Source organism: Castor canadensis, chromosome 8, assembly GCF_047511655.1.
Source record: "Castor canadensis chromosome 8, mCasCan1.hap1v2, whole genome shotgun sequence".
NCBI classification, from domain to species: Eukaryota; Metazoa; Chordata; class Mammalia; order Rodentia; family Castoridae; genus Castor; species Castor canadensis.
The window spans coordinates 10,834,189-10,954,117 of NC_133393.1; the positions used below are offsets into that span (position 1 = coordinate 10,834,189).

At 40.2% G+C, this 119,929-nt stretch overlaps 1 protein-coding gene across 9 annotated transcripts; it reads left to right on the forward strand.

Moving 5' to 3' along the window:
• The first annotated feature begins 17,449 nt into the window (after window positions 1-17,449).
• Adgrf5 (adhesion G protein-coupled receptor F5) lies at window positions 17,450-111,180 on the forward strand. 9 transcript variants are annotated; one of them, XM_074081994.1, is made up of 24 exons: window positions 17,450-17,675; window positions 18,205-18,334; window positions 58,022-58,147; window positions 64,265-64,319; window positions 74,780-74,950; window positions 77,642-77,818; window positions 77,940-78,049; window positions 79,618-79,676; window positions 80,441-80,583; window positions 83,766-83,987; window positions 85,284-85,487; window positions 90,910-91,080; window positions 92,993-93,112; window positions 93,265-93,474; window positions 95,139-95,351; window positions 97,053-97,208; window positions 98,902-99,110; window positions 101,517-101,696; window positions 104,182-105,576; window positions 106,780-106,821; window positions 106,927-106,986; window positions 107,829-107,913; window positions 108,546-108,663; window positions 109,823-111,180. In XM_074081994.1, the coding sequence occupies exons 2-23, from the start codon at window positions 18,332-18,334 to the stop codon at window positions 108,623-108,625; spliced, it is 4,191 nt and encodes a 1,396-aa protein (XP_073938095.1). In that variant the 5' UTR covers window positions 17,450-17,675; window positions 18,205-18,331; the 3' UTR covers window positions 108,626-108,663; window positions 109,823-111,180. The 9 variants fall into 9 exon arrangements, with proteins under 9 accessions (XP_073938095.1, XP_073938096.1, XP_073938094.1 ...); XM_074081995.1 differs by lacking the exon at window positions 108,546-108,663 and adding an exon at window positions 109,093-109,159; XM_074081993.1 differs by lacking the exon at window positions 108,546-108,663 and having other exon boundaries at window positions 17,451-17,675.
• Window positions 111,181-119,929: the final 8,749 nt, after the last annotated feature.

Sequence of the window (119,929 nt, forward strand, 5' to 3'; positions counted from 1 at the left end):
ATCAAGCCATAAATGTGCACCTGTCCCAACTAGAGCTGTGTGTCCTGCTTCTGTGTCATGGTTCCTCATGGCCTCGGTGAGAACAGTGTAGTGAAGGATTGCAAAAAGCAGGGAGGTTGGATAAGGAGATTTTGGAGCATTCTTCAATTAATACTTCCTTAAACTTCATGTACTGTTTAAACACCATTAGTCCAATTTTGATAACTTAAAGAAAATTTCAGTTGTGTTTTAGTCAAAATAATGCATTTTCTTCTAAATACCCTTACTATACCTTTAAAAATAATATAATTATCTCAATTACTAATGAGTTTGTTTTTCTGGATTTGTAGGTTTTCTGAGACATAACAATGTGTTTACTCACTACAATATTATTGACTATTTTTAATACTCTTAAAAGGTAAGGCCAATAAATGTCAATATTATGGAATGTATCATTCTTCTTAGTGGGTATGGAGGGTTAGGGGATGCTTGGAGGGGGCTGGAACCTTTGTTTCTATCAGGATTTGATACAGAGTTTCTAATGATAACTGCAGGATCAAAAGATATAAAATATGGAGAATCCCTTACCTTGAATTTTTACCACCTGTAATTAGAGATGTTTCATTTTGTTTCATATGTCAGAAAAAAGGAAACTTGTAGTGACAGTAAAAATAGTGAGGAGATACACCATTGTCAAAGAAAAGCGAAGCCATTTTTTTTTAAATTCAAAATAACTAGAATTATCAACCCAAATTGTTTATCTCCCTCCTCTTTGCAAACTGGGTCTCTCAAACATCAGACTTCAATGTTTATTACTAAGCTTATAATTATTTGTCTGTGCTTATTTTTCTTTGTATATGAATAGTTAAATAGGTGATATGAATTGCTTTAGGAACTCACTCATTTATATGTTTAGTTCTTCTTTCTTTCATTTTTTTTTTAATATTTACTATGAGAACCAAAAAGGCAGTCTACACATTCTTAAAATACATCTAAGTGACCACAAGAAAGTATTATCTCTGAGTTTTAGTTTTTTTCAAAGGTGAAAATCTCCACACCTACCTTTCAGAGTTGTTATCAGAATTGAGTGAAACCATGTAATTCAATATAGCATAGTAACTGGTATATGATATATACTCATAAATATTAGCAGTTATTATTAAGGTTATTCTAGAAATTATGCTTTGTGGAAAATATCTCTGCATTCCCACACAAATGACTGATTTGGATTAGAATTTTTGTGTGACTTCTAAACTGCCTTATCCTAATTTCTATCAGATATGGAAATATGGAGAGGATGACTCAGATAGTAATAGTAAATAGTAATTCGTTCTAAATGACATTAAAGTTGCATGCAAAATCTCAATGAGATCAACATGCTAGGTTACAGAATTTCTAAATTTAAGTACTTACAAAACTATTTAGTTGCTTAGACTGTGAGTTGCTTGGGCCCTATATCCTATTCATTTCTAATGCTGGTATAAAACCCAGCACAGAGAATGGAAAAGGACTGTCAAATCTTTGACAGATTTTCCAAGATTGCTGGTGGTGATTAGGTAAAGCCATCTTAAAAGAAGAGTCTTCATAATTCTCAAAGAGGAATAAAGAACACTTTTTAAAAATAAATTCCTGCTGATGTGAACAATTAATAGATGGGAAAAATACTGTTTCTATAAGAAAAAATGACAGCTAGTTGAAGCAGAGAGAGAAGTCACCCCTGGGAATAAACTGAAACATCAGCTTTAGGACCTTGTCAACAATGATAAACTACAGGAAGTGGTTTCAATCCAAGAGCAGCCCACACCCTGGTGTGAGAGTTCAGCCTGTAGGTCCATGAAGGCAGCTTATTTGGCCTCTACTTCTCATTCCAGAAAAAAACGAGTTGATGGAAAATACCTCATATCATTTCTTAAGATGCTTAGTTCAGAAAATATTTTGTAACCCAGACTCAAGTCAAGAAGCAGTGCCTTGTGGAAATAGTGTGGAATCTTAAGACCTTGCCAAATGTCACTCCCGTGTACTTTTCTACCTCTCAGCTTTTGGTCCTCTGTAACTATGAAAAAGAGGCCCTCTTGGGTTTTCCAACCATTGAAGGAAATCAGTTTCTATCAATTTCTCTTTATCCATCCCAAATGTCCACTGTCACCATTTCTCATCCTCTGCCTTATTAATAAATTTATTCAACAAGTATGTGGGACAAAGAGAGGTACAAATCTGGTTAAGATACAGTGGAAATGCTTAAAATATAGTATGAATGACTAAGGCATACATCTATCAGGAAGTTAAGATGTATGCAAGCTCCAGAAGGGAAGTAAGATGTTGATATTATTTAATGTATATATAGAACATGTTTGTAATAGTGGAGCTGCACTATGGAACTGGGAAAGGAGGGAAAGGAAAAGGGAATGATAGAGCATCAATAATATCATAATATATAACATCTATGAAGGTAGAGGATATAAGGATATGTATTGAAAGCTGTTAAATAACTCATTACTTAATGAAGAATGGATCATCGATGAAATAAAAGAGGAAATTAAAAAGTTCCTGGAAGTCAATGAAAATGAAAACACAACCTACCAGAACCTATGGGACACAGCTAAGGCAGTCCTGAGAGGAAAGTTTATAGCATGAGTGCATAGATTAAAAAGACCGAAAGATCCCAAATCAATGACCTAATGATACATCTCAAACTCCTAGAAAAACAAGAGCAAGCAAATCCCAAAACAAATAGGAGAGAAATAATAAAAATAAGAGCTGAAATCCATGAAATAGAAACCAAAAATACCATACAAAGAATTAATGAAACAAAAAGTGGGTTCTTTGAAAAAATAAACAAGATCGATAGACCCCTGGCAAACCTGACTAAAATGAGGAGAGAAAAAACCCAAATTAGTAAAATCAGGAATGCAAAAGGGGAGATAACAACAAACACCATGGAAGTCCAGGAAATCATCAGAGACTACTTTGACAACCAATATTCAAATAAATTTGAAAATCTTAAAGAAATGGACAGATTTCTAGATACATATGACCATCCAAAACTGAACCAAGAGGAAATTAATCACCTGAATAGATCTATAACACAAAATGAAATTGAAGCAGCAATCAAGAGTCTCCCCAAAAAGAAAAGTCCAGGACCTGATGGATTCTCTGCTGAATTCTATCAGACCTTTAAAGAAGAACTGATACCAACCCTCCTTAAAATGTTCCACGAAATAGAAAGGGAAGGAAAACTGCCGAACACATTTTATGAAGCCAATATCACACTTATCCCAAAACCAGGCAAAGACACCTCCAAAAAGGAGAACTATAGGCCAATCTCCTTAATGAACATTGACGCATAAATCCTCAACAAAATAATGGCAAATCGAATTCAGCAACACATCAAAAAGATTATTCACCATGACCAAGTAGGCTTCATCCCAGGGATGCAGGGGTGGTTCAACATACAAAAATAAATAAACGTACTAAACCACATTAACAGAAGCAAAGACAAAAACCATTTGATCATCTCAATAGATGCAGAAAAAGCCTTTGATAAGATCCAACACCATTTCATGATAAAAGCTCTAAGAAAACTAGGAATAGAAGGAAAGTTCCTCAACATTCTAAAAGCTATATATGACAAACCTACAGCCAGCATTATACTTAATGGAGAAAAACTGAAACCATTCCCTCTAAAATCAGGAACCAGACAAGGATGCCCACTATCTCCACTCCTATTCAACATAGTACTGGAATTCCTAGCCAGAGCAATTAGGCAAGAAGAAGGAATAAAAGGAATACAAATAGGTAAAGAAACTGTCAAAATATCCCTATTTGCAGATGACATGATCCTATACCTTAAAGACCCAAAAAACTCTACTCAGAAGCTTCTAGACATCATCAATAGCTATAGCAAGGTAGCAGGATATAAAATCAACATAGAAAAATCATTAGCATTTCTATACATTAATAATGAGCAAACTGAAAAAGAATACATGAAAATAATTCCATTTACAATAGCCTCAAAAAAATCAAATACCTAGGTGTAAACCTAACAAAAGATGTGAACGACCTCTACAAGGAAAACTATACACATCTGAAGAAAGAGATTGAGGAAGACTATAGAAAGTGGAGAGATCTCCCATGCTCATGGATTGGTGGAATCAACATAGTAAAAATGTCTATACTCCCAAAAGTAATCTACATGTTTAATGCAATTCCCATCAAAATTCCAATGACATTCATTAAAGAGATTGAAAAATATACTGTGAAATTTATATGGAAACACAGGAAGCCACGAATAGCCAAGGCAATACTTAGTCAAAAGAACAATGCTGGAGGTATCACAATACCTGACTTCAAACTATATTACAAAGCAATAACAATAAAAACAGCATGGTACTGGCACAAAAACAGACATGAAGACCAGTGGAACAGAATAGAGGACCCAGATATGAAGCCCCACAACTATAACCAACTTGTCTTTGACAAAGGTGCTAAAAATATACGATGGAGAAATAGCAGCCTCTTCAACAAAAACTGCTGGGAAAACTGGTTAGCAGTCTGCAAAAAACTGAAACTAGATCCATGTATATCACCCTATACCAAGATTAACTCAAAATGGATCAAGGATCTTAATATCAGACCACAAACTCTAAAGCTGATACAGGAAAGGGTAGGAAATACTCTGGAGTTAGTAGGTATAGGTAAGAACTTTCTCAATGGAACCCCAGCAGCTCAGCAACTAAGAGATAGCATAGATAATTGGGACCTCATAAAACCAAAAGGCTTCTGTTCATCAAAAGAAATGGTCTCTAAACTGAAGAGAACACCCACAGAGTGGGAGAAAATATTTGCCAGCTATACATCAGACAAAGGACTGATAACCAGCATATACAGGGAACTTAAAAAACTAAATTCTCCCCAAACTAATGAACCAATAAAGAAATGGGCAAGTGAACTAAACAGAACTTTCTCAAAAGAAGAAATTCAAATGGCCAAAACACACATGAAAAATGCTCACCATCTCTAGCAATAAAGGATATGCAAATTAAAACCACGCTAAGATTCCACCCACCCCTGTTAGAATAGCCATCATCAGCAACACCACCAACAACAGGTGTTGGCGAGGATGCGGGGGAAAAAGGAACCCTCTTACACTGTTGGTGGGAATGTAGACTAGTACAACCACTCTGGAAAAAAATTTGAGGCTACTTAAAAAGCTAGACATTGATCTACCATTTGATCCAGCAATACCACTCTTGGGGATATACCCAAAAGACTGTGACACAGGTTACTCCAGAGGCACCTGCACACCCATGTTTATTGCGGCACTATTCACAATAGCCAAGTTATGGGAACAGCCAAGATGCCCCACCACTGACGAATGGATCAAGAAAATGTGGTATCTATACACAATGGAATTTTATGCAGCCATGAAGAAGAACGAAATGTTATCATTCGCTGGTAAATGGATGGAATTGGAGAACATCATTCTGAGTGAGGTTAGCCTGGCCCAAAAGACCAAAAATCTTATGTTCTCCTTCATATGTGGACATTAGCTCAAGGGCAAACACAACAATGGGATTGGACTTTGAGCACATGATAAAAGCGAGAGCACACAAGGGAGGGGTGAGGATAGGTAAGACACCTAAAAAACTAGCTAGCATTTGTTGCCCTTAATGCAGAGAAACTAAAGCAGATACCTTAAAAGCAACTGAGGCCAATAGGAAAAGGGTTCCAGGAACTAGAGAAAAGGTTAGATCAAAAAGAATTAACCTAGAAGGTAACACACACGCACAGGAAATCAATGTGAGTCAACTCCCTGTATAGCTATCCTTATCTCAAATAGCAAAAACCCTTGGTCCTTCCTATTATTGCTTATACTCTCTCTACAACAAAATTAGAGATAAGGGCAAAATAGTTTCTGCTGGGTATTGAGGGGGTAGGGGGGAGACAGAGGGGGCGGAATGGGTGGTAAGGGAGGGGGTGGGGGCAGGGGGGAGAAATGACCCAAGCCTTGTATGCACATATGAATAATAAAAGAAAAAAAAAGATAGCTGTTGAAAAATGGGAGGTGGTAGGAAAGGAGGAAGGGAGAGTAATGGAAAGGGTTGAACTGACCAAAGTACACTCACAGTGGGGATACATTGAGAAACTCCTTTGAACATTGACTTAGAAATTAACAATGAAAGACAGGACTGTAAAATATGTACAGTGTGGAGAGGGTATTTATGGGAGAGGAAAGGATGAAAGAAAGAGATTAAGGTGAGGGAATATGATTGATGGACTTCATATACTCATACAAAATAGAACAATGAAATCTCTTGCAATTGCTTCAAGTGGGGTGGGAGGAGGGCCAAAAAGAGAGATGGTGGGGGCAATCTAACAATGTATAATGTAAGCCTATTTGGAAATGTCACAATGAATCCCCCCTGTACAATGAATATACCCTAATAAAAATACAAAATAAAAAATGTTAATATTTAAATTGATAAAATTATCGCAGTCCTCTAGGGGAGTAGCATAAAGATACTTATTTTAGAAGACACCCCGGTTGGGTCATCTGGAGGTGAAAGCTGAAACTCCCTGGGCATTTGCATGGGTGGAAGTAAAACAAGAAGAGGCTGAGCTACTCTGTATCACAAAGTGAGAAAACTTAGCAATTTACACAGTAATGGGGGGAAAGGACCCAGAAAAGAGGAAGAAGGGGGAAGTTGTTAGGAGGCTCTGAAAAAGAAGAAGAGCCCAAGCAACATCCCATAGACGGAGGCTTGAAGAGAGCACTGGCCATAAAAATTCCCTATGGAATGGGGAGAAAGACAGGAAAATCCAGTGAGTCACTTAAGTGGTTTTCTGGGCTATAATGTAACTCCCCTTTTTTCTTTCCTCTGACCTTCAATAAAAGTTTGTTGTACGTAAGAGCCTTATGCTAATGGGACTTTGGGAAAATGGAGGATGTGAGGTTCAGTTGCAGTAACCAAGAGCAACAGCTGGACAATGAATTATTCAGAGCTGGTCCCAGTGTGGCCTCCAGTGAGGACAGCTCAGAAGAGTGGAACTCTCTTGAGGCACCCTTTTCAAGACTCCCAGAAGAATGGATGATGGGAGGGCTGGTTCTCATAATACAGGGGATTAGAATACCAATCATCCTTTTTTTTTTGCGTTAAAAGAAGGACTGGGAACATCTGAGACAGTTGATTTTTTTTTTAAATTAAAGAAGTTAATTTATGTTAGGCTTGATGTATACTAAGTACTCAATGAATTTTCAGCATTACTATTTTTATTATTTGCATATTATGTTATAGAGTCCTAGATAGAGAATATATAAAGTAAGGAAGGGCTACCAAGAGATCCAGAAAATATGTGTTCTAGGATTTTAGTGATGGCATAGACTTCCAGCATCTTTTACTAGGAAAGGATTTGTGGAGGAGCTGGGATGTGTGGACCTAGTTGGTTTCTTTTTTTTCTTTGTTGAACTGAGGGCTTCACACTTGCAAAACATGCTTCCAGACCAGGTCTGGACCTATTTGGAACTGTGATAGATGACTTTAGCTGGGGACAGAGCTCTTGAAGGCATGCTGGAAAGAGAAAAGGAAATTCAGAGCCAAGGCAAAGTATAGAAGAACAGAAGCTGCATTGAAAATGTAGACGAGGTACAGACTGCTTTGGCTTTGAATGGCAAGTGAAGAAATGAAGCCTCTTGATAGGCAGTAGGGATGTGTGTGTGTGTGTGTGTGTGTGTGTGTGTGTGTGTGTGTGTGCAGCACAGGTGTCATGGAAGGATTTTCAAAATCATAGCAGTGCATTAAAGAAACTAAGCTGATGGCAGAGTGTTAGATGGCTAGGAGGATGAAGTTCAAGCACAGGAAAGACTGAAGACAATTTATTAATAGTTCAGGCAGGAAGAGAGAAATGAAGATATGGAGTGATGGTGTGGATATGTAAAAACTGCAGCCTATGGAGCTGATCAGTCAAGTGAGGGCCAGGTTCTAAAAACCTGGGGAAAGGCTGTGGTGCTAGGAAAATGAAGAAGGTAGTAAGGCTAAGTAAATCTAATCACTACTCATCAAGTAGATACCTGGTAACTTCAGGAATTGTGGTACCCAAAAATAAGACAAAGGTATTGGGTACTTTGAGGAATAATTTTATTTAAAGAGGAATGAAGAAAGACAGACCAGAGGGAGAGAATGGATAGAGGGTAGAGACTCTGGGTGTTAGAGGAGAAAATAAGAAAAAAAGAAAGAATTGCTTTCTTTCTTGAATTTACATATTAGAAACTTAAAGATAAGAAAAATAAGACCTGAGAAAAGTGCCTATTAGCTCAAAGCTACTGGTGACTTTAAAAAGAGTGGCTTAGGGAAAGAGATGGGTTATCAGAACTTCAAAGAACAGAAGAAGAATGATTATGAGTTGAGCTTTTGAGAAATTTAAAAGCCAATGGAAAGGAAAAGATAAAATGGTTATCCAAGCACAGGAAGAGTTAAGTAAGATTTTCTGTTGAAAATTTTGGAGTAAGAGATATGAACGTGTTTTCAAGCAAACGAATTAAAGATTAATGAATGGGTCATTTCTCAAGAACTGGGCTACTAAATCCTGGAAATTCTTTCTAAGCTACTGTAAAAATCTAGCTGTGGATCGGTCTTCAGTAGCCTTTTGTAACCTCTTCAATATCCTTTTGTGATTTTCCCCTCTGGTCACACAGAGAGCAGGGAAGTTGACTTGGAGTGTTCCCCAGGACTAGAGTTTGGTGAGCACATACTAGAATGACAAGAGAGAAAGATGTGATGTCAAGTTGGCAAGGAGTATTTAAGTGTCTACCCAAAGCATCTCGATTTTGTGGGAAGGTAAGAGTAGCTTGGGAGTTGGAAGATTGAGAAGGATGCGTAGAAGAACTTGATTGTCGGTAAAGGCAGAGTTCTATGGAAGTGAAGGGGAGGCAAGAGAGCATGTAACACTCCACCCACAAAATTCCAACATAATCATCTGTTTTGAGATAATGGTCTCAGGTGGTGAATCTGTGCCACAGCGTGTAGCAAATTGCTAAAGTGGATTGAATGTCATTGTCCTTTAAGAGATCAAGGAAGCAAGAAGCCATAGTCTTGAAAATGAACGTGTGTAGAAATGACAGAGACTGATTGCAGAGACTGTCAGGTGCCAGTCTGCAAAGAAAAGTATAAGAGCCATGGGTGAGGGAAAACTATGACAGGAATGGAGAAGGGGCAGGGAGAGGGAAGAATATGTACCTGGGGACAGGTGGGCAAGCATGGTGACCAGAATGGAACACCAAGGGAGATGGCAAGATCTGCTGGCCAAGGCGTCTGAGAAGGGAGGCAGGCTTTAGCCCCTCCCCGCACTGCACATGCTGCAGTGCACAGAATGGCCTCCAGGGAGAAGCAATGTAGGGTGCAGATCTAGGGAGACATGCATCCCCAGGGACTTTGGCATTGTCACAGTGGTACCTCCTAGATGGTGAGAATTCCCTGGGATACACATTTAAAGGTGCATAGTGTCTGCTTATTTATTCACTTTGATATATTGCAGGGGAAAATTTGCTGTGAGGCTAAGACAAGGACCATCCCTCACTTATTTTGAAAGTCAGAGGTTAGAGAGATTTAGGATATTTTTCACAAAGTTACAGCTTTCTTCTCTACCACATAACTTTAAAAAAATCAGTGTATTTCCAACTCATGCTGGTTTGTTGCTAAAAGCCCACAAGCCAAACCAACCAAACAAAAATAAAGAGGATTGGTACTCTGATGAAGAATATCTAAATTTTGTTGTTAAAAATGAGTTCTTCTTTACCTCATCCAAATGTGATTATTTCTTTTCCAAACTTTCAAAGACACATACTTGGTTTTTTTGTTTTTTTTTTCAGTAAAGATACATACGTTTTTAAAGCAAGTTGTCTTTGGGAATTTTTAGATAGATTTGCTGAGGCATTCATTCTCATTCTCTTGTGAAATGTATTAAAAGGGTGTGGCAGCATACACAGTGACCAGCCTAATGTGCTGGACACGATGGGCAATATTGTCCCTCAAGGGAACTTTGAGGATACAAGGTTTCATTCCCCATGGAAGACGTGAGCAAATCAATGAAATCAAGAAAAGTGTTGAATCAATGACTCAAAATTAGTTTTTTTTCAAAAAACATTTTAGTGACTTTGCTTTTTTCTTCTCCTAAAGAACAAACAAAGAAGAAAATCAAGCCTGTGTGTTACACAACAGACAGAGTTAAGTGCTGGGGTTGTGCTATTTTTGTTACCATTTTGGTATGAAATCCATAAAGGAGAAAACCTTTTTATTCCTTAGTTTTACCCCTGACTTTGTCTTCGTGGACTGCATTGTGTATTTTTTTATTATATATCATTGCACATCTATTTTTCTATAACTGACTTTTTAAATGTTTTCCCCTCTGATTTTTTACACTTGTTATTATTTATCCATGTTGATACATATAGACCTAGTTCATTATTCCTGTGACAATATCAACAATTTTTCCCTCCATGTCGCTACACAGGCATATTTATATACAAACATGCATGCGTATATAAATATATATATATATATATATGAACATATAATGTATTCCCTTGGATTCCAATTATTATTGAGTGTTGCAATTCAATGCCTCAGTATTTTCTCCTTGTATACACAGCCAAGACTTTCTCTAGAGTATACACAATGACCAAAATTTTGAACTATCCTAGATATTACCAAACTGCTCTCCAAAGTGATTTACCAAATTGCACTCACTCAGTAGGTGTGTACAAACTAATAATTTCCCCCAGATGTTCAGCAGTGCTTGAGAATTACTAGATCTCTAAACTGTTTTGTTTTACAGGTGTATTTACATACAGATGTATGCACTTCTTAATTTTCTTCAATACCTTTATTTTTAAGGGGAACATATAACAGTGGTCTTTTGATTTACTTAGATGATCATTTTTTTTAAATTTCAAAAATTAACCTAGAAGGTACCACACAAGCACAGGAAATCAATGTGAGTCAATGCCCTGTATAGCTATCCTTATCTCAACCAGCAAAACCCCTTGTTCCTTCCTATTATTGCTTATACTCTCTCTACAACAAAATTAGAGATAAGGGCAAAATAGTTTCTGCTGGGTATTGAGGGGGGGGAGCGGGAGGGGGCGGAGCGGGTGGTAAGGGAGGGGGTGGGGGCAGGGGGGAGAAATGAACCAAGCCTTGTATGCACATATGAATAATAAAAGAAAAATGAAAAAAAAAAAAAAAAAAGAATAGTCCTACTGTTTGAAATGTATGTTCCCTCATTGATGTTATGGTTTACACATTTCCTTCTTCTTTTTTTGGCAGTATTAAGGTTTGAACTCAAGGTCTCATACTTGCTAGGCAGGCACTCTACCACTTGAGTCATGTCACCCAGTCCTTATACATTTCCTTTTATTTCTCAGTGAAATAATGACAGCTCTCCAGCACTCATCTTCAGTGGCAAATGTGATGTTAAGAGTTGTCAAGGAAAAAAACTGCAAATGGAACAAGGGTTCCTCACCTCTAATACAGGTAGATCCACAGATGGCATGACTGGTTCTCCTTTTATGTCTTTGATATTAATATACATTAGCAGTCACACCAGTTAAAACACATAAAAATGATGGAAAAAACAAACTACACAAATATATTGATATTTTCTGGTCTCTTCCTGACACAAAGTCAATGGCCCATTTGTTGAAGTGTTTGTCATAGCTTATTTCTTAATAGTTGCCTATGTGACTAAAATTCCTGAAAACAATGTCTTAAAGAACCACTGAACACCTGAAATGTGTGCCCTTTCCTTATCAAGGTCATAGGTCAAAACCATTTCCCCATTCTGGTAGACTTGTTTGTAGTTATTTTTTCATATAATACTGCTTTGGGTTTTGCCTATAGTTATATTCTGACTGTATCATCTAATAGCTCAGCTGATGTCATTTTACATCCCCCCAACAGTGTAAAGGTTTCCTTCTTCTCTACATCCTTGCATTTGTTGTATTTTGGGTTTTTTTTTTTTTTTTCTTTTACTTTTCATTTGTTTGGTGATGGCCATTCTAACTGAGGTGAGATGGAATCTCACTGGAGTTTTGACCTGCAATGATACTGAATATTTTTTCATTCCTTTTTGTCACTGGTGTTTCTTCTTTTGAGAAATGTCTATTCAGATGATTCACTGAATTTTTAGATTGGATTACTTGCTTTCTTGTTGTTAGGTTTTTTTGAGTTCTTTGTGTATTCTGGATATTAACCCTCTCTTAGATGAATAGTTGGCAAATGTTTTCTCCAATTCTGTAAGTTGTCACTTCACTCATTGTCTCCTTTACTGTGTAGAAGCTTTCTAGTTTTATAAAATCCCATTTGTCAATTGCTTTTCTTTCCCGTGCTTTTGGGATCCTATCCAGAAAATCAGTGCCTATACAATGTCTTGAAGTACTTCTGCTATTTTTCTACAGTAGTGTGAGTTTCAGGTATTACATTTAGGTCTTTGAGCCATGTTGAGCTGATTTTAGAGGATCAGAGGTAATTATCTTTTTAATTACTAGTCTTCCCAGTACCATTTGTTAGAGGCTATCCTTTTTCCAATGGATGTTTTTGTCACCTTCTTGAGAATCAGTTGACTGTAGAAGTGTGGGCTCATTTTTTTGGAATTCTGTTGTTTCATTGTACCATGCTGTTTTGGATTCTATGGCTCTGAGGTATATTTTGAAATCATATGTTACAATGCCTCCAGCTTTGTTCTTTTTGCTCAAGATTGCTTTGCCTAGTCAGAGTCTTTTGTGCTTCCATATGAATTTTAGGAATTTTTCCCCTAGTTCTATGAAGAATGTCATTGGTATTTGACAGAGATTTCATTGAATGTGTAAATCACTTTGAGCATAATATGGACATTTTAACAATATTCATTCTTCCACTTCATGAAAATAGGTGATTTTTTCATCTTTTTGTGACTTGTTCATCTCCTTTTATCAGCGTTTTCTACTTTTTATTATAAAGATCTTTCATTTCTTTGGTTAAGTTTATTCTCAAGTATTTTTTTTTTGGTAACTATTGTGAATGGGATTGCTTTCATAATTTCTTTCTCAACAAATTCATTGTTGATGTAGAGACTGCTACTGATTTTTTTATGTTGATTTTGTATCCTGCTACTTTACTAAATGCAATAATTTGGTAGAATCTTTTGTGGAGGTTTTTTACATATGCAATCATAGCATCTGCAAGTAGATAACTTGACTTCCTCCCTTCCTGTTTGTATGCCTTTATTTTTTTCCTCTTGCCTAATTGCTTAGGCTAAAACTTCCAGTACTGTATTGAGTAATAGCAGTGAGAGTGGACAGCTGTGTTTTGTTCCTTATCTTAGAGGAAATGATTTTAACTTTTCTGCATTCAGTAAGATGTTTATCAGATATAGTCTTTATTATGCTGAGGTACAATCCTTCTATACTTAGTTTGTTCAGTGTTATTTTTATCATTAAGAAAGTTTCAATTTTATGAACCACTTTTTCTGCATCTATTAAGATGATAGTGTAATTTTTATCCTTCATTCTGTTAATGGAATGTATTACATATATTGATTTGTGTTTGTTGAACCATCCTTGCATCCTTGGGATGTAACCAACTTGATCATGGGGAATGGTCTTTCTGATGTTCTGTTGAAGTTTATTTGCAAATATTTTGTTGAGAGGCTTTCCATCTATGTTCATCAGGTATATCGGTCTATAGTTTTCTTTTTTTCCCCCTGTCTTTCATTCATTCTTTCTTTTTTCATGTCCTTGTCTGGTGTTGGAAACAGGTAATGCTATTCTCTGAGTGAATTTGAAAGGATTCACTTTGTTTCAATTCTATGGAATGGTTTGAGCAGAATTCACATTAATTCTTCTTTAAGAGTTTGGTAAAATTCAGTAATGAACCCCCTCTCCCCCACCAATCTCCCTTCTCAAAATGGCTCCTGGTGTAGCACTGTGGGGTTCACTGGGATATGATGTGAAACCCTCTTCCAAAGTGGAACTGCTGTGCAGATTTCAGGTTACTTATCAAGCAAAATGGATGGACTGTGAGGACTGTGAAACTTCCCAGTAGCTAGGATTGCTGGAATCTGCACTGATACCTTGCTGGAACTCTATCACTCTTACCCCTGCAAAGGGAATACTCCCTCTCCCTGCTCTGAAGCACTGGGGTATTTTATTTTACTTTCTATGGTATTGTCCTAGGTCTCTGAATCCTACGGTGTTCAGTCTCCTTCTCTTTCTTGTTGATTTCCAGTGTTTCCCTACAGTTGCTCACCTCAAAATGCAGCCATACACCTGTTGCTTTGGTTCTTTGTGGAGGAGCAGGTGAGCACTCTGCACCTCTTTTCAGCCACCTGTCCTCCTGTCATTTACATTGATAACCAACATGTTTAGTTTACTCTCTGCTTTTATTTTATATACTCAGAGAACATATAAAACTAGTTAAGTATTTAAGAAAACAGTTCTCTGCCATGCAAATTCCTGAAAAAAACTTGCTACCAGCATTGTTTATCACTTGCTTTCTGTCAAAAGGTCATTTTCAAAAAAGTGAAATTATAATTCTCATATAAACACAAAATAAACATGTGACAGAGATAGTATTTAACTCATGAATTAAAGTGGTGTCAGGTAAGATGTTAAAATTCTTCCAGAGGGACATCTCAGGTACACATATATTCATACACAGATAATCAGGAATGCCAAACTGAATTTGCTAATAGATGGAGAACTGGATAATTTCTTATGATATTCTACAATGTTTTGTTTGGAATAAGCATTTCTACAGGGCAAAAATTGCTTATATCTTCTCTGAACAGAATTAATTTACATTTCTAGGAACAAGAATCATTTCTATTACTATTAATTTCTATGTCTTTCAGAATTATAAAATAGCCAGCCAAAGATAATCAAAGGTATAGACCCCTTTCCTTTCACTTCCCATCAACAAATCTGCTAGACAACACTCAATATTCTGTTGACAGGACAATAAGTCATTTGTTTCCTCTTTTAAGTCTTTTACTCATTCCTGACACTTCCATTTTTTCAATGGAGGTAATATCCACTAATTAGAAACCAAACTGAGACTTGAAGAAAAGTCTTTGCTTTATTGTAGATATATAGATATATTGAATTCAAATTCAGTGCACAAAGCTAGATTTTCAAAATACACATGCTTTGATTATCTTCACAGATGTTAGCATATGGGTCTCTGAGTCAGGCAGCCTCAACTGGGGCTTCTCAGCCAAGTACAGCCTTTGTGCAGAGACAAAGTGACCACTTGATTCAGGGGAACTATAAGAAAAAACCTGAATACATGCTTAGAAATTCCAGTTGCAACCTTCTCAGAGACATGCTTAAAACTGTGAAATGACAAATGGTTATGTGACTTTAGTAATATTTCAATGTCCAAGCAAAATGCAGAAACTAATTTCTCCATTGTTACAGCAGCACTGTGGCATGTTCCTGGATTCCCTTCTGACTTTTGATTCATCAGGGTGCTAGGAGAGGTGTAGGGACTCAGGCAGGAAATGCAGAGCCTGTCTTTGGTGCTGTGTATGGCGGAAATGCTGACCTTTGATGGTGGTTTTCCTCCTGATCCTGTTATCTTCCTGCTTCTAACCTTTTCCCTTCCTGTACTTCTTCCCACCTCTTTTGCCTTCGTCCTTCCTCTCGCCTTCCTCCCTCCTCTTTTCCTCTTTCCTTTCCACAACCCCATTTGACATTCCTCTTTCTTTCCTCACCTCCAAAAAACTCACGTTTTCCTTCACCCTTACTAACTCTGGTACACTTGTGGGCATATCTGTGGTTCCATTTCTAAACAAAAAGCATCACCTACTCATAATTTAGTCTGCATGAGACCAGGGATGTGCAGCACAGGACAACCTGTGGCATCTTAATAAATATTAAACTGCAGCATTATCTTCTGTGTCTGCTCTCTTCTGCCTAAGTATAAATTATAAAAACTCTAACAACAATCGTGGTATAATTCTCGTCCCCTACAGGTAATACGTAACTGTAATTAATAAATATTCCTCTTACTAACCCTGAATTTACACAAATCAAACTCTGCTGGGTCCCAGGTCCTGGAGACATAATGCTGAAACAGACCCACTACACACCTCACAGAGAGCCCAGCAAGACACATAGGGATAAGCAGACAAGTTTTGAGCCTTGTGAAAAAGAAAAGAATGATTTGCTAAGGAAGAACAACACAGGGGCCCAGGCATCAGAGAATGCTTTCTGGAGACTCTGAGATTCAAAGAATTGGATGTAGGGGGCAAATTATTCTTCATAGACAATTGCCATAAATGGGGAGAGGCAGGAAAGTTGGAAATAAGAAAGAGTATGAGGAGTGTGAAGGTGGACAGGGCTTTGAGGAAAGTAGAAGTTAGCTATGTTATGTCGAAGTGTTTGACTGTTATCCTTAAAGCTAGTGGATGAATTTAAACATGGGAGCCTTACCATGAAGACTGTGTTTGGAAGAGTGCCCTGGCTGCTAGCAGGAGAATGGAGTCGAGGTGAGCAGAAGACTGAGGAGGAAACAACTGGTGTGATTTTAGTTCAGTGATACATTTGAGGTCTGGGCCTGCTCACACGCACATCTCAGCATGCTCCTCCTTGCACCAGCTTCTGAAGGAACTGCTATTCAAGGGTCGACAATCACCCCATAGAGCCTCTTGACAACTCATCCTATTAAAGTCAATGTACCCCAGAGTTCCTACCTTTTTGTATGGCCTGGGCTGGCCTCATGGGAATATACCCTGTGCAGTTGTACAGAGCTAGGTGCTCAGAGGGTCCCCCTCCCACTTGATTCAATGTTTTAGTATCACCATCTTGAAAATTTTAATTTCAAATGAATGGCCTTGCACTTTCATCTTATGTTGAGCCCCACAAATTATGTACAAGATGATCTCTTCAGAAATCTATGAATTGTAGCCTTCAGGTAATTGTTTAAGACCTAGGACTTTAGGAGTTTTCCAAGATTAAAATCAGAATGTCATCAGCCTTGCCAAAGACAGAGCAGAGAGAGTCTTTCCTGAGGCCAGGGAACAGATTCTTCCTGAGCCCCTTCTGACCTGCTTCTCACCAGCTGCTCTATTATAGATGGACGTCTGGATCACAGCCAGAATAAGCTTCAGTTCAGTGAAGGAGGATGAGGGCATTCTTGACTTTTGCAGAGTTAAACTCTTGGAGGAACTTCAGGAAGAAAGTACTTGGTGAAAGGTAAAGCTGGCTGGCCCCATCCACTCCCTGTCTGTTGCCCTGCTTGTTCTCATTTTCATGGCTCTGAGCATGTTTGTTCTCTTTTCAATAACCAAAGGACAAGTTTAAATTTCTTATTTCCTCTAGGGAGCCTGGAGGGATGCATGAGGCACCAAATACAGGAAATCATGTGGGGAGGATGTCTTATTTATTACAGTCCCCATATTACTTCCCTTCCCCCAGCCTCCGCCCCCACCTCCAGCCACACTGAGTCTCTAGGCTTTTCCTAGAGCAGAGAACAGACGGTAGCTCACCTCTGTTCCCTGAGGTCCGGAAGCCTGAGTGGCCATCTGAAGTCTGGTCTTGTGAAACTCCACCCTCCTCGGGTTGCCTGATTGAATGGACCCATCTTAAGTTTCACCTCACCTAAGAGTTTTGGGGGAAAGTACAGGGTTAAATTTCAGGAGACTTCAAGCCACAGAAGAGAAAGGTAGGTACCTGTGTTCTTTTGCTTGTCTTGTTGTGTGTGAATTGAGGTGCTGTAAAGCAGAGGTGTGTGTTCATACCGCACTTTCCTTTGGCTCTCTGTTCTCAACCTGTGTGTTTTGTGGAGATTTGCTGATATAGAGAACTATGAGGAAAAATGAGAGGGAGATGACAATTTGGCTTTTTTAAACCTGTACCTCTTTGAATAAAGAATAACAACCAGCATAGTACACAGAACATGGGGCCAGTTCTGATTTTCTTTGGAGGACAAACCGCATTAGAAGTTGTATTTTTGGCTTCCACATAAGGGGGAAAAGTTTGTCAGTTGCCTTTTCTTATCAACACTGTCTGAGTTTTTTAGTTAAAGGTATATCAAGGCTGACAGAGGATTTACTAAGAGAAATAAAATGAGGTGCTTCTAATTTAGGGCACCTGTGCATTGTAAGTAAAGGAACAAGCACTTTGTTCTGGAATCTGGTGGAATTTCATGTGTTTTTTTTTTTTTTTCACAATTTTCTATGAAAATCCTGGAGTTCCCTTAAATTCAGTGGAAGTAGTAACAAATACATCAAGTGATGGCTGATTTTATCTACTCTGCTGGAGATGGTGTTCAACCTTTGACTGGTTGAGAAAGGTCTAAGAGCTGGTGGAGTGGCTCAAATGGTAAGAAAGGCCAAGGCATAGACAAATAGCAATTCTTAGTTCTCTGAATTTCTTTTTTTTTTTTGGTGGGGTAGGGAGATGGGCTTCTTATGTTTTTGTTGTTTTATTTCATCCTCATAACCAGCTTTTCCTCTGGGAGAAATATCTTTTACTGACTCCATGGACTATCTTACTAAACACATACCATTCTTCACTAACTTATTTAGTTTAGATGTTCATAATTTTTTGCCACTATGCATTTTACTTCAGTATAGTGTCCCTCCATTCTGCCCTCCATGTCCCGCTACAGGGTTGTTGGGAAAAGGCCATTCTGATCGTGTCACTCTCCTCAGTGAAATACATTTATTGCACCCCACAGCTTACATCCATGCCACCTAAGTGTTGCTGGGGTACCAGCTGCATCAGGCATCACTTGGGAGCTTGTCAGAGAAACACCTTCTCCACTCCTTCCCCAGAGTTACTGAATTTGCATTTTATCTGGATTCTGGGGGATCTATGTGTGCTACAAAATTTGTGAAGCACAGATTTGGGGAGGATAGAGGAGACATTCAAGGTCTGCCCTATATCATCCTGCTGGCCTCACCTCTCACCACCTGACTGTCTAACTGTACTGAATACTTCCATTTCCTTATAATGTGAGCTCTCTACTGCCCAGTGATGTCTGTCTGGCTGTGTTGTTCTCCCTGCCTGGATACGTCCATTCGCCATCACCACCTAATTACCCATTAACACCTGATTTTACCCTTCAGGTACCATTATCCAGTCCACTTTCACAGGTCTATGCTTTTATGGCACTTGGTGAAATATTTCTGTCACAGCTCTTAGCACATTACATTTTGGTTGCTATGCTTATTCTTATCCCGAGGAGATACTGGCTTTTTATTTCCAAATCCATAGCACTTGACACAATGCTTAGTATATAGCTTGTATTCAGTGTTTGTTGAATGAATGAATGAACAAAGAAATGAATGAATACATTGTCTGAAGAATGTAAATTAATTACCAGAACGATATCTATGGTTTAAAATTTTCCCAAAGAGATTGTCAGTCCCCATCATGTTTTAGCCCATTCTTTTTTCCCTCAGAGATTTTTCTGGATTTATTTATGCACCCCCTCCATTTTTATTTAAGACAAGGCCTTACTATGTAAGGCCCAGCTTGGCCTGGAACTCCTGGTCCTCTTGCCTCAGCCTCCCAAGGGTCGAGATTACAGTACATGCCACCATGCCTGGCTCACCAAGTGTTTTGAGTATCTACTATGTGTGATATCTTCTAGAATCTATCTCCTCATGTGGACAGCCTCTCTCTTGAGGTATTTCCCAATCCGTACTCCCCACTCTTCACCACTCCAAGTCAGAGACTTACTTTTTTGGCAATACCAAGCGCCTTCTACATTCCAGGCAGTTTGCTGTGTGCTGGGAATACAATGGCAAATGAAGCAGATATGAACCCTGTCTCATGCAACAACCAGTCTAGAGGACTTTTTATCATCTTCTACCCTGCTCCTCCCTATAAAAATATTAAGGAGAATTTAAAGAAGCCCGATTTCTAATAAATGTTGGCACACCCATGTTAAGGCATCAGGAGCTTGAAGACAGTGTAGTTAAGCAGAAAGAAAGTTGCACTATGCTCTGAGGTCTGAGTTTACTCCAGCACCTGCCAGGTGACTTAGATGGGTCCACAACCTTTCTGTAAATCTCCATTTTTCCCAATCAGCAAACAAGAAAGAACTCCAGGGAAGAGAAGCCCCTGACTTCATGGGAGTGCACAGAGAAGACCACATCCAGGGCACCTCTGCACTCAACATCCCCCCATGCTACATCATAATTTGAGGACAGTGCTCTGCTGTTCTCTGAGTCAGAGCAGCAAAGAGATCTGAAGGGAGTTATTTCACTGCTATGCCCATGTGCTCAGCCATAGACATGAGCACTGTTCTTAGAGACACTGGATCCTTCCTTGCAGCCTAGAAAATCTATGAGGCCTTAGTTACTGGGTATGGAGCCAACTTGAGTCAGGACAACTGAGGAGAGAAGCAACTCTATCTTTAAGCAATTTCTGCTTCCAGAAAGCAGCCAGAAGAAAGAAAGAAAGAAAGAAAAAAGAAAGCTCTACCAAGTGCTGAAGAAATCCTTAGATGCCCATAGACATATATAGCCAGTCCCTTACATCAAACCTCACTGTAGCAATCCAGAAAGGACTCCCCTACTGACTCCATGTAGAACTTCCTTATTCCTTCCTAAGATTTATGTTAGTCAAATTTCACCTAGAACTGAATGTTGAAGGGCTTGGTGTATTTGTCCCAGGCATTGCACTCTTCTGGGGTGTATAGACTTTTGGGAGAAAAGAAATACTTTCTATTTGTTCCCCAGACCCAACCACCAGGCTCAGGCTGACACAAGCTGCTTAGGCATTCTCAAGTGACTGCTCTCAAGCCCTCTTCTCTTGCACCTGCATCATCTGAAGCTTCCAGATGAAATACTTCCTGGACATCCAGAATTCTTTCTTGCTTCCTGTTCCTCATATTTCTCTTTGCCTCATACTTCCTGCAGGCACACCTTTCTCCAGCTGCCTTTCAGCGGTGTTCTTTGGCTGATCACTTCCTAACTGCCTAAATTCCCATTAATCTCTCTCGCTAAGTCCAAGTCATGGCAGAAAAAGGGATGTTAACCTGCAATGGAGGTGTCTAGTGTACTGCCACCCATCTCAGTCTGAGACCAAACTTGGCTACATTTTGACATTTCTTCTTCTTTTTTTTTTTTCGGTATGGGGCTTGAACTCAGGGCCTACACCTTGAGCCACTCCACAAGCCATTTTTGGTGAAGGGTTTTTCTGAGATAGGGTCTTGCAGAACTATTTGCCCAGACTAGCTTTGAACCACGCTCCTCCTGATCTCTGCCTCCTGAGTAGATAGGATTACAGGCATGAGCCACCAGCGCCCAACTGACATTTCTTCTTTAATCAGAGGCAGGTGGTGGGCCAGAATGAAGCAGACCTGGTTTTAAATCCTCCACTTGTTACCCCCTTAGATAAGCAATTGTACCTTGCTAAATTTTGGTTTTGTTTCTGGAATTATGTGCTGATATTTAGCATACAAAGTGTAAAGAAGATTCGTGAGCTGAAGTGACTAATACATTGCTTCAAGAAATATACCAGATATTGGGGCTGGGTGTGGTGGCTCATTCCTGTAATCCTAGCTACTCAGGAGCTTGGGAGGATGGCAGTTGCAGGTCAGCATGGGGAAAAAGTTAGTGAGACTCCTTCTCAACAAGCAAGCCAGGCATGATGGTTCACCTCTATAATTCCAGCTAGGCAGGAGGCATCAATAGGAGGATCACAGTCCAAGGCCAGGCCAGGGAAAATGCTAGACCCTGTTAGAAAAATAACATACAGCAAATAGGGCTGGAGGCATAGCTTGAATTCTACTTTAGGTCCTGAGTTCAAACCCCATACGGCCAAATTTAAAGAAATATACCAAATCTTAAAGGAGGACACTGGCCAGGATGGTGAAAATGAGAAAATTGTCACTAGCAGAATAGTTGCAGGAACATACAAAGGGCCACTTGAAGGCAGAAGTGTGTCATGCAGCACATGAAGCTGCCTCAAATATTTAAAGATTATTCTGTGTGGGAAAAGAGAAGGCCACCAGATCAACAAGTGGAAATTATAGGGTAACAGATTTCAGCTCAATGTGAGGAAGGATTTACCCACCAACAGAATTGTCCAAAGGGGGTGAGTTGCCTTGTGGTGTGGGGAACGCCCAGTTCTGGGAAATGGTCCAGCACCCTGGAAGACCGTGGCTGGGGTGTTCCCAAAGGGATGCCTACACTGGGTGGGGTCTGGGTGATGACCTCGAAGGTTCCTTCCCGCTCCCCAAAGTCCCATGATGTCAGTGTCCTAATCCAAGCCACCAAATAAAGGGCTGCAAGAAAAAAAAAATCACCAAGCTCGCTAAAGTGATGTGAGCTGACTTTTCACTGGCTAGCCCTATTTTTTTTTTTTTATGGCAATAATTTTAAAATAGGATCTTTGCAACAATAGAGCAGATTGGACTTCCAGGAAAAGGGAAAAATAAATGGGAACAATGAGGAGGGAAAAGTTCATTCCAAACCATTCTTCTTGGGTGACTCTAACTAGATGGTGGGTCAGCCTTGGTGCTGCGCACACATTCCTATTTGCTGGGAAACAGCCACATTTTGGTACATTTTCAGCCAAAGTAGAGTCAGGCAAATATCAGCAAGACTCAGAGCCTTGTCTCTGATTTCTTCTCTGTGATGCATAGACAGGGCCCACTACATGGGAATCTTAGTCCCTCAGGAATCTAATTTCGAAAAGTGAAATTAAATGGTTCCACCATCCTACAAACTGCAAGTTCTATGAATGGGATATCTGACTTTTGGGAAGAGAATCTGAGTCACGTTCATCAGCCACTGCCTTCCACCCACCTTTTCTTCCTTGTGAAATAAGCCACATTAATTGCAGCCTCTTTGCCAGCTGAGGACGTGGAGAAGTGAGAATTCAGCGTAAGTGGGCCCAGACTGCCTGAGACTTCTTGGCTAAAACTTTTATTCTTCTGGGACTGAGAAGAACTTGCTGGTCTTGCAGTTCAGAACTCACACCTTTCCAAAGGTGCTGGACAGCATCCCATCATGCCTTTGCTTTCTTCAGTCTTACTTTGAGATCCTGGGGCAAAAAAAGAAGCAATCCTGTCAACATAATTGGTATAGAGAATGCTGCAGTTTGTCACATAGAAACAAAGCCATGATACAGTTTATTTTTGACGTTTGCCTAAGTGCACTTTCTTAAAAACCAAATCCCTTTGAAATATAATCAACTGTTCAGGGCAAAATCATAGACACCCTTGCAGATCAGTGTGTTTATTTTTAGATGCACATCGGCCTACCCTGCATAGCAAAGCAACTGTCTAATGTCCAAAGTATGGCCCTGGGAATTTCCTCTAACAAGGCTGTGCTTCCGCCCATTGTTGCAGTACAAAGGGCAGAAGGAGGCCTGAGTGGAGACTCATGTTTACCCTGCCTAGAGTGAAACCTGGAACCTATCATCCCCTCAGTGGACCTGGTCCTGAGTGCTGGGGGTCAAGATGGAGGTCGCTCGCCACTCTGGGCAGATGCAAATGAGTAGACGTGTATGACTATTTCATCTAAAAATATCTCAGTAACCAGTGATGGCAATTCAAAAATAAAAGCTCTGCTTTCTATTCATAGTCAAGGATCTAACCACGACCCGAGCTGTGAAGTGGGACAGTCCTGAAACAGGGCTGTCGTTGCAGAATTCAGGGTTAGATTCAATTAACAAAGGGGTTTTAAGCATATTTTAGTAAAAAGAAAAAAAATCATGTGTACACAGTCCCATCACATACATACATACTTGTGAGAGCAAGTATTGGTTCCTTAACCACCCAGAATTTTGCTATTACTGTAGACCTGTTACTGACCTTGGGTTTAATCTTGTAAAGAAAAAATGAAAACAGATCTCACATCTTATTATTTTGAGAATAAATAAGGGACAGTATTACAAATAACCTGAACCAAACTAAACTTTTTAAGGTTTTGTAATTTGGTTCTAATTTGCTTTAAGTTCCTTATAAGAAATTACTGTTAAAAGTATTTTTCATTAAGCTCCCAGTTACTTTTTGTCTGTTTTTTTGTTTGTTTGTTTGTTTGTTTTGCCACTGCAGGAAAAGAATCCCAATTGCTCCTTCTGCACTAGCAGAACTTTTGGGGTATTTTTGCGCTTATCAAGCGCTCCCCACTCTTAGGGAAAGTCATTGCATTATTGACCAAAGTTGTGGTGCTCAGGAGGCTTGTGTCTGAGGGTCTCATGGGAGATGCAGAGGTGGTTTTCAGGTCTGCACACAGCAGCCCACACCTTCCCTGCCCCATGTTAGGTCTGAGATCAACATTCCAGCAGCTCTGTTCCCATGCCCTGCACAATCAAAGGCCCAAGGAGCAAGGAGGATCTGCACGTAGGACACCACCAGCTCTGTGCAGTGCTAGCAAACTTGGGCCCTGCCAGCAGGTGGATGTCCAGGCCTCTTAGGTCCCCAGATGCAGGAAAATGCTTCCTAATCCTTTGGTAAGAATGCAAGAATGTGAGTAAAAATGCTTTCATGGAATTGTTTTGTTTGCTGGTGTTTATTATCAGACACCCCTCAGGGGTTCATGGGGCAGGTTGTGAATGTCTGAAGTGAGGCCTGGGAATTTCCTTCCACCAGGGCTGTGCTTCCTCTCTTTGTTATTCCTCAAGGCAGAAGGTGAAGTATTACTAGAGACCCTTATTTAACCCTTTCTTCTGCCAGGGATCCTATGGGTCCACCTTGCAGAAAAAAATCACACTGTCAAAATAAAAACAGTGTGGGAGAGGGAAAGGGGTTATGAAAGTATAGTAGAGGGGATGAACTTGTTCAAAGTATACTGTACACACCAATGGAATTATCACAATCAAGCATCTTTGAACTTTTAATGTACTCCAATAAAAATAGTAAAAAATATAAATCACACTTCCAGCCATGTAAGAAGCTAAAAGATTTTCAATTTCAGCTGTGTATTTGTGTGCACCTGCTATTGTGTATGTACTTATGCAGGCATACCCATATACTTGTGCATGTGTGTGTATTGATGGGAAGGAAATTGGTAGTAATTTAAAACGTATCATTTTAAGAGCTTTCATTCAGTATTACAACATGCACTTAATCATTGGTCAGACCACGTAACATTTCTGCTTTCTTTATCATAATACGCATTTCTACTAAAAATGCTGATTTGTTTTCAGTTCCCTATTTCCAGGGCAGGCCCCTTCAAGTATTACATTTGCCTTTCCTCTTTAGCATTTGCTTATTGGCCAAAGCAGGGGTATGATAGACTGAAAGATCTTTTAATCAACTAAGAATTATTTATTCTGCATATGAGACATGACCAAATACTATTAAGCACGAAGGGAATACAGAAGTTCTGCCTGCAGGAAAATTCTAGGACATGATATACATACACACAGACACACTTTCATGCACTGTGAGTACAAAGAAACCAGAAAATTGTGTGGGTAAAGGATAGGAAGAATTGTAAGAGGGAAATGAGTCCTCATCCAGCATGAGATCTTCAGTTACCATGGTATCTTCACTGTTGCCAAACTTCCGAGCACCAGCACAAGGGAGTACACACACACACACACACACACATCCCCAGCTCCCAGGGGCAGGCTTGCTGTCTTGGAGGAAGTAACTTCCTTGTGCTTCTCACCTTCTCTCCATCAACTCAAAACTAGTTTCAGCCTCAACACTTAGCTCTTGGTCCCAAATGAGACACCCAGAGCTTGACTTTCTCACCCACCTGCCCTCTCAAGGGCCTCACCATTAAACCATTATCACTAACTTATGCTTGGGTACTTCCCATCTTAAAACAATTGTAGCAGCAGCTCTTCTCATCCCATATTCCTCCACCTGCTCCTCTATTTTTTACCCCTCACCAAAATTCTTGAAAGAATCATATCACCACACTATTCTGTGACCCTTTCCCCCAGTGCACTTTAGTAAATGACCTTGCCAAGAATCTCTTTGACCTCAGTATTCTCAAATTTATTTCACTACCTTGTCAACAGCATTTGGTTCTGTTGCCTCCCCTAATCTTGTCCCTATCTTCTGGGACATTACAGACTCTGACTTTCTTCTCTGGATGTGATTTCATCATTTACTGCGTGGGCTCCTTTCTCTCTGCTGATCCCTGATGACTACGACTTTGGCCACTTCTTCTCCATCTACACTGTGGCCCTACTGAGGTGCATCTCTCTGTCTAGAGTTCTCTTTCTTCCCTTCTCTGTCAAGTTAACTATTTATTCTCTTAAACTTATTTTAAATGCCACCAGATCACTTCCTTTTTTTTCTTTTTTAACAAGTCCCTCATACCTGTGCAGAAATAAGCTCTCTTCTAGGTGCCTCACAGCACTTTACCCAAGCTTTTCTTATAGGCTTTTCTGTTGTAGATTCTCAGTTGTTGCTTGCAGGTGCTTCCTTCATAGGATAGAAGCATGTCATACTATTCATAGATTCTGGCACATTAGGTTTTCAATAGATGTTTAAGAAAGAGTTAGAAATGCAGAGTAATAAAGGGGAGTGAGTTTGATCAAACTACATTATATACATGTATGGAAATGTCACCATGCAACCCCTTTGTACAATTACTATAAGCTAATATAAATATCTCTCTATACAGATATGGATTAGGAATGTAAAAGTATCGTTTCACAAGTGGCTACCTCTGAGCTGAAATAACATCTTGTACTGTTTATGGATGGATATGTTCATAAAATTTTCATATATTTTTAGATTTTAAACTACTCACACCTAGACTGCAAACGTTTTTTTCACAATCAAAATTGCAACTCTGAATACTTGCCATTTGAGCTTTTAATCCTGGTTTAAAAGTAGACTTGACTGGCAAGTTAGACTTCATGCTGAATTTAAATTTCCTCCCTGGGAGAATTTCTGGGTGTTTCATGAATGACACTGTATGTGCGTGCACCTGAAGTAGGGTTGCCATGGTGTAGCACACTAATATTATGCCAAGGCTGTCACTTCAGTCTTGGTGGGGTTGCATAGATTTTCCACAGCTGCACCTGCAGACTCGTCTATTCTCTCAAAACATACAGAGACTGATTTGCCAAGATGCCTGAGAGAGAACCATGGTGGCCATGGAGAATGACCCTGAACAATGAGTCATAGAGAATATACTCTCCCAAATTCCTCTCTCTCAGCAGTGTGAAAGGCAGGGATGGGTCTGAAAGGACAGACCGAGAGGTTCCCCCAACCCTGAGTGGTGGACCAGTACTACCTCCTCTATTGGCCAGCAGGAAAACACATGTGCACTGCTATTTATTTTGAAAAACCTAAGCTCTCTAAAATCTCTGTTTTGGATTTTTGCAGTTATAAGTCCAAGAGAAATATAAATGACAAGATATCAGAGATGTAAAGCATGGTGTTTCCAAGTGTAGGTTAGAGTTCAGAAGTAAGCGAGTTATTTGAAGTGCTGCCCAAAAGTGGATGCCCTGCAGGAGAGGGAATGGGGTGGGAAATGGAGCAGTGCTGCAGAATTCACATCTTCCAACCAGCACCTCAGATCCTACTTCCAAAGTCTCATGCACATTTAGTCTTGCTTAAGAAACAGAACTTAGAAAATGACCACCAGCTTATGTTTAGGAATGCATCTATAGTGGTGGTGGAAGGGTCCCTTGCCTGTGTTCCTCAGAGTGGGTAAATGACTTTGTAGTCTGGGCTTATCTTTGATGTTCTTCCTGCTGAATTTGTAAACCTTTGTCTGGATCACACATTTTGGAAGAAAATGCTACGCTGCTTTGTATCATCCCTTGCACAGCTATATGTTTAACCCTTTTTTCATTTATGTCTCAGTAGCTTTGTGTCTTGGAGTGGTATTCTGCCAAGAATCAGGTTTGGGGTTCAGATTCTTCCCCAACTTCTTCAAATCTGTTTAGCTTTTAACCTACACAGTTTTTAAACAAGCCTTGGCAAGTCGTTTAACTTTTCCAAACTTCCTTCTCTAAAGTGGGAACAGTTAACTACTTTGTAAAATATTGTGAAAAATTAAATGACATCATGCATAAGAAAGGCTTTTAAAAAGCACTCAGCATAGCCCTATGATGAAACTGATTCTCAAGAAGAAATAGCAATTAGTAATAACAATGGCACTGGCAGCTCCACCAACAATAAACTTTGTAAGTTTGGGAAACACATGGATGACTTGTTTCTTACACCATTAAACCAGAATTCTGGTGTTGGGGTTTAGCATGGACAAGGCTCTGGGTTTGATCCACAGCACTGAGAAAAAAGAAAAGGTTTCTACACAAAGTTAGAACTCAAAAGCATTTATCTGGTGAGCGAATATGTCATCATGAATATTAATTGGTAAAAAGGATAGGATTTCAAAAATATAAACATCTAGCTAAACTGCTAGCATAGATTGACATGTGAACAGAGATCAAACCTGGGCTGCCCCTGACAAAATTTAGTAATCTCCAAAAATCATCTGTTTTCCCATGAGTCTGTCTGTAAGTTCTGCCCATTGCCTGTATATTTAATTTTCATACCTGATGAAATTAGTAAATCCAAGGACGTTATTTTTTACCTGAAACCCATCTTAAGTGAATAATTTCATAAATGATAACTTTTAGTTGTAATGGGTTATCCTTCAAAATTAAGACCTCCAATTAAGAAATTGGGTAATACTATTAGTTTACTGGTATATCTTAGTTCCATTTTTAACCTCCCAAATGAAACCATCAAGCCACAACATGTGCGTACAAACAGAGACACACGCACACACACAAGCACACACGCACACACATAACATCTTGTGGTTATGAACGTGAGATTTCAATGTGAGAGTGCAGAGTACAGAATCAGAGAAAGAAAAGAATGAAAAAGCAGTATCAGTAGCCTAGAGAATAAATAACCAGAGATTTGGAAAGATAAAAGGAGGGAGAGAGAGAGAGAAAGAGAGAGGAGAGAGAGAGAAAACAACATGGCATAACAAAGCTTCTAAGCACAGACACATCTAAGCTCTTAGGACCTTCATTATTTTGTTGGTAACACTGAGACATTAATACTCACTGGCTCTGCTCTGAGCACTTGATGTGGGTTGTGTCATTTAATATGAGGTGATCACACCACTACTTCTATTTTACAGGTGAGAAAACTGAGGGACAGAGGGATGAAGTAACTTGCCAAACTTCTATAGCTAATAAGAGGTAGAACTAGGACTTCAACCCTAGCAGTCTGGTGCTATGGCCCATGCTTTTGGCTCTTCTAGCTTCTCTAGTAATGTGCCACCACAAGGATTATTCATAAACACTAAAGCACATTGCCTATTGTGTATGGCACTATGCTAGGTGGTACACTCAACAGTAGAAAAAGTTCTGTAGGGGTAGTGGTATCACAGGACACAGCAGAACCCATAAATAGATCTTTATAAGGTAGTTCAGTTTGTGTTTTGACAAAGGGATTGGTGAGGGTATACACACAGCTAAAGAAAGTCAAAGGAGACTTGCTGCAGGGAATGACCCTGAATGGACTATGAAGGTCATTGGGGTATGAGTGCAATAAAGGAAACAAGCAGTTCCAGGCAGAGACCTGGAGGATGCAATAATGCAGGCATTTGGTTAAGAGGAAAAGAAAGAAGTAACTAGCTTAGTGTAGAGACCGGCATTAGCATTTTTTCAGAATGAGAAATGCTGTGGAAAAAGCTAATCCTACCGTATCTCAGGTTTTTTTTAAACTTACAGGTACCTCTGAACTAACAGTGGAGCTTGTTAAAATACTGGTTACTGGGACCTACTCCCAGAATTTTGGATTCTGAAGGTCTGGGATGGGGTCTAGAATTTGCATTTTGACCACGTTCTAGGTAGTGCTAATGCCATGTGTTGGGATTCACACTAGAACCACTGGTCTGTCTACTGAGCAGAATTTCTGCGTGGAAAGACATGAACTTAGCTGAGATTACTTGGGTGAGTCTTAGGTCACAATAAAATTTGAAATGTCCCCGGAGGAAAAATTCCTAAACTTATCTTCCTCACTATAAATGCTTCTCTTACTTTTAAACATTTTATAATTTAAGAAAATCCAACACAAATAGTTCTGATTTTCTGGTTCATTTTTGTCTGTAAGAGGTCAAAATATGGTAATTTGTAGTGCCCTTTGGAATTTTAAAAACTGGCCATTTGAAACTTCTCTTTGCAAAGCAGGAAGTCACTTGTGGCCCTAAGCAAACACTCAAGTCAAGACTTTGCCCCTTTTGAGGGCATTAGAGCTGCAGCTTTTGAGCAAGTTTCTCTACATTCTAGAACAGTTTCAAGCTGAGTCTTTGTGGAATGGGGTTTGAATGTGAAAATTAGAGCTAAGTGCCTCTGAGTGTGGTCAGCTGGCAAAGACTAAAATATCCTGAGGGCCGTTATTTCCTCCTTGATAGATAAGGTAGGAAAGAGGATAGGAAATCCAAAATTATTTCCAACATGAGAGAACTGGAAGAATGTTTGGGGAAGAAGAGACCTGTATGTTCCTTTTCCTCTTTGTTCACTAAAAGATAAAATAAAACCCCGAGTCCTTCTTTCATATCATGGTTACAAACCAAATTTCGCACACCCAAGACTTAAAAGAAACAGACTAATTATGAAAAATATTAAGTGCCCGAATTAGCAATCTTTAGCACAAGTGAGTAATGAATCAAAGTAAGGAGCTGAAACACAGAAGCTGAAACAATCCCAAACAAGTTCCTGGGAGGGCTTCTAATCAATCCAGGAGCCTAAATAGAGTATTAAAATACAAAGACATTTCAGAATACATGAAAGCACCTAGAAATCCTCATTCATCCAAGTGATTTCAATCCTTTTTACCATCTCTATTTCATATAGAAGAATGGGGCTAAATATATGTTTCAAGAGTTACCAATACTACTCAGTTTTTTACCTTATTTCACCAGAAAAATTAATGAGATGGAGCTCCTCATTCCATATCCTCAAAAACAAAATTCCACTCTTACTGAAAGTCACTTTTGAGTTTGAAACAATGAGTTCAAAGGGAATTACTAAAAATAATTGGAGTTTAATGGTGACTGTATTAAAAGGAAATAAACAGAAAACTATTTTCATTGAGTCTGTGAAACAATAAATGTTTATGAATTTGCTCTTTCCCCTCATTTGTTTAATTTTTGTACAGGGCTTTTAGTTGGTTCTCCATTTATTTATTGAGTTTCTCCGTAAGTTCCCACATCCCTCTATATCATTGAGCCCACCTGGATTCTGACCCTGGCATCAACCCTGCCTGCACTCACTGTGATACTCTGAGACTGGCCAATCAATGGACCCTGTTAAAGGAAGAGTCCTCTAGCAGGTTAGAAGGGAGCCACTCATTAAAGGAGGGGACACTGAGTCCCTGGGACTTTTGCTTTGATGTAGTCAGAAAAAATGAAATGATGGAAAAATATGGCAAGTTTTAGGGAGAGGTGAGGCCTCTTGTGAAGAATTTTATAGGAGAACATATCTCTCAAACAATACGCTATGGTTTTTAGTGTTTAGTTTGCACAAGAGTCACCAGGAGAGCTTGCTAATGATTAAGATTCTGGGACTCCACCTTGAGAGTCTGGGAGACACAGGCCAGGGTCCAGAAGTCCTGGTCAGGGGATACCCTGAAGGCTTATTCAGCAGTCTATCCATAGGAATCACTGCTACCTAATCCTCACTCACAAAGGTACTCCTTCCTGTGGTGAGAAGGGGAGATGGGCTTTAAGAATTCATTACCTGCTTAGAGGACTTCTCACTGTCAGTAGTCTCCTTTTAGACAGCAACCCCTAAGTTTCTTATTCTCATTGTCTTCCTAGTTGATAAAGCAAAATAAAATTAACTAACTAGACCAGCACAACTTGCCAGCCAGTAGTGTTTATCAAGGGTGACAGGAGGGTGGGAGGCAGTCACCATACTCTGCTGTGTTTGCTGCTTATGAGATGGAAGGTGGTAGGTGTGATACTGGCAGAAAGTAAGGAAAAGAGTGGTTGATGCTTTTGAAGACACCCAGAATACTGTTATTGAGCTAACAGAGAATTTGCAGGGTAAGCATTAGAACTTGTTCTGCTTACCAGGGTTAAAGAATGTGTGTGTTTCCCAAACACACAAAATTAAGCTGCAAATCATGTTTATTCATAAGCAACTCATGATTTAAAACCTTTCTGGTTATTTATTCTCTTAATATTGCCTTGGAACTAGAGCAGCAACTACTGGAAGACACTTTGCCTGGAGACATTGAGAAATACTTTAGAAGGTAGGAGCTGTTGATAGCCTGGACTCTGCTTAACACAGATAAGAAAAATCCAGTCTCATGATACCTAAGCCAGGTAGGCTGGATAGGGGTAGGGTAAGGGTTAGAAGGGGGATTTTCATTAAGATGGAAGAAAGAGGGGCTCTGTGCCACCCCTAACAACACACACACACACACACACACACACACACACACACACACACACACACACACATACTTATTACCTTTACCCTGTATTTTGCTCAACTGATATTTGCTCATTGATTATTTACTGTCTATATTACTCTAGCAAGGTCCTGGCAGAAAAGAAAGGACACTCTTAAAGGTTTACTGAAGGGGTGAGACAGTTAAGCCTGCAGAGGACTGGCAGCATTAAGAAGTTATCAGTACAGATTGCCTCTTCTTAGGCAAAAAGGGGCAAGAAGGTTGGGAGTGGGAATAGCATTAGAGGAACCTGGCAAAACCTGTGACTGTGAGTGAGGGGATTCACAGCCACTGGCCAAACTGCAGCCTGATGGCAAGAGCCCCTTTCCCTTCTGTCCTACAGTTTCCTGCTGGGCTCTCCTACTCTCACATACTTCCCACTGCCCTCTTAGTGCTGCAGGGGGCAGGGTTGGCCTCCTATGTCACAGACAAGGGCAGAGGAGGGTGGAGATGGACTTAAAGGGTAAGGTCAGGCTAGCCAGAACCCTCCTGAGGACAGTTACTGCTTGTCGCCAGGTTCTGAAACAGTGTCTCTTGTGTAGGTCTTGAGAGGGGCAGGTACCACAGGCAGATCTAGAAGAAAAGAATGACAAGAAACTTGGCATTTAGATGACACATATGTTATAATGAGTTGCTCAGATGCCTGCTTTACATGTTTCTAAATCATGCTGCCGGGACTGATTTTACCTAACAATAGATGGACTCTGAACAAGGACCCCAGCACTGCACAACCAACAGTACAACCGTGAAGGTCTTTGGGGTAACACTGAGCCTAGCACTCACAGAAGTATTTAACCCATAGGCAACCTCCACCTAAAGAAGGATGGCTCTGGACGGGGCAGTTCTGGGTTGCATCCTGACTAAGTCCACCTCTGAGACAGATTGTCTCCTCATCTGTAAGATAAGAACATCATGGTTCCTTCCTCGCAAAACTGTGAGGTCTATCTTCATACATCTCTTCTGACACACTTTGTTTGCCATGGTGTAAACAGTAGTAGTAGTAGTAGGCATAAGGATTGTTTCTCATATAAGGTGAGTTCTCTAAATCTGAGAGAGGTGTGGACATTGCTGCCTGAGGCTCTGCTTTCCACACTGGAGCCATTCATTCCATATTCTTGATTAGGGAGAGGGTCAGGAGGTAACAGAACAGCCTGTCCCAGAGGGCTGCTTCACCCCTGTCCCCCAGCAAGGCTTCCTGTTTCCTTCCTTCAGGGTCAAGTGGAGCCAATGCTTGTTTCCTTTCTGATCCCAGTCAGCACCACACATCACACTTACTTTTTTCAGGTGGCCCAGGGGGTTTGAAACTGTACCAAAGGAGAACTATGCCTGCCTTCCTTCCTTTCAGTCAGGGAGATGTTTCCAGATGGAGCTAATGAGGAACAAGCAGGTACGGGACTCGAGGAAAGGGAAAGAGAAAAGATTAGCTTCTGGAGATGATGGGAAGTGCCTAGTGAGTCTTGGGATTCTCAGGGCCTTCCTTTCTCATGGGCTCTCTCTCACTTCTATTTGGTGGAGGCAAGCCCTTCTATCAACCTTGCATGTATGTTTCGAAAAAGACTGCTCCAAGCTAAAATGGATGAGGCTAACAAAGAGAGATCGCGTGACACCTGAACTGTTCTCCTATGCTCACACGCAGGATTCATGACTCTCTGGAATTGGTGATGCCAGAGCAAGGTGAGGCCCCTCCGCCATGGAGGCATTAAGGTGGTACACTGTGTGTAGAGAATTTGAAATTAATAATAAAACCAACTAGAAATCCTTTTTAAACAAGTTATCAACAAATGTTGGTGACCCTAAACTGGGTCGGTGATAAAATATTCTCTTTTGTTAATTTTAAGTTCTAAACAATTGCTGGCATCTCTGGTGACTTTAAATAATATTAGCTCCTAATTAATTTCTTTTTATTGTATATTTTTTAATAAAGCATGTATTTTACATAGAAGTTAATTCAGACTCTCAATTTCATAGCAGCCCTTGATGCAAAAGGGCTCAGCTGTACACATTCTTTCAGGAGGAAGTTCTTATGGTTTGGAACTGTTTGAACTTGACTAAAGTGTTGCTAGCCTCTGCAGAATGGTATGTCATCGCACTTGAATACCAGGTTGAAAATTAGCAACATTAGCACAATGTTTGCACAAAGAGCCTCAAAGGGAGTCCTTTAATCCTGCAATTCTATGTGCCCTCATAGCTTTTGTACTTCCAACTCGGTAAGTACAATTTTAGTTCTCACTTAAGTGCCTTGCTAAATTTTAATATTTTCTAGTGAATTTTTCAGTTAATGGTTTTAAATCTAAAGTATTCGTGGGGGGAGCAGGTGGCCCAAACAATGTACACACATGTAAGCAAATGTAAAAATGGTAAAATAAAAGGGGAAAAATAAATAAATAAAAGTGTTAAATGAAAAAAAATAAAGTATTACTAAAGAAAATCAGGATTATTACTGAAAATAATGTTTTCAAATAAAAGTTGGGAGGGGCTAGGGTGGCTTAGAACACATATGAGGCCTACCACTGAAAAGAAAAAAGAAAGGAAGTTAGATAGACAAATGATAGAAAGATAGAGAAATAGAGAAATAAAGAGAATGAAAAAACACTAGATTAAATAAAAGGGGAAAGTTAATAAAACATCTGGTTCAGGTGTCAAATATGCAAATATGCTGGATACTTTCATGGCCCAGAGTTGTAGATGCTGATGCCTCTTTCTTAATTTGCAATGTAGAGGTGTGTGTGTGTGTGTGTGTGTGTGTGTGTGTGTGTGTGTGTGTGTAGAAAGAGAGGAAGAGACTAAAAACAAGTGGTTGTCACCCTTAATGTTCCAGGTCAGTGGGTCTGGAATGACCATGTGATTTTTGATATGTAGCTGTATTTTGTGTACTATGTGTCATGTCCAAAAATGGTTAGTGGTCCTGAGAGACAGACTCTGATAAATAGAAGGCAATGTAATTAGGAAAGGTCTTGCACTTAGAAACCTGGATCCCTCATTGTGTTGGGATGAGCCACTGGGGCTGTGCATGGTTGAGCATTTTCCATTAAGCATGGTGACAATTTGTACAGTGCTAGATCATTTCAGAGAATAGTAGCAGCAACCATGAACACCTTTCCCTTTAATTTCTTACCCCATCTGAATACCTCACAAAGCACAAACTAGAACCCAAAATGACTTGCTTTCATGTTTACCAACCTGATGACTGGGCCAACTGGAAGGTCTGTTTATCCCAGAGCTTTGCAGTAATGGCATGAAGTGAACAGACATTGAAGCAATGGCATGCCCAGGCCTTGGATCTGGGGAGGCAGAGGATTCAGTGGGTTTATCAGCAAGACACTCAAAATGAACAGTTAATGCTTTTCCCCAATATGAAAACAAGTGGGTTGTTTTGAACAGGAGTTAGTTACTGATATGTGCAGAGTCTGGAAATCATGTGCCTTACATTTTCTTAAAAATGATTCACTACAAGTAACACAAAACGTGGTGTTCTTGGTCTAACAAGACCTTGCTAACTATTTTGTTTCTCCAAAGCTCATTACAAGCTCTGTCATTTTTTTAGCATTCTGCATCTTTATGTTTTTAAAAAGGCACATTATTCCTTCTCCCCAAAGGGTGGAAGCTCAGAAACTTTGATTAATTCCCTTTTGTGCTTCATTTTCCATTCCCACTACTGCTGCCCCCAACTTTGTATCCCACTTATTTTTGTCTTCTTGTCAGGGTTGAATTTCAGGGCTATTGTTCTTCATAGACATGGGTGTTGGCTAGTCTTTTCCAGATTTCTTTTTCAAGCAAACATTGTCATTGTGCCTGACATATGATGTATTCTTAAAAGGGCTCATGAAAAAGAGTATGTCATCCCTCAGAGGAATTGAGAAAATTTTTAGTATGGGGTCATAACTATAAAGCATAAACCAGAGACCAAAGAACAAGACTCAGGTAGGGAGGCAGGATGAGAAGTTGGGGGACGGCAATTATTACCACAGGGATGGCCCTTCTCTGGTAGACCAGAAGGCGAGATTGACCTACTAATGTTACTCTCACATTGTCAGTCTTGGAAAACTTATTGAGAATCTGTTATGTGCTGAGGATTACTAGCTCTTTCCCAGATCACTTACCAAGATGATAGAGTAATTCCTTATATATGTGTCTCCTGTATCACCATTAACGAAGAATGGGGCTTCAGAGAGCAATAATGTGCACAAAAAAAATCCTTGTGTGGATATGTGCAACCAAAACTAATGTGACTTTGATTTTGAATCAAATCGAGAAGTAAAAATCTGCCTTTGATTTACTTTTATATTTAAAAAGTAATAATTGAACACCTTTTTATAGATAACTAGCAACTTATTTTACCTTTTCTTTTAAACTCCCACCTGTAAATTAGTCATTTAAAAAACTAATAGTTGAAAAAATATCTTTATTTATTTATTTATTTTTGGTGGTGGTATCAGGGTTTGAACTCAGGCAGGCACTCTACCACTTGAGCCACTCTGGCACTGAAAAATGGTTTTTAAATTATCAACTCTTGAGTGTTAATTTTTTTTCTTTCTTAAATATATCCTTAATTTAGGTTCATGAGCCCCATGTGAATAAAATTCAGGACAGTCCATGGAAAAAAATCTACCTTTATTTTCACCAACCTGTAATTGAAACTTAGTATTTCCTCTAATTGGGAACATTGATAACAAAACACAGCAGTATTAACAAAACCTGTAACTGTCACCAGCAGAAAGCCAATATTTCTATATTGTAGTACTGTATTTCAGATTCTCAAAATCTTGTTTATATCCATTACCTTGTGGTCAGTTTTAATCCTGATTCATTAAATCTTTTAACTGAATAGATCAATAAAGAAGTAAATAGCTTACTGTATCATATTTTAATTTAATAATTGCATTTCTATAGGATTATTTTCCTTTGAAATCCTATGAGTTTTGTTTTGTGCATTTAAAAAGAAGATTCTATGAAGAAATTCATTGGCTTCATCAGATTGCTAAAGAGGTCATGGTATAAAATTGTTTTTAAACCCTATTCAGTCATTCTTTCAGAGGGAGTCAGTGATATGGAGGCTCTTTCAGTCTTCACATGTCTGAAACTACTTTAATTTGCCTTCATTCATCAATAATTTTTCCAGCATGGAACCATGTGAGGTCACCTTGGAAAAAGGACAGTGAGAAACTGCACCACACCTAGAATCACCAACTTGAAGAGATCATGTAGAGGAAAAAGGCCACCAATGCGTGCCGAGAGTGAGTGCCACAAGAGTAATGGGTTTCAAGAAGAAAGATTATCCAACTGTGTCAAATGTTGCTTCAGGGGCCAAGGAGGATGGAAACAGCAATGGCACCATTGACTTTGTGATATGGAGACATGGTGACCACATTGAGAGCAGCTGTGGTCCAGTCCTAAGGGAGGGAGTTTGATTTGACTGACATTGGGGCCAGAAAAGAGGGGTGAGGAGGTAGAGGCAAAATCTTATTCAAATCTTTCATTACAGTTTGCTGTAATGGTAACCAAAACATGTTAGTCAGTTCGGTGGGGGTATGTGGGTAGTTGGGGGACGAAGACATATATCAAAGAAGAATTTTAAGAGTGATGCTAGAGCATGTTTGTGCACTGGTAGAACTGACTCTGTGCTGGGAGAATGAGAGGGAATGAGACCTGCCACCATGGAGGAAGAGGCAGGTTGTCAGGAGAAGCAGAAGCTATAAGAAGGTTGATACTCTGGGTATAGGAACATTAGTGTTCCCATTTAATTGACTCTTTGTTTTTTTCAGTGAAATGTGAGGTAGGGGTACTGTTAAGAATGAGGAGAGAAGAAAAGATGTGTAATGGTCATTTTGAGGAGTGAGAAAACTAACATAAAGAGTTACTAGGTGATGTGACTGTAGCAATTCCACCAAGAAGTACCAAGATGATTTCAATGTGTAAACTGTGTGTCATCCTTCAGCCTCCCCTATTGCTCTCCAATGCTCTCTAACCTAATTTTCTTCCTATTACTCCACTCCTTTTATACTAAAGCTTCTTTAACCAATGACGTACACTAATTCTCACAATATGCAACTTGTAGGGAATGGAAATGGACAAAATGTTGCCTTCTCAAAGCTAGATTCTTCCATGGAAGAATCTAGGCCCTAGAAAAAAATGCTAATTTATTTCAAGTGTCCTTTTTCGCTCTTGTTTTAATGATGAACCAAGAATCATAAAGACAATGCTTAAGATTAACACAAGTTTAATATTGTCCCTTTCTCTACACAGCAATAACTGCTCCATTGTAGACATTAGGTATATAGATAACTTCCCTGCCCGCGCCTATAAAATTGTCCTAATTTAAAAGAAAGAGAAAAGGCATCTTACAAATGTTCTTGGAAGGGAACTCTCCTTTAACAACTTCCTGGGAGGCAAGTGAGCCCCTGAGCCCCTGAGCCCCTGAGCCCCTGAGATAAGAATAGATATTTTCATGTTTGAGGTGAGGAGTGGAATATTTTTCACCCTGTAGAGAGAGGCTCTCATGAGAGAAGGTTAAGCTATGGGGAAAAAGAGTTGAGAGAGATTGACCAGATGAGAGAGAAGGTGGGGAACTAAGGAATCTCACAGTTAATGGGTGGCTGCAGTACCCTGACAGAGGAGTGATTTTCACTGTTCCAGTCATGGCTTGAAAACATCTGGTCACTCCCTCACCCCTAACTCTTCTTGTTCACATTTTCTGTGTGTGGATTTCATGGAATTAATTAAAGATTTTTGTTTTCATTTGCACCAACTGAAGGCAACATAGACAATATATGTGGGATGTGGGAGCCTATGGGTTGAGTAAGTCAGGTGAATATAAATGCCCTTAGGAATTCATAGGAGTCTGGAGGAGGGCTTTGAACTTCCACCAGCTCCTCTAGAGCAATTTAGTTAGATTCTTGAGAGACAAGGATCCATAACCAACATTTGGCTTTTTCTTGGTTCTGGAGCTCAAACTGACTTGGGCCCCTTATGTGTTCCTGCAATAATCACCCCATTTTTCAGTATCTTCCTAGTTAGAATCAGGCAAGAATCTAATGGGAACATTTTAGTCAGATGATAGCCTAAGATTGTGTCTATGGAGGTAAAAAACGGCTATACAGCACATCATGAGCTTAATCCAAGCCGGGGTAGGTGTGGTGTGAAGAAACTTCTGGAATAAGCCTGCTTGTGGACTGCTGACAAGGAAGATTTGTTTAAGGGCATTCCCTGAGAAGGAAGTTGCTGACCTTTATCACCCATGATGATGATGTTGTTTAGTGTTCTATTGCGACTGGGACCTGGACAGTATATGAGAGTTGGGGTTGTTGATGGAGGAGAGACTGTGAGGTTGGGGTAACCTGTTGTAATAATGATGAAAACAAGGAAATTGTGTTAGTGGCTTGAAGAAAGGGCCATCTATATTTAATAAATAGAGAGGGGATAAATGTTGATAGATATTTGGTTGCTGTTGTCAGTACAAAAGTGAACTATTTGTGGGTTATTATTCTACTTAGAACCATTTTTTTTTGGCATGGAAATTGGGGGCTGGAAAAATGTGATTGAGGGGAGAAGGAGCACTAGGATCTAATGTTAAGAAAACCACATGGAAAGACAGAAGAGCTAAATTCTATTTCTGGCTTTGACACTATGGGTGCTATGATCTTAGTTGAGCCTCTCAACTTCCCCATAGCACAGGGCAGTTGGAACAAATGATCATGTACCTCTCTCTGCTCTAATCTTCTTTGATTTTGTTTTTTCTTCTGGCTTGAATGACTATTCAGCACATATTTATCTGGTACTTTTGGCAATGATGCAATTCACTAATCCCCTTGGTAAATCCTAAGGAAATTATCTCTATGATAAGGGGCTGTATTTTGGAGTTGTAGGAGGTGCTGAGGCCCTGAAAATAGCACAAGGCAAAGGAACTTGGATAGCAGATGCTTTCTTGAACACAAGGCTTTACAGTCCCAGACTCAGAGTTGGTTGACATTTGTGATCATAATCACTGTCACTGGCAGTATACTATATTTGATGGTGCATGGCACTCTCTACCAGGATGCACAATAAAGGAGCCAAAGTTAGAACAGGAGCAATCACTCAGTATGCATAGACAAAAGAACACAAACACCTTAAGAGGGAAAGTGCAGATTCCTTCTCTACAGATTCCCTCCCAGGCCAAGACAAGAACGAACACCTAAGTCCTCAAACACCCTGCTCTCCTCCATGATACTGGGGGGACATTGAAAGAGGAGGAGTCAGTGACAAATTTGATAGCACGGACACCATGTACATGATGGTGGGTAACACATGCCATGCCATGGGCACTTTTCCTCCGGGGATGGTATGTCACCTCAGAGAACTGAAGCTGAACCATAAAGGCAAAGGTCAGCTTGAAAAGGTCAGTATGGGTCAAGAGAGGGCTTCTGCTGACAACCTCTGTAGAATCATCACTCAAGACTCCCTCTCCCAGGAAAAGACAGGGAAGGCAGTAACGTCCAAAACAGGCCCTACTCGGAGTGTGTCTGGGATTCTGGCAGAAGCTGGGGCCATTGCTGGAGGCATAAGAAGTAGTAGAAAGGAGTTGTCAACTGTATCCAGCTGGCTCAAAAGATGGATCTTCCACACCAAAATGCCATCAGTATGTGGAGGACACATGGCAACACTGCTCATCAGTACAATCGGTACAGTGGCAAGAGTATATGACTAAGGCCTGAAGAGGCTGTGGCTGAGCACAGATATGACCAATTCTATTAGTGGAGACTGCCAATGCACACAGGAGATAAAAATAAGACTATTTGTATAATATAAAGCTGCCCAACTATTTGTTGGTTCCTTCCTTGTATAAGGACAGGTCAGTGCCATAGAAGAGTTTTCCTGGCCTCAGTATAGAAATACCAAAAGATTGCTGCCCTGAGTCACATCGGGTCAAAAAGGGTTACCAACATCTGTGGTGGATTATAAAAAACAGGGCTCACTCTGGCAAGATGTGGAAGTGGGAGTGTTTTTGAGCTGAATCACTGTGTACTGTTTTGCATCTTCTGCTCCTGGACTATGTCACTACTGCAATAATTCTGTTGGAGCATTACACTTTTAAATATGCTCTTCTAGTGACTCAGTCACATGGGGATCTCTTACTTTAGGAAACTTAGATTCTAGAGGAGACATGGTAGCTGGAGACAGTCTAAATGAAAAAGATACACAGTTGTGTATTAGAGGTGATATGTGGCTTTGAAAAATAATTAAGTGATCAGCGCATAGTGGCTACTTGGGAGGCATAGGTAGAAGACTGCAGTCCAAGAGTAGCCCAGGCTAACAGTTCAAGACACTATCTGAAAAACAACCTAAGAAGGCAAATGTCCTGGGGGTTTGGCTCAAGTGGTAGAGTCCTTGCCTAGCAAGCACAAGACCTTGAGTTCAATCTCCAGTACTGCAAAATAAATGATGATGATGATGGTGTAACTAAAGGTATCAGGAGAGCCAAAATGTGAACTGTTTAGCAAAGGTTTTGCTAAAAAGTGGTATTTGAACAGAAGTGTGAATGAAGTAAGGAAATAGGTTATGAGAAATCTGTACATAGTGCATCCCTGACAAAGGGAAGAACAAGTCTAAAGACCATGGGATAGAAGAAGCCAGGTGTAGATGGTGTGGGCCTCACAGGCCATTGAAAGGACTTTGACTTTGACTTCATGAAATGGGAACACAAGAGGGTCAAGCATAGATGGTCACTGTACATCTTATATTATGTAAGGACCATTTCCTAAGAGAACACTCTGTAAGGTGATAAGAAGAGAAACACGGAGACCAGTTAGAGGCAATGATAATAATCCTGCCAAGAGGAAATGATGGCTTGGATGAAAATGAGAACAGTGGAAGGGCTAAGAAGTGCCTCAGGATGAATATATTTCAAAAGTAAGGCTAACTGGATTTGATGCAAATCAAATGTAAAGTATACATTTGATATCTTGGAGGACTCCAAGATGACTTGTAGGGTTTTAGTCCGAGTAATATGGATAAAAAGGGGAAAGACTGTTGGGACAGCTAATTTGGGAGGGAAGATCAAGAATTTCATTTTGAACATGTTCAACCGTTGGTGTTATTGAACATCAAGGTGAAGATGGCAAGTAGGCAGTTGGGGAATGGGTGAAGAGTTTGGGTGAAGGGCTGGGGCATACCACAAGTGGGAGAACACTTGTCAAGTATCCTGAGTTTAAACACCAGTACTGCAAAAAAAAAAAGTTCAGATGTGAGTTCTGTGAGAGACATTAAGAAGACATTACACAAAGATTTAACCAAAACTAGTGTAGGTCACCCGAAAAATAATACAGAGAAGAATTCTGAAGTGCTCACAGAATTAAACTGATAATTTGGATGGAGAGTGGTGACAGCAAAAAGACACAGATCTTGCAGCATGGAACCATGGAAAGGAAATTCTTGGTCTGGGCTGGGAGAATTAGGAGAGTCCTTGGCAAAAAACAACACTTGTAACTTCAAGAGAGACTAAAGTTACCTGCGTGAACAAGAGAGAAGGGCAGAGTGGTAAAACAACGTGGAACACACAAGGAAATGCATTTTTATTTGGGGCTGAAATTTCTGCCTGAGGAAGTAGGAGCTCTATCTCTAGATACCCTGAAGTCATACAAGATACTTCATTCCCACAAGCATAGATAATATGACTAGTGAATTATCTGTTTAGTAAATGTGAGGCCCTGAGTTTAAACACCAGTACTATGTAAGAAGTTTGCTTAAAGACAGGTGGGTTCAACTTACCACCAACTCCAAGATTTTAGAATCCAACAAAAGGTCCACTATGACTGTCAATTCCAGCTGTGTCTATAACAGGATAATATCTCTCCATCAACAAGTAATTCTGGGCTGCAGCCAAGACCATATGGTGGTTCCATTTTTTATTTGCCTTTGTTTTCATTGTAAGTGTGTGCAGTAAGCACAGAGTGTTCCTAGCAACAGCAGGGGACTGTGGGTGAGAGGAATGGGTCCTCAGGGACAAAAAGGAACAGCCACTTTGACAATGCTCCATTCCACTTCAGAGATCCAACTGTACCCACCACCAATGCCAGCAGAACGCTGTGAAAGACTCATTTGCCCGGGAGCTCTTTCTGACAGCAGGCTGTTTCTTCAGGCAAAACGTATCCAATTTGACCTGTAGGATGCAATTCAAAATTGGTACCTAGAGTGGAATAATACGTTTGAAGTTTCATGCTCTTTTTGCTCATAGTTAACCCTCCATATCTTCAATGAATTCAACCAACCTTGGACTGAAAATATTTGGGAAGAATTGCATCTGTACTGAACACGCACAGTTTTTTTCCTTGTCATTATTTCTTAAACAATATGGTACAGTAATTGCTTATATTATATTAGGTACTATAAGTAATCTAGATGATTTAGAGTGTAAGGAGGATGTGCGTAGGTTCTATGTAATACTCCACCATTTTATGTAAAGACTTGAGCATCCACAGACTTTGGTATCTTTTGGGGCTTCTGGAATCAAATTCTGAGGGACAACTGCACTTGACCTTTGTCTCCTATCTGAGTACTGTCAGCACTGTGCCATACATTCATAGAATGGCAAGAAGGGAAGGCAGGTAAGCAGAAGGGGAGGCAGTGTGGAGCAGGGAGAGAGATAAGCTTAGAGGTAGTACAGCACAAGTCTCCAGACAATGGTTAACAGGTCTTGGGCTCTTCCTCTTCAACTTCAGCAGTCTATAAACTCAGCAAGTTTCACATAGGTGAAAGTGAGTCAAGGTGAGGTCAAGCGATGGCCACATGGCCACATCAATAGACGTGATAAGGCTTGAATCCTTATGCCTGACTTGAGACCTTGCTTTGGCACTGTCAGGGTTTCTTGAAATATAGTCTTGGGGCTACCTGTGTTGGGACCCTTATTTCCCATGCTGATTTCTGGGCTCCAGGCCAGACAGCATTCATCAACATGCAGGCAGAGCTCCAAAAAGTGAACAGCATTCTTCATGCAAAAGTTTAAGAATGACTAGATGTTAATCTAACACTTCTTATCTGTATTCTGAGCCTTGAGCAGGTCACTATTTCTCCTTGAGTCTCAGTTTTTTCACTTGAAAAATAAATATGGGCAGGATCACTTTCAGGTCAAAAACTTAGTATAGAATTACTCTTTAAACCCAACAACCTGACTATAGCTTGCTAACTTTTCCATACGCCACCTTATCTTAAAATATCAGTTATTGAGATGATATTTAAGCATCATTAAAGGTATAGTTTGATGCACACATGTTCACCGTTTGCTTGGAAACTGAGGAGAGCAAAATGTCTGCCAAATGTGGCATATTTGAAGTGCAGCCCTCCTTCAAGTCCTGGATTGGGTCTGTCACCCTCGGGGGACGTTTGCATTCTCTTCTCTTGTCACTGCTGGGCAAGGGGTTCATGGAAGATTTGGATTTTCCGTAGGCAATATCAGTTCATGGTCATCTTTTGAAGGTTTAAACCAGGCATTCTACAGCACTCATTAGTTTTAACCCATTTTGGGTTTGTGCTGGTTTCGTTTTCCCGGTTTTTTTCTTTAGAGAAAAGAAAGCAAGAACAAGGGGTATTGGCCAAACAAGTCTGTCCACTTGGTGGAGAGGTTTCCAGATAAGAGGATCTGAAGGACTTCCCCTGGGCGTGAGGGAAATTGCACACGCCATCCGGGGAAGAGGACCAGGAAATCACTTCTTGTTTTTCACCAGCAGTGAGGCTCTCAGGGATGGCTCTGTGAGGCTCAGAGGATCACAGCTGTGGAGGCCCCTGTGAGACTAAGCTTGGGCAAAGGAACTGCCAGTTCTGCTAAAAGTTCACAATGAGTCCTGCTTGGCTTTCTGTCTACCGGGTGTGAGGTCCCCAAGGAGGCTGCAGGGCAAATGGACCTGTAGTAGAAATCGGGAAGGTCCTAAGCATCTGATCAGAACAGGAACCAGTCTGAGGACAACAGTGCTGGACAGGTAACAGTTATTTCTCTTACTGTGGCCTGTCTCCTTTTATAGCAAGACCTCTTGGGAACTTAACTCATTTTGATACTCCTTTTAAGACATCTTCATGTGTGATTGGTTCTCTGTGCCTAATTTTCTTTTGTCTGGCTGTGATAAGTATGTTGAGAAGTTAAAGTTTGTCCATCAAGAACCCTGTGTACACTGTTGGCCCAGTTGGGAAGACTATGTTTATAGAGCTGAGTATCAGACAACTAACTGCGATCCTTCAGGATTTTCTCTCTAGTACAGATTTGCTTGCTTTTCTTTTAAATGAATTGTACAATCCCCCAGCCAGAAAACACTATGAGACCCAGAGCACTGGTGGGATAGGACAGTATTCTGCTGCACTTCTTGTAACAGTCCCTGGCCCAACAGTCAAGGTTGTTGCCCTGAGAATAGCAGGAGGAGCCCGGTCTTCTCTCAGCTCTCAAGACAGTCCTCCGGCAGGGCACAGAGGCCTCCCAACCATGGCTGAAGGGAAAGGAGTTTGTATGCTAGTCAGAAAAGGTGCTGGGGCTTAAGAGTCAGGCAGATGTGTTTTGAATGTCCTAGAAAGGAGGAAAAGCTCTATGCTGTGTGGCTTGCTTAAGCCGTTTTCTCATACAAGCCACTTCACCATACCTCTGTTTCCCTTTCTAAAGAGCTAATGGAGTTGCTTTTTTCATTTTTGAATTATGTAATGGTACATGGATATAATCTTACTGAAAGAGTATCTCTAAACAGCTTTTTAAGCACTCCATCCCCTCCCAATATCCATACTTTTCTCTTCCCTAAAGCTTATCCCATTAATATTTTGCTGTGTTACCAATTAAAGGTTTATTTTCTGTTCTTCCCAGCTCTTTGGACAAACCCAGCAGAGGAGTACAATGCACAGTCATTGTCAGATTCCTGTGATGACATTGATAATACTTTCCTTTCAGTACAAGGATAAAATGAAATATGGAGAATATGAATGGCTCTTTTAACACTTCACAGAATGTCAAATTATTTTTATTATTTTTTACCATTGCTATTTTTATGTTGGTTTTGGCAATTAAGTAATATTAATATAAACTTCCTAAAGATGAAACTCTAGATTTGATAATTAGTGATTTCAAGGTCATCAAAGGTAGCCTTGTTCTGAAAATGAAAGGTGAAAAAACAAAAGGGAACTAATTATGTCAATCAACTGATTGATGGCTAGATAGACAAAATTCAGGGAAGATGAAATAAAGGTGGGAGGGATTCCCTTTTTATTCAGTGTATAGTAAATGCACATAACAGAGAGATTCATTTTTCATCTCTTTTTTTTCTTCTGGAAAAATGTGGTTTTCTATCCATCCCTCCTCCCTGTACATTGTTAAGGGACAAGTAGATAAGAAAACAATGAATATGAAGGAGTACATAGGGATCATGGAGGCAGGCTTTGCCAAGACGGAATAAATAAGCACAATGAAACCCAAGAGTGACTACAAAGCACCTTTAGTTGCTATTTTGTGTTTTCTTGCCCTTTCCAAGCTTTTACCACCCCCACCACACAAAGAGGGCTAGTTGGCCCTGCAGATTTTGAAATTCTGTAGTACACCACTCTGTTAATCTGCCTGCCTTTGTCTTTTCTCCAGAGCCATGGCTCATCTGATTAATCATTTCACCCCACTGCATAGTGTTAGCTCTATAACAGGCTTGTAGCCTAAGCCTTGTAGCCTAAGCTGCACTTACTGAGTAATGACAACAATATAGCAAGGTCACATGTCACACCTCATGGTACGTGGAGGCATTTCAGAGCAGTCAAAAATAGGATCATGGGCTACCACTTACTCTGGCTGGTGAGGCTGATTGGTCTCCTGTAACACAAATGTAACCTCTTCTGTTTATACACAACATTTTCATTCTCAAAAGACTTGCATGCTTCTTTCACCATGTCACAGGTAAAGCAGGTATCTTTCTCCTGTTTTATGACATATAAAAATGAGAGGTACACAGGTTAATTTATTTGCTCAGCTTCACAAAATGAGTATTTCTGGGCACTGAGATAAGAATAAACTCAGATCACTAGCTTTTCAGCTTCATTCTTGGTTAGGAGTGTGAGGATAAAAGCTATCAGAAATGGTGAATGTGGCTGGCTGGATTCTGCCAGCTGTAAAGCAGCATGATGGATGTTTTGCTGCGGAAATTAAAGGTACACCAAACTATTGCCTGATTGAAATGCTTACAGACCTGAACCTCTGCTGTCTGTTAGTATCACCTCAGGAACTTTACAAAAAGAAACCAATATCCAGGTATTTTGTCAGAGCAATTAAATCAGAATTTCTGGGGAAGGGGGTTTGGTGTGTTATTTGTTTTCATCTTTGAAGTGATTCCATTATGCAGCTGTGGTTGAGAATTGCTGAGTCCTGGCTATAGGAGATGAAGTGGTAAAACTGAGAAGTAGAAGTATTACCTGTTCATGATTCCGAATAGTTGGGGCCAGAGGTGGCAGCACTGTTAGAATTCTGGCTGCTGCTGCTTATCAGAGGACCAGACACATCTGCAAATGAGAAGGAAGAAATGCCTGGTTTCCCAAAAAATGTCTTGCACTGCCTTTCCAGTTAAACTGGAACAACCCTACCACTTCACTGTAGATAAATTGGCTCCCTGAAACTTGCAGATTTTACAGAATCTGATTAAATGTCGTAGAGAAACAGGATGTGTCAGTGAGTGTGGCTCATATATTTTACTCAAGGTCATTTTGTGTTGTCCCAATCCTAAGAAAAAAGCGAGGGGGAGAAATACTAATTATTCTTTGCATGATTTGCCACTTTCTCAGTTGAACTAAATAGGAATAGACAACAAATCAGGGCTGTTTTTTTCATCATAAAATATGTTCCTGATGCCTTTTCTGCTCTATAATAGTTGAGGTTAGTATCGCTTATTGGTGTAATGTGTGTTTTCTTTAGAGAGAACATCAGGAAGGGTATTACTGTATTGATCTCAGTTCTCCCAGTTCCTGCAAGTTTCTGCACAGAGTAGATCTTCCAAGAAGGCTTGTTCAGTCGAATATATGCATTGGCTATGGGCACACCAGAAGTGATGAGTTATTTAATCAGCTCAGCTTTTAGTTTACATTGTTTGACTCTGGTCATGATGGTTAACAGAATTGGAATCTTGCCTATTTCTTAAAAGATAAGCACAAAAGTAAAACCTTTAAATTCACTGCCCAGTGAAATTACTTACACTGGAAAGGCTTGCTAAGTGCTGAGGAATTACAAAGGGAGAGAATCCTTGCCTGTAATTAGCTTAGACTTTTAATGAGAGGTAAGGTGCAAGCATTAAAAATTTTAATAACATATTTACTGAGTGCATTCTAAGGCCAGGCACCGTGCTCAGTGCTTTATAAGGATTGCTAACTCATTGAAGTTCTTCGAGTAATCCTTTGCCTCAGGTGTTTTAGATAAGTGAACACATGAAAGTTAAACAGATTGCCTAAGGTAAAAAGCTAGCAAGTAGTGGAGTCAGAATTTTATCTCAGGCAGTCTGACTGAGATGTCCATATGCCTAGTTACTGCGCTGTGCTACAAAAACCATGACAGTGCTGCCAAAAGATCAACATGGTAGGGCCAGACTCTGAGGAGCCAAAGGGAGAAATACCGTGTATTCAAGAGAAAAATGTATCTCAAGGTTAAGCATTCAGAATTTGGCAGGACACTCAACTAACTCAGCTACTTGTGTGACCTATGGTCAAGCTTCAGTTTTCCCACTTATAAAATGAGGATAATGATAGCTCTCAAAATATAGGAGCATAAAGATTAAATGAGCCTGTTATGTGCTGAGTGCTTAGTCGAATGCCTGGCCCCTAGAAATGTTTGATAATAATAGAAATTGTTGTTAGTAAGTGAACAAACAAGACTCTAAATGATGCGTGAAGCTCAGAAAGGAGGACCATAGCCAAGAATAGGATAGAAGAAGCTGACGGGTAAAAAACCATTCGACCACTATTCACTTTTAATATTTATGACATTTTGTAGAAGTTACAATAAAGAGCTTGAGAATGGACCAGTCTGTTCTATATGCAAATATAGAGAATTTGGCAGAGCTGGCCTTCCCTTTGGTTTTGGTGAATTGGCTTAAGCCTCCTCAGGGAACTTGAGGACATCTAAAGTTCTTGAATTAGGTACAGTGCAATGTAGGGAAGGTAGTGTAGAAAAACATCAGTTACTGCTGTGTTGGAATGTTACTCAGGGAAGAAAGCAGGGAACATTCGGAAGATTACTGCATCTATCCAGGTGTGAAATGCTAATATCCTCGGCAGTGTGGTAGGCCAGTAAAAGAAAACCAGAGCTCTTAGAGTGTCAGAAGTAGGTCGTTAACAGGACTTAGTGAGTGGTTCAATAGCGGGTCCTACTTCTGCCCCCTTCTGTGCCAAAGAACACCTGTAGGGTTACCTGGTGTCTGGTACATTTGTTAGTTACCAACTGACGAATCTGGAAAGAGTTGGGTTAGGAGACAGTGGCAGGAGACTAAAGTTCAGTTTTAGGCAAGTCAAATTTAACACGAGTAGAAATAGCTCAGTGGGAGACATGTGCCTAATATTTAGCAATGGGGCCGTGGTAGAAATAACAGTTTCAGGAATTCTCATGTAATTAATAACAAACTATGGAAGCAGACACGATCCCTATGAAAAAGGGTGTCAAGAGAGAAAAGCAAAGACGAAGGAGAGATATTTGGTAGGGCTTTGAGTGGTGGTAAGTCAAGGTGGATGGAGTCATGGAAAGGGGAGGAGAGAAGCAGAGATCTGAGCAATGAGAGAACCAGGGATGGAAAAGGGAGTGCCATAGAGGAGGGACTGACATATGCTGTAGGTACTACAGGAAACCCGGGAAAGCAATTACTTGTGAAGTACATTATAGAGTTCACCTTTATAAAGTACTCTGTGTAATAAGGACTAAAGTTAGGCTGTCTAAATTAATCTTGGAAACTCAGGGACTTCTAAGGATATTGTATTGTATTTGTTTCTTTATTTAGGAACAGGGCCTGTGCATGTTGAGGCAAGCACTCAAATACTAAAATGAGTGCTTTTGAATAGCACACTCCTTATTGTCAAAGTCTCCCTACAGGGAGAAACAAAAATTTAAGAGAAGTAAGGACAGCAATGTCAGGTCTCAAGGGGATGAGGTAGCCTAGGGCTATCAAGGGAGAAACTGCAGAGGCCTATGATCATCCTTATAATTATTAAAATGTTGGAATATTTTAAACTATATGGTAAATGTGCACCAGGCCACTAGACTACCCATGTGCTCCCCCCTCCCCTTGCATCCTCTCTAGACCTCCCCACTATCCAATAATGAAGCTGTTAAGCTCTCGCCCAGTGGGGGACCCTAGGCCTTTGTTCCAGTACAGTGGCCAGAAACTGTTTTTATTAGTCTGTTATTATTTGGTCTGTTATTACTATTGGTCTGTCTTTATAACAACGTTCACCTAATAAACAGTAGAACCACAGACTTTAAAGTTTATTACTCCCAGACCCTCTCATTCCCAGTTCAGCACTATAGCCGACCATGGGGTTACCTTTCCTTTGCAATTGGAATGCATGCCTGGCATTGTTTAGCCTGGTATAGGGAAATCCCTCCACGTGACAAATTGAAGCAGTGAGATAGACTAGATAAGAGTGGAGTTAGGAACTTGATGTTTTCACAAAGATGGCAATCTCTTGCTTAAAGGTTAAAACCCCCCAGTGACTTTCAACAAGGAAAGAAGAATAAAAGGTTATCAACACTGCCCACATGTCCTGTGTGTTTTGGAAAACCTGACCCCATTGTGTACAAACAAATGTTCCTCTATAATCTGATAGTGCTGGCCTCCTGGGACACAATGGTGCTGTAAGACCTTATTTCAAGGCAAAGGAAAATTAAATAGCAAAAAAAATCCAAAGTTCTTCAATACAGTCATTTAATTGGCATTGTGTTTCATGTTTGTGTTGAATAAATATTTAGAATATGGTTCTGCATGTGCAAGGGATGAATCATCTAATTAAATAAGGTCAGCAATGATAAGCCTTATCACCGCTGCAGTTGCAAATACAGATTTGTTGAAGGCAGGCACTTAAAGTTACACTTGAGGATTTTTAATCTGCACTTCTACAGCTCAGGAAGGAGGTTACCGATGGCATCCTATGCTTATTGCAACCTCATGCAGATGAGCAAACAGTAAGAATCTCAGCAAAGTTTGCAATGACTGTTCCCCTGACATTTGGTGCTGCCTTATATCACCCACCATCAAGGGTAACCTTGCTTTGGATTATTCTCCCACAGAACAAAAAGTACATGTGCATATCTATTTTCAGTCTCTTAATCTCTATTTTGATAAGTACATATTTAAAAAATAAAAGAGCTTCCTGATTATAGCGTGTACCCTAGGATGGGGGTTAGGAGAATGTAAGGAAGGAGGACCTTGGCTTCTTTCAAACAGTCCAATCACATGTCTAGTTAGCCTGCCACAGGTCAGGGTTCAGCAGAAAGCGTGGCTTCCCTAGGTTTTATTCTAGGATGAAATATAATTTGTTCCCTTCGTTTTTCTTTTTTTGGTGTGTGAGTGGGTGGTTACTTGGAAATGAACTTTGAGCCATACCCCACCACTTAAGCCATACCCTCAGTTCTTTTGGTTTTAGTTTGTTTTTCAGATAGGGTCTCATGCTTTTGTCTGGGCCAACCTGTCTCTCTGTCTCTGCCTCCTGAGCAGCTGGAGTGCAAGTGTGCACCACCATGGCTGCCCCTTTTCTCCTTTCTTAAGGTGAAAGCTTTGGATATAGCATCACTTAAGTGTATGGCATAAAAACTACATGTGAGAAGAACTTCTACTCTTTCTTCTGCATTGAAACCAAATTTCTTGAGTTTCATGTGCTCATTATCTCGCCATCTTCAGGCTGCCCTCCCCTCCCATGCACTGTACTCCTCCCAATATGATTTCCACCCCACATCCCATGAGATACCCTGCTTCTAAGCATACATCTTGTCCACAAATCCAGTGAGCATCCCCAGTCCCTCCTAATGCACCTCTCAACCCCACTGGACATAGTTGACCACACCCTTCTTGACATCCAGCCTTCCCAGCTTCTGTCACTCTCTGCTGGCCTTCTTACTTGCTGCTGCTTTAGTTTCATTCCCAAACGTCTTGCTGCAATTATGCTCTTTGACAAGACCTTTGATTATTTGGAATTCTGTGGGATTTGGTCCTAGGCCTTCTCTTCTTTCTTAGCTATCTCCCCAGTTAATCTTGTTCAATCTTGTGACTATAGATACCAGATCTGCCTAATCTGTCCTCTACTCATCTCTCCTCATATCTGTCTTCTGCTTTCTTTTGCTGTTCTACCCCTCTGGCCTAATTGCAGTTCCTTGAAAGTGCTGTGCTTTTTCCCCACACCAGGGCCTTTGCACAACATCTGTTCCCACCTGAAACCCTCTTCCTCCTCTCCTTCTAAATTCCCCTTTTGTTCTTAGTCAACATTTATGTTTCAAGTTTGATTCCATAAAATACTTCACTTGGAAGGACACCTTCTACAACACCCAACACCCAGAATATTTCATGTCCTTTTTATAGGTTTTTCTTTTTTTTCAACAGTTCAGGACACCAGTGAAAGGATGGGATCTAGAGTTGAATATCCTAGGTTCAAATTTTGACTCAGACAAGTTATTTAATAGTCAGTGGCTCAGTTAATTTAATATCATACTATGAATTAAATATCATATTAGAACCACTTCATTGAGATTGTCATAAAGATTAAATTATTTAACACAGTCAATTCTCACTCCAGTACCTGGTGCATAGTGAGTGCTCAAGAAACATTATCATCATGATTTTTTTTCCCTTGGTAGCACTTTCATAGCCACAGTTAAACAATGAATTAAGTAACCAATTCTTTAATAATGTCTGTCAACTCCATTAGACTCCAAGCTCCATAGAGACAGGGACCATTGTCTTGTTTACTGCCACTTCCCTGGCACCTCATATAACACCTGGCACTTGGCAGGATTAATACATGTTTGTCCAGTGAATGAATGCACGAATGAGTAGATGGGCAAGGAGATCAATAGATTTACTTATGGAATACTTGCCACAGTAAACATATGTAAGCAAGAGAGCTCCGGGCCTCTATTGAATAGGAGTAGGTGTTCAAGGAAGTATTTACTGCATGCAGATCATGAAGTCAGCCTTTTGCCTAGGCCTTGAAGGCTGGGAATAGTTTAAATATGCAGTGACTGTGTTGGGTCCCAGTCAGCTGAGGGACGAATGTTAATGATCTAAATAAACAGTAGGATTATCATGGCTTTGCCAAACACCACAAAAACAGTTTGACAATAACTATTCTTCTCTACTCCTGTGATTAGTTCTCAAAGATTGATTTTTGTTTCATTTTTTTAACTTTTTCATAAATACTGGAATATCTCTTGCATTATTTTAGATTCTGAAAAAGCAAACAACTTCAGTTGTGAAAATATGATGTATGTTTTTTAAATACACACACTCAGAAATAAAATCCAGGTCATGGTGGGCCTTGAGTATCAGTGAGAGTGCCTTTATTCTGAAAGCAAGGAACTTTTGAGAAGCATGCTTCAGGTAGACCAATCTTGCATGGGAGTTGGGCAGAGGCAAAAAAAAGGAAAAAAGGCAGCCATTGCCATGAAGAACGTAAGGGGCAGGGAAGGCCTAGACTGGGTAATAAGTTAGAAGTGAGGTGAATCAATGAAGAGTCAATTACAGTTAAGCTCAAAAGATAACCTGAATGAGACTGCATTTGAGTTGAAGTAACTTGAAGTAACTATAAGGAATATGACTTTTAAAACAGTAATGGGACCTTCAGAGGCCAACTCTTCTACCTCAGTTTTGAAATCATTGAGTTCTGTCAAATCTCTAGCTTTGCTAATAAGAAAACTCAGGCTCAGAGAGTTGAAGCGACTTGCCTCATATCACAGAACTAATTAGTGGCAAAGTGAGGCTAGAACTCATGTTACCAGTTGCCTGGTTATATGTCCATATGAAGAAATCTTTCCATTTATTATTGTTGGTATTCTACCAAGGTCTCTTAGCTCAGGTGGTACCTTTTTCCCCAAAGGAGCAGACTGCTTGGTTTATAATTTTGCTACTACCACATATTAGCAGTGTGGCTGTTGTGAGCTAGTCACAGAGATTCTGTTTCCATATCTGGGAACTAGGGATAACTTAGTGGTACCATAGGGCCACTGAGAGCATTAAATGGGATAGTTCTTGTAGAGAGCTTAGCACCATCCTGGGACTCGGTGAACACCCCATAATGATTGGGGTCTGTGATCATTATCACTATCTACAGTTGTACTCAATCCTATAATAAATGGTTCACCTGATTTTAGGGGAATATAATCAATGGAATTTTAAGAACCATTGGTTGATCTCTAGAATCCAGCATCTAGCTGCTTTGAGATACTTGGCTCCCACTAGTGCCTAATTTTTCTCATCTGAAAAATTGACAGCGGTGGGAGGCAGAGGAAGAATGTGTGGAAGAAGGGTGGTAGAAGATGAGGTAACATTGGGAAGGCAGCACTACTTAGAACCTAACAAGTCAGTCATTTTCACAAAGAATCCCATTGTTGCTCTACTGGAAGCATCTTGGCATCCACAGTAGAAGGTCAACATTGGGTCATTGGACTTCACAAATGTGAGGCCGTTTTGTGAATATGCATTGAACCCTGCAAGGCACTGGAGCCCATTTATTTTCTTCTCTGCTCTCTATGACTTCTTCACCCCAAATATAATTGGGGAAGGCCAGGGCTGCTGAAGGGTTCTAAGAAAGGTGTTGTTTCTAGGGTTTGGGAGAACAGACCAAACCTTTAGTGGTAGTTCCTGGGACATTACCACCCTGCAAGTGAATGTCATTACTGACTGCTTCAAGAAACTCAGACCCCTCACTCTCTAAGTGCCCAGCTGCTGAGAAACCCAATGAGTCATTCTTGGCATGTGATGTCAGTGGTGTTTTCTTTTCCTCTTCATTTGAACTTCACAGACAAGGAGATTGAATCAGAGGAGACCAGGAAGTTGCTCAGCAACCCAGGGATAATCCTGAGGGCTAAGTCATATTTCCTAGCCTTTTCTAGGAGACAGCCAGCTCATGAAGGTTCTTGAATTTTAGTGGAATGTCTAGTATTTTAATTTAAAGAGACAAAGAGATTGGGAGTGACTTCAGATAATTTTCTTTTTCTTTCTCTTCTAGAGTCTCTCAGTCTTTGCCCTTTATTTCAGAAATTTTAGAATTAATATGAACTTCTAGAGGCTTTACAATTGACTGCCTTGAGTGTGGAAAGCTGTTCGATGTTTTTGTTTTTGTTTTTGGTTTGTTTGGTTGTTTTTGGTGGTACTAGGGTTTGAACTCAGGGTCTTGAGCCAAATCTCGACCACTTGGGTAATACTGCCAAGCCCTGCTCCATCTTTTTAACTAGGCAAATATAGATTCTTTTCCCCTATTAGTTAAGCTACACAGTCTCCACTGGCTTCCTCACAGGTGAGAACACCTGAATTGAAGGATTTGTGTAAGACTCCTGATGTAGCTAAGAGAAGTTTGACTTCAGGTCTTTTCCCCAAAGTAACTGCAACTTCATGTTGAAGTGATCTGTTAGCTTGCGCATTATTTCTTTTGGTCAAGTTCATGCCACACTGGTTGTTAAATATTTTTACTATTACCTCCCCTTGGAAGTGGTGGCTTTTTTTTTCCTTCCAAGTGGAGAATCTCCCATTTTTGTTGTGTCACAGATAACTGCTTATCATTCCTCTGCATCCACAGAACACACCATTCCCCATGGTGGTATCCCTTCTACAGCTCTAGTTCTTTTGGCTTGTGATTTGCTTTTCATTTGTTTGTTTGTTTTTCTTTTTTTTTAACAGCAAAAAGAAGAATGGTAATTGTATCAAGAATTATCTCATGAAAGGCAAGGGGTTGTGGAGACAGAACAATATTGACCATTTTTCTATGAAAAAGAGAGCTAGACATGCCATTTGGTGATGATATAAGTCTTGCTAATTTTGGTCAAAAAAGGGGGTTGTTCACTGCCAACATTGGGAAATGGTGGAAGATAGGGAACCTACTCTAGCTCTTCCAGTACCTGAGTCCTTCTAAGTGTCAGATAGTAAGGGAGGCTCATTAACTATTTAGTTACTAAGTCATATGCCCTTAATTAATTGCCTTAATATAGAACCAACTAGTATAAGGCAATAAATTAGGGACTGAAAAGATTAAGTTGCTTCCTAAGTATCCGAGTCATCCCAGGGGCAGTTGCTATCAGCAGTCTAAATCTGCCTATCCTATATCCCAAAAGCCTTGCAACCAAGGAGGGAAAACTTCTAATGCATTGTTATGATTTCCTTATAGCAGACGCATCTGGTCTTAAAGCTCTATTACTGTAACCAAAGTTTCAAAGCATTTTTCCAAACCCACTGACTTGCAGAATTTAAAAAATGTCTTTGATTGCCAGATTTGCATATTGGGTCTGTTTACCAAGACCTCGTGCTTCCCTCTTTTCTAGTGGGAAAAAGGAAAAGGCAGCAGTTGGCAGCTGGTGATTGAAATACAGTTTTCCCTCATGTGTAAATCTTGGCCGTTGTCAGTGTGCCATCTTGGCCAGGGTTCTCTGGGCTCTCTTCAGTTTTGACTGGGGCTGCCCTTCCTGATAACTGCCCTCTGCATTCCACTGACGTCTGAGTGATACTCCTTGCGACCTGCTCCTTGTGGCTTTTAATTTCATCTCTACTTCACTCTCTGAGAGAATTAGAGGGGTATAATTTTCCCCATTTTAGAGTTCGGGAAACTTGGGCAAAAAAAAAATGAGTGACTTACAGAGATTCTGGGTTCTAAACCATATCATCCTTCTCAGTCTACTGATCTTTTCAAAAGAACACATGGGCATGGAAAGCCAGTGAGGAAGAATATTGCACAAAGTCAACTGCCTTGGTCGTCAGATGCAGTAGGGTTGGGATTTTTCCATGCAATACTCCACTTTTAAGGGAAATGATGGTTAATCTGGGTACCAAAAGGCTCCATTATTCATTGCCAGCATTATGAAGAGATTAAAAAATTAATACATCAGACGTGACATATTATGATATTATCATTCTATGTATTGTGTACTATAATATTAAATAATGCTATAAAACCATTTTATAGCTAAACCCAGGAGTTTTCATACTAGTGTGGTTTTAGTGTATTAATAAGGGTCATGAGTTCAACTTAATTAGATGCTTCAAGAATTTAAAAAATAGGATAAGATGGGATAAGATAAAGCTGAAAATATTAGAGAACACTGCATGTAGCAAAAGTGAGGAATGTTCTCTGAATCCTTTTGTCTATAAATTCTGTCTAATGAATCACTCCATAAAAAGGTATTTCTTACTGTGTACCTCTTTCCTTTACTTGATTTCCTTCTCTTTCCTCATTTCCCCTTTTTCCCCTTCTTCTCCCCTTCTATTTATAGCAAATCTGCCCAAACACCTGCTACCTCTGTTCTACTTGTAAGTAGGTACCATCTTCACCCCACGCCATCCTTCTAGACATGACCATCTTTTCAAGTTGATTTCTATGTGCCTTGTATGTTCCTGTATTCAAAAGTTCCTTGTGTAGTGTGGCCTTTGAGAAAAGGCTTACTAATTCTTCTCTGTTTAATAAATAAATTGCTCTATTTCTAAGCCATCATATTTCCATTTCAGGCAAAACAATTCAAACCCGATGAAATGAAATCCCCAAGGAGAACCACTTTGTGCTTCATGCTTATTGTGATTTGTTCTTCCAAAGCTTCACTGCATTTGAATTCAGAGCCTATTGTTCATCCTTTGGTAAGTAAATCCACATCTGCTGTCATCACAGTTCTCTGAGTTCCTTGGAATGTCACAGATGGAAAATGGTTCATGAAAAGATGGCAGAAGGGTAGAGAAAATGTTGCAAGTGAATATGAATGATTGTTAATATATTTACTGGGCTACAACTTGCTATACTCTGAAGTCAGTGGTTTTACCAAGGAAATATCAACAGATCTTCAAGAGAGGTCTCACAGACTGGCCTCTTAGTGACATTGCCACCTCTAGGCTGAGGCTTCCATTCTTTGAATTTGACAATGACCATAAAATAGATTTGGATTGAGCAGAGAATGTATTCTTAAAGTGTTTATTCTAACTTGAGTATTACACTACAGCACACTTCAAAAGACATTAATTCCGGTGTGTGTCTCAATCACAGGTTGATATGGCTCGAGGGACCATGTATAGTATCTAATACCTTTGCTCACAAATTATCCAGATTGTTTTGTCTTTAGAAAATCAGGGAAGTTTAGTTCACATAAAGGGGGTGATAAGTACCCCTCACTCCTTTTTATTGAACTATTGATTTTTCCTTACTTAGGCTTCTCCATGAACCAGGGACAAAGCATGCTACTGGTTGGAAAGTTCTGGGAGTATGTAATTCTGCATCACACTTTCTTTGTCTGTAAAATTGTGTTAATAGTATTACTGATTTGCCATGATTTTCATGGAAATCAATTTAGCTAATGTTTGTTAGAGGCCTTAGAATAGTAAATGCTACAAAAGTATTTACTATTTTGTTTCTCCCACTGTGATAGTATATTTTCTACTGACCTTGCTGTTTTAATATTGTAGTTCTATTTTATTTCATCCATCACTATGGAATGAAATCTCCAAGAAGCAGTACAAAGTGTTTCTTTGTCTTACTTGGTACTTTATATATTTGACCCTTTGTTTTCTATTCCAATTGTCAATCCTGCTTTTGTATTTGTGTTTACCTGGTTTTTACTTGTTTTAGTTTAACCTTGAGTATATCACTTTTCTTTAATGGTTCTCTTATGAGGGTTTTTTTCCTATTAAACTTAATCTGACCAAACTTGACTAATTCAGGGAGTATAATTTATTCACATCAGGTATATTTTAGATGCCTGGTCTTATTTCAGAATTTTGTTTCATGACTTCAAGCACTTTTTCCCTCTTTCTGCTTTTGAGTCTTTCATTGCTTGATCTAGTTTTCCTTAGTCTTTTTCTTTATTTCTTTTATGGAGGAGGGGCCATACATCTTCTCCCAAATGACAGTGTTCAGCATATCTACAGTCTGTGTAATAATACACAGTAGTCCGCTCATGTAATTAGAGAAGGGAAACATTTACATTCCTCCTGAATTCACTTGGTCATTATGCAGCTCTGGTTATTCAACATGTGTGAGGAGGAAGGCAGAGCTTGGGTAATCTCTTCAATGGGGTAATCTCTGCCTCTAGTGGAATCTCTTAGTGGTCCTGGCTGCGGCAATGCCTTCGCTCTGGGCCAGCTGATAGAACCCCTCCACTGCCTGGTGGCACAGGCTGCTCAGGGGATAAGCCAGTGACCTCTGAGATTGCTAGTGGAATTTGAACTTCATCTTCCTGGAAGCTCTCACCACCTGCCCCAAAAGATCCCACTTTTCCAATGTAGATCTACCATTAAATATATAATATGTTCATAGAACCCAAAGGCTGAGGAACCCTGGTGGACAGATGCACTTTAGCCTGATCAGCTTATGCTGCCCAAAGCTGCCACCTAGTCCCCATGACTGACCATCTATACTCTTAAATGCAGCATGCCACAGTGGGCTTTCTTTTTAAGTGGTAAAATACATGTAACAAAAATTTTACAATTTTCAAGTGCATAGCTCAGTAAAGTATTGAGTATATTCACACTGTTGCATAGAGAATCTTCATAGTTTTGTAAAACTAAAACTCAACCCCTTATTCAATAGCTCTCCATTTCTCTCCTCCAACCCTGCCGACCACCATTCTACTTTCTGTCTTTATGAAGTTTTACTACTCTCGGTACCTGATAGAAGAGACTCATACAGAATCAATCTTTTCATGACTGGCTTATTTCACTTAGCATGATGTTCTCAAGCTGCATCTGTGTTGTAGCATATATCAGAATTTCTGTCCTTCCAAGACTGCATATTATTGCCTTGTATGCATATACCACAGTTTGCTATCTATTCATCCATCAATGAACACTCGGGTTGGTTCCACTTCTTGATTATTGTGACTAATATTCATGATTACCACATACAAATAGGGGGTGACAGGCTTTTAAAGTATGATGATGCAGCTCAGTACTTATCAAACTTCAGTGTGCAAAAGCCTCTGGGAACCTAAAAAATGTAGATTTCAACTTGGTGAGCCTGAGATGTCCCCTTTCTGGCAACACTTGTCTACTTCAAAGACCATGATCAAAGTAGCAGGCTATACACATCCAACCTTGGCATCAGGCCTGGTTTGAAGTTCAGCTCTCATCTTCACAAGCTTTGGAGACTTCATTAAGTTTCCTTGTCTCATTGAATTTATGTTCTCTGCATGAAATGAGAAAAAATAATTTCTTCTTAGCTAGTTTGTTGTAAGGATTAAACTCTGGTATCTGTGCACCTTAGCACCATGACTAGCACAGAACTCAAGTGCTTCTGAATTAGTAGTTTAACTAAAAATTCTAGTACAAATAAAATGTGTTAATGCCCTTCTGCAAAGAGGTATTCTAGCTGGACTCCCTTGCCAAGATAATTGTACAAGATGGAGGCAGATGTTGAAATTCCAGATTGGTAGGGCTCTGATCAGGGGGGCTGAGACTTGGGACAGCAGGGAACTTTGGTGACCACCTGTCTGTCATCCTGTTTCTTGGAGATTTTGTTTTCCACATATAAAAAGCCACCTTTCATTCCTGACTGATTGCCACTCCCCCCAGTCCATGCCACTCCACTCCCATAAGAGTTATTTGGAAAGTTGTCCTGTCTGAAAGGTGGAGTGTTTCCTGGAATCGGTGACCTTGTCTCTTCTGGTTGGAGCTCTGCCATCAGGAAATCCCCTCTGGACAGAGCTGACCATTGTGGCTCAGATCCTCATCTGGTGACTCTGTACAGAACATGCAGAGGGACATCCAACTATAAGCTCTGCTTTCTTGTCTGAAGTGAATTGCACTGTGGAGTCATTGAGCCCCTGGCAGACCTGAGTACTCACGATGGCAAGGTCCAGCCAAGGGTCGTTCCCCGTGAACCCCAGGCCAGCAGGACACAGTGGCACTGCTACCCAAGATGACACCAAGTTCTTGATGGGCCTCTGCATAGATTATTGTCCGTAACATAAGAAACTGAGGCTTACGGGGAGTGAATGGCTTTTCCCACTAGTAAGAAGCTGAGGTAGTGGGAGTCAGTAAGTTCATGGCGTGACCCCAACATATGCTCTGTTCAAATCTGGGTCCCATGACCTGGCAGCCCAGCTCTTGGTACCTTCTCAAATCTGGGATGGCTGAGGGTGCTTACCAAAACCACCTCCAGCTCCTGGAGTCTTCTTGGCCATTAGTGTGCCTTTCCTCCCTTATCCCCATTGGTTGTGGGTCTTAAAGGAAAAGCAAGTTAGGCTCACAGAAGCTGTAAATCCTCACTGGACCAACAAAAGGCAGGAGAGGCAGGTATGTGAAAGCAGCATTTTGTAAAAATGTATCCAGAAAGTTCTAGATGGTCATTATAAAGATTCAAGAAATCTTCCAAAGGCAGTAATTCTCAAATCATGTCCTCACAGGGATATAAGTATTGGTTAAAAGGACATTTGTTTTCCTAGTCTTTCTAATTGAATCAGATGGATGGAAGCGAGGCAAGGGATTCTATTTCCACAAAGATTTGAAATACTCTACATTAGAGAATTGAAAATACACCTTGATTTTGACTTACCACACCTGGCAGCAAGACCTCAATTTTTTAGGCTCACTGGAAAACAAAGAGAATGAAAACTGGACCTGGGAGTGCTGTCAGAAGATGATTCCTGGAGGAGGTCACCCCAGGAACAGCCCAGGACTCAGACAAAGAAGCTTCCTGGTGGTCAGCCTCTTCCCACCTCCAGGCTCCAGGGCAGGAATGCAGAAAGAGCCTTCTTTCTGCCAGGGCACAGGGCCAAAGGCAACTGCAGGGGAAGCTGACAGGAACCACCCCATACATTGACCTTGCACCTTCAGTTCCTGCATATTTCAGTTTCTCTTTATAACTTCACTGTAAGAAGCAGCAACTGTGCTTTTGAAATTTCAACCATCATCCATCATGTCTCTATTTATTTAAGATTATTTCTGAACTCTCAGTTACACAGTCCCTTTCTACTTCCTACAGATTTCAAAGCTATCCTCAACCTGTGTATCCTGGGAGCCTGTTGTGGGGAACATACAAACCACATATAGTAGCTCTAAATGGCTGGCATCTGATAATTTCCCCAAAGCATGACTTAGTAAGGGAAAGGAGACAAGCCAAGGGAACTAGTCATTGTAAAGAAGGATGGAAGAAGATGAATAGTAGAGAAGGGAGAGAAAACTCCTGAGGTAAAGAGAAACTAGCTCACTGAAACAAGCCCAGTTTCTCAGGGTTTCCCCTGGTAAGATGATGTGATGCCCACATGGATAAGGGCAGACTTTGGAGCGAGGCTAGTTGAGTTCAAATCCTGACTCTGCCATGAAAGGCTGGGTAGAGTAGGCAAGTGATTTGACCTCTTGCACCTCTGTTTTCTCATCAGTGAAATGTGGATAATAATGCCTGCCTCCTCGATTATTCTGGAACAGAATGTGGAGCACACCTTAGGAATTCTGCTTGTTATTGTTATGAGTAAGATTGCTAGAAAATCATGGAAGGCAGGAAGCAGAATGATCTTTGCCTCGGGTGGTGTTTAGAGATGTGTGAAGTTCATGTAGGAATCTCTGTGACCAGGATTATCTGGGAAGATTTCTAAGAGGTGGGGCTCTTCCATTAAGTCTTGGAGGGAGCTTATATTGGAAACACATCACAGGAAATCTCATCTGCAGGGAGGAAGGCCATGTTAGGTCAAGGTAAGGGGTAGGCTGGGTTATCAGTTGTGAGCTGGCTCTGATACCAGAGCCAGTTGATCAATTCCAGTTCTTTATCAAAGGCAAAATGATGAAAGTAGATGAACTTCACAGAGATGAACAAGGTGGCAGTGTGCAGACAGAGGTGATGGTATCCCAGAACGCTATAATGCCTGTTTCCAGATAGCTTTTGCTATGTGAACAAAACTATTCTCTCTTCTTTGCCTTTAATAATCATTTGATCTTTACAATGTCCTTATGAAGTAGACCATATTTAACCCCATATTGTTGATCAGGATCAAACACAGAGGTTTAAGTAACTTGCCTAAGTCACACAGCCATTTTATGATAGAGCTGGGATTTGAACTCAACATCTGCAGTCCTTGCCATGCTGCATGATAATAGCTGAAATTTATTTAGCACTTCCTGGGTGCCGTATTATAGTTCATTTGGTTCCTATGACAACTATGAAGTTGGCACTATTATTTTTTCCACTTTATAGAAAAGAAAACCGAGGCTCTTTGAAGATAAATAACTTCCCCAAGGTCACATAGCTAGTAAGTGACACAGCCTTTTATGTAAGCAATCAATTCGAGAGCTGACTCTTGCTGTCTCTACCTTAGGAGCAAAGAAGGAAAAAATAATTTCTAAGCAGGCACAATGGTTAAAAAGCCCTAATACAGCAGAAATATGGAGGTGGGGCCAGAATGAGTGCTGAGAAGAGGGGATTAGACTGTCTAATAGGTCACTGGCATGACTCAGGGTTCAAATCTACGTGGGAAACACCAGTTTAGAACATCATAATTTATCTGTCTTGACAGGGCTCAAACTGCAGGAATACCAAGAAATTCAGATAAGGTGTTTTCTTCTGTTTCTGGATCTAGAAACTGGTCTATAAAAGGGCATTCCCAGGTCACACTACACAGATGACTCCACAGTGCTCTCACCAACCCCTGGGCATACATTGAGACCTTAAATCAGCAGCTGTAAGCTCAGCTCTGTTGCCAAGGGGTGTAAGAGCAAAAAGCTACAGGGAAAAGATTTCTGTATCCTTAATGATGGTTTTCTAAAATATTTTTGCAGATTCTTCATGAACATGAACTAGCTGGTGAAGAGCCACTGAGGCAGAAGAGAGCAGGTATGTAAACTCCTTGCTTAGTAATCTCTTCTGTAAATTCAATCAAGTGTCATAGGTTATGGCTTTTTTAAAAGTCCATAATCCCCTATAATTCAGTCTCCAACACATCAAATAATGCAGCTTGATTTCCAGGAGTAATTATAAAGGAACTCCATTCTTATTTTTTTACTTTAGCAAGTAGCATGAAGTGGATAGCACCATGTGACAGTCCCTTTTCTCTCCAGTTGTCACCACAACCCGTCATATCCAGAGGATCTCCCTGTGTCTCTTTTCTTAATTACCATCCAACACCACCCCAAATCCTGCTTTCTCTTCCCAGCCCAGCAGCTTTCCTTCTCTTCCATATTTTTCAACTTCTCTTACTCAGCACTTTATTTGAAATCAACCTAACCAGTAGGCTCAAATCCTTCCCCTCTGTTTCCCACTCTAGTTTTCCTACTAAATTCCAAAGAAGCAGTCTGGAAAATGCAACAACACTCTGCCCTGTGGAAGTGCATGGCAGGTGGAGATCTGTGGCCAATGACTCACTGATCTTAGTGTCTTAGTACATTTTCCGTTGCTCTAATAAAATACCAGAGACCAGGTATTTATGAAGAATAGAAGTTTACTTGGCTTGTGATTCTGGAAACTGGAACTTTGGTGGCATGGGGCTGGCATTTGTTTAGCATCTAGTGAGGGCCTTCCTGCTGGGACATAATCAGGTGGTGAGACAAAGGCAGCAGGGGTCTCTCTTGCTGTCCTTATAGAGTCAAGAATGCCATTAAGACCCCACCCTCACTTCCTTATCCAATGCTAATCACTTCCCAAAGGCCCCATCTCCAAACACCATTAGAATGTGATCTTGGGATTAAATGTCCAACACATGAGTTTTGGGGGATACATGTTCTCTGTACATCTGTCAGGGTAAATCCCTCCCACCTCCATCACAGTAGTCTTTCAAAAGTAGAAGTCTGATCCTGTCATTTCTCTTCATAAAGTCCTCATGGGCTCCCCATTGCCTTGGAGCTGAAAGCCAGTCACTGATCATGTCTCACAGTCTGTACTGTGAGATCACCTTCCATTTCTTTTCACATAGAGTCTGACTGTCATCTTCTTTTGTTTGTCTGGGGAATTACTATTTCAGATCCGAGTCACCTGGGCTCCTCCTTGCAAGTCCTTCCATGGGTCCCTCAGGTCTTCAGGGACCAACTCTCCTGCATTCAATGGATTTCCATATCACAACATCTGTCCCAATGCATTGTAATTATTTTAATTCTTGTTTGCCATCGCCTGGAGATGGGTGCTCTCTTGAATCCGCCTCATCTCTATAGCCAGGCATATAGCTTAATTTTTCTCTCAGTAAATGAGCTTGCATGTTCTTGGTGAGTTCCTATCAGCAGAACTTTGCTTGCTTGAGGACTGTGCCACCTTTCTAGAAGGTAAAACTTCTTATCCTATCATAATATCTCTCAGGTATGTCATGACTTGATTTATTGTCTTGTGGTTGAAGAGACATAAGGCTGCCAAAGAGAGCAGGCTTGCCTTCAGGTTAGGGAGGTGTCTGTTAGAGCCTTTCACAGTGCAGTAACCAGAGCCAACTCTTACTCCATGCTGGAAATGAGAATTGGACCACATTTTATTAAGTTCTCGAAATGCTCCTTGGAAAGTCATAACACTACTGATTTTCCTTCTCTTCACTCTTATCTCCCTGTTTTTTCTCTTCTCTTCTCTTCTCTTCTTCTCTCCTCTTCTTCCTGCTCCTCCTCTCCCCTCCTCCTTTCATTGCTCTTTTATTGGTTTACCCTTTGCCTTAGACCCCATTTCCCCTTCCCCTCCTTTCCTGTAGCCCAGCCTGTACTTGCCATGCTCTAAAACAACCCCATGAACTCTGACAACCCCATGAACTCTCCTATATCCTGTGACAGGCACAGAATTAGAGATGTGCCCATTTACACTTTGAAAGATTTCCAGCTCTAGGTTTCCATCATGTTCTTTCAGGGCTCAGACTGCCAGCTTCCTCAGAGTAGCTGGCAACCCTACAGCTGTAAAAGTTTACATCTTCCTGAACCTACGAACCTAGCTGTTTAGGGCTCATGGCATCATGAGATAACTGTTGGGGAGGAAATACTTTCACATCTAAGGATTTGACATTCCAAAAATTTTCCAGGAATGCTTTCATTAAAAACAATCATAAGGGTAATAAGTCACCATGAAACATGGTTTCCATGTATTATATGTGGTCTTCTGTGCTTTTGGGCCTCTAGAATCATTTGAGAACTGTTAATGAATCAGCACATCATCTGCAGAAGATGGATTGGCCCTTATGCTTTTACAAAATCACTAATTCATGAAATGACATAGAGAGATCCAGTGCATGGGCCTGGCTAGCAGGAATGTAAATAAATTGTGATTAAAAGCATGACCGTCCAGGAAGAGGATGACAGAAAAGCTATAGGCACGTTATGTTCTGCAGGACACAACATGAAAAGATCTGCACTCTGCTTGTGTGATAATTAAGTGAGGTGTTAGGATACAACTCTGATTTTCAGAACTAGTCCCTTTCTTGACAACAGGAGGATATAAGGGTTCCAAGGGAAAGAAAATTAGGTCAGCAATTTTCTTTTCAGTTATGGGACCAAATCTTTACAGTTTGTGATAAAATCATCTTTGAAGGTAGAATTAATACTTGTTTATTTTCAGCATTTTATGGAACTCCTACCTAAGTGACTTTACTCAGTGGTATAGTGTCATTGGCTTCTTGATATCTATCTCATCTATTTCATAGATAGATATTATATATGCATCATACATATTGCACATATATATGAGTTATTAAATTAAGGGTTGTTGAGGAGGATTAAATATTATTTATGTATATATCATTTTGTAGATATTAATAAGATCATCTTTAGTTTATTTTCTTCTTTTAATAAATGTTTTAAAAATTAAAAACAAGCCAATTCATTTATTAATAAAAATAATACTGCATTTGAAGGGTCTGAGCTGGCCTGCCTGAACTGCTCAGAAGCAGAGATCAGGGAGATTACAGTTTGAGACCAGCCAAGGCAAAAAGTTAACAAGACTCCCATCTCAACCAACAAGCCAGACATAGTGGCACACCCCTGTTATCCAGATATATAGAGGCATATCTATGCAGATCTTGGTACAAGGCCAGCCCCAGGAACAACTGCAAAGAGCTTGCCATGACTCAAGTGGTTCAGCACTTGCCTAGCAAGTGAAAGTCTCTGAGTTCAAACCCCAATACCACCAAAAAAAAATAAAAGAGGGAGGAAGGGAAGGAAGGAAGGAAGAAAGGAAGGAAAAAAGGGAGGAAGGAAGGAAGGAAGAAACTGATAAATTCCTAGCATACAGAAGTTACCCTGCACCAGTCCCTTGAAGGCAGGAGGATCAATGCCATGATATAGGAGTTGGCATTTTAGGAAAACTCTTTCCAAACTCTGCTGGGGAAGGGAAGCTTACATAGAATCCCAGAGACCAGACACAAGAGTAAGTGTGGAGCTACCTGTTAGAGAATTGGGGAGCAGAGGGAATTAGAAACTGGGGGAAAGTATCTAGAATCCTGCTGAGGTTCCATCAGGAAGTGAATTCTAGACCAGCTGGGAGGCTGGCACTGAGAAGTCACTTAGGAAAGCCTTCTTCAGTGGCAATGATCCAGGTGGCTATGGCTGAGCTAACTAGATGAAGGAATCTGTGCCTGGGAGACCAACTGGAAGACTCAGCAATGGAGTAGGATAGTAATGAAGCAGAGGACATGCTTGTCCATGACAATTTCAGAAGTAGAATGAAAGAGCTTGGAGGTAGATACAAGTGTGACATGGGACAGAAGATATGCAATGGTCCAGGGATGGCCACAAAGAGGGACCTGGGTTGAAAGGTAAAGCTGATTTTAGAAGTTTGCAGATAAACTGAAAATTTGGTCTCAAAGGTAATCTTCTTTGGGGACTTAAAGTGGGCATTTTTTGTTGTTTGGGGACAGGGTCTCACTGTGTAGCCCAGGCTGACCTCAAACTCAGGATCTTCCTGCCTCAGCTCCAAGTGCTGGGATTACAGGCTACCACAACCGACTTAAAGTGGACATTCTTATTGCTTAGAAATCACACAAATGCCAAGTGCGTAGCTCTTGGTTGGGCTTCTGAGTATCTCGAGGCCTGACACTGAAGTCCCCATCATTCTTCCTTGGCTTCAAAAGGAACGGCTGGTAGGAGATGAAAGGGCAAGGGAGTGAGGTCCAGGATGCCCACAGCCTGTGCTGGATGTGCTAACATTTTCACACCTTTCAGCCAGGGCAACCGACCTATCAGATCAGGTCGTTTGCTGCCTGTGCAGAAATCCTAACATTTTTTGTAGACTTAGCAGTTCCAGTGTGCTGGCTCTTTTAGATTTGGGTCTAGGAAATGTGCATGTTCCAGTTTGAGAAACAGAGTTTTGGGGTTTTATGGCTATCATCTTTCTTGTGATACATGTGGTGTAGTGCTCTCCGTGGGTAGCATGATGGTGAGAGCAATGAAAGTTGGGTGTTCTCTGCCTGATAAGTGGGCTTGACCTTGGTCTGATTTTGGTCTTAGACTTGTCATCGAATGTTGGGAGTGTTGTTTTTTTCTTTTTTTAAATAAAAAGCTGATGAGTTTTCTTCTTTTTTGTTTTCTTAAACATTTTAATGGTAACACTTGATCAGAATAGTGTTAATTTGTCTGGGACTGCCAGTACACATCTGTGAAGAATGTAATCATGCCAGACGCTTTGCTGGGGTGTTTTTTCTTAAAGATAAAACTTTTATTTAGGTAAAGTGATGGCTTAAAAACACATCTCTACTTTGCTATTTGCTGTGTAAAAGGTCACAATGCCCACTTTTTTTTTTTTTTGCTCTGGTTTTTTTTCTTTACTCTCATGTTGTTGAAATGCGGGCACATTGTGACATTTGCAAAAGTGCTTACAGTGTATCTTAGTTAAATCCCAATTCCTTAACAACAATCCTGTAGAAAAATGATTGCCCCTAATTTACAGAGCAGTGTGTGGCTCACAGAGTTTAAATGGTAAGAAGTTATTCTACCCTTGCTCTCTCATCATAGTCCTTGCTCACAGCTGAGAGTCATGGTTTTCAATCTGTGTTTGTGGAGTCAGGAGGACAAGGCAGGTCTGTAAAGAATGTTAGGTAAAGAAGGGTTGGTGGGGCTACTTTGATGCCTTGGGTTTATGGCTGTCTGGTAGAATTGACTCTTTTTCTCTGGGCTTCACAATTCAGCATACCACAACACACGAAGCTATCTTGATTCTCCATCCACACCTTCTAGATGACCCACAGCCTGGAATTCTGGTAGTTTTCCCTGTGGGAACAAACCTTTCTAAAACCTAAAGTAAGAACAGGATCCTTTGACTCTTGCGTGCTGAGCAATGGCATGTCCTGATACAGACAGGGCTGTCAAACTACCCCCTTTTTAGAAAATATCAACAAACAGAATAGGTATCTGCTGATGGTTGTTTGCTCTGGGTCTAAGGGGCAGAAATGAGAATCACATCATTAAAGGTAAAGAAGCATTGTTCCCTTTGGTCAATAGGAAAGCCATACCAATCTCCTTTCTCCTAAGCTCAAGTCAGCAGGCTTCCTTCTTTTGTGGGTGGGAGATTAATTTATGCATCCACTTAGGCTCTGACTCTCAGAAGCCATAGATCCCATCAGTGTTGCCAGGCAAAAGCAGTATTGTTTGCTTAAACAGCTGTGATTAAGACTCAGCACTGTTGTCACAGTTTGTGGCCAACTTTCCAGAAATGTCTCTTTCAGATAAGTGCTGTGAGGCTGGCAGTGACTTATAGGAAGGGAAAGGGGAAATCCTGGTTAGTTTGTGCCTCCTGGGCCTGCTGATAGGCCTCTGTCTGACACTGATGACACCTGGAATTTGCTACCTTCCACTCTGGGCATTGGTGAGCCAGGAAAATCCAGACAAACAGCACCAGGGATAAAGGAGACAGAGAAAACAGGAGTTAGATGGTTCACAGGCTGCAGAGGAGGGGAGGGTCACCTAAAGTACACACATGGAAGTGGGGGAGCTGTCCTCTGTCCCTCCTGGTCCCTGACAGCCCAGGGAAGGACAAGGAGCATCATTTTCCCAAGCTCTGATGTCCTTGGGTTTGGGAGGGGTAGGAAGGACAGAGCTTGGTATTTCTAACCCTTGGCTCCAGGCCTGTCTGAGGGGAGTGAGGGAGGGGCTGTGCCTCTGCTCCACCACACAGAGCTATAGTGATACCTGAGCATCTGGGCTACCTACTTTACATGCAGGGGCCTCCCTGGGTCCTTGATACTATTCCAGGATATTCAGACAAGAAGGAACGACCCAAAGCAGGAGGGCATCTTCTTGTGTTCCTCAAATGGGCCCATAGGGTTGTGACTCAGGGCTTCCCTGATTCTTTGTTCTTTCTAGAGTGATATTCTCCCAAATCCTTTCAGCCCCTCACTTCATTGAAGTTTTCCTCAAAGTTTTTGCTTTACAAATGTCTTTTCCAGCCATTTCACCAAAAAAGCCACCTCACTCCTATTGTCCATATCTCTCTGTTTTATTGCCTTTCTTTTTCTCCTATGGAGTAGCTTGACATTAAAGTGTAAATTTAATGGAAGAGCCATGAAAACAGAGCTTTGTTTTTTATTGACCCAACGCATTTAGTGGGCAATGCTGGGGAACAGGCACCCAATAAATAGTAAAACAACAACTAAATCAATAAGTCAAGGAACAAACAAATGAACCTAACAAGGCTGCATGTCAAAATCCACATGTATTGCTGGACATGTGGTTCATGCCTGTAATCCCAGCAGAGATCCAAGGCCAGCTCAGGCGAAAATCACAAGACCCTGTGTCAAAAACTTTACAAAAGCAAAAGAACTGGGGCATGCTCAAGTGAGATGGTACTTGACTAACAAGAGCAAGGTCCTGGGTTCAATCCCCATTACTGCCAGCAAAAAGAAATCCATGTGTGTCAATAACAGTGGGTCATGGTGCTTTTTTCTTGAATATAGATTTCTAAGACATTTATTATGCTGAACAGAAATGAACGAATTTTTTCATGTTTATTCTACTTATTATTAATATTTTTACTTTGGAACTTATTTTATTTTAAAATTTAGGAATTTTCAATTTCCCCTGAGAACATATTTAGCAGTAATACCTTACATTTTTAATGATACTTTCAGATTTACAGAATGATTACAATGCATTATTCCATTTGAATTGTGGCAGGGTGTGATTAAAAGAAAATGGACATTGGAGTCAGAAACATTGGTTTCAAATCCCAGCATGGATACTGCTGTCATGTGGTTTCACCTGTCAGTGTCACTCAGTTTTGTCCCCTGCAAAATGGAAGTGTGCCGACTGTCCTCATGCATCTACGAGGATGAACAAATGCCCACCCTACTGTATTATCAACCCCTTCCATTCACCCAGTATTCCTGTAGGGAGAGGATGAGCAGATGTCAGCTTTCTTGAAGAAAAGAGGGAAAATATGGGTGAGCAAATATGCTTAGAGATTGCCTAGTTGTTTGCCCTCAAAGAAGCAGCAGTAGGAGTTGACTAAAAACAAAAATTGAAGCAAAAGCAAGCAAATAAACAAACAAAAAATGATCTTGACTCTACAAGATTGTTTTCACGGTTTCTTCATTTGGGTTATAATGTGAGATCTTAGATTAGTTGGTCAGCAAAATCACTGCAAGATTTTTTTAGAATATAGATTTCTGAATCTACCCCATAAAGATTATAGTTTGGTTCACCTTGATTGAGGCTTCAAAGTGTGTGTGTGTGTAATTCCTTAGACAAGGTTGGGATCACTGAATTGGATGGCTTCCTGAATTGCAGTGGTGTTTTGGGGCTGCTTCTTAGAATGAACTGTTTTCAAGAACACATTTCCTTGGCTATTATAGGTTCCCTATTCCCACCAGTCTCTAGAGACAGCCAATGCTCAACTGAGGGTCACTCTGAAACTCTCTTAAGTGTTGAGGAACATGAAAGGTGGATGAGGGAGAGAGGACTTTAGAAGCTAAGTTTAAATTTAAGTTATATGAATCCCATAAACTGAGCCTTGTTACAATCACAGGATTCTTTCCTTCTAGGGCTTTATACTTTTGGTTCATCTTTGTAAAACTATGAACAGAAGAAATGTCTTGGTTTGAATGGGGAATGATGACATCCATGAATCACGATGCACTTTTCAGGCACACACTTGTTCTTTAGTTATGCCTGGAAAGGCACAAGGAAGTGGGCTCCAGGCTAATAGAAAGCTCAGGTAGGCATTGATGTTGTGATGGGATCAGACCCTGGGATGCAGCCATGCAGGTGATGAGGTAAGCGATATGGATTGTTACTGACCTCAACCATCTCCAAAGCAGCCACTGTCCAGGAAATCCTGTTTACATTTATGGGAGGAGAATAGACTGACCTCAGCAAAGAGGATCCTGGAGCTCCTGAATTGTCTGGAGGGAACAGACATTTCTGCATCACTTTCCAGGAAAAAGAATGTGCTCCCAGGCAGGCCTTGTAAATATTGTGCAGCTGCCCTCATTGCAGATGTTCCCATTGGGCATCCAGAGTCAGAGTCACACAAATTAAGATTAGCAGTTCTTCCAGGAAGCTTGTTTTAATCCCAGAATGTTTGAAAATCAAAAAGAAAACAGGAAATTTGAGGCCATGCATGACAAGCTGACATTCTAAGGTGCCGTGTCAGTTTCTAAAAGTTACATTAATCTACTTGTAAACATATTGTTATAAGGAGGAAATATAAAATAAAATTAATTCCTAAAAATTTTGCACATTCCTTTCTTATAGCTTGAGTTAGTACAGCAAAGTGAATGAGTAAAACCAACTTCCTAAAACACAGTTTACAACTCTATGTGAACAAACATTCCAACTTTCTATAATAAACATTTAAGAACTGGCATTTCCCATAATAAACTTTCTCATAGTGTCTCACATTAATAAGTCCTTGGAATACTTAAAACAAATCTTATAAGGTTATGGGAAAAAAATTTGTCCTTTTAGAAAGCAGAGAGAATTTTATTTTTGTGATATATACATTATAGTTTCAGATTTGACTTAATTCATAAAGTAATAGTTTTGCAAGTATTCATTTATCTTTACACCATTTAAAAATATTCACCAGGCATCTGTGTGAAAAATTGTTATTCTCTCTCTCTCTCTCTCTCTCTCTCTCTCTCTCTCTCTCTCTCTCTCTATCTTTCTCTCCCTCTCTCTCCTCCTCCACCCCATACTGGTAGTTGAACTCAGGGCCTCATCCTTGCTAGCAGGTAATGTACCACTTGAGCCTTTTTGCATTGGTTATTTTTTGAGATAAGGTTTCTCTTTATGTCTGGGCCAGCTTGCACCACAGTCCTCCTATTTGTGCTTCCCTGTGTAGAGGAGATGACAGGCACTTAGCACCATGTCTAGCCATGGGGTCTTGTGAATTTTGTGCCAGGGTTAGTCTCCATCCATGATCCTCTCCATTTTTTTGCCTCCCAAGTAGCTAGTATTTCAGGCTTGAAGCCACTGTGCCTGGCAAAATGTTTTATTCGGTGAGGGCTTTTCATGAACTATTACATGAATCCATGGCTTCTGTTCCAATTGTATATTCCAGCCAAGATTGGGCTAAAGATTCTCTCAGTGATGGAGCCATGAATTTGTGGGCCTTTTCTCCGAGAGGCAGGTTTAATAAGACGTGACTGATCATGTGTCCATATGTGGCAAACTCCATGCCGGATGAGTGAGTAAGGCCATGAGAATAAAGGAAGTAGTTCCTAGCCTTGGGAAGCTTACTGTTATTGGCAAAGACATGACATAATATAGGAAATGGGGTAAGAACAACTCTAAGGTTGGATATTATATACATAGATTGGCCTGCTTGTAGTGGGTATGTGCTGGGGAGCAAATCCATTTAGAATGCCAGCAGTCACTTTCTAGAGACAATTTGGAAAAGCCATGAAGAACTGGGAATCTTTAATTTTATGTTCCAAGTTGCCAAACTTTTGTTGAACACTTGTCATGTTCTGGACACTGAAGACACAAAGGGACCATCAAAGACCACACAAGCTGGGCATAGACCAAGAGTAAAGGAAGTTAATTAGTTGACTTTTCCTGGAGGTCTTCAAGCCATGTATAGTTCAGCTTTTAGAATGTGTGTGTATCAACTGCAAGGTTCTGGAAACACACCGACTCATTCTTGTGGGTCAACACTGTGACTTTTATTGACTGAACTGCTGCTTCCCCTACTTCCATATTTGCTCCATCACAGTTTGCTCTCCATGGTGGTCCTTGGCCGTGGACATCAGTGTTGGGGGTGGTAGTTGGTGAGTAAACAAACGCTTGTCTTTCTCTAAAAGGATACATTAGAAATTTTTCTGGGCTGGCTATGCTGCAATTTCCATCACGAGTCTCTCTCCATGTACCATGGAAAGTGATCACAAACTTCATGTGCTTTCATTTCAGTTGCCACGAGTAGTCCCACAGTGGAGGAGTATACTGTAGATATTGAGATCAGTTTTGGAAATGTCTCCTTCCTGGAGTCCATCAAAGCTCACCTGAACAGTCTCAGTTTTCCCATTCAAGGAAACAACACTGACCCAGCCACTGACATTGTCAACATAGCAGTGACAACAGGTGAGTGAGATGCTCATTACTTGAGAATGAATGCTTGTGAATATCAGGAAGAAGGCTAACTGAGATCTTGGCTATTATAGCAAATTATACTTCGTAGGCAAGTGAAATGACTCAACAGGCCTATGTGATTTTGTGACTTCACAGCCTTCCAAGATGAATCCACTGTCAATAAACTTTGTAGTCAGAATTTCCTTATTTTAAGTGGTAACCAAAGATTTGCCTGGTGGCTTCTCTGATGGTTGCCATAAAGTGGTCCCAAGGTATAGCAGGTCTTTCACAACAAATTACTGGATTTTCTTCCTTTGGGCAATCAGCAGGTATAGCAAGGACTGGCTCAAGATATTAAGAAGTAGCAAGTTTCCTTCTTTTGGACATCACAGATCAGGAAATATGAACCAGTCACATAGCTGGATCAGAAGCAGAACCTCTCAGGCAATAGATTGGACTTTCTGGTTACTAACTCCTTTCCAAGATCATGCTTTATCCTCTACATCTCAGGGGACCTTCATCAGGGACTTGGTATGTCTTAGGAGTTGTGGGATGAGGCTACCCTTTGTCCTATAAGTTATTGCTTTATAAATTAGAAAGCACAACTGCTGTTGGGTTTTATTATCCTAAAGTGAATTTGAGAATAAGATTATTACTTTTCAAATTACTTTTGAAGTCTTATATTTTCATAGTCAATCTTCCTGTCAGTATGATTCTGAATATAAGCTACTTGAACTTGACACAATTCCTTTACAACCTCTTTTGAATGCCATTTCCCACCAAATTCTACCATTAGTATTAATTTCCTGGGGTTAATGGCTTTCCAAAAGGATGTCATTGTGCAGTGTGAGTGCTCCATCAGTGGTGGCCTTATGCTGTATTCCCCCAAATTATTTTTGCACAAAAATAATTGAAATAATAACATTTCAAAAAACCCTTTGGAACACGCATAGGAAACATCTCTCTATGTTCCCACTCAACACAGATCCTCTGCTTCTGAAATTATTTTCCCTACCTATGTGGGCAAATTAAGTACTGGGTAGATTTTTAGACAATTTCATTTTGTTCCACAACATTTTATTGGAAACCTTTGATGTCTAAGGTTAGATCATTGACCAGCCCCTTCTTCTCATGTTTTCCTCTTCTCCAACTTCCAACCACTTACCTTATGGGCTTTTCAAGAAAGATAGTTTTCATAATAGTGACTAAAACTGAGGAAGTTTGAGGCTAGAAAATATGTGTAAAAGAACTAAACAGTACCTGAATATGATGGGTCATTTGGAGATGATAGTTTTTCCATCCCCCTGAGCCATGTTTACATAGTAGCTGGGAATCAAAAGTCCTTCAAATACTTTCCCCACATCCTTTCTCCTCCCAAAACCAAAACCAAAAAAAAAAAAAAAAAAAACCTCTTTGATATGAAATTTTAGGTCAGTAAAAGGAAGATTTTTACAAAGGCGTTCTTGTTAACTAGCCTAAAATTACCCCCAGCCTGACGCTTGCCACCCTTACTATAACATTTGATTTCTTCTATTGCTGACCCTTCTGCCCACTCCAACCTACAGCATTCAAGGAATGATTAGAAGTTGGTTATCCCTCCTGTTTTACACTTTCCTTTGAGTGGAACACTTTGTCTGGGCACCCATCTACAGAACAAACTTCCAAAGATGTGACTTTGGTCCAGCTATAGAAATTCATTCAAGGGACTCTGTTTTAAGAGCATTTTTATGTCCCCAGTGAGACCAGAATCCACTTGATCTGTTTACATTTGTCTTGAAATACAAAGGGCAGAAATTTATTTTCACCTAATAGATTTATTATTTACTGCTATCTAAAAATTACCCTAAACCTTAGCATTGTAAAACAATAGACATTTGTTATCTTGCAGTTTCTGAGGGTCAGGAATCTGGGAGTAGCTTAGCTGAGTGTTCTGGTTCAGCATCTCTCATGAACTTATCATTGAGCTGTCAGTTGAGTTGAAGTCATCTGAAGGCTTTACTGGGACTGGACAATCAGCTGCAAGTCGCCCTTTTGGTTGTTGACAGGACACAGTTTCTTAGTAGCTATTGGCTGAAAACATTTGTTCCTTTCCCTATGGATGTCTCCATTCCCTTCACCCCAAAAGTAGAGAGAGAAAGAAGGAGGAGAAGGAGAAAGGAGAGGAGAAAGGGAGAAAGAAGAAGGGAGAGAGGGAGAAGAAGGAAGGAAGAGAAGGAGGAAAAAAGAAAGAAAGAACCAAAAGGGAAACTTTTATAACCTAATTTCAGAAGCATCATACCATCACTTCTACCGTATTCTGTTGGTCACACAGAGCAACCCTAGCACAACATAAGGGAGTACTTTAAAACAATGTGAATTTCTAGAGGAAGGGATGGTCAGGGGTCATCTTAAAGGCTGTCTACTACACACTCTGAATCCAGTGATCTATTTTTCATCATCAATATCTGGTGGCCGTCTGCTATTAGGCATGACCATGTGAAAGATGACTCAACATTGATTAGTCACTCAATAGGCAATAATCACAGCAGCTGTCTTTCAGGTTGGCCACACCTAGATGCATATATACCTACATGAATCTTGAGCAAACTTATTGATCTTCTCAGAAGGACAAGATAGAATATCCTACAAGTATAGATAGGTGCAGCCTATAAATCCAAAGGTGGTAACCACCTTCTCTCTTCTTACTTCCCCTGTTGATGACAGTCTGCAAACCTACTGGAAACGAAATCTGGTGCTCCTGTGAGCAAGGCTATGAGTGGCCTGAGGAAAGGTGCCTCCACAATCTCACCTGTCAAGATTATGGCAGCTCTCTCTCAGGGCAATATTGCAGTTGCCTTAAAGGACTTCCTTCCGAGGGACCTTTCTGTCAGCTCTCAGAAGGTAATTATTGCTTTTTAAAGGCTTGTTGAGTGGCTGTTCAACTTCATCTTAAGCAAATGCTTCTGTTCACTATATTCAAACACTAACATGAGATTGTTAAGTACCGCCCTGTGTTTTTTAGGATATGTGACCCTGAAAATAAGAGTCAGACTGAATGTGGGATTTCAAGAAGACCTTAAGAACACGTCCTCTGCCCTCTACAGATCCTATAAGACTGACTTGGAAAGAGCAGTAGGTTTTGGCCCCAGGAGCCTCTTAACTAATATTTTTTTTAGACTAAACTGATTCTATTTCATTCACAGTTGACAGTTTACTTAGGTCATTTGTAATCTGTGAATGTGCATTTGAAGTTATTCATATCTATCTGGGATGGTGAATTAAAACATGCTTAATCCAAACAGTACAGTATGGTACAACTTCTACCCAAAGTAGAAAAGATCCAGATAATATTTGGTGGTATCAATTCACTAAAATTTATTCAGAGGTCCGTGAACCTGGTCGAGAAGCCACTGATTGGTTCATATCTCTTCTTCTCATGTGACATGGATGAAAATCATAATCATCTTTGGGGAATACTAACCCAAGTCTGAGCATGGAGGGTTTCAAACTTCTCTATGCCAGAAATCGCTAAGTGTTCACACTTAAGACAGTTCAAATTTACTTATGTAAAAAATAGAGTCTACTCTATGAGAGTAAGTTAGCTACCCAGTGCTACTTTAAAGTGCTTTGTGTTGGATTAATTCATCTAAACCAAAATGCTTTGCTTGAGGTAACTCATTGGAAACAGCTTCTCAACTGGTGTGGTACAAATCATTACAGGTGAGCTGAAATAATGACTTCCCATAATTTTCATGGCAGCTCAGCCTCTGCCTGAGGATAGGCACAACCTCCTGGTTATCCCATTATACCACACAAATATTGTCATTTTCCATGGGTGTCATGATGGAGTGGTGATTGAGAAGAGCCCTTGGACGTCTGATTTACACATCTGGCACATAATAATTCTGCACAATAGGAGAGCCTTCCCCACACATACCACACACTAAATTTTATACTTTTAAGAAAAGAGAGGTTCACGTGTTAATCTTTGGGTCTCACCCATACAGGTATCGGGATGAGTTCTTGGTGCCCTGTAGCAGTCCTGTTAATGTAACTTGAATCAGATAGGGTCTCCTGTGGGGTTCATATTCAGAGGAACCAAGTGGAGAAGAGCATCATCAAAAACCATATTAGGTCAACCAATGTTGCAATGTGGTCAAGTGAGGGATGAGGTTCTAGGGTGGCCACGAGAGCACACCTGACTCCCAGACCTCCAGCAGCAGGGATGTAGTTGAGAAAAACTTTAGGCACAGCTGCTGAAACTCATGAGCACATTTGCTGCTCCCTACTGAGGAATGAGCACAGTGCTCTGTGTCCATCTGTATCTGGACTCCTTGGAAGACTAATGGAACCTTCCCAGGCTCAGGCTAGGATACTTTCACTCAGTCTTCCCTCCTTCCTTTCACTTGGGATCTGATACCTCTCTTATCTTCTCCATTTCCTCCACATTTTCTTTCCTGGACATTTTCCTGAGCAATTTTTTTTGTACACTTGATCTAGTATCTGCGTCCCTGAGAACTCAGGTTGACAAAGGTAGTTAGGAATTACTTCTTCAAAGATCTGTTAATACCAGGGCTAACAAAATATATGGGAGACAATTGTATGCAGAGTGATTAGGTGTGAGTTTTCTACTCTGTCTCAAGCCTTTGCTGTCCCTCACCAGCCTCTAACACATGACATTGTCTTGCCTTATTTTCCAGTTCTGGGAAGGCTACAGAATTTTACCAGGCTTCAGATCAGTGACGGTGACAGAGTTCACGTAAGAATGCTATAATTTATTCATTTTTCTTTGATGGCAGAAACCAATATATCAATGAAGGAGAATAACCATTAGTGGGGCACCACATAGGGTGCTCAGCAGGAGCAGCTGGTAGAGGTAAAGGTTAAGGAAAAGTTTCTCAGCCCTTATAGATGTATGTATTTAGTAGCAAGGAGCAAAAATCGATGTGCTCATTTTATGCATGCAAGAATTTTGCAGGGATATACATTGTAATCTAGAAAGTTAAGAAATACAAAATTGAAATAATATCATGTGACAATGGCTTTATACAAGAAGATTCTACTGTCCAGTCAGGACCATAGAGTTACATGCTGCAACATGAATGGCTCCTGGGAGTTGTGCACTCCAGCAGCCCTGAGTGGGTTTACTCACTATTTCAGAGACTTGGTTGTCAATCTTCAAAATTGGGAATCTGTACAGGACCATCAGGGTTTTGACTTCACTCTGCATTCATTATATCAGGAAGTTCTGCATCATGGCTGCCTCCCTATGAGTAGCTTGTGTGACTCCATTGATGTTCACAAATCCTCATCTGGCAACTTCCATTCATATTCCCTGTCTACAGGCATTTGGGTGTGCAAGCACTGCTGGGGACATCACTGAGAGTTTGAGGGCAAGTTTATTTTAGTGATTTCTTGGGGTTAATAGTACCCTAGTAGTTCCTGCTCTTGTATGCTCCCCTGCAAATAAACCACAAAGATCTAGGTTCCAGGTTAATTACTGCTTTACTGGTCTCTATCTAGCAAAGGCAGTGTGATCGTGAATTATGAAATCAGAACTACAACACCAGCACCTGGGTTAATTCAGAAAGCCAACAAGCAAGTCATGCAGAGCCTCAATCAGACCTACAAAATGGACTACAACTCCTTTCAAGGAGTGCCTAGCAGTAAGTGAAACCTCACTTCATTATTCCCATATGTAGATTCCATTTCAATATGGTATTGGTGTTAATGGTTATGCTTAAACCTAGGAAATCCCATTAAGACATTCTCTGTGGAGAGAGACTTATATTGTGCTCTCTTCAGTCAGTACTTCCCAACCTGGCTATTGTCACCACCCATGAGATGCAAGCAAGAGGGGAACAGACATTGTAAAACAGGGCTACAGGGCCATAGGGGTTTGTAGATTTTCTACATTCATATGCCCAAAACATCCAAAAAAATTAAAAATAAAAATAAAAGTAACATTTCAGTGGAGGTTAATCACAATAGGTACAATTACTAAATAAGTGATCATCTATGTTTTAGATCAGTGGATCTCAGAGTATGGGTCCAATACCAGTAGCATCAACACTATCTAGGAACTTGTTATAAAGGCAAAGTTTTTTCCCCCTTCTCCCCTACCAGATGTACAGGGGGAGACAATTTGTATTTCACCATGCTCTCCAGGTGCACAAGGAAATTTCGGGATCTTTGTGTCACTTGATGATAAACTCTGCAATTGTAGATGTTCACCTCCATTTTAAAATTGTGATTCACAGTTGGGCTCTGGTAGTAGTAGATGGGGACTTGTAGTTCCCTGGGGTGAGTAAGGTGGCCAATAGGGAGACATGCAGTGAGCAGGGATAGGTTGGTAGATGTTCTAGAAAACTTGGATCTGTAGTCTGGAATAAAGACAATTTCTCCTTGGAATTTATAATGGGGAGGGCAGTGAAAGGATGTAGGTGCCCTTGAGGAAAGAGCCCCATGGTCAGGAGTCCATCAGCCTCACAGTAGATTTATATCCTTTTTGTTCATGTTCTCTGTTGGGTTTTTTAAACATCAAGTCATTTTTAATATAAAATAATCAAAGTGATAGAAGTAATTAAGGAAAGTATGACAGATATATACAATGAAAAGAAAAGCACTGTAACCTAAGATAAAATAGGAAAATAAAAACTCAAAATAAATCAGATAGAAAAAAAATTAATAAAAATCAGAAATTTAAAGAAAAGGAGATAGTAGCCTAAAGCTATGAGCTCACATAGGAGCAATCTCAGCAATACCACCCTCTTCCTGACCCGTAATACCAACTGGCTAACCAAGAGATATGTTCTTTTCTGTCCCAAAAAAGTGCTTTTGGTATGTGGTTCTAAGGGTGTAAGAGAGTTAGTACTCTCCAGCATAGTAAAACTGAAGTTGTGAGCCTCTTCCCCAAAATTTCAGCCAATCAGAAGAGACCCATTTAAATAAATAAATGTATGGTGGTTTGCCGATTATGCTGACTGTCCATCCAGACACATGCTTCTGACAGTAGAGTTCATACAAGTGTGTTCATATCCATGGCTTGTTCTGCCAAAGAGCAATGGAGTCATCATGAAGGGCACTCAACAGCCTCCACCCATGCAGACAGTATGTGTCCATTTCTGTCCTCCTTTGAAGACCAGGATTGGATTGTATATTATGCACAGCCTTAAACTAATAAATGTGAGCTGGTAAACACACAATTCCGTGAAGAACCTGGGCACCATCCTATTCACCGTGTTGGCATTGCTACTTCAGAACACAGATTTTCAAACCATTGTGTGTGTAATGGGGCATTTCCAAAATTAAGATTATGAGCATATTGGGGGGATGAGAGCAAGAAACACAAATGCTGAATGAGTGAGTTGTTATCAGGAACGTGCTTTGAAATTCATCTTCATGAATCACAAGGGGAATCTGGCAGTTTGCAGAATAGTTGCATACATTAATTCTCTAGTGCTGTTTGGTTAAACAGCAGGACCCTTAACACAACTCCTCCTTCTTTTGTCACTTTCACTAAGTTTATATTCAATATCACTATATGATACTGACAACCTTATCAATCTTATTCATTAGCCATAGTCATAATTAATTTTCTGGATTAAGTCCAATGTGTTTACATATATCTCATTCTGACTTATCTAGTGAGGTAGTTATCATCTCCAAGTTAGAGGTGAGGAAACAGAATCTTTATGGAGATTAAATGACTAAAGGGCACATAGTAAGTGATTTAAGTTTGAGAGACTTCAATGCTGCATAAAATGTTCACAGAGAGTCTTGCTCCCAAGAACTGAATGTCATTTTTTAAAATCCAATTTTAAACAGGAAACTTAAATGGTAATAAGAAATATTTAAATAATCTGATATTTGGCTAAAATACACCACTCAAAATTAATTTTCTGGTGATCTATTTAAATAAATATTAAATTTGGGATGTTCTGGTCTGAGAATCAAGTCTCATGTAAAAGAGGCCCCATGAGACTCCTTACCCCTGCTCGTCTGATTTCCTCAATGCACAAAACTCATGAAGAACATTGCACACAAAAAAATACAGCTCAGAGGGAAAACTGCATGTTGTGCAACAAAGAGCATCAAAAACACACACAAAAATAACCAACACTGTGCTTTTATTTTTATCTGTGAAATGACTTAATGCAGTGATTATCAGGGTTTTTACTACTTGAGCAGTAATAATAGCAACCAAGTCACTTCCCAAGGTTGCTCTCATTGCTCTGGTTCTCTGAGGGCCACATGGTTACTTGTGAGACAGAACCAAGACTCAAATCTGCATCTGCCTGTCTACAAAGCCCTACTCTTAAAGGAGTATGGAGATTAAACCTTAAAAATTCTTATTTCCCAAGCACACTTTATTATCAATAATTAACTTGTTTTCCCATTTCTAACTCTTTGAAGACTTAGATCGAATCTTTCAGTAAGCACAAGATACCAGTTAGTAATAAGAAGTGGTTGATATTATTCTAGCCAATAGCCAAGAAACTTGATGTTTGTTAGTTTGTGTGTCTTTTTCTGAAGCTGCTGTGCAATTTTCTACCAGACTTTTTGAAATATTGAAAGCAGCTTTGGGAATCCTTCTTACTGATTATTACCACTAGGAACTCTTAAGTGATCTTAAGACACCAGGTGCAAAGACCCTGAACTGGAAGCCATGCCTCTAGTATCTGACAGGCTGTACCTGGAGGGCCTCCCATAACACCTGTGCAGGGATGGAGTGAGGCACCATGTTGCTCCATCTTACAGCATGTTGGGTGCTGAGGAGGATCCCTGCATGGTAGGCCTGATGAGTAGTTTACTTTGGGATTCTAACACCTTTCCCTTGGATTTCCAGATGAAACTAAATTCACTATCATACCAGAAATCATCTTTGAAGGAGACACAGTAACTCTGGAGTGTGAGAATGAAATTTTGTCCCCCAACGTGACTTGGTACTATGGAGAAAATCGCTCTGATATCCAGAACATGAGTAGATTCTCAATTTACACCTCAATGCTTAACAACATAACCTCACTCTCACGTCTGACCATTTACAACTTCACCCAGGATGATGCAGGTGAGTTTCTTCTCACTGACTTGTGTGAAGAATGGAATGGAGTGGTCATAAAGGAGCAAAGCATATTACACATAGATAGTGTTTCTCTTCTCAAAAAAAAGTCTCCTGGCTCATGCTTCAACATGGAAAATGCTTCCTATGACATGTTAAATTACTTTTTAAAGAAATTTATTTTCTTTATTTTTATTTAGTATACATTATTTTGCTATTAATTATTTTCATTTAAATTCTAAAAAAAAATTAAGCAGTTTTGTTGAGGTAGAATTGATGTGTGATATTTCACACATATGTGAAATATCTAACTTACTGAGTTTTGACACATGTACAACTGTGAAATCATCACAAAACTCAAGATGGTGAACATATCCATCCTCTCAAATTTTTCTTCTCCATTGTAATTCCTGTCTTCAGCCTTTCCCCACCCTCCAGCTCACTCCAAGCAACTACATAAATTTTGATTCTTCAGAGACTAGTAATGAACCTGACATAGTCTAGAATAACTTCATTTTAAACTGTTTGTCAATAAGTCCAATAAGTCCAGCTATTTTTCTCTTCATGAAAACGTAGGCTGTTGACACCTGAGTCCAGTCAGAATCTTTGTTGATTCTGATTTGCCCCAGTGTTAAATTGGATGCCAAAATTGTCCACAATATTCTAATTCTCCAAGGATTCTCAATTTTCCTCCCTCTTCCAGTCCTACACTTATTTCTTACCAGCAAAAGCCCAAGAGTTCTACAATCAGGACATCTATCTACCTGTTACCTTGTGGCATCAGGAAAAATATCTTCATTGACTCTGCACTTTCTGAACGTTCCTTCTTTAGAAAAATTGTTTTTCCTAGCATATATGCATTGTACAAATTGAAGGGCTTCATTGTGACTTGTCAATCCGTGCATATAATGTACTATGGTCATGTTCTCTCCATTACTTTCTCATTCCCCTCCCCCAATCCTTCTTTTGTAACTTTCTTGCTCATTTTCTAAGATGGGTTATGACCTTTTCATATGTTCATACAAATGTACTTCAATCATAACTCCCAACACACTGCTCTCTTTCCCTCTTCCTAACTCCTGCTGGTTTCCTCCCAAATAATCTCCCTCTTATATCTGTATCTTTTAAAAAAATTTACATACCACATGAGAGGAAACATGGTATTTGTCTTTCTGAGTCTTTAGGAATGTTTAGACCAAGTCTCAGATGCTTTGAAGATAATGCTTTAGGGCATGTTGCCATGATACATGAGATGAGGTTCTCAAAGGAAATGCATAATAATAAATGACTCTGTATCCTTTACAGGTGAATATGCTTGCAAACTGTTATTGGATATTTTTGAATATGGAACCACAAAAAGAGTAGATGTCATACCCGTTCGAATTTTGGCAAAGGAAGAAATGAAGGTGGTGTGTGACAACAATCCCGTAACGCTGACCTGCTGCAGTGAGACTAGTGCAAACTGGAGTAGAGTTGAATGGAAGCAGGAAGGGAAAATAAGCATTGTAGGTAAGAATGTTAACTGAAGACATTTTGTTAATAAGCCTTTGCTTGCTTTTTGGCCACTTAAAAATGGGAGATGTGATGGGAAGCAAGGGAAATGTCAGATGTCTGTTTTTTCTGAACAGAAAACACTAGATTTAATTCCATCTTAGTCACTCTAGAATAAAACTCTTAAACTACATTCATATAAGCATCATGCTTGGGTTATGGATGAGATCTCAGCAGTAGAAGGATTCAGAAAGAGTGATCTTTATGGCATGAGGCATCTCCTACTTTCAGAACAGCTTGTTCCACCTTCCTTTCCTTTCCATCTTCAGCAACAAGGTAAGGTTGACTTAGCTTTGATTCTGTGATTGACTTATCATTCCAATCTGACATGGAGCTTCTCCTTTCTGTGCTCTTCTGTTGGTATCCAGCTCACTTATACACTTACTTCAGTCTTTTCTATCTCTTTATTCCACTGCTGTTTCTCTCGGTAGATCTGTTTGTCCCTCAATTGTTTTGTGTCAATTTCCCCATCTTGTTTCCTGTTGGTTTAAATGGGATCTGACATGAAGTTCTTAATTCTCCAATTAATACAAATGAATGAATTAGTGGAGTTGATTATGATGATGATAATATAATAATAAAAGCAGCAATAGTGACACTGTCTTATAGAACACTTTTACAAAAATGTTAACCTGTTTTTTTTAAAGTGGTCACTTTTAATCACATTTAAACTTTAGCATAAGTTTGAAGCTGACAATATTACCTGCAATATGATGATAAGGTAATGGAGATCCATATTAAATGGCTTATCTAAGGTGGTGACAATATGAGAAGAAAAGAATTAGGGTTCCCCATAGATCTTTCACAAGACCTGTGTTTGTCTTGACCATCCTGATCATCCTGGTGAGCTAGCACTGGCAGGAGCTGGCCTGACAGATTGGATGGCAGAAAACTGTTTTTTTACTTAGAAATCACATAGAACTGCATCCACCTCTTCTCTTAATAAACAACAGTATTATGTGCCCACCCTTAAAGAAAAAAAAACTTTAAAATATGACTTTACTTTGGAATTCATTAGGGTGATAAGCCTTCATTTTACAGTCTTTGCTCTTGGTGTTATACTGCACCATTTTTTTTAAAGCACAGAAAAACCAATCTATATGCAAATTTTCCTGAGCACATATGTTTTGCAAAGCATATTTCACCTGCAGGGCTTGCATTCCACCTCAGAAGAATGGGAAAGGCATCAGGTAACTGTTGAAAATATTGGCACATTAGTCATGTCCCTGATTTTTTAAGGAAGAGGAAGTGTAGGCGTCCTGAAGGAACTGCCAGATGGGAGAAAGCCCTTGCACAATTCCTGTGGTACTGACAGAGAAGCTTTCAACCCTGAGAGGTGACAAACCTCACCCTCTGGCTGAGGAACCAGGAAGTCTGTGCTGCAGATGCTCAGGGACCTCTCTGGTGATCACTTCTGCAGCCTTTCCTAATGCCCAGTCCAAGCTGAACCCACTACAGAACAATGGATTTCCTGCCATAGGGATGGCCACCTGGAGACCACTGAAGAATTTCACCTTTGCTCTGGCACCCAGCCCGTCTTCCTCTACCCTTTGCTGCCCCATTTTCACAGCTTTTTCTTGACACATATTCTTTTAAACACCATTTTCCCCAGTCAACTGACTGGGAAGCACTCAAGCAGAATAGTTAACTCCAAAACATTTCTCAGAGTCAGTTGCATTTTCAAAGCACCCAAATGGGACATGACAAAAAGAGAGTGATCAGCACCAGGAGAATATCTAACTTTAAAAGGAGTAACATCCAATGAGGATCTCCCACAGCACTGAGGAAGAGTGAAGGGATGTTCTTGAAGGGTATCACTATCATTAAACACTCATTATCATATAATGATAGTGGCAAGTTCAGTATATTCACTGTTTTTGTTTCAATGTTTATCTCAGTTTTTCTACCCCCTCTTTTCCCCCCAAATTTTATGAAGTATGTACCATCATCACCACTTTATAGACAATAGGGATATTAACTCATTTGAGCAGCGAGCTTGTCGTTGCATACCATCTCTTCTCCTTGAACAAAGCAACCGACTCATCAGCCTCATTCAGTACTTTCCATTCAGGACCTGAATTGCACAACCCCTGGGGAGATGTAAGGAACACAATGCATATGATGCTAGACCAGGGGTCATGCTTTCTTTTCTGAGTTTACTACCTCCTCTGGAGCCCCAGCTCCTCTTTCCCTTTATTTTTCAGCTTACTTATTATTCAGAACTACTTAGCATTTCCTAAAAGAGATCTGCATGCTGTTGCTTTGTGCTTTTGTGTCTACCAGTTTTCTTACATAATTGTAGAATCCTTTCTCCAAGCAAAATCTTACAAGATTATATAAGAGAGGGCTTTCAACCTTAGTACCATTGACATTTTGGGCCAGATAATTCTTGACTCTAAGGGTTATGCTGTGCATCATAGGATGTTTAACAGCAACTTTGGCTAAGCTAGTCATACTTCCAGATGCAAGAGCCAAAAATGTCTTTGAATGCTGCCAAATGTCCTTTGGGACCAAATGCATGTCTAATACGTAAAGCAAACCAGAATGGAGCTGCTGTAGCTAAAAGAGGGTGGGCAACTTGGACCCCACATAACTTATTATCCTCCCATCCTTAAACAGCTCCTGCCCCTAGAGTGGCTTAATAGAATGCTAAGTTCTACAGGGAGCACTGATTTATACACTCACCCCATACAAGTCCCATACCAGAACCACAGCCCCCATATCTCTCCACTAAAACTATAAATGCTTTTCAGGGCTTAGAGGAAATCCTCCTCTTCTCTGAAAACTTTCTTAGTCTCTCCACTAAAACACTCCTCCTTTCAGTCTACATGTAATATTGAGCTCTGTCTTATGAAACTTACCTATTACACATTATCATTATTTCTGTACATTTCTTTGTGCATTCCATTCTGCATAGCTTATTGTCTTGCATGTTAGTTTGGTTAAAAAAAAAAGTTGGATCTTTAAGGATGACTAAGAATCAACAGGAGAAGGAGGGGAGGAAAATGCTCCAGATGCAAACACAGGCACAGAGTACAGCTGCAGAGCATGTCAAAGGCCCAGAATGTGGCTTAGTTTTTAAGAGAGGGATGTAGAATTAGATTGAGAGGATAATGGCAGATTAAAAGCATGCTGTATATAAATGCCCTATTTCATGCTAAGGAAATTTGACTTTATTCTCCACACCATGGGAAGATTTTAAAGGTAAAAGGAGAATTGTCAGATGATCAGAGCTGAACTGTCAAAAACTAAAATTTCAGGTAATGTAACCATTAGGTTGAAGGGGGAAATAACTGAAAACAGAGGTCTGGATAAAATAGTTTGCAAAGTGGAAAGTGCAAACAGCATATCATGGTTCCTGGGCAGAGACTGTGATGAAGACAGAAATGCTTCAGAAGTATATCCTGTAAGATTTTTCATAACCGTGTAGAGAGGTACAATGTGAGGAAATGCAAGTAATTAGAGATGACTTAAAGATTTTTAATTTGGGGAGCTGCTGGTGGTAGAGAGAGGAAGCACTGGAAGATGGACATGTTTTATCTGGAGAAAAATAAATAAATTGCATGTGTTGAGTTGGAGGCACTGGAAATGTCAAATCAACACTTGGGAATTTGCTTCTAAGGTTTCCAACAGGGTGTTTCTCTTAGAATAGTGCAGAGAGCCATCCAAACAATGCGTATCACAGAAGCCATAGCTTCAGATGAGATTGCTCAGTGAAAAAAGTGGAGAAAAGACGAGGGAAGGGGCTATTTCAGAACCCTTGGGGGAAAGACCAATATCCTGAGAAATACATGCATTTAAGAGGGGAATGGCAGTAAAGGAACCAGGGAAGGAGATCCAGAAGGAGGGATGAAGACAGAAGAGAAGCAGAAGAGACCTCTAGGGTCAAGCAGCCACGTCAGAGAGAATGAACAGTAGCCTGGGATGCTGTAGTCCAGGTAGCATGAGAAGCCTCTGGATGGGGAAAGAGGAGGTCACTGTTGACCTTAAAGATAGACTCTTGGTAACAAAGGGGGTGAAGAAGACTAATTGCAAAGATGCAATAAAAGCATAGGAGTGGAAAATTAGAGGTGGCAAATGCAAAATCATCATGATAAGAAAGGAGGAAAATGTATTTGTCAGTAGAGGAGCTTTTGGAGGAGGGAAGGGCTGTTTTAGGAAGGGAAGACTTGAGTATATGTGGAGGACGAACTGAAGGAACCAGAGGACAAATTAAAGTCACAGAGAGAGGAAAAGTAAATGATTGGTTAATGCCCTGGGGGATTTGGAGAAAGTGTCTTTTCAAAAGATAAGTGGAGGAGTGAGCCCTAGAAAGGGTAGGGACATTTGTTCCTATGAGCTAGGAAACAGTTTAGTCAAGGTGCATGAAGAAGGAAATCAATTGGATGATTTGAACAACCATTTGGGGAGGAAAGCTGGTTACGGGACAACCAAAGTTTTCAAAAATCATTGGTTTACCAGAGCTGGAATAGATGCACTTACTTTGGCACCATTCAAGAGGCTTCTTCTTCTTCCTTCATTTTTGAAGGGTAGTATTTGAAGAACACGTTAGGAGTGTATGGCAGCAGGTGACGTGAGAGGAGAGAGAATGAAGGGACTGGAGTTGGAAGAATCAGACATGAGGGTGTCCTAGAGTTCTAGGCAGGAGGTATAGATGTCTTGGAGGGTGTCATGCTTCTGGGAATAGAAAGGAAGATAGGAAAACAGAGGTATATTGAAGGGGGAAACTTCTAGTGACTGAGAAAGCACAAAGTTGAAACTTTCACTAAAACCTACAAATTTAAAAAGAGAGAGCAAACTGTGAAAATGCTTTCAAATAAGATGAATCCCACTCATCCCAGGATACTTTTCCTACTTTCAATAACAGTACTGATCTAAAAATTATGATATGCTCTTTTTCCTTCAAGTTAAAATTATACCCAAACACCCTACTTCTCTCTCTCTCTCTCTCTCTCTCTCTCTCTCTCTCTCTCTCTCTCTCTCTATCTACTTCACATCTGATAACTGTCACTAATGGTCTTTATTGGGGACAAGCCTCAGCCAAGCACTATCCTAAGTGTTTATGTATATTATCTTATTGAACCTCCATATAGTACTAGACAGCAGCTACTTTTTTATCCCCCACTTTGCTGCTGAATAAACTGAGACACAGAGCAGTGAAGTGGCAGTCTCAACAATATCCCACTCGTAAGTGATAGAGTTTTGGAATCCAGACAACCTATATCTAGAGTTTATGTTCCTGGCCACTACACCATCCTGTCTCCATTCAAAGAGAACAAATCCAATTTAAATAGTAACTCATTTTTATTGATTTGGTTTTTGTTACTAAATCGGAGAGTTAACTAACCATAACAGTGAAATAATTACGTATGTCTTGCAGGAATTCCAGAAACAGATCCGAATTCTACTTGCAGCACTTACACCCTCAAGGCAGATGGAACCCAATGCCCCAGTGGATCATCAGGAACAACAGTCATCTATACTTGTGAGTTCATCCGCACCTATGGAGCCAGAGGCAGTAAGAGCATAGAAGTGACATTCATCTCTGTGGGTAAGAACTCTTTCACTAGAATTTTTAGCCATAAACATGTTACACGTGCCAACCAACTGGGAATATCCATGGGCAAAATCAAGCAAGACTTTCCAAGAGTGGGATTGTGGTTGGAGAACATCACCCAATGGGAGCTAGAAGTTTCCCTCTCCGTCATTTAAATTCTGATGGAATCATTTTTCAAATTTGAGGTGGGTGAGGTGGGATGTAGTGGGCTGCATGGAGGGACAAGCTACATTGTCCTGGGAAGATAGAAAAGGAGCTAGGAGGTCGGTTACTCCTGTTTTCATTGAATTCATGAGAGACTAACCTCTTCATTTCCTCCTTTTCCTCCCAGAATCCCATTTTCCCTCCTTGAATTCCAGCAGCCTAATTTACCACACATCAACTCTCTGCATCAGCTCTCCACTTCCATTCTAGAAATAAATCTGCAGAAAGCTTTAATATTCTGATAATTTATCATTATTTTAACGTTCAAACAAATGTTTTTAAATATCTCAGTTCAGTTTGGTTAGGCCTCTTAACAGTCCTATCTCTCTTTATATCATAAAGCTCTATGATTTCACCTATAACTGTAAAACTGACTCTTTAACCTGTCTTATAGAAATGAACTCTGTAGATCTCTCACCAAATCATTTTTTAAAACTTAGAGAAAGCCCTGAAAAAAGCACTACCTATTCTTCTTCTTCATCTTTTCTGCTATTGTGACTTAGCATTTTATACAAAGACCAAGATTAGGCTTCTGTTGGCCCACATAGCTAACTGTCAGAGTTAAAATGGGGATGTATAACTGTTCTCACTGCAGGAAGCTGCAAATTGCTCAAAATATAGTGGAGCGCATCTAGGGCAATAATATGTTCAGATAAACCTAATCCTACTCACCTAATCTACTTTGTAGATTCCTATCTACAAAACTGGAGCATGTTTTAAAGACATGGTTAACTTTTGCTGAAAATCATTGTTCTGGTAGTTTGGCCCTCATCTGAGAATCCAAAGAATCAGATTCATGAAGCATTTCTTTCTACTCTTAGAAACAGCTAACCGTTAGAAAACCATCACTAGATCCTTATAAACAGTGAGGACAATGCAAATAACATTACACCATGAGCAAGTGGCTTTGGTGCTGTGTCTAGACATTTGAACCTCAATTTCTAAATGATACTGTGGAACACCTTGATTTCTTTTGATTATGATAAAGAAGATTTTACACTGACTGGAAAAGCAGGCCAGTGGGCTCAAAGCATAAAGCTGTTCACCTATAGAAGACTGAAGCAAATACCATTTTGAAATGTCAACCAGGTCAAGAATATGCCAAAAAGAAGTGAAAAGATTGACCCAGGGGCAAAAATTGTGGGAAGTTCATATAAGCTTTTATATATTAACATTTTCAGTGAAGAACTTTTCATAAGTCTGTAAAGAACCTCTCAGAAAGAGTCGTAAATACATAGTTAATTATAGTTATATATATAATTTTATAGCTATCATAATATAACTATCATTACATAATTAAAATTAATGTAAGGTACCCATATATCTCAGCTTGCTTGAGACAATCCAACTATAATTATTTGGGCAATAAATTCTATGATTTCCCTGCTGAAAGGAAGTTGCAGAATTCATTCTTTTGCTTATTAAGCCCTGACTACATACTGGATTTGGCACTAAGTATTGGGAATGTAAAGATAAATGGAATCAAAATGGCTCACATTTTTATGGAGGAGAGAAACAGAAAGAGAGAAATTAAGATGCATTGGGGTATTATGAAAAAAATACTTTAAAATTATAGACGATGAGGTTGTTACAAGAACCCAGCCATTTGTTCTCCTTTGAGGTGTCACAGAGGAGGTTGGAGGGGAGCTTGGGCTAAGTCAACACCCCTAAGTTTGCAACCTTTTGCCCTGCCGACCATCAGGAAATAATTCCAGCCACAAAGGGGAAGTGCACGAGGTCCTAAGGCATGTGATGGAAGTGAGTACAGTTCAGAGCACCACCGGGAACAGCCTAGAAACAAGTAAAGCCCAGGAGCAGCAAGGTACCAATCCCACGTCGACACTAGTAGAGTCAGGACCGTCCATGTTTGCTGTCTCTATCTTAAATTTCACTCATGTGTCAATGTCACCAGAAAGACTAAACATTGGACTTGTTGTCAGTTTTGTTTTGTCTGTTTTGTTTGCATTCTTTCAGCCAACCTAACAATAACCTCGGACCCAATTTCTGTTTCTGAGGGACAAAGCTTTTCTATAAAATGCAGCAGTGATGTGAGTAACTATGATGAGGTATATTGGAACACTTCTGCTGGAATTAAAATACATCAAAGATTTTATACCATGAGGACATATCCTGGTGGGGCAGAGTCAGTACTAATGGTGAACACCGCAACCCGGGAATGGAATGGTGAGTGAAAAATCAGACACTGTATGGTGCAGCCTGTGCCCTTGGAAATGTGAAGCAGCCTTCCGTACCCTTGCCTGCCCTGGGACACGTCTACACTGCCTACTTTACATTAAATACATCTTCACACTTGATACTATAGTTCTTTGAGGGAAGATGTTATTAATCCATTTTAAAGATGTGGAAAATGAAGCCGAGAAAAAAGAATACAGGCCTAAGTTTATACAACTTAAGTTACAAGATTGAAGCTAGTGTCTCTGATTCCAGTATCTGGGCTCTTTCCATTGTGCTAATAAGATTGTTTTGAAAGTACTTTTACTAAACTCTTGAGAGTATTTTGCCTAAATGTGCTAATAAAAAAAATCTAGGTAATATTTTATGTCCAGCTCCAAAGAAAGAAGCATTTTTATTATATTTCCTGTTTACCTCTACACATTGTTCGTGTTAGGAGAAACATGAGTCTTTGAAAGCAAAAAAGATTTGATAGAACTGCTTCAGTAATAGCTAACATCCATTGAGCCTTTCTGTTGTGCTAAGAATTTAAAGGTATTAATTCATTAAAAAATCCCCACTTGACAGATGGTGAAACTGAGGTCCACTGAACCTAAGTAAAATACCCAGGGTTATCCATCCAGTAAATGACAGAGCCAAGATATAAACTCAGTTTGTCTGGCTCTGCTTGCCAACTCTTAACCAATCTTCTTTTCTGAAGTTTTTCAGAAACTTTTCTGAGTTTACAGAAGTTCAATTGGTCCAAACACTGTAAATCTCATGTATTCTTTCTTTATTTTTTGTACAAGGCTAGACAACACTGCTGTGTCTAGTCATTTGGGGACTGGACCTGGTACTTACAATCAGGGAATGATTGTATCTTTCTCCCATGCTGATGTCAACCTACTCTGTCCAATTGCGATTTCCTACTCTTGGGCAATAATTACAGCCTTTCTAGTCATATCAAACTACTTAACCTCATACCTAGGTTCATAGATGCTTACTCTGATCTAAATATAGTAAGACTTTCATTTTGTATTTAATTTAAATTTCCCCTTTTTCTCAACAACAATAGAAAGGGGTTTCTTTTCTCTCCTTGCTCTTCTTTTACCTCTGACAGTGCTGCTTCCAGAGCCTTCACAATGGGGGCAAAGAGAAGGGATGTAAGCAATATGGAAGGTTTTTACTTAACTGTAGGTATCTTGTAATCTCCCTATGCTGTCTCCATGCAGCTGTTCATATGATGGGTTGTCCTAAAACCTGAGGGAATCTGTTCATTTAGGGATGGTGAAGGGGGTATTGTAAAACCACAGTGGTCCATCAGGTCAACAGTACTTCAAAAAGCTTCTTACCCCACACACACTGAAATCCTTATTTATTCACTGAGTTGGTGAAACAGCCTTGGAGTAGAAATTGGGAAGTTGGTTTAAAATCCGATTCCACCCCTAACCTTGGATAAACCACTTTCTTTTATCTGAAAGTCAGTGCATAACTAAGGGGTCATTGGTTAATCCTTCAACTCCATGGAGAACCCAGGAAGTAAGTTGATCAAGCATTTGCTTCTCCAGAGTCCAAGAAGGTGTGGTGTTTGAAAGGGAAAACTAGCCCTCTTCTAAACCTTTATAGCAACTGCCAATTATTTCACTCCATCTCATTTTTTGCTTCCTTCCACTTAGGAACCTATCACTGTGTATTTAGATACAAGAATTCGTACAGTGTCGCCACCAAAGACGTCACCATTCACCCGCTGCCTCTAGAGTCAAACATCATGATTGATCCTCTGGAAGCTAGTGGTTTATGTACAGATTCCCATAGCTTCAAGTGCTGCATAGAAGACGGTGGAGACTACACAGTAACTTTCCAAGTGGATTCCTCATCCTTTTCTGCTGGTAAGACACAGACGGCTAAATTGCCAAGTTATGTTATTTCATATATGTGGAATCTAAAATAGTCTTTTAAAACAAGAACCAAGAAACACAGAGTCTGTATCAAATAAAATGTAACACAGCAGAACCCTGTGAGCCTTTGTTGCCTTCTATTTTGCTATAGTTTGAGGTAAAATCTATAGAGTCTGTGAGGTGGAGCCCATTCATTTCAGTGGGAACTGTTAAAGACAATATTAAGATACCTTTCTAGGATTTCTACTTCTTTAACATGACAGGCCAAATATTCTGATAATCCCTCCTTCTGTGCTAAAAAATAACTTGTTATAAATTGACACAATAGTTTTAAGTATATAATTGGGCATGCAAGAAAGTCAGAGAAATAGCCATGTGCCAAAAACACAGGAGAGAAAAAAATAGAAATAATACTTTAGCTAATGCTGGGGCATCCATAGAAACATTTACCAATATCAGAAACCCAGAACCTTGGATTTAAGGCACCCTACACAGTAACTGAGGCACCCCCACCCCACCTGCACAATATCAGGAACTTCAAAGAGCAACATGCTCAGTAAAAGGATAGGCCAGAAAAACAAAGTCCATCTGCCAGAGCTTAAAGTTTGGCTTCATCTCTGGATGGCAACAATTTTCCCTTGAGAATGATAATTGTCCTGTTTTCACCAAGCTTTGGGTTTTGAACTTGTTCTGTGTAGGTAGTTTATGAACTCCAAGCTGAAGAGCGATAAGGTTAGAGCAGTCCATTGGTTGGTATGCTTTGTCATTTGGGAAAAAAAATCAAATTCCCACTGGTAAACTGTATCCTTGATACAGATCCCTCAGAATTCCAGAGATTAAGATCAACCAAACATGAGCTCACATCCTCAAATCTCAAAACACAGATGCCTTCACAAGCTCATTAATTCTTTCAGCAATTATCTTTGGGGATTTTCTTAGTGCAAGATAGCATGATAAGCAATGAAAGGGAAACAAAAGAATTTAGGTACATATTTTAATATCTAGAAAGGTCCATGTCATAAAAGGCAATGCATGTAATGTTTATTAAATATCCCAAAGGAGTAAGGTAGACTGAAGGAACAATGGATGTTTAGAAAAGCAGTAGTCCAATAAAGTTTAGAGAAGATTGCGAGGTAGTAGGATAGGAAATCACTCTGCATATTGAAATATGCAAACATTTCAACATTCTGTGGTCAACATAGATACAGCCAGTACTTTTTATGTGCTAGATACTGAGTTGAGCACTGGGAGATGCAAACAGAAATAAGACCAGGAGTTTTCTCTACAGGAACTTATCTGCTACTGGAAAAGAAAGACCTATACAGAGGTGGTTAAAACCAATATGGTGAAGGCAGGGTGGAATGAATGCACAGACATGATGAGCTTTAGCTAGGTAGAAGAACGAGAGGAATGCTGAAAAGGCATTCTGATTGTCACAAACTCGTGAACAGATTTGGACTCACAAATGGTGGAGGTGAAGTTTTGACTAACACACATGCAAATATGGGCTTGCTTGCTTCTAAGAGTCAGAGATTATTTTCACATAAGTATGTGAAACCACATTAAAAACTGATGTGGTGCATTCCTGGGAAAAGCTTGGACAGGTTATTCATATTGGGTCATCTTGACAGATCATGTGTTGTGGGCACTCATGTTGTTAGTAATTCTTTCCCTCAATAACTCTATCTTTAGAAAAAGAAATTACTGGAAAGCAAGTGTGCTACAAATACAATTTCCCAGCAAACTCAGTTCCCTGGTGTCCAAAAAATGTTGATGTGTTTTGTCATTTTACTAATGCGGCTAAAAACTCAGTCCGGAGCCCACTGATGAAGCTTACTCTGGTTCCTGGTAAGTGCATTTTAAATTACTTTAAATGTTATACTCAGGAGCAGGGACTCATTTATTCATTCAACAAATACATGTACATTCAATAAATATGTATTAAACACCTTCACTGTGTCAGGCCTTGAGCTAACCATGGGGGATTTGAAAAGAAATAAGCCTCTGATGCTGTGGAAAGTGCAAAAACAGGTGTCCAGAAGGGCTGCCTAGATTAGGTCTGCTGCTTGTAGGTGAGAAATAGTGAGGAGGGAAAGTCTTGGAGATGAAATCATACTTCAGTCCATCCTGGGAGGCTGAGAAGTTCACCACACAGGTATCAGTTGGCAGTATAAGTATGCACTTGGAATTCCTTTGAGTTTAAGGGGTGTGTCATCACCAGCACTTTTTTTCTTGAGATGAATTACATGAAAGGAGTTGATTTAAATAATAAACTCCCCATCCTTTATGATTCTGAAGCCATACGCCCATGTATAATATCTTCCAAATGAAAGTTCATGATTTGTGGAATAATTTCTAAAACAGCCCATGTTGAAGAGTTCTCCTCAGTCAGGCAAATCTCTTGCCACGTCTCCATCACCAGCTAAATCCTCCCATTAACAGGAATCTGATATATGAAGGATGCATTGCTCTAGCCCTAAACTTGTTTGAATTTACTGAATGATTTGTGCTCATTCTCTCATGTGTCGTTAACTAACCTTGGATACCAAAGCAGGAAGCAGTTTAGAGTCCCCTCTCTCTCTGAGTCATTGTTACCTAACCCTGCCAACACAGCCCCTCCAGAGAGCAGCACAGGCCACTTCTTCTTCATTGTCTCCCCATCTTAGCCAGCAGGCTTTATTCACTTACCTTTGTTCTCCTCTTTCTTCACACCAAATCTGGTTCCTCTTCTTTTTTCCAACATTTCAATATTTTATACAGTGGTTGAGATATCAATGTTAATTAGCTAAATAAAAATGTTGATAAGGAGAGGTCTGCTCAGGATCCCCTAGAGGTCAGAGATTTTGCAACAAATGTCATTTTCCCACACTTGTCAGCCTGTGAATGGAGATGAAATAGTCACCATTAAGGGAAACCAGAAGGAACAAATGCTTTAACATATTTCTTACAATATTCAGGTCCTGGATGTCTGGAAATCCTATGACTAATTATTTGTATTAAAGCAGCAGTGCTTCTCAACCTTGGCTGCACATTGGGACTGCCAGGGAAGCTTAAAATACTGCTGACGCTGGAGTATCAGCCTAAAAATTCTGATGTACTTGGAGTGAGGTGGGCCTGGGCACTGGCATTTTCCAAAGTTCCCCAAATGGCTCCCACATGCTAATCCCTTTATGTAAGACCTTATGCCCTTAAAATTCCTGGCCAGTAGAATCTCTCCCATTTGCATAAGCACACCTTAAGCTCTCACCATTTTCCATGGCTTAGTTTTTCCTCATGGCAAAGAGAAAATTCCTGGAGACTGGAGATGAAATGAAGCACAGAAGAAATAAAGTCTGTTAGGAAAAGCAAGTGCAGGTTACAGAAGGCAGTGTTGGGAAATCAGGAACAAAATTAAGAAATCTGAGTAACTCTGAAAAGGCCACAGAAAAGAAAGAGAAATATGAATCCAAACATCATAATCTTTTCCAACTTGACCCTTATTTCCATCATCGTTTCTCTTTTCAATTGTCCCGTTTTTTTTTTTCCTGTGTTTCCAATACAGGAGAGAACATCACATGCCGAGATCCTGTAATAGGTGTTGGGGAGCCTGGGAAAATCATCCAGAAGCTATGCCAGTTCTCAAATCTTTCCAGAACTCCTGGTAATACCATTGGTGGGATTGCCACCTACAAATGTGTAGGCTCCCAGTGGAAGGAGGAGAGAAAAGGATGCATCTCTGCTCCAATAAATGGTCTGCTTCAGCTGGCCAGGGTGAGCCTTAAACCTCTGACTCTGAGTTCTTGACGGGGAGTTTTGTCTGGCTTATCAGGTTTCTTTACACTTAGGAAAATGGGCTTTTGAATACTTGTATTGTTCCAAAAACTAGTTATGTCTATTTCCAAAGAATATGCAATCTTAACAATGCTTAAATTAAAATATGATGGACAGCATTGAAGTCTGTGTTCTGCTCTAGGACCAGCTGGATCCCTTAAGCTTGACTTCTCATACCTTGTGTCCAATACCAAGAAGGGACAGTATATCAGAATCTCTTAATGATTTGCTTTCAATAGTTTTGATATTAAATATCTGCAATACTTTTGGAAAGAAGACTAATATAAAAATAAGATTCAATGAAAAATAATTGGGCTCTATGCTTTTACAGGTCTGGATTTCCTCAATCCTTAGAGGTAATCTGTACTACTGAAGAAGAGATTACCCTGTCTGTCTTATCTAAATTAGAGGTTATTATTACCTGGGGTGGGGGAGGCAGGGAGGGATTCCTTTCTTTTTATCAAAATAAATAAATATCATCTCCATATTTAATTTGTTGTAAGTTAGAGACTTCTAAAAACCCATGAGCTACAATTAAAAAATATCTGAAATACAATTAGTAGGGCTATAGTGAATGGTGGTATCTTTAGACAATCAGTTTCGAATCTGCTTGCCACTGGAAAAAGGAAGAACTTAGAAAAGGGGGGAAATGTACATTTGTGTTTTATCAAATTATCTTCAGTCTCTCCCCTGTCTCACACCAAATTCATTAAAATACATACTATGTTCAAAGCATTACTAGAGATGCTCTCAAGGTAAAGAGATCAAATCATAACTTGCCTCTGATTTTGATAATGGATGCAATCCATTTAGGTAAATATATGTACATTAATTTTCACTGAGATAAATGAAGAAGTTCTATTTGGAAAACTTAGCATTTGTATTGGCTCTAGATGGATGAAGCATGAGGGACATAAATTATCCCAATCACGAAAGGTAGAGGGCTGGGGTGTAGTTCAACGTAAAACACTTGCCTAGCACATGTGAGGTACTAGGTTCCATACCTAGCACTACAAGAAAACAAAAAAGAAAGAAAGATAGATAGTTACAAAATAAAATTTGGTCTCAATGCTCATTCTAGTCACAACTCTGGATATATTTTTTCTTTCTCTTTCTTTTTTGAGACAGGGTCTTATATGTTTATGAGACAAAGTCTTCGAACTCACCATGTCTCCCAGTCTGGCCTTGAACTCAAGATCGTCCTGCCTCACCTTCTGGAGTGCAAGGATTGCAGGTGTGAACCACCACACCTGGCTGTAGATACATTTTTAAAGGGTCATTCTGGTCTACCCTGCTTCATTTGATATATGCATACAGTGCTATATTTGTTGAACTATATGCAAAGTTATGTGGCTTGTACTATGATAGGCTTTATGTAATATGATAGGAATATAAAGAAATAAAACAAGTAGATCACATTATTTAGGAGCTTATGGTTCAACTGGAGAGGTACTAAAATTAAAGCACAAAAGTTGGGCACTGGTGGCTCATGTCTATAATCCTAGCTTCTTGGGAGGCTGAGATCTTGAGGATAGCAGTTTAAGGCCAGCCTGGGAAAATAGTTTGTGAAACAAAAATAACTAAATATGACTAGAACAAAATAACTAAAAGTAGCTAGAGCAAAATGGACTGAGGTATAGCTCAAGTGGTAGAGTGCCTGCCGTGCAAGTACAAAGCCCTGAATGCAAACCCCAGTCCTACCAAAACACACACACACACACACACACAAGATAACTTTAGTAGAGATGTCACAGGTATAAAATACGTTAAATACTCATGCATCAAGAGAAGGAAATATCATTGAAGGTATCCTATGAAAGGCAGATTTTTGAGCTCATTCTTTAATTGTAAACAGAAGTTAGAGAATTAGAAAACAGCTGCATGATGATTATAGGTGATGCTCTGTCATCCAAATCAGGACACTTTTTGAGAATACAAGAGGACACTCTTAATAATGATACTGAGAGAACAGATAGAAACCAGATCTGTCCCCAGACAGTTGCCTCAGTGATCAGCTGCATAAGTGACATGATTAAAAGCAAAGAGGCAATGTGCTTCCATGCAGACTATTCAAGTGACAATCTTGCTCCACTTTAATCTAGTTCTCTAACAATCATGCATATATTTTATATTTACCTTTCTATGTGTGAGGCCTTATGTCTTATTCTGTTCTGGAGAGCACACACAGATAGTTTAAAAAGTAAATACTTATTTTATGGGCTATTCTGGTGCATATGGGCATGGAGCAAGAAGGGAACCACAGCTGTGGAAGATTTTGCCATGCAGGGTACATTGGCTTGACTGATTAACAAGCTTTTTCATTTGTTTTGGCTTTTCTCTTACTAGGCTTTGGTCAGGAGCCCCTCTCAGGACCAGAAGCTCCCTACATACTTGAAGGATCTTTCTATTCGCACAGGCAAGGAAGAACAGGACATTCGCTCATCTCCTGGGAGCCTGGGAGCAATCATTAACATCCTTGACTTGGTCTCAACCGTTCCAACTCAAGTGAATTCAGAAATGATGACAGTAAGTATGCTTAAGCCTTGCAGCAATTCTGGGTCTTACCTTCTCACCCTTAGGATTTGTTTTCAAGCACAATTTCTCTTCATTGCAGCTTCTTCTGTGTCTTTTCCAGAGCAATGAGCTGGATGTTAGAATCACGCAACATTCTCTTCTAGCTATGGCTTTTATGGTATCAGAGTGTTTCCAGTATCCATTTCAGGACTTGACAAGATTTCTTTAGTGAATTTCTTCTTTAGTTTCTTTGTGTAAATAGAATGAATCCCTACTTGTTCCCCAGGAAAACGAACAATTAAGTGTTTTCAGAGTACGTACAAAATCAGATTCTCAAAGGTCTAGCTTGAACTTTGAAGTAATCAGAGTTCTTGGAGGAAAAATAATTCATTCAAAAGAGTTCAAATGATAAGACTTTCATTAAGGGAGACTTCGAAAGGTAAAGCCAGAGTAAAAATAAATAATAAATAAATAAAACACAAGGGTGATGGGGTAGCCAGAGATATCAGCAAGATTTATAAGCCATTATCACACCTTAGGGAAAAGATTTGAGCTAGTGCAACTGGAATCCAGTGAGTGCTGAAGTCTTGGAGGACGGACCTCTCGGCAGAAGCTATAGTCTTGGAAGGCCACAGTTGTTACCAGAGATATGCTGGAGATAACAGAGAAAATATATCTCACTATCTCTCTCCTCTGTTCCTATTACCTACCTCCCAGTGGCCAAACCCAACAAGAGGCCAACTGGCAAGGAGTTTGATAGCAAAGTCCAACAAAGTTCTATGTTTCCCAGAGCTGCTATAACAAATAACGACAAGGTAGCTTGTGACAGAAATTCATTTGTCACAGTTCTGGACATTAGAAGTCTGAATTCAACATGTCTGCAGAGTCAGGTTCTGGGTTGGACTTTTCCTCTAAAGTCTTCAGAGGAGAATCTTTCCTTGCCTCTTTCAGCTTTGGCTCATGCCTGTGTTACTCCCATCTCTAATTCCGTCTTCACAAGGGCTCCTCTTCTGCATTTATCTTCTCTTCTGTCTCTTATGAAAATACTTGACATTGGAGTTGGACCTACCCAGGTAATGCACGATGGAACCTTAACTCAGTTACCTCTACAAAGACTATTTGGTCAAATAAAGTCGCATTCATAGCATTTAGGTATTAGGATATGTCATTTTGGAGGCCACAATTCAACCTGGTGTTGGGGCTCATACTTTCAGAGGTCAGATAAGGCAAAGATATATACAGAAATTATTTGGGGGCAGGGTATGAATGAAAACCAACAGGCCCAAGTTTATAAGATTAAGGATCAAATTGTTTAGCAGAAAATGAAGCTCCCTTTGATAACACATAATTCATTAATGCTCGGGGTTTGAGAAGTTCTTTTTTTTTTTTTTTTTTTTTCATTTTTCTTTTATTATTCATATGTGCATACAAGGCTTGGTTTATTTCTCCCCCCTGCCCCCACCCCCTCCCTTACCACCCACTCCACACCCTCCCGCTCCCCCCCTCAATACCCAGCAGAAACTATTTTGCCCTTATCTCTAATTTTGTTGTAGAGAGAGTATAAGCAATAATAGGAAGGAACAAGGGTTTTTGCTGGTTGAGATAAGGATAGCTATACAGGGCATTGACTCACATTGATTTCCTGTGCGTGGGTGTTACCTTCTAGGTTAATTCTTTTTAATCTAACCTTTTCTCTAGTTCCTGGTCCCCTTTTCCTATTGGCCTCAGTTGCTTTAAGGTATCTGCTTTAGTTTCTCTGCATTAAGGGCAACAAATGCTAGCTAGTTTTTTAGGTGTCTTACCTATCCTCACCCCTCCCTTGTGTGCTCTCGCTTTTATCATGACTGCAGGCTTTTTGACATTTGTACACTTTGGCCTGTCTGCTGGGTAGTCTTTCTACTGGGGGCCCTCCCTGCTAGGTTTCCATCTACCAGTTTGGGACAAGTAGAAATATGTCCTTTGGGAATCACCTTCTCAACCCCCAATGTGAGTTGGCCACTGTGCCCCAGAGGCTTTCCATCCAGGTGGAAAGGTATACTAGCAGAGGCAGTGGCTGCCTCCCTTTGTGGCAGAGGATTGGGCTGGGTTAACTGCCTGATTCCCAGGCTGGAGTTTTGCACTAGCACTTGGTTCTTTTCTTGGCCTCTGTGGTAGAGACAGCCCCTTGTTCCCTAAAGTCTTAAAGTTCTTTTAAGACTTTTTCACACTTGCTGGTGATATGCCTTCCACCAAAAAGCCTTCACAGGCTTGAAATTTAAAATAAACATCCGTGCCAGCAAGCTGAATTAACCTTAGTAACTGGTGGGAGGGTGGTTCTCACAGTCACTGTTATTAAATGTCTAGCCATGTGTTGTAGCCTTGGCCCCTCCTCTGCTAACCTCTGCCCATTTTTCCTTAAGTATCACTACCCAATCTGTTTCCAGGGAGATGTTCTTCTTATCTTTTTTATGTTTGAAGGAATTTTTGTTGGTTTGATCTTATGCCCTGTCAATTACAGGATGTGCTTTCCACTGTCAATGTCATCCTGGACAAGTCCATCTTAAACTCCTGGGAAAAGTTACAACAGCAACAGACTCAACAGAGCTCACAGCTACTGCGTTCAGTGGAAAGATTTTCCCAAGCACTATGGTTGGGAGATAGCACCCCTGTGTTCCTCTCCCACCCTAATGTGCAAATGAAGAGCATGGTAATAAAATCCAGCCACCCTAAAACCTACCAACAAAAGTTTGTTTTCACACACTCTGACCTCTGGGGCCATGTGACCATTGATGAGTGCCAGCTGGGAAACTTGCAGCCAGATTCGTCTGTAGTCACTGTGGCATTCCCAACTCTCAAAGCCATCCTTGCCCAGGACAGTCAGAAAAAGACTTTCGCAAACAGCTTGGTGATGACAACCACTGTCAGTCACAATATAAGCAAGCCATTCAGGATTTCCATGACTTTTAAGAACAACCACCATTCAGGCGGGAAACCACAGTGTGTCTTCTGGAATTTCAGCCTTGGCAACTCTACAGGGGGGTGGGACACCAATGGGTGCTATGTGAAAGAAGTCAATGGGGACAGTGTATCCTGCTACTGTGACCACCTCACATCATTCTCCATCCTTATGTCCCCTGACTCCCCAGATCCCGATTCTATCATGAAAATACTACTGGATATCATTTCTTACATTGGGTTGGGCTTTTCCATCTTGAGCTTAGCAGCCTGTCTGGTGGTAGAAGCTGTGGTATGGAAATCAGTCACCAAGAACCGGACTTCCTACATGCGCCATATTTGCATAGTAAACATTGCAGCTTCCCTTCTGGTTGCTGATATCTGGTTCATTGTGGCCGCTGCTGTCCATGACTATTACTATCCTCTCAATGAAACAGCCTGTGTGGCTGCCACCTTCTTCATCCACTTCTTCTACCTTAGCGTCTTCTTCTGGATGCTGACACTGGGCCTCATGCTCTTCTACCGCCTAATTTTCATTCTGCATGATGCAAGCAAGTCCATTCAGAAGGCCATTGCCTTTTCTCTAGGCTATGGCTGCCCCCTGGTCATCTCGGTCATCACAGTGGGGGCTACCCAGCCAAAGGAAGTCTATATGAGGAAGAATGCCTGCTGGCTCAACTGGGAGGACACCAAGGCTCTGCTGGCCTTTGTTATCCCAGCACTGATCATTGTGGTTGTGAATGTTACCATCACGGTTGTCGTCATCACCAAGATCCTGAGGCCTTCCATTGGAGACAAGCCAAGCAAGCAGGAGAAGAGTAGCCTGTTTCAGATCAGCAAGAGCATCGGGGTCCTCACGCCACTCTTAGGTCTCACTTGGGGTTTTGGTCTTGCCACCGTGTTCCAGGGGAGCAATGCTGTGTTCCATATAATATTTACCCTCCTCAATGCCTTCCAGGTAAGCTCTGCAGTTCAGGGCTCTTAGGAAATTTCTACCCCCATAGAACAAACTGATGATAGAAACACAAACAAGAGTGGGAATGGGGAAGAATCTTAGTGCAGAGGAAGCCTTAGCCCTAATGAGCAATAATTATAAGATTATTGAGATGGAGAAGACACATTCCTCTGCTCCCATGGATGCTCCAATCTTTTATCACCTGCATTACAACTTAGTTCCAAATGCCCTAATATAACTAGGAAGAAAGTCACTTCCCTAAACTATATTTTGTTATTTATCTAAGATAATCTTGATGTAATCTATCATATCCTAAGTGAAAAATATCACTACCAAAAATATCACTACCAAATAAGGTCTCAGTCAGTCTCCCTGAGCCCTGTCCTTGTGAGTATACCTTTCTTGTTCATCACTGTATCCACAATGCCTAATAAAGACCCTGACCCAGGAGAACCATTTGAAGGAAATGAATGGAGTACTTCTTTTACTGAAGAATTAATGAACAAATGCCCTATGAATGCCAGACAATGCTTGATTATATTAAAATGAAGACCTGTCTTTGCTCGCTTTGCTCTTTATAATGCAGGCCATTTTGTTAGAAGACCCATAAGCAGAGGTATAGACAAAAGGCCTTTGACCTTTTTCAGGCCTTTTCACCTGATGGAGAGGTGGTAAGGATAGGTAAAAACCTACCCAAGGTATACAGGCTCTTGTGAGCTGGCAAAGAGGTCTGGAAGTAAAGCGTCTGGAGATTTTGCTTCCTGGATGCTTGTGACTGACCATATAAACCCTAACTTCTGCTACTGGGTCTGTGACTCTGACCTACAAGGTTCTTATCTAATGAACTTCAAGATATGTCTCCATTTGAAGGAACCAATTATTAGACTCCGCCCCCAGATTATCACCACAACCTACAGGAATGAAAGAGAAATCATGTGAGGCATATTAATTGTATGATCTGTAGGACATGCTGTTTTAATTACAGGGAAATAGAGTATATTCTCCACAACATTTAGGCCTCCTTACTGTGAACCTACTACATCCCTTTTAACATTATCATGTGCTGGACTCATTCCATAAACTCAAATGGGGAAAGAGATCCCACAATACCAAGTCAGTACTGGTTCCAACACCAGGTTAATAGTACTTCCTAGTCCATTGGTTATTAAAGAATTAACATATACCTCTTCTCAATCCTTCTCACAGGGATTATTCATTTTGCTTTTTGGATGCCTCTGGGATCAGAAGGTAAGAACAATGATAATTTTATGATCCTGGAAAAGTTCACAGTACCTATGGCATGCTGAACTTATGCACTGTTGAATTTACATTGGCTTCTTTTAAACAATGCAGGTACAGGAGGCTTTGTTGAATAAGTTTTCATTGTCAAGATGGTCTTCTCAGCATTCAAAGGTAAACCTTGTGCCTGAGGAGACATTCTGTTTACGTATGTTCATGTAGTCCACTAATATAAAGATCTGGAGTATATTAAATTTTTACCTTGGGATTGTGATCAGTGGGGTTAAATAGAAACCTTCCTACCTCCATACTACTTTTGGCATGGATTAATTGTTCTTCTTGCCTCATTCTGCCTATTAAACACATCCATGGAGCTATCATGTATATTGTGTGCCACGTCTTTAAGTAGATATTCCAATGACAGATAAGATAAACTTAAGGTTAAAATCAAACTCTCAGTGAGAAAGTCTTCCGGGGGATATTTAAGGCATCAGAGAAAATAATTTGAGGAAAATAATAAATAGCATTTTCTATAGTTCATTTTGGGACATAACTATTGTCCTTGAATATGTTTGACTACCTTTCACATGTCTGAAGACTCTAGAAGAACCTACCAGACAGAAAAACATATATTTGAGCTGGAGATGTAGCTCAATGGTAGAACACGGTAATAGAAGGGGCAAGGCCCTGAGTTTGCTCTCCAGTGCCAAAAAAAAAGGGAGGAAGAAGGAAGTGCGGAAGTGATGGAGGGAGGAAGAAAGGAAGGAAAAGAAGGAAAGGAGAGAGAACCCATATATATGAAAGTTATTTTTCTATTACAGATGATAAGAGTCCAGTATCTTGATGTGATCTAAGGGGATGGGATTAGAAATGCAGAAAAGTCACCACTGGAGGGCAGCAAACCCATTTTCCAAAATACCAAAACAGCCCTTGTCTCATGGATTTGATTTGTGATTGTCTTTTTTTTTCTTCTCTCTCTCTCTCTCTCTCTCTCTATCTCTATCTCTTTCTTCTAGTCAACATCCCTAGGTTCATCTACACCTGTGTTTTCTATGAGTTCTCCAATATCAAGAAGATTTAACAATCTCTTTGGTAAAACAGGTAGGTAGTGACATACGGGTATTCCTTGGTTGGCTACAACAACAGGGACCTGGATGCCCCCATTCTTCCACCCCCACTTCATGGCACTTACCTGAAATAGCTTCTGCTTACAAGAGGTTAAATGTAGGAACTAGCAAGTTTTGTTTTTTAAATCACTAGGAGGATGCCCCAGAGGACAACTGTTCTAAATGGGCAACTCATGAAGAGTTAAGTTTCAGAGGGTTTGAAATGTAAATTGTAATTGGCCTTGACAAACAAACCTGAATTTTTCCTATTATGTTAAGTAGGAGTGGATAGATCATGTTTGTGTGTTATGGTACAGCTAAAAGTATACTCGAAAATTCTACTGTAGGATTCTTTGTATTCACTTTCGTTTTGATGGAGCATGCATGTTTTATACACTGAGGTTTATAAAACTGTGTATCCATACACAGGGAATCACCCAAGTTAGCTATTCTATGAGAAATACTAATAGTCAAAGTTTCCACCTAGTAAATGTTTAATAAACCGTATTAATGACTTTGGCAATGGGTCTCTGCTATTCTGGTAAATTGAAATCCCTGCCCCATGCCACGACCCCCACAGAAAATAAGCACCAGAATTCTTTGCAGCTTTTTTTTTCTCTTCTACAGTGCTGATGATGGAACCCAGGGCCTGGAGCATGCTGGGAAAGTGCTCTACCACTGAGCTACATCCCCAGCCAGCTTTTTGAAACTGAATAGATCTCACAAATGCAAAGTTAAGAAATGTGTCAGTATTATTTTGAGAATACCTATCATCATTAAAACTCCAGGGAACTTAGTGAGTTCTGCTTCAATTTAATGAATTACTCATGAAACGGGAGGATCTTCACTTTTGATTTGGAAATTCATTGATTTGATTTGTTGTGAAATGGTCAAATCTTTAGGGTGATTAAGAACTATTGGATTTGCCAGTATTTATCATTTGCATTGCTGTGAAAATGATGAAAACTGCTAACTAATTCCACAGAATCAGAATTATGCACTATGTAAGGCCAATAAAATATGTTCCTTGTTTCTGAATCAATTAGATAAAAGTTGAGAAATGGACTCTGTTCCTGGAGTACCACTGGATAATCTCTCGGGGTCATGAGTGTAGCTCCACTTTTGCCTGTTTGTGGGGTCCATAATCATTATCACTTTTGGTTTATATTGTTAGCAGCCCCCAAGGTCCTGCCAGACAATGACAGAAACCCTATTAGCAGTGGCAGTTCAACAGTCTGATGGTAGGGTAGACACTTCAACCCTTCCTTTGCCCAACACACAATCCCTACTCTCTCCCTATGCACAGTCCCCCCACCATCTGCCCACGCAGAGCCGTGCAGTTGCTCCAAGGCTACCTGCCCTGCTTCACTGGTCCTCAGGACTTCTGTTGGTATCCCTGACTTCTGCTTCTTTCTGCTCCTGGCTCTTCTTCCTCCATAAATTTCTCTTTTCTTTCCTTTTTGCCTCTTTATAAACCTTCTCCTTCAGCTCAGCCCCCAGGTTTCTCCCAGGAACTTCCCCTAGTCACTGTAACCATGGGGACCAGGCAGGCTCCTGCATGCAGATGTCCCCAGACCCAAGCATGTGGTGGCATGTGGTGATCTGTGGAGAGGCTTCCCACATTGAGATCTTCTTGCCCTTTGTGGAAATCTGCTGCTGGTGTGATTCCAAGTAGTTAGTGCTTGTTGGCTGTCCTATGCATGCTTGAGAACAACAGCACTTCTGTCATTTGTTCTCTGGCACTTTCGGGTTCGGGAGGAGGGCGGGCATGGGTTGGTTTCCAGGCATGGAAGGCTTAGCTGACTCCTGAGCCAGAGCCCCCACCTGGGTCCATTAGCAGATGTTCACACCCTGAAGTCCGTAAGGGCTTGTCTCTGAGACTGAGGTGTTGCTCTGTTTTCCAGGAACATACAATGTTTCCACACCAGAAACAACAAGCTCATCCCTGGAAAATTCATCCAGTGCATACTCATTGCTCAACTAAGACCAGAAAAATCCAATCTACATGACCTCTGGGGAAAATGGATGTGCTCTGACAAAGTAAAGCCTCTCTGCAAGCTTCTGGAAACACATGCTGAAAAGACTGTTCCATTAGAGAAGAGGCTTTCTTTTGTAAAGACAGACTAAAAGTAATTGTTTATTTTTGGCTCCCCATGTCTAGCCCTCATGTAATGACAAATGTGTATAGTATTTAAGTGAAACTCAGATCCCTTTAGGCCCAACTTCTTTGTCTATATTGTAAAATAGAATTTTTAAGAGACATTTTTCACTTTTTTCCATTGGTTACAAAGATAAGCTTTGACTAAAATAATATGCAAAAAAGCTAGTACCTAGGAAATACTTGAGTGAATTCTAGGAAGAAAGGAAGGAAGGAAGGAACGAACGAACGAACAAAGGAGAGAGGGAAGGAGGGAGGGAAGAAAGGAGGAAGAGAGGATAAAGCATTAAGGACCACATTTGAAGATGGCGGGTGGTAAAAGTCTAATACTGCAACAGTGAGAATCAAAATCTATGGCTCAAAATGGAAACTGAAAGAGTTTGGGAAATGAGTTTGGTACCTTCCTGATATTTTCCTAGCTAAGAAGGAAAAGAGAAGACAGTGGGGAAATGGTGAGGAAATGACATTATCAAAGGATAATAAGATTTACAAGCAATGCATCCAAGGTAAAGTGATTCCCCTGAGCCTAAGCACAGACACCTTTGTTGTCAACGTCTGAGCAAAATGGAATGAACTTGTGGAGGAAGTGTGGCAGTCACTCTTTATTAGATCCAACTGCTCCTTAATCCTTTTGTAGTTTATCAGAAAAGCCTTATGTTTTTGTTTGTTCCATGCTTTGAAAGCAAAAAAATATATTTTTATATCCAATTATTGACAAATTTGATATATTGCACTGAAAATAGACCCCCAACTGTCATATATGTAACAGCTGTAACCAGGTACTTCTCTGTGCATTATATAATAGGTTTTAATAATCTTATAGTGTTGTACATAATTATTGTTGTTGTTCCTATCATTGTCACTGTTGATACAATGGCCCTTGGTGTGTTGTATAGCTCACTATGTGGTATTTCTTCCAGTCTCTAAGTTCCCAGACCAATATACATTAAGAGTTTTGTATGGTTTAATTTGTTTTCCTTACAACCACTTGGAAATCTTCCAGAGAGAAATTTTGCAGTGGGCTATTGTGTGCTCCTAATACACTTAACCTTGAAGAGTGAATGCCAGAACTTTCCTCAAGGATTAAACTGTTTGTGAATTGTGGTGTGTGTGTGTGTGTGTGTGCATTTCATTAAAAAATACAAATATTTATTAGAACTGCATTCATGTTAGAGTTAACCATGTGCTGTAAGTAGAGGAATCACACATTGCAAACCCAAGTCTGACCTCAGAGAGATGAGAATTAAACCATGGGGCCCCTCGAAGTTGATAGGCTGAATGTGCTGGAAGATGGGACAAAATAGGCTGAGATTCAGCAACATCTTATTTACTGAGGTTCAAAAGAGTTTTATTTTAATATTTTAATAATTTGAAATTTCTTTTATTTTTAATTTTAAATTCTACTTTTTCCTCTCTCTTCTTTGTGGAGAAGAAGAGGGATGGGGCAGAGGTGAGCCAGATTCAAGTCCTAATAAGGCTTAAACCCAATGAATGTCATTTTCACAAATGCCATCGCCATCTGTTCCCTTGTTTGCCTGAGAACTACCACATCTCTGTTCCAACTGAATGGTTTATTATTTAAAGTTCCAAAAGGAAATGACTGCTAGTCTATAAATGTAGACTAGTTTCACCAGGGAATGATGAACCTTGGAGCAGAACTCAGAACCGAGAAGATGGAGACAAACATGTTGGGGATCCACTGAACTGGAATTAAATATTGGAGAAAGAGTGACTTGGACTGATTAGGTTCCTGAAGTTAGAGCAAGGAGCATGGAGCCGGGGTTGCTGCCCAGCTAGCAGGGAAATCTGGACACGAGGGAGGCACAGCATCAGGGAGGCTGGGGTTGTCATTTTCAAAAATGCAGGGGAATGAGAAACGCTGAACATGCACCCTTCAGTAGAGATCCCTTGGAAATCATCGTGTTTGACCTGATGAAGGGAACCTCCGCAATAGGAGGAGCCTTTAGTGGAATTCGTAAGATGTGGGTCTGGCCCTCTGCCCACATTGGTTAGCAGAAGCCCGTCCTTCATTCCTTACACACATGCGCACACACACACGCATTCACACACAGTCACACAAACCCACAGACACACACACACATATATGTATGAACGTACACATTCACACTCCAGCACATTGGTGCACGTCTGCATGTGTGTGCACACATATACACTTGCACTCATATACACACACAAGCAAGCATGTACTTCCATCTTTCAAGTTCCAGCATTGGATCCAAATTCTAGAAAAGCTATGAAGACAAAAAACTGAAAAGCACTTGCTGGTATTCTGTCCCTTACAAACTACATAGTTCAACTCTAACCTTTCCAAAGAATATTCTAAAATAAGCAGTAGAACTCAAAATTGTAGAAGAAAGTGTATGAGTCTGTGAACTATATGAAAGCAAGAGTTTTGATGGCCGTAAACTCACGGGTTCCAGTGCAGGTAGGATTACAGGCTGCTGGCTCAGGCTTCTGAGGGAAGGAAGCACCTTGACTGTGATATTGGCACCAAATGAGCCTTGCAGTTACTTTGCTTACACAGTACCCTGTGCTGCGCACACTCCTGACATCTCTCAGTGGGTGGAGTTGATTCTGCAGGCCCAAATATTCTTGCATTAAGGGACTTTCCATTGGGGCATTTTTTGCAAAGAGATCTACACAAATGCTTTGAAGATTGTAAACTTGGAGGATTCATGAAGAATCCATAGCAGTGTTCTCTGGCAATATTGTAAGCACAGCATAACATGTCATCTCTCAAATAAGTCACATGTCTACCATCCTCCTCTTCATTTCTTGTTGCTTCTATCAAGAGAAAGGTAAATAATGCCCCTGGAGTTTTTAGAGTGTCAATTGCTAAAGGCAGAAATGAAGAAATATTGTGGGGAGTTGTTGCCTCCTGTAGTTTATGTAGAAACCTGCAGGAGGTCTCTGCTGGTAGGTTTCAGAAGAAATTTTACTTGGTGATGAGAAAATTATAGCTACCAGAAAGAGCAAATGGGAGGATGCAAGAGTTATGCTGAGGTGAACAGAGCAGAAGTTACAGTCATTTAGGAAGATAAAAGGAAATTGAATGGTCCTAGAAATGCCATGTTGGTGGAAAACCTTTTATTGTGGCATGAGATGGTGATGTCAAATAGTAACTTTCCATCCCAAAGAGAAAGTCAATGAAAGTCTGGTTCCCTGAGTATCCAAAATAAAGCAGGAGCTTAGTGGATATAGCTTTTTCATGTATGTTTTAAAGAAAGTGTCTGTTCAAAAAAGTTGTCAGCATGGAAATTAGATGTCATGGATTTCTGAAATTATGACTTAAAATCATGTCTTAGTTGTATAGCCTATAGCTACATTTCCTTTCCAGGCTTACAACAATAAAGTACCTTACAATGTGTAGGGCTTTCTTTGTATATATTTTCTGTTCTTTTGTCAAATGCTGCTGATGCTGTGTCAGGCTTCCCCACATCCACCAGAATTTAACCCCATTTTTCAAACAGTGAATAATCCTTCCATTTTCCAGACATGGTAATGCCAGAAGCTCTCAGCTGAGCCCAGGGCCAGCAGAACTGATAGCTTTCCTTACATGTTCCACACTCCAAACAGCATGTGGTGATCCAGCAACTTACACTGGGCCTACACAGGGCTCCTTGAAGTAAAGCTTTCAGGACCCAATTGTTTGGAAATGAACAGATGTCTGTTCCAATGTTTGTGTGTGGTTTGGTGGGAATTCTCCTTGACTGCTGGATATACAGTCCCATATCCCATGTAGATGAACACCATCTAGTGCATTGTAGGGGAATACAGGGGGACCTGGAAACTGGTGGTCCCGAATGCATTGAAGAGAGAAGCCAAATTTCATAACTTTTCTAGTCTCAGAGCATAGGAGTGGACATACAAAGGAAGGAAGGAAAGAAGGAAGGAAGGAAGGAAGGAAGGCAGTTGGGCACAATCCCTGAAACCAACTCTGTACCAGACACCTGCAAAGACCACTTACACATGTTGGGGTGGGCATGCGGGGAGCCTGGGTGGTGGAGTCCCTATGACTGATTTACAGTTGTCCTGTCTAATACTAAATATAACCACCCCAGAGCTCAGTAAAAAAGGTTTATTCTCGGCATGAAAGGCAACAGGGACTGATTGGGCAAGGCATGGAAGATTGCTATTACAGTCCACTTCCAAAGGCATTAAAGCAACAAAATCCAAGAATGACTTTAGGCCCTGCCCTGCCTCTCTCGGAATCAACTTTGATTAGAACCATCCTCTGTCCTACATTCTGACAAGCACCCCTCCCATCCCCAGTGGTTGTGAGAAGAGGTGTTTGACTTTGATTTACTGAAGAAAATTGTACATCAATTTGCTGTATTTTTCCAGAACTGTGAGCATTTCCCATGCCCCCGGAATTTTCTCACAGCTAGCCTGGTCCAAGTAGTCCTGACAAGGATCTCCAGCTGGGCTAATGAGTGACAGCTGGCCTCCAAACACTGCATCTTCTCAAATGTCTGCCTGCTTCTCCTGAAGCTTGAGTACCACCTGGTGGACATTAGGGGAGGTGCCTCCTCCGTGGTCCTCCTCAGGTAGAGCATCAGAAAGACAGTGTGAGGCCTGGGAAAAATGTTTCCGAAAGACAACATGCAGTGAAAACATTTGGGTCATATGAATAGAATGAAAGTCAAGGCACTTTGGATGATAGAAAGCAGGAATACAGGAATGAGTCTCTGTCCCTCCGCAGAGTGATCTTCGCAGGAGAACAGGAAGTCAGAGAGCAATGCAGAGGTAAGGAGACATGTAGTTTCCTTGTGCACAGTCATTTGCAGGAAAGCTATATGAGCAGAAAGAGCTCCCTTCTGCTTTTTTCTTTCTTCCTTTAGTGACTAAACCTTATTTATGCAACTGACAGCAAAGCTTAAGGCAGCCCCAGAAAGGATCTGATCCAGCCTTCCAGATAGCTGCTGGAAGGTATGTGAGGAACCAAAATGGGTGCCTTCCATGTTTCATGGGACTTGAATATGATTTCTATCAATGCGTCTATTAAAGGATTAACTCGGGTGGTCCTAGTCCCTTTTCTAACTCATCCATTGAATTCTGTGGCTGGGCTGGATTTTGATTTTCGGTCCACATTGAATCTCTAGCTGCCCAGAGCTGTCTGAAAGCTCAGCCAGCATCTGAGGCCAGATGGTAAGTTTCTCATCCAGCCTCTGGGCACATATTGCCAAAGCATGATCTGAGAAGAACCAGGAGAAGTAAACAGGGACAGCTGCCCATAGGGCTGGTCACTGGAACAGAGGGACAAGCTGAATGGGCTTTATGTAATAAGACAGACAATTCCCAATGTGGGAGAATGTGGTGCCTTGGGATGCTGGCCATACTCCTTCAGAAAAGCTTTCACACCTTCTCCCTTAAGTAGGACATTCCTTTAACAGAAAACAAAATGTCAAACAGAAATAAAAATTTAACATCCAAATTCCCTTAGGAGAGGCAACAGAGTAACTTAAATTTACTCTAAGTGAAATTAGCTGATAATACAACCATGTTAACCAACATTTATTGAGCCCATACTATGTATTTGGTGCTGATAAGTTCTTGATGCATATAACCTAAATATTCTTTTTCTCTTCAGTTTTTCAGTTGAAAAAACTCATCACAGAGAAGTTGATAACATGCCCAAGTTCTACTAGAATCAAATATTGGATGCAGAGTGTCCGAGGTAGAACACGCTCATGTAATCACCTCACTGTATTGTTTCTCCATGCAGCCTGATGTTACTCTCTTAAAAGTAGGTTTATGTGATAGGGAGGGCACTTAGATCACAAACTGAGAGGGGGAGAACCATGGTGGCAGAAAGGGTGAAGGGATTAAGGCTTCTCCAAGCTTAATCTTGGTTTATATTTTAACCTAGGGGCAAGGGGAAGAGGCTGCCTGCTTCCTTTATCAGTCTGACAGAGCAGCAAAAGACTCCTTCTGTGGATCTCAAATTATGTACCTAGTTATCTGTCCATATGGGGAAACTTCACTGTACTTGCTATTTTAATTTTTAGTCTTTATTCAAAGGAGCTTCCCATGGGGTTCCAATGCCATTGGTGTTATTTTGATTCTTGTCAACATCTACCAAGCATTCCCAGAGTGTTGGATGTCACAGAGAAGGAAAATAGGATTTCACAGACACCAAATATGATTTTGAGGCTGCTTTTGAACACAGCAAGTGGAAGACTGAAACATTTGTCCTGATAAATTTGGCTAAATTGTGATTTCCCCCATGATAGCAGAATGAAACAGCAGCTGAGTTGCTGCTTGAATCCTCTGAACTCTTCGCGTCCCCGGGTAGGTGCATGGGCTATTCTTTAGCATGGATTGGCAGTCCATTTAGGGAGTGTAACAGGGGGTTAAAGGTATGGGTTCAAGAGCTGGATGTGTACTTTCCAATCCTGGCTCCACCACTTCTTGGTGTGTGACCTTGTGTAAAGTAACTCTTGTGACTCCATTTCCACAACGTAAAAGGAAATAATAATGGTACAACCTCTACAGGTTGTCAGGAAATTCTTGAAAAATTCACAGACTAGTGTCTGGCACATGGTTATTGTTGAATAAAGTTGGCCATTATTATTTTATACCATTCAGAGTGGACACACAGAACCCAGATTTAGACAAAATCTCTATTCAGAATAAAAAACATACACCTTCACATTTTAACACTTAAATTCATGATTAGGAGACTTTGAAAAGAATCTCAAAGGCATATAACATCCTAAATCAAGACTTTACCAAGGTTTGAGTTTAAATCATACCTATTAGGAAGCCAGAATATGAAAGTAAGTCACAGAACAAGTGAGTGAACCTGATTGCATTTCTTTTGTCTGCATCTCAAGTCAGCTTTGGTAATTGTACATGTTGCATAGTTTTATTTCATCTTCATACTAATTCCATTATTTCCTGTCTTTATAGATGAATCATTCATGTGCTGTGGCAGTAGTATTGGCTAAGATACTCTCAGTTACAAGTGAAAGAACCACAATGAAACCAATTCAAGTAAAAATGGGCCCTCGTTAGCTCCTCTCACTGGAGAAGGTACTAGATTGGTACACCTTGAGGCACTGGTTCAGAGACTGTAAGCAGTGTTCTCAGAGTTCTCCCTCTTCCTTCTGTGGTTTTGCCTCCCTTTGTCTGTTTATTTTATTCTAAGAAAAATCTGGAAGGAAAGAGATCTCTGAGGCCTATGGCCCTACGGACAGATCCAAAAGGAAGAACAGCTCTTTATCTGCCTGTGTGTGTGGATGACCCTGTAGGCATGGTGACTGTAGTGGGACTCACTGACCTGGCAGTGCCCATCATGCCAGTTAAGAGTTTGTTTCCTGTAATTAATAAAGATTCAAAATAATAGTTGACTTAAAATAGAAGTTTATTTGTTTGGGACAAAATGTCTGCAGACAAGCAGCTCAAGATTGATGCAATACCTTGGTTCTATGTAGTCCTTGGGAATCCAGAGCCCTTCTATTTTTTTAATCTTCTTTTCCCAGAGTCGCCTCATGGCAGCTCCCACTCAGACCATCACACCCCTCTCAATGGCGAAGGCAGAGGAAGGGACCATGGGTGTGTGACCCCGACTCTTTGAAGAAAGCTTCCCCAAAGTTGCCATGTTTCTGCTCTAGTAGGCAAACTTGACCACACTGCCCCACCTAGCAGAAAACTATATTCTGGGTAGCCATCTGAGCAGCTAGGGTTCTAGGATTCTACTCCAGAGAAAAGAGGGAGATTAGCAGTTGGTGACATTTTGCCTGGGGCTGATAAACTTTCACTCCTCAGACCGTTCTTGGGGATCTCTCTTTCAGACTGTCCTTTTGTTCTCTTCACAAGATAGAAATCTTAAGTTCCCGACAATTTCCACAAGGTTGGTAAGTCACACATGGGTCAAATTGTCTTAAATTTGTCTTGGACTTGAGGAAAGCTGTGACCAAGATGAGTCCATTATGGAATTCCAGGACCTGCCCTGACAACACTGGAAAAGGCAGAGAGGCATGGCTCTTGTCTTCATTCCTTTTTCACTGTTAGCTCCACCCCTCACACACACACACACACACACACACACACACACACACACAGTTGAGCTGCCCTCCTCCTGTCAAGCATTTTGTTTCACATGGGCAATCATTAGAGGTCACCAGTATCCCACCCCACGGTCTCCCAGCCATACCCACTAGGGCTCTCAAAATTTTGCTAAATAGTACTTTACAGCTGTAGGATAAACACAATAGAGGAGACCCTGTGGATATATGGTCCAGGGAGCTGTCCACTGATGAGAAACCACGCATGCTCAGGGCGCAGAGTTCAGTGCTATACTCAGATGCTTGATTCATTTTCATATGATGCCGCTTAACTTCCACTAAAGACATGCCGCCTTTCAACAAATCTAAAATTCTCACTTTATCATTTAAATTAAACAATCACATTTATCTTGCCTTTGGGGCACTATTTGCTTTTTGAGATTTTCACAAAATGAAGGCCCAGGAAACATTCAGCAGGTCACACAATGTTTAAACACAGCTGATGGATTGTGAGCTTCTCCTCATCAACTGAGCTGTGTAATGCATGCATGGAATTTAAATTTTTTGGTTTTGAAATTTATTTTGACCATTTATTTATTGACCACATTTGGTCAACACCATGCTTAATATATCTGTAAATAAGGTAGAGTTACTGGACATCTTTTTCTTGGCAGCGCTGGGAATTGAACTCAGGGCCTCACACTTGCCTAGCACTTGCTAGGCCTACTTGAGCCACATCTGGTTCTTTTTTCTTCACTTTTAGTTTGTTTTTCAGACAGGAGCTCATGCTTTTTTTTTTTTTTTCTTTGGCGGGGTTTGTAATGTTTGAACTCAGGGCCTTGCCCTTCTTAGGAAAGTGCTGTGCCACTTGAACCACACATCCAGCCCCTGGAGTCTTACGGTTTTTGCCCAGAGCAGCCTTGGAGCATCATCCTCCTGACTACGCCTTCCAAGTAGCTGAGATTACTGGCATAGACCACCATATCTGGCTTAATACATCTTTTTGAAAATTCATTTTCCATAGAGATTTCAGGCAAATGTATTTTAAATATATTTAAAACAACATAGAAAAATTGTTTTAGCTGTCTTCATAAACACCTGGAAACATGAGTAGGTAACTAATTTGACATAAAATGGTATTCAGAATAAAGAAAAACTAGTAAGAAATATCTTTACTATTGTGTTAGATATAGATTATCCTACAATTTTATAGCACTCACCAAACCACTAACCTTATTAAGCTTTTCTGTAGTCAAATGAGAATGACAGATTCAGCAGATAAGTGGCTCTGTGGCTGCCTTTGCACCTCTTCTCTCTAGAACTTGAGTCCTCCAGAGATTCTGTCTCTTTTAATTCACCAGAAAGGAGGGGCATGAGGAAGAAGGTGTTAGACTGGAGTTTGCTTATAAATGCATCAAGATGGCTATTACAGTGTGTGGAGTATGTACAGAACTCAGAGAATTCAGGAAATAAGTGAACACTCCTATAGTTGATAGTTATTTAACATTTGAAAGATCCTAATCAAAAACCTTGAGAAATAATGGGCAAAACTTTAAATATTACAATCTCAAATCACACAAAAGGTTTGTTATTAGTATAAAGTATACTTATCATAATCTTGGTATTGATGAAATAGAATTACCAAAATAACTATGAATATAATATTTTAGCAGGCTTAATGAACTGAACAATCTTTTGGGGCTAAACCTTAGGCTAGAACTCTATTTGTTCCTGGGTCTCCTTCACTTAATAGATGATTCCACTGGCTCATTCAAGTAGACCAGTTGTTCTCTCAGTGATTTTATTATATTGCATCCTTGTGG

Excerpts from the sequence above, each read along its gene's own strand:
- Adgrf5 (XM_074081994.1), top strand. Across the intron at positions 64,320-74,779 it reads ACTGAGGCAGAAGAGAGCAG|TTGCCACGAGTAGTCCCACA; the intron begins GTATGTAAACTC and ends CTTTCATTTCAG. Across the intron at positions 74,951-77,641 it reads CAACATAGCAGTGACAACAG|TCTGCAAACCTACTGGAAAC; the intron begins GTGAGTGAGATG and ends TGTTGATGACAG.